This window comes from Pogona vitticeps, chromosome 2 (genome assembly GCF_051106095.1).
Source record: "Pogona vitticeps strain Pit_001003342236 chromosome 2, PviZW2.1, whole genome shotgun sequence".
In the NCBI taxonomy this organism is placed as follows: Eukaryota; Metazoa; Chordata; class Lepidosauria; order Squamata; family Agamidae; genus Pogona; species Pogona vitticeps.
The window spans coordinates 95,254,983-95,374,577 of NC_135784.1; the positions used below are offsets into that span (position 1 = coordinate 95,254,983).

At 41.3% G+C, this 119,595-nt stretch overlaps 1 protein-coding gene across 1 annotated transcript; it reads left to right on the forward strand.

Annotated features, from left to right (window-relative positions):
* The first annotated feature begins 1,992 nt into the window (after positions 1 to 1,992).
* On the forward strand, positions 1,993 to 105,222 carry PDGFRB (platelet derived growth factor receptor beta). The gene is made up of 23 exons (XM_020806799.3): positions 1,993 to 2,880; positions 48,661 to 48,742; positions 52,169 to 52,444; positions 53,664 to 53,930; positions 55,120 to 55,262; positions 56,544 to 56,718; positions 57,832 to 58,024; positions 60,708 to 60,823; positions 61,239 to 61,365; positions 62,285 to 62,490; positions 70,851 to 70,945; positions 71,534 to 71,666; positions 74,138 to 74,242; positions 74,862 to 74,972; positions 75,718 to 75,871; positions 78,765 to 78,931; positions 79,728 to 79,837; positions 82,046 to 82,168; positions 97,856 to 97,967; positions 98,500 to 98,599; positions 98,699 to 98,804; positions 101,279 to 101,523; positions 102,282 to 105,222. The coding sequence occupies exons 2-23, from the start codon at positions 48,691 to 48,693 to the stop codon at positions 102,388 to 102,390; spliced, it is 3,225 nt and encodes a 1,074-aa protein (XP_020662458.3). The 5' UTR covers positions 1,993 to 2,880; positions 48,661 to 48,690; the 3' UTR covers positions 102,391 to 105,222.
* The last annotated feature ends 14,373 nt before the right edge of the window (positions 105,223 to 119,595 follow it).

Genomic DNA, 119,595 nt, shown 5'->3' on the forward strand with positions numbered 1-119,595 from the left:
CAAAAACTCTTATACACACTTTCTTGTATGCCCTCTCACAGAAAATACAGTACACCTCTCCTGTCACTATCTGGCATTTTAAAAGCCACCAAAGATTCATTGTAAGGAAGGGGGCTCACGACATGGGTGAGGGACGTGCGCTCGTTCTTCCTGGCAGCTCTGTTTCTTTCCAAAGTCTCCCCTTTGCTGCAATTAAGCTTCTAAACATATCCAATTAACCTGGTATGCAGAAATGGAGTATGCATGGTACAAGTATAGTACAGTTGGTTCCATTACATGTCGTACTTGTACAGTACATGCTACTTTTTATGATGTTAAAAAAGAACTTTGTTGCTCTTCTGCTCTTTTTAAAATGTCTTTTTTTGGGGGGGGGATCATAGGATTGGGAATATCCTGGCATAAAGCTTGAAAATTCCATGTCAAAATGAATTTAAATATATTTCTAAAACACTCAAAAGATTTTCTTAACTACCTAAAAATTATACCAACTTCTACTTACATCAGCTTTGAAATGTGTCTTTGTTCATCCATTCAGAGAAGTACATTACAGGTAATCATGTTAGTATTAATTCATTATTTCCTAGTTCAGCCATTCTGCAATGATCCCATTACCTAGGTAAAAATTTGCCCTCTCCCTGTTAATGCAATGTTCCCTAAGTGGAAGTGCTTCTTTGAGGGAAATCATCTGGCTGATTTGAAGGATGTGAGCATAGACTGTTTTTTTTTTTTTAAAGACAACTTTAAAAGCCCCCAGATATTTTCCATAAGTAAACAGCTCAGCTGATTAACTTTGCAAATGCACAGCAACATGGTCTGAATGGCAGAAGGAGAGTTGCAAGAAACTTTAAAACAGTTAATAAAATTTTCCCACTTGCCTGCTTCTCCAGTGTGGAATCAAGGATACAACATGCCAAATCTGCAGTTTATAGATGCTAAATCTAGCATCCAATGGAAGTTTCACACATATGGGAGATGCTGCTGACTTTCATTACCCACTATCATGCAAACCATGAAGTGCTCTGGAGAACTCATCACAGTAGTTTATGACATGTTAGTTGATCCTAACATAGAAGGATGTTGCCTTATTGTGGATTTGGATATTCCTCCATATAAATTTGACGAAGATGGCTTAACATGATAACCCTGTCCTGGCCTTCTCTTCTATTAGGACTGCTAATGGGAAATGTAATACATCTGTGCACTACATTCCCCATGGCCACATTCAAGTATTCATGTTTGTACTTCAAAAGTAGGAACTGTGATATCTAAAGGCGCCTTCGATGGACGTATCAAGACCCACTGTGTTTTTAAAAATATATGTAGCACAAACCAGTGGTGAGCAATTTGCCAGGCTCCAGGGGTTGCTGGACTGCAGTTCCCATTAGATTTACGAGGCCAGCCAGTGGAAGGTCTGATAAATCTCACAAGTGACCCTCCACAGATCCGAAACCTTTGCAGTCTTCAGGCAAAAGAAAGTCTCTTGGGATGGAAAGTTGGCACATGCCTAAACAAAAGGACGCGTCTATCACTTTGTTACGCCTTTTAAAGAAAACGATAGGATCTCATTTTACGGTGCTTTGCTATTGATGGGACGAGCACCTTTTGGAAAAAGCTGGCAAAGGGCGATTCCGCCCAGCAAACCAATCAGCCCCTCAGCCCAACCTTATCTCGTGCGATAAGGGCCTGAGCGCTTTCCGGCGGGCCCGTCTCCTGTCAGGAGCCCATTCCACCCACCGCTACCCCCCCCACACACCTTTGCGCAAAGGGGCCGGGGAGGGCGCAGTGCTTTTAAAATGTGGCGTCGGTTTAAAGCCCGGGCCTCTTTTCTTTAATAAAAACATGAGTCAGCGGCTGGCGTGGGCAGCGGATTTTCTGAACATCCCCTCATATCCTGAGAAAGGGGAGCGCGGGGGGGGGGAGAGGATGGAGGCTTGGCGCTGATGGGAAGGGGCGAGGGAGTGCGAGGCCAGAATCGAAAGCAGGCGGGGTTGACACTCTCTCTCACACACGAAGAGTTACACACAACAGCCAGGAGTATAGTCTTGAATGAAAACTTGGGAAACCTTCACCACCACCACCCCGACTCACTCACTGACACACACACACACACACACACACACACACACACACACAGAGAGAGAGAGAGAGAGAGAGACTTTTGGGTCCCATCGTTTTCCTTTTGCTTCGTTTGGAGGGAAGAGCTTGCTGTTTTGGAGTTTTAACTAAAGTTTCTTTCCCTCTCCCGCCTAATTTCACCAAGCGAAGTCCTTCCCGTCCCTTTCCGCGCTTGGGCTGTTGTGTTTGTTGTGTCTAGCAGCAGAGGCTGTTTTCGGCTTCCTCGGGTCTGGCTGGCTGTGTAGGGGTGTGTAAGTGTGTCTGTGCCTTCCCGAAAGGAAAGAGGCAAAGACTCCTGCTCCTTTTTCTGGGTTTTTTTCCCCCATTCCAAAAATCACGGCGGTTTTTAAAAGGCAACACGCACGCACTTTAGCCAGAAAGCTAGGGGGTTGCTCCAAAAGAAATGTTCTAAAGCTGCGAGAAAGCGGGCTCCGATGCCCGGGAAGTGGAGGGGGGGGAGAGAGAGAGAATACAACGCACTGGAGGCACTAAGAAGGCAGCGGGCTCCCTGGACAGCGGGACACAACCCTCACCCCCCCTCCCTTTTCCAAGAGGCGTCCCGCCTCTCTGGGCTGCAGACAGCTCACCCTCCCTCACGTTTTGGAAAGGGCTGCGGAGCTCAGCTGAAGCTGGTCGTGTACTCGAAGCAAGCGGGAGAAAACGTCCTAAGAAAGAGAAAGGCAAAGTGGGGTGGGCGAGTCGCCTCCAGTTCTGGGTACTCGCCGGCGAAAAGGGCCCTCTTCCCGGCCTGTTCTGCAAAGTAAGGTAAGCCCCAAGCTGTCTCCTCTGCTTTCATCAGTTAATCTTCCTCTTTGCTTTTTCCAGCCTGAAAGCAAGCTGCAAATGGAAGCTCCTTTAACAAATCCAGATGTGGGAAGGGAGTTCGCAGGGCTGTTGCTTTTCCGCGTCCGCTTCCAAAAAAGCCAAACTTTTTTAGCCAATCTCCTTTCGCAGGCATGCTGCTAGATCCTCTTTATTCCTGTCCCTTGCATTCTGACGGTGCTTTCCCAAAGGGCATCGCCTGCCTGTGTGGAGCGTGGATTCAGGAGCCTTGAAGTCCCCGTGTCTGTCGGCAGCAAAGTGTCAAAGAAAGACTAAAAGTTGAGCCCTACACCCACAAAAAGCGATCAAAAAACAATTGTGGAGACTGAAAGATGTTCTCTGCGCTGCTACCGCCCCTTCTAAAAAGGGCTCTCAAAGAAGCAAAGAATAATGTTTAAACAATTGAATTGTTTGCAGCATCCTGCAGGCTCCAGAAAAGAAAAGAAAAAGCCTCTTGTTTATTGCAAGCGCTATTGCTCTTGATCCACAAGAATGAGCAGGGTGCTGGCACACAAACCCTATACTATTTACTGCCCATGTGTGTAGCAGATAAGCAATCCTAGATGATGAGAGGTACCAAGTGTTATTACTGGATCTGTTTTTTGTAATAAAAGATTAAAGATGTGCAAATAGTTTTACGAAACTCTGAAGTTTGGAGCTGCCAAAAGAGGCTGACGCATGCCACTTTCATGCAGCTGCTGCTAAGTGGACAAGAAGAGCTAACCACTTTTGCATGGAACAGAGAATGCTGCCCTGTATGAGGATATTTCTTGTCCCATCTAACCCAGTATTCTCCACCTTTACAGTGGCTGTCCAGAGTTTTAGGCAGAGGGTTGTTCTTTTTTTAAAAAAAAAATCATGCAAGAGTCCCCTTTTTGGACGGTTCACAGAATCCCACAGCCAGCATCATCGGGAGGGGGGGGGAGTATAGTTCAAAAAAGTACCATTTCCCATTATTGTCTGATTGTGGTTTTCCTTTCCTTTCCTTTTTTTGCATAGGAAACGCTAGAGATTGAACCAGGACTTTATTTAAGAAACACATACACTCTAATGCTGTCCATGCATCTTTACATGCACCTCCAGACTTTATATAGCATTAAATGAATTCACACCAATGCTTTCTCATGAGTGATATGCAATGGAAATACTGTACAGGATGACACACCTCCTAAAATCTTGTTGTGTGCATTCTCCATGTGTGCAATATCAGCAATAGCAAATGGGGTGCACGTAACTCATGTACAAAGTATGACATTGCATGAACCCAAAATAACCAAAGGAAGCCTTTAATAGGTGGTGATTTGCCATGACCGCTGCTGTCATTTCCATTGTTCACAAGGAGCCATGCAATAGGAGTTTGGCTATGCGCTATTTCTAATGTGCTTCATGTTTTGTATGTTGCCAAAATAGTTAAGGAGATATTGTTGGCATAGTTAAGTGGTAAAGAGCATGAACTCTCTGCTAGGAGTATTTCAGCTTGATTTTCAGCTGCCAATTTGCTGGATAGTCTTAAACAAGCCAATTTACCATCTCCTCACTCTGTAACATGACAGCAATAATACTGGCCTAGTTTACAAGGCTGCCGTGATGATTATTAAGATCATGTATCTGATGTGCATTGAGCATCTAGAGAAACATAGGTGTGTAGCAACAGAGGTAGTGAAGCAGAGAACATCATGTAGATCAGTGGTTCCCAACCTTGGTTAACCCAAGTATTCTTAGACTGTAGAAACTCCAACCAGCACAGCTGGTGATAAGGATTCTGGGAATTGCAGTCCAGGAACACCCAGGTTAACCAAGGTTGGGAACCACTGCAGTAGACAATTAGCTTGACTCTCCACACTCCTTGGATATTTTCCTAATGCCATCATATTCAGTTTTGTCCTCTCTGTTTTTCTACAAACAATTTAAAGAACTGATGTAGATTGCTTCCTTCTGTAGCTGGAGGCTACAATTTCAGTCAACACTTCAAAAGTGAGTTTTTAAAATTGAAACTGATTGATTTGTCACAATTTATGCTTAACATTATTTGAAGAGAAACTCACTGTAGTCAGAGTTGCTAACAACTCTAGCTTGAATATCTTGACTGCTTGTGTGCTTTACATCATAATGTGCAGGGCAATTTTAATAATATTGTGAGGTCCTCTGCCTTAAAATTATTAAAAAAAATAAATAAGAGGCATACAAGTTCAAGTCACATAAGTCTGTACCTTACAGAAAAGTTTATGGTAGAATACTGTATTGTCTATCTGTAATGCCATCTACTGGAACTAGGAGTGCTTTTGGACAGAGCATTTTTAATCTCTCTCTCTCCTTTGCTGATTGGTGCCCAAAGAGTATGAATGTACCAGGATTTAGTTCCCAACAAATCTGCTTTTTTCCCCCTCTTCTAGAAAGAGGTAAAATTTACCTTTTTTCCTATAAGAAAAAGGTTTTTTTAAATTTAAAAATCAGCTTCCCTGCTGCGCTTCTTTGCTGGAACTGGTTTGGTTTGGTTTTAAAAATGCTTTCAAGTGATAAGCGATAACTTCCAAGTGGGAAGCTTTCACCTGGATTGTGAACTTTAATGGAAAGTGCCATGGTGCTAAACACTACCTGTCAAGACAAAGTGAGCTAAAAAATAAACTACAAATTTGGGGCTAACAAAAAAGCCGAAAATGTAATGGGTTTTAGTACTCAGTCATCTGTTGTGACTGAGAAAAGACAAATATCAACTGGATGGCAGGAAAAATAACAAAAACATCACTGCTGAATCAGGTACATTACAGAGAAGAAATGGTCCATCTGGATAAATCCTGTGTCTTTTTAATAGCAAGGGGTAATTAGGAAAGTGGTGACTAAAGTGCTTTTGTTATACCATTATGTGAAGTCTTAAGAGCTGACACAATGAACACAAAGTGAGTAATCCAGTAATTGTGTGTTTGTATGAGAACTGGCTCCTCATGATGCTAAGAATCTGAAACTGCTGCTTGAAAAGAGTCCAATTTCTGGCCCATATGCTGAAGAGCTGGCAAAGGCAGTGTTTGAAGAAGGCTGTAAAGGTTTAGCCTGTCCTTTGCCCTACTTTTGCCCCCCCACAACAAAGACCCTTTGGCATAGTCAAGATGCCAACTTGCTTTCCTAAACACAGGGCTCCTTGCCCAGGAAGCAACACATACTCTGAACAGCTCCCATAGGCTCTAAGGAAGCACATAGAGGGTCAGGTCACAAGGATGGGCATGCCTTTGTTCATTCATTATTGGTTGTATGGCTTTGAGCATCTTGCAAAGACCAGTGTTTGGACTCAAGTTGTAATTCTTCTGTTCCTGGGCAACAGGTAGGTCTGGCAGCTCTGGCATGTGCCTATGAAGCCTCAAATGCCCCAGGCAAACTATGGTACTTGGTGATGTCCCACTGCTTCTTTTTCCAGAAGAGACCACTGAAAGCTTTAGTATGTCAGTGGGACAGCAATGGCATCGAAAGCTTATATTAATATTTTTATTACATAAAAAATAGACTTTCCCAGCTTTCCTGCATGTTCAGTATCAGACATATAGGGGAAAAAAGACATCAGTCTGGACAGCACTTGGAATGTTTCACTGTCTTATAAGCAAAAGAGCACCTGGCTGTTCCATCCGGTCAATACATCTAGCACGGCAGTTTTTTAGGAGGCCAAGTGGATTAGTGGAAAATGTGCCCTCTAGGCTACAATACCAGGCCAAAGAGGTTCACTGATATATCCCATTGAGCCAGTTTTGATATACTGTATTAGGCCCTATATGTGTGAATACAGTATTTATGTGTGAATACCTTGTCTGCTCTACCTCCCTGCACTGGTTTGTGATTCCTCTCTGCCTTTGACCTTGCATTTGCTTTCATTCCTCCAGCTTTCTATTGTTGGTTTGAAATTCTACCTTCAACATGGCTTTTACTCCACACTGCATCTGGATCTTTGTTTCTTGTCTATCTGAACTTCTGCTGGACTTGCATCATTTTTACACACACACGCACACAGAGAGAGAGAGAGAGAGAGAGAGAACAACATCAGGATCACTTGAAATGGTTTGGTTATCTCACCACAAAAACAGCCATGTATTTCGCAATGATGTTCTGCACATGGAACAGTATATGTGAACAGTTCTTTATTTTATATATAAAAACCATGTTGCATATGAAATCATAGTTATATACACAATACTGTCTGCTGTTTTAGAATCTTCCAGCTTCTTATGGACAAAGTGATCAGTGCTGTCAACTCTGGCAGTCGTTATCACTAGGGATGTGCACTAGTACCAACATTCGGATTTAAATTCAGAATTACAGACCTTCAAATTCAGAATTTGAAATTTAAGGAATTCAGAAGACAAACTTGTAGTGGAGCTGGTCCTTTGTTGGCCAGGGCCACCACTTCAGACCAACAGAAGTACTGTTTTCCCTCTGTGGAACTGTCTATCCACCTAGACTCTCTCCCCTCCCTTCATTCCCTCCGTCATGCCAACCAAGCCCTAGAACATAGGGATCACCAGCTAAGAATGTCTGTCTTTCCACTAAGGACGTATTGCACTCTCAAGGCTTTGAAGGACAGACCTTTTACCCCCATAATGCTCTACTTTTCTCTGCCCAGAGGAGCAGACGCACCAAATCATGGTGTGTCCTTTGTTGCTCCAGCACTCTTTTCAAGCAGGTAGAAAGTGAAGTTCCGTTGAATTGCCAAATCCTGGAATAGGTGATGTAGAGGAAAACCCATTTTTTCTTGCCTCTGGAGCAACAGCGCACTGTCCTGGACACTAGAGTGAAAATGCCCTACCACCTTTCTGGCCCACTCAATTATATTATGTCTTCCATGGCTCACAAAGCAACCCAAACTACTAGGCTGAGAATGCGAGCCACACACAGCATACCTCTTTCGTCTTCCCAGCCTACCATGCTACCACCATGTTTGTTAGCCCTGCCATCTGTGACAAGCAGGCCTTGCCTTTCCATAGCTGGAATCCACTGCTGTGGCATGTCCCTCAGAGCCTCTTAATGCTGTGAGCTGTGTGGTTGATTTTCATCATAGTCACATTCAGTATAGCCCACCTATATCCTGCCCTTTGTGTTGCCCTATGCCTGATGCAGATGGGTCTGGCATTTGCTACCTCCCATTCCTTGCTACCTGCTCATCTACCTCCCTGGGCTGATGGCTCAACCTCTGCCTTTTGATGGCTCTTACCCTTCAGAATAAGGAAGCCACTTGCCCCCACAGTACCCACTTGATTTGCCAGCAGCAATACCCTGTGCAGACTCTTCAGGTGGCCAACCATGCTATTATTGGATAGGTCGCCCAAGTCCTGCCCATGCTTGAGCACCTTCTTGCAGTGCCAGCACTCAGCAGTGTGAGCATGTGTTGCACACTATTGAAAATGCATCCAGGTTATTGACTTCTAAGGACCAACCATTTTTATTGTATGCTCCCAACAAAGATAGGTAACGTCATCACTACTTGTTCCAGCAACTGTTGAGGCAAGGGCAACTGGAGGGACAAGGGTGATTTCAATGTCACATTTCTGAAATAGTGTCCACCTAAGTCTACTTCCCCACATCAGATGTGTATGTACTTGAAGGGGACCACCAACCACCATGCTGCTTTGCACAGAAGGTATTTGCTGGAAATGGAGGCTGGGGGTAAGTCTGGTGGAGCAGCATGGTATGGATATGGCAGATAATGACTGGTGTTCTTCATAAATCTTTTTTTTTCCAGCCACAAAAGTAGCAGCAGTGCTGCCGCCCAAGCTGACAGAGTCAGTTTAAGTGCCAGTGCCATTCTTGTCCTTCCCTGGCATGTTGGCTCTTTCAGAGAAAAGTGCCTTCTTCACTATCTTTTTTGGCCCCTTGCCCTGTCTGGATTGCACAAAGTGTCACTGGAACATATCTAAGATACACTTATATCTGTCCTACCAGGACCCAAAGGCTTCTTTGCCACCTCTTTGGCACACCCATCCACACCCTGTACTGTTGACTGGGGCTCTTTCATAATGTCAGTGCTGAACAGGACAGCTGAGGTGGGAGGCTCATGATAGCAGTTGTAGGCTGTCTTCTTCCTTTTCCTCTCCCACTCCTCTCAATAGAAGCTGCTACAATGTGTACAGGCAGCATTCCTGCAGCCTTCTTCAAGTGACTACTACTTCTACCACACCAACGTTTCATACTGCCTGCAAACCCTATCTAAAGAACAGTATCTTTTTCTGCTGCAGCAGAATACAAACTGTTCTGATAAAAATCTCTCTCACACAGACACAAAATCCATTAATTTATATCTGTTTATATATAACAAAAACTTACTGCTATATATCCCAAACAAGTCTAAACCTAATATATTTCTCAGTTAATTTAGAATGCATTAGTCTATGAATCTACTAATCCTAAATCTTATTTCTAACTATATTAAGTAAACAATATATAATGAGATGCAGAGAATTTAAATGTAAGTTAAGGGTTCAGAAAGGACACAGAAAAAACTGCTGCAGTGCAGGCTTGCACAGGATAATATTTTAATAACAAATACTCGAGCTATGATCACCTTCTAATTGGAAAGAATCAATGTGAAAAAAATACCTTCTGGTGTCTGTGCCTGATTCTAAATTTCTAAATTTGATACCGATAGACATCATTTAAAGGTTTTGCTGTCACCTAGCCTTGGGAAACCCATGACAACCTCAATCAGGAAACACTGACTTCTCTGCTCCCACTACCCCTAGTACTAGAGTGTCTTTGGGTTACATTTCTCAGGAAATCACTCCAGGATGCCTGAGAAATAGGTTTCACATTTCTTCCTCTAACAAGCAGAAACCTAACCTTTTGCTTTCTGATCTATAGGTGTGGTTTGATATATATTATTTAAAATATACCAAATTACCTTACACATTTCAAATGACATGTTGCGTTGGTACTGTCTGCTACTCTGTGATAGCATCAGTGTATTGCCAGTGTGTGTTTATGTAAGTCATTCATTCATCTACCCATTCATTCATTTTTTAAAAAACTTGTATCCCATCTTTCTCAATGTGGTTTACATTTTCAAAAAAACACTTTTTTAAAAGTCCATATCTATCTACAGACACTGGCAGTTGAAGATTATGTTGCTGAAAGTTATGGTATCAAGGAGAAGAAACTGAGTCAGTAAAATAAATAAAAATGCAAAGCTGTAGTAACAGAGTATAGCATAGCATGTGGTAGTACAAAACAGCACAGTGTGATGAAGCCCAGAAAAATAATTATGTGGTATTGCATAAACACTGAACAAAGGACAAAGCATGAGAAGAATCTGGAGCTGGTGGCATGGAATTTTTAAAAAGCCCATAAAACTGAGTTTCTTGATGTTTCAGTGAGTTCTTAAAAACTATCTGTTCAAACATTTCTTATGTCTCAGATTACCAATTTAGAAAAGAAAATCTAGAAACAGTCACATTGAAATGGCTATTTGAAAAAGAAGTATACTGTACATTCCTAAGATTTCACTGCATCCTTGTGCATCAGCGTGAGTGCAAATCGGAGGTGGAGTTTACTCTAGGTTAATTAATAATTTGTGACTACAATGCAAACTTGTGTGTGTTATAAGACATGTTAAAATTCTAGGTGATGGCTGATTTCATATACTGTAGTTCTTTCCTTGTGCATGTGAGCAGATGTGACCCAAATTCTCAAGGACATACATAATAAGTGAACTTGACTAATCATAGATGTGCTCAGAAACACTTTTTGTGACAGAGATGTTGCCCCAAGTGTTGTGCAATCTGACAGTTTGAATGCTGCTTCCTGCTATACATATATGTTCTGCTACATGTATGTTTTCTTTTCTTCACAAGAATAGGCAAAATATTTGTTTTGGGTAAACGTGTCAGTTCTTTAGTCTCTTTCCATTCCCTCTGACTCCATTGTGAAAGGACACAAGATTTTATGGATCCCCAAATGCTGATAAAGGGTTTTTTAAAAAAAACTTCCCCTCAGGTTCTCCAACAGCCAAACCAAACTATGACTGTGTGACCTGGGAATTGTGGTTTGTATCCTCCCCCCCACCCCCCGTTACAGCATCTGAAATGTTCTCATTGATTTTAATGGATGCAGACATTGTTCTAACTTTGGAATTGTTCTAGACTGGCTTGTTCCAGTGAGGCAGAGCTCGGAGCCAAATGCTGCCGGGAAATTGTTTTGCTTAAACAGAGGGAGTAAAATCCCATAGAGAAGATTTTGGAAAGGAACATATGAACTGTATCCTGATTTCTGAGATAGCTGCTGAAGCAACTGAAGATAACTCTCTGTGAACTGAAAGTAATCTTTCAGGAGAGGGATGATTAAATTTAGGCAGTTATCTGAATATCTCTGTAGGGCTCAAAAACTGTCTCTCTGTTCTCTGTGCTTTCCACACTCCTATTTCTGAGCTTGTTACATACCGTATGCTACTCAAAGAGCCCCTCTTGAAAAAAACCCTTTCCCTTCATAAGGGTGGCAACTGGTATAATACAAACAACTGTAGCTGGAGGAGGAAATGGCAGGAGCTTTTGTGCACAAGTTGATCATTTTTTAACATTTTTTTTAGCATTTTGTTTTCAAAATCAATCCGCCAATAATATTTCAGATCAAAATGCTGTACTTGAAATGAATCAGTAAGTAGCTTGTAGTAATAAAAATCCTCAACACTTATGAGCAGTGCTGAGTTTATGCATAAGCCGACAAAGTTATTGAAGAGGCTCTAGGTAAAATTATAATTTTCGAAATTATAATTTTAAAAATATAAATTTTCATACCCAAGGTGGCTTAAATCATTACAAAAGCAATATTTAAAAGCTAAAAACAGTTAAGTATACAAATGTTAAACAAGTATTATATTGAAAATGGTAAATAAAATCAATACTGAAAACACATTTAAAACAACATAGCACAACAATCAATTTAAAACCCCTCACAGACCACCGGTCATTAAGGAAAAGCCTGCCTGAAGAGAGAGGTCTTTGCCTGCCTCAGAAGGACAGCAAAGATGGGGTCAGTCTGGCTTCCCTTGGGAGGGAGTTCCAGAGTCCAGGAGCGGTGACAGAGAAGGCCCTCTCCTGTGTCCCCCCCCCCCAAACCTGTGGTGGGGCATGGAAGAAGTCCTGTTCCATGCCTGTGAGAGTGTTGGGACGAGAGAAGGGCTTTCTCTGATTATCTTAATACCTGGGCAGGCTCATGAGAGAGATGTGGTCTTTTAGTTAACTTGATAGTAAATACAAAATATGTAGGTGACAAAAAAAGCCTCTTTCTCAGCATGAGATTTCAGAGTCCACCATGCAGTACATAACATGCACAAAGTGCTCCTTAGACTTTCATCTATACATATAGTCAACAGGACTAGGGATATCTTTGTAAAGAGTGGGACTGAGGGGAAATGAAATGCTAGAAATACTGAGTACTGTACTCATTTTCTTTGCTCATAGTAAATGATGTACATTACAGATTTTTACAAATGCATTTATTTAAGTTTCTCTAGATACAGATTTTATTGATAGTTTTTTTCTTTGTCAAAATGCATGAAGTTGCAACAACAGCTGGCATGGTAAAGAAAAGGAAAGGAAACATTAATTGGACTTGGAAATAGTTGCATTGGAGGGAGAATAGAATACTTTTAAGCAATGACATATTGTACTTTAGAATCTTCTGAAATTTTTTCATCCACTTTTAAGCAGCATTTTGGAAGCTAAGCTTCAAGTCACCAGGCCATAATGATATAGACACAGACAAATAGGGATACATATCAAAACCTAAGATCCTGAAATTAAAATGTATATTACAACAATTTGAATCAAGACCTTTGATTATCTATAAAAGCTAAAAAACTAACACCCTAGTTTCTGTTCCAAGTAAAGGTAATTTTGGAACAAAGAAATTTCCATTGGAATGAGGGGGGTACTGGCTAATTGCTGATTCTTGTAACACCTTACAATGACCTGGCTTCTACGCTTGGAAAAGCCTTTCTTGTTTCTGCTTGTGTAGCAGGAACCATAGCCAGAAGACAAGAGTGCCAGCCTAAATAGTGCTAATCATTTCTACAGCACCACTTTTTGGAGCATTACTTTTGTTTTCTCCATGCATGCAGGATTTTAAGGAGCTGTGACTGAATTCTTAATGCTGCTGAGACACAGTAATTGGCACCAATTAAATTGCTACATTCATGTTCGAATTGCTTTAACTGGCGAGACACACTGTCTTATTTATACTGAAAGTATGTTTGCTTGTGGTTTGCTCTGAATCAGGGCCAGGAGAAACTAAACCATCTTGAGTCTTTTTCTCTAAAGGCAATACTCTTTCTTTGTAAACTAAATGCCACCCCTATTCCAGGGTATTAATAGTCGCAGTAGCAGTAGTAGCAGCAGCAGTACTACTACTACTAGTAGCAGCAATAGCAATAGCAATAGCAATACTAGTCCTGGACAAGCTGTAAAACAGAAGACCTGCTTATTTGACATGCCTTTCTCTCTCCCTCACTCCCGGTTCCCTTTTCTCTTTGTGTTTTGCCCCCTTTTCTAAGAAACTGCAGATTTTTCTCTTCTAAACTTGGGAACTTTCCAAGTTGTAGCAGCAGCAAGGAGAAGAATTCTTTCATGTTGGGCAAGTTAGGGGATTAACCATTCAGTCTCCCGAGATTGCAGTCTCAGATTTTTATTCAAATTCCTAATGTCTGATACAAATAATGTAGGAAAAGTGCAATTTTTGAGTTGAGAAAGAAAGGAACATTTGAGAGCTCGTTGGCTGCAACCAATTTATGACCATTGATGTACAAGTCAGATTTTGCTCTTCTAAGGAAAAGAAGAGAAGGATCATTCTCAGAATGTCATGTCCTTGAAAAGCCAGATCTTGTCTCAGTGCAAAAACAAGAGGATGAGGGATTTGTCCATCAACTTTTCTGCGTTTTGATGAAAATGTCTTCCTGTAGACTTGGTGACTTTCTGTTTTTTGATGCCAAGTGCACACACGAAGAGAAAATTCCAAAATAATTGACTCAAAAGGTGCAAATAACCTATTGGATACTTCTCCTTTACAAAACTACATGTTAGGAGACAGCAGTTTGTTTTTGTTATTGTTGTGTACCATCAAATCACTTCTGATGTTTGACAAACGTACTGTATGATGTCCCAAAAACCCTGTTATTACTATATCTGCTCAGGTCTTGCAGGCATAAGGCTATAGCTTTCTTTATTGAGTCAACTGTATTTCCACACTGAATAAACCGAGAGTCAAATCGTGTGCTATGTGTAATACACAGCATACAGCCAAGGTTTCATTTCCCAGATTTAAAGAATGTGCTTTCTGATGGACCATTCTCCCACATTTTGGTCTCTCCCTTTCCTTCCCACCTTGTCATGTTTTCACACCATTTTCTATTTCTGGGTGTTTTGTCTTGATTGTCCCGTTGCTTGCCAGATTTAGTTCCTTTTTGGCCAGAGTCCCAAATTAAGGTCATGTACTGTTGTGCTGTTTCTCTGTGGATTTTCCCATGTTATCCACAATGTGCTTTCCTCTCTGGATGTGTTATTTACATCAATTTGAATGCAAACTATTCACATTTGAAAGAGTGGCAATTTTATCTGAATTACAGTCCAGTCACTTCTGAGATTTACTTTCTGTAACTGTTTGAACAATTATTATAATATAGAACAGGGGTGCTGGCTGGACTGCCCAATGAATTAGATTTCTGGCTGTGCAGAAGTTGAGAGTTCCAGTCCCCATTGTGCATTACAGAAGAGCCAGCCTGTGTAATCTTGGGCCAGATGCACATTACCAAGATGCCTCAAGAAGAAAGGAATGGTAAGCCACTTCTGAGGACTCTCTACCTAGAAAACTCTGAAAGGGGTTGCCATAAGTCAGAATTGATTTGCCACACAATTATTATTAGTAGAACAGGGGCGGGCAACCTGAGACCCTCCAAATGTTGTTGAGCTGATGGGTTAGCTGCCAAGGACTGGTAGCAGTCGTAGTGAAAAACACTTGGAGAGCCTCATGTAGTTACCCTTGAGGTGGGGAGATGTGTGAATATGTATGAATTTTCCCATATCTAATAATGCCTCAAAGCTGGATATGACATGAAGTCTTATTTATCTTTTCCCTGTGTTTAAAGTTCCAACAAGCTTAGAACTACACAGTGAGTTTGAGCCAGTGGTGGATGGAAGGACTGCCTAAACCTACCTCTAATGACTGGGTTTGTACTAAACTCATCTTTAAGGGTGTTTTTATACCTGTGGAGAAAACATACAGATACTGCCTACAAACTTTAGTTTGTTTATCTGATTGCAGCTTCCTGCAAATGTAGCAAAAACTATTTGGCTTGACATTTTGTGTGACAGCTGGTATTTCTCTGTATGTTTGTAGCTACTACATCTACTGACACCACTGGTATATCATGATTCCAGTAGGAGAGGGTTTGGAATCCATCTTTACCAGGAGCAGATGGCACTAAATAAATGGATTAGCACTCTGTTGATATTTTCCTGTTCACCATCTGCAAATGGTTGCTAGTTAATTAAAAATACCTCTTATTGCATTAGCAAAAAGAGAAGCTGTAAACAGATAGTAGTTTTCAGAGTGACTTTCCTTGCATGGCTTCAGCATGGAGCCAAGACAAATGTAAAGTCCTTTAAAAAAAAACTACAGCTCCCATAATTTCTCAGTCAGCAGAGCCCATTATATTTTAAGAGTTGTAGTGCAGAAATTTTCCCCATGTCTTCCCTTATCAAATGTTCATAACTACCTAAATAGACAACTATTATGAAGAAGAAGGGGAGATCCCTCTTTCATTACTGGTAATTGAATATTCATAATGTTATAGAAATCTACAGTAATATTGAATGGTTGGTGCATTGTATCAATATTTTATTATGTGAGCTACACTTGAGTTCATTTTGTAAAGAGAACTGGGGCATAAACTATAGGATAAAATAAATAAACAAATCTGCCTGGGCTTGTTGTGGGGAGGAAGATTCCTCCTTTAGAATTTATTCTCAGACTGAGATTATATTAACCCTGATATTGGACAGGCGAGCTGGCTGGATAGCTCAGTGCTTTAGGTATCTGGCTGTGGAACCAGAGGCTCAGAGATTGATTCTCCACTTTACCCCCTGAGAGTACAGTCAGTCTGTGTGGCCTTGGGCAAGCTGCACAGTTTCAGGGCACCCTCAAAGGACAGGAATGGGAAACCACTTCTGGATATTCTCTACATGGAAAACCCTGAAACACACTAAGTCAGAATTGACTTGAAGGCATACAACAACAACAACAACAACAACAACAACAACAACAACAACAACAACAACAACAACAACAACAATTCTTCTTCTTCAAAAACTCCTGGGACAGTCAATCAAAATTATAGAAGCATTGACTAGTATTATGCTGTATAACAGATACATGTTTTAATCAAAGTGATCAGCTGTATTTCTGTGCATGTGCCTTCACCTTGCCAAAGACAGTTTTTTTAAAAAAAAATATTTCCATACACTTGCAACATAAAATTGGTATAATTCAGTGGGTTGGAGTGCCTGGCTGCACAGTCCTGTCCCCTGTGTGACCTTGGACAAGCTGCATAGTCCCGGAGTGTCAACAGAAAGAATGACTGTTGAACTACTTCTCAGCATTTTATATTTAGAAATTCTTGCGAGGATCATTATAAATTGGCACCAACCTGATAGCACATAAGCATTAATGGCAGTTGCAAAACTTCTTTAGAGATAGTGTGAATGTTGTTACATGCCATGAAGTCACTTCTGGCTTATGGCAACGCTATAAATTAATTACATCCAAAAAATCCTATTGTGAGCAACTCTGCTCAGGTACTACAAACTCAAGGCTAAGATGGACTGACTCAAGGCTGTTGGGTCAACTATCTCTTATTTGGTGTTTCTCTTTTCCTGTTGCCTTTAACTTTTCTCAACATTATTGTATTTTATAGTAACGTCTGTGTTCTCACAACATACTTAAAGTATACTAGCCTCATTAGTCATTTTTGTTTTTAGAAAGACTTGATTTAATCTAGAACATATTTTCTTGTCCTGTTGTTCTATGGTATCTGTAAAACTCTCCTCCAGTTTTGTTGTTTAGTCATTAAGTCATGTCCAACCATTTGTGGCCCCGTGGATGAGAGCACGCCAGGCCCTCCTGTCTTCCACTGCCTCCCGCAGTTGTGTCAAATTCATGTTGGTAGCTTAAGCGACACTGTCCAGCCATCTCATCCTCTGTTGTCCCCTTCTCTTGCCTTCACACTTTCCCAACATCAAGGTCTTTTCCGGGGAGTCCTCTCTTCTCATGAGATGGCCAAAGTACTGGAGCTTCAGCTTCAGGATCTGTCCTTCCAGGGAGCACTCAGAGTTGATTTCCTTTAGAATGGATAGGTTTGTTCTCCTTGCAGTCCAGGGGACTCTCAAGAGCCTCCTCCAGCACCACAATTCAAAGGCATCACTTATTCAGCACTCAGCCTTCTTTATGGTCCAGCTCTCACTTCCATACAACACGACAGGAAAAACCATAGCTTTGACTATGCGGACATTTGTCAGCAAGGTGATGCCTCTGCTTTTTAAGATGCTGTCTAGTTTTGTCATTGCTTTCCTCTCAAAAAGTAGGTGTCTTTTAATTTTGTGGCTGCTGTCACCATCTGCAGTGATCACGGAGCCCAAGAAGGTAAAATCTGTCACTGCCTCCATATCTTTCCCTTCTACTTGTGAGGAGGTGATGGGGCCAGTAGCCATGATCTTAGTTTTTTTGACGTTGAGCTTTAGACCATTTTTTGCACTCTCCTCTTTCACCCTCATTAAGAGGTTCTTTAATTCCTTCTCACTTTCTGCCATCAGAGTGGTATCATCTGCACATCTGAGGTTGTTGATATTTCTTCCGGCAATCTTAATTCCGTCTTGGGATTCCTCCTGTCCAGCCTTTCGCATGATGTATTCTGCACACAAGTTAAATAAGCCGGGGGACAATATACAGCCTTATCATACTCCTTTCCCAATTTTGAACCAATCAGTTGTTCCATATTCAGTTCTAACTGTTGCTTCCTGTCCCACATATAGGTTTCTCAGGAGATAGATAAGGTGGTCAGGTACTCTCATTTCTTTAAGGACTTGCCATAGTCTGCTGTGGTCCACACAGTCAAAGGCTTTTGCATAATCAATGAAGCAGAAGTAGATGTTTTTCTGGAACTCTCTGGATTTCTCCATAATCCAGCACATGTTAGCAATTTGGTCTCTAGTTCCTGTGCCCCTTCGGAATCCAGCTTGTACTTCTGGGAGTTCTCGGTCCACATACTGCTGAAGCCTACCTTGTAGGATTTTGAGCATAACCTTGCTAGCATGCGGTAGCTGGAGCATTCTTTGACACTGCCCTTCTTTGGAAATGGGATGTAGACTGATTTTTTTCCAATCCTCTGGCCACTGCTGAGTTTTGCAAACTTGCTGGCATAATGAGTGTAACACCTTAACAGTGTCATCTTTTAAAATTTTAAGTAGTTCAACTGGAATGCCATCACCTCCACTGGCCTTATTGTTAGCCAGGCTTTCTAAGGCCCACTTGACTTTACTCTCCAGGATGTCTGGCCAAGGTCAGCAATCACACTATCTGGGTTGTTCACATTTCAAATGAATTTTTGTCCTGTCAGCTTTCTATACCATTCAGCTTTCAGAAATGTACATAGAAATTGGGAGTACTATGGCATGGATGATTTTTGCCTTAGACTTCAGTGACATATCCTTGAACTTGAGTTCTAGTTCCTTCATAATTCCTTCATAGTTGCTCTCTTACTCCAGTCCTATTCTGCAGATGGGCTGATGACTGAATCAAGGTATAGAAAATCTTTAACAATGATTTTGATTTATTCATTGTTGGTATTAAAATCATGTAATTATTCTGTAAATGTTTTTTTCCCTTCAGCTGCAGTCCTACATCTTTCTTCTCACATCTTTCTTAGGAGTCATTTCAAGTCATTGCTGATTTCTGCCAATAATAGGTGTAATCTGCATATCTTAAATGATTGATATTTCTTACACCAATTTTAATTCCTCCTCCATCTGAATCTAATCCAGCTTTCTGTATGTTATGTTTTCCATACAGATTGAGTAGATGGGGGGAAAAGATACACCCTTCATTTATGTGAAACCATTTTGTTTCTCTTTATTTTATTCTAACAGTAAATCTTGTCCATAATATAAGTTTCACATCAAATAATCAAATGCTGAGGCACAGCCATTTCTTTTGGATTAGAACAAACCATAGTTGTGCTTTGTTTGGTGATAGGTCTCCAGGTTTTAAGCATGGGATAACTTAGAGGTCTGATTTCACAGATTGTAAACCACCTCAGTCAGCTCTCTGGAACATTAAAGTGCTTTCAGCTCTAATTACAGGCTCTCTGTAACGTCTGTTTCTAGCAGTGTCATTCATTTTGTCACTTTAAGGCTTGCCTCATTTTTATGCATGTGATGTAGAATTATTCATTCCAATTCACCAAGTGGAATGGAGCACAGCTGACAGTGGGGGGCAGGCCACCTGACTATTAATTCATCAGTCTACTCACTAAAAATGTAGAATCAGGATGCAACTACACTAGAGATGGGTGTATTTGTAAATGAAAACGAATATCCCCATCCAAAGTGCACCTAATGTGGGTTGGGCCTTGGATCTGTTCTGTCTACTCACACATCACCACGCCACCAGACTCCTACTCTTCCCATCAATCATGGAAGCAGTTCCACTGTTTCCCTGCCTGGCTGGCCACTCAGCAGCCATGTGGGGAACCTTGTCCTCTTACCCCCTGTCTGGAGTGGCCAGCCGAGCCAGGAGAGAGAGGAGCTATCCACACTGGCCACTCAACCCAATGTGTTTGACACTTGCCGATGGCATTTTGATGCCACCTAACAGGCAGTATCCTGTTTTCCTCTCTTATATATATATATTTTTCTGTGCAGAGATGATCTAGTGTTAAACTAATGTATCAATGCAGTGATAAGGTGATCTAGCACTAAATTCAGTAATTTGTTTTTTAAAAAAAAATACTTTGGGATGACCAGGGAGAAAGATTGTAGGGGTGGTTGTTCCTGCTCCAGCTTAATATGTCACCATAACAACACAAAGTCAAGTTATCCATTCTTTTATAAAACAAAACAAATGATCAAACAGAGAAAACACTGCTAAAAACATCCTGGCATTTTAAAAAAGGAGACACTCTCCAGTAGCAGGAGAAGAAACTCAGCATCAGAAGCAGAAAGGGCTGATTCTCATTGACTTTTGCATCACATGATCATTGAAAAATACTTCAGAGTCACTTGTGATAATTCCAAAGCAAATCTCAAAGATAATCTCGAAGACAATTCCAAAGCAAATCTTGAAATCACTGCAGCCACAGCCTCATTGACTCTGATTCACCCAGTCTGATAGAGCAGGGCTGAAAATGGGGGAGGGGGAAAGGGGAAGGTTACCTGAGTATTACTACATTGTTGCCTCTTATTCTTGCTGCTACACAGCTGGGAGAAAAGGGGAATATTTTCCCTCCTCCAGTAATTTAGAGCTTGGGCATGCATGCATGGATATCTATATAGACAGCCTTGGAAGCAGCAAGTAAAGCCTTAAAACAACTGGCCCTCTTAATATACTGATGTATTCTGACTAAAAATAATAATAATAATAATAATCCTAGTCCTGTTTACTTAATGAATCTCAGAATACGATGTAGATGTGAGGGTGTCCCACCATGTGCAAATTTATTGAATGTTAAAGTGGAGTCCTTGTGTGTACAGATGGTGTGCACGTGGGATATTTCCACATGATGGTGACCCCTCCAAAAAGCAAAATCTCTGCTCAACTGCATACTTGTAGGCTCTATTCTGGCTTCCATCTGAACTCCCCGACATAAAAGCAGGTTCTGCAGGCATGATCTTTAATTCTCAAATCCAGTGCTTTACATCCACTCTAATTCATTAGTATCTTCAACAATGATTTAAAATTTCATTAAACATCAGTGACTTCCCTTTTCATTAGTGATTAAACTATTCACACTATTTTAATGTTTTACAAATCACATTATATGAATCGTCCCTTTTTTTCACCCTGATCAAGCATCAATATACAACACAGACAGGGAATTGCTTAACCAAAAAAAAAAAAAAAAAAAAAGGAGGCTCCATAAAGCTCCTGATTTTCTAGGGTTCCCTAGTGTGTGGACAGAGCCCAAAAACATACATACAATTTGTACTCATAATATTAGAAATTAGCAGACATGACGTTTATGCTTCAGTGTGTTTATTCAGGAAAGGGTCTGCATGGTTCATGTGAAAAGTGCTAATCAGCTTCCTTTTTAACCAGTTAGACAATACCTCTTATTCTGAATATCATAGAAACCTTGGTTAGTATTTGTTTATCATAGTACAGCATCTGCACACAGAAAGTGTTAAACCATGACAAAATTTAATGAAGTAAATGAGAGGGCAAGTTTATATTGGAGAGTAGAATACAGAAAGGGCAGAATGGAATAATAGGCTTTCAGGACTGATTCCTGGTTTGCAGACTGTAGTTTGCACAGAAGAACCTAGCAGTATATTTGCACTGGACCATAATTCAAAGCATCACACAACAGAAATATGCACAGAAGTATGGGATAGCAGCTGGACAGATCCATATTACATAGCTGTTTTCTGGTTGTATTCAGATTGGTTGAGGTACCCTAGGACTGTGCAGTCTGCCCAAGGCCACACAGGTTGGCTTTTCTCCCAGGAGGTACAATGGCGAGTTGATAACTCCCAAACAGCTCACTGAGTTATCTATCCAGCAGCTCATACATAAATTTAATAGACTACACTCAGGTGATTTATTAGAGCTTTCAGCTTTCATTTCACAGTTTAGTAATTTCTCATTCCTGTTTGCTTCTTCAAAGTGTATTTTAAATGCCAAAACATTTATTCTTACTAGTGGAACTTCAGAGAGGGGGGGAATATTTTCCCCTGCAAACTGTCTGTTCTTTTTCTGACATGTACGGAAGGCTGTTTAAATTTGCTTCGAGTTGATTCTTCAGTACAGTGGCAAAACTAAAGTGATTATAACCAAGCAGATGAAGGAAGCATCACTCCTACACATCAGGAGCATATTGATGGTGGGTGAGCTGTTTTTGTTTCCCCCCTTTCTGTCTTTGTGTATCCCTTAGGAAAGTATTTTTCTTTAATTAATAAAGAATGATTGACTGGAGCCTCCTAGCAGTTCCAGATTTCTCTTACAGCACTGAAAGTTCTCAATCTATTTCTAGGAAGAAGAAAAAAACCAAAAAGTCCTCCTGAAAAATCAGATGACCCTATTTTTCTACCCGATTTTACCACCTATCAGATTTTTTTTTTACTTTTCTCAGCCACTTGAGTCTGAAAGCCTAGAATTCCTGCCAGGAGTAGTCCAAAATATTTTGCAGCCCGAGGAAGGACAGGAAATTGCTCTCTAGCCTGTCTTGCCAGTCAAATTGAATACATGGTGTTGAAGGTAGATCAAGTTGTTCTAGCACCTGAGGCAGAAAATCACAGAAATGCCTGTCCTCCTTCCTATACTGTCAATAAATGAAACAATTAATTGCTTGCTTTTCAAAGACAGTTGCTTCACTCTACCTAATAGTAAACCAGGAGCTGCTTCTTGCAACTTTATACTGTGCAATCCAGTCCACTGGACTTCTTTATCCTGGTAACCTTGCTAAACTGTGTGTCTCCTCCCCCCTTATCTAAAAGTGAATTTTCCTCATGCTTCATCTTGTGATGGTGTTGGTTGATATCCTGTGTGCCTGTCCCTTCTAGATACAGAAAGATATTTCCCACGAACAGTTCCAAGGTTTCTTGCTAGTCAGAGGGAACCTAATGCACTAAGGGACCATTCCTGAACATGAAACTGGAGGCGGCGAAAGCATATGCAGTGAGTGGGGTGAATAGCAGTACTTTGAGTCTTATTTATAACGCTGGCACCTCGCCAAACAGATGTTTTTGCCTTATTTTAAACTTTAAAAAACACAAGCAATTTCTTTTCAGCTTCTTCTATATATCCCAAATATTACTGGGAGGGGGAAAAAAAGACACACACTATCACTTTATCTCACATCCCGTTTTGGAAACTTAAAATAGGGATATTTTGTGCTCCCCTAAGAAATGTGGCGAATAGACTTATAAGCGCGTTCACATGGGATCACATAGTACTCTGTCCATTCACTGGCCCATCTGTGCTCCCACACATTCCTCCTTCCCTTTCCTATGCACAAACCAACTCTGAGGCAAATCCAGGATGTGTCACCCATATGCCTATCTATAGGAGAGTGAAAAATGCCTGTGCACACAACCATATATAAAAAAATTCATGAACCCCAGAGGCAGTCTGTTTTTGTTATGAGAAAATAATTGAGATCAGAAGTGCTGAATCACACAATTGGGTAATGCATAACAGAGAAAAGCACCCATAATTGTTTCCAATACTCATAGTCATTTCCTCTACTGTAGCTGCGTTGCTCATTGCTAGGACTTGCCAAGTTTTTCAAAAGGTCAGATACCCTGCACTGAGCAATGAACATCTGGGACGTGAGGGATCCTTCACATGGGTAATCTCACTACATATCACATAAAGATGCATGTGCCCATCCAGGGTTCCCTTAATGGCATATGGATGTCAGCATTTGTCACTTTTTTGGTTTATTATCTGCTGCTTCTTTGGTTTAATACAATATTGATCAATCATCATAATCAAAGCTCAGTCACACCTGTCATCCTTTACAGGAGCCTTATGGTGTAATGGTCAAACTGCAGTACTGTAGCAAAAAATAAATAAATAACTAAAAATCTGCTCATAACTTGAATTCAATCCCAGGGACCTGGCTTGAGATTCAGTCTTCCATCCTTCTGAGGCTGGAAGATTGAGTACCCAGCTTGCTGGTGGGCCAATGTAGACTGCATAATTAAAATTATAAACTGCCCAGAGAGTGCTTTAAGTGATATGGAGCAGTTTATAAGCAGCATGCTTTTCTTTTTAAGACCATACAGCTACAGGACATTTTGTTGCCTGCAGTGAAGAACATGCTCACACTCCTTTTTCTATTCCACATGCAGTTGATTAGATTACCAGGAGAATCTTACTTCCAACACTGAATCCTCCATTACACATCAGAGCATCGTAATGGATGTAGGATATAAGCTGCATGGACCTCTGTCTTCTAACATTCCCAGGGAAATGTCCACTGGGCTGAATGTATTTATTTTATTAAAATATTTTTATCCCGCCTTTCTCCTTAAGAAGAATCCAAGGCAGCTTACATCATTAAAAAGACAATATTTAGAAACTATAAAACAGCAGGTAGATAAATATTTTAGAAAGAATTAAACAATATGATATTAAAGATGGTAAATAAAATCAACACCAAAACACATTTGAAGCAACAAGGCACACTAATTCTTTTAAAAGCCCTTCTCAGACAACCAGCCACAAAGGGAAAGCCTGCGTGAAGAGAAAAGTCTTTGTTTGCTTGTGGAAGGACAGCAAAGATGGGGCCAGCCTGGCCTCCTGTGGGAGGGAGTTCCAGAGTCTGGGAGCAGCAACAGAGAAGGCCGTCTCCCTCAAATGCACTTTTGAGGGTGGTGGGACTGAGAGAAATGCCTCCCCTGAATAACATCTTAAGAGTGAGGTGGTTACCTCAGTATGCCTCATGGCAGGGTCAGCTTTGCATGGCTGTCTCTCAAAAGTACTAAATCCCAGAATGAGCTTTTTGCTCAGCTGAAACCTTGACTCTGAGTTTTCCTAATAGCGAAGAGTGTTTCAAGCTATTGTGAAATCCTTCTTCCATAGGCTCTTGTACCAACAAGGGGAATGGAGGCTATTCTGTGAAGAAAGGAGACATTTGTGCCTATCTGGATTATTCGATTGCTCCTGAATTTAAAAAAAAACTAAATGGCTACCAGGAAGCAGCAGGCCCGATATGGCTTGCTAACAGAGATTATTTATCAGCAGGCACATTCCAGTGAGGTATGAAAGACTCTCAATCCTCATGATTCATTACCACATTTAGTCCGGGAACGAAGCTGTTTGTTTTCTTTGTTTCCACTGCTAAGCATGGGCTATAACTAATGCTGCTGTTTTATATTCTAGCCACCAGTCCATTTGTCTTTTTTCTTTGTTGTGATAAAATTCAATATTATGTAATATTAAAATGAAAGGGGAGTACATCACAAACAAGAACTAGATTTAAACTGATACTGGACAGCCACAGAAGCAACTTTTCTGCATCATAGTTGTGTCCACTTACTTTTGAATCAGTCTATTTTGATCAGCAGTCTATTTTGTCTTTATCACCTACTGTTTTATTATGTATACTAGCAGAAGTACCTTTTTCATTTGAGTTAGAAACTTGCTCTTCTTTCTAACTCTGCTCTGCTGCCCATTCCTTTTTCCTTCTTTTTCCTTACCTCCAGACCACTCTCCTGGTGGTGCTCATTGAGACCTTTTCTCTTATCACTGCATTCTCTCCAAGCAGCAGAAATTGTGTCTCTTTTTGAACTGCTTGTAGTGTTTAGAATCCTACAGAGAAAAGTATTGCATAGAATTGTCTAGTTTCCCTGTGAAGTTAAATCTCAGGTCTTCCTTTAGTCTTGTCTCTAGCAATGGTTGGGAACACTTAGTGTCTAATGGTTTTACGTCTAATGATGGATCTGAATTAACTACATTGCATTCATCAATTTTAGAAACAAACTAGCACAGTGGTGCATACTCCAGAGTTCTTCTTAGCATCCATGCCAAGATTCAGTTGACTAAGATTCGCAATCTTAGAGCTATGGTGAAGGCAGATAAATACCCGGACATGTATCGATATTGCTATATTAAAACATTAATCTATCCAGCTAATGCAAAAGCATCACTTTGGCTGACTTAACATAATTTTTAAAACAGTGTTGTCATTAAAAATAACAACATTAAAAAACAAGCAAGCAAGGATAAAGCAGTTAAAACCAATATATAAAATCACTCCCTGCCTCATCCAATAAAAGCTTGCCAGAATAGGAAGATCTTTAACTAATTAAGGAAAGATGAGGCAGGAGGTCAGCCCCATTTCACAAGGAAAGATTTCTCATAATTGGGTGATAATAACCTAATCTCATGCAACATATCTCCACCTGAAATGAGGTATGTCGGACAATCTCCTTTTGATCTCTGTTGTTATTGTTATGTGCTGCGAAGTCACTTCTGAGTTATGTTCACCCTGATAGGGTTTTCAAGTTATATAAGATGTTCAAGGAATGTTTTACCATAGCCTTCCTTGAGTGTGTTTCCATGGCCAAATAATGATTTGAACCTGATTCTCCATTTAAGATGTTATATTAAATTAACAGTACTTTGAATTCTGCCTGGAAGCAGAATAATATGCAATATAACAACAGCCTTGCAACTGGATCAACTCAAGTTTCTGAAGACTTCAAAGACTGCCCAACACCAAACACATTGCAGTAATACAGCCTGGGTGCAACTAATGATAGGCACTATTTTCATGCGATCGTGTTTCATTTTCAGGACAAATAGTAATATGGCAAATTGGGATTCTTTAATGGGTTCATAATGCTCAGCTGACTTTATTTGCACAGGTATTTAAATATAGTGTATTATCTTCCTGAAACTGTAGACAAAACTATCTACAGCACAACATATTTCAGTGTATTCCTCAAGGACAGCTGGAATCTAGATATTATATAATACAGTAGAGCATGTTGGAGTTTTTGCAACTTCATATGTTGCCTTTTTGTAGGTTTGGAGGGGAAGGGCCTTTTAGGGCTAGAGTGACTGTCAATCTATTCAGCACTAACCAATGGTTCTCCCCTGCCTCTGAATTAAAAAAAAACCCTGCCTCTATACTCTGTGTCTCTTTCCCTGTCTTCAGTCTGTTGAAATGCATTGAAGGAAGTCAGTCATGTTTGTCAGTTTGCTGTTTGATCTGTTTACAATTGCAAGTAAATACACACACACACACACACACACAAATAAATATGTCTACTACAAGTGTCTCAGAGTAAGCTATTGAGACCCTAAATGCCAATTAATGAGAAAGGGGTTGTCTACTCAGGGGAACTAGAAGCTATTCTGCTTTGCGAATCCCTGCACTTCTGCTGCACAGTTAGAAAAATGTAACAACAACAAAAATTAAAACTCTGCAACATGGTAAAGATGGCTCAGGGGCTTCATTTGCCCCCAGCTGTTTTTATGGGGACACCTCTGCCCCACCTTACTCTCTACCCCCCTGTTCTTACTGCCACATTTGCCACTACAGTGGTGACAAGTTCACTTTAATTTCACATCTAGTGTGCCTTGCTTGCGGAGGGAATTGTGTTCCCAACAGCTTCTTGGAAGTGCCTTTCCACTTGTGTCCAAGACTCATGGTAAGGAAGCCTGCAGGCTTGTACAATGACATACATTTCCCGTGTTAGTTTCTGGCCTCACAAAACCGAATTCAACTGTTAACCCCAATTAGTGAAGATCTAGTGAATCAATGAAATTTGTATAATCCTTGATTTACCAAGTGGGTCTGTTCTATCTGGAATTAACAGTTGCGTTTAGGCATCAGAATGCAAGCTCTGGATCCAAAAACAGCCCTTAATGTGAGTCTTCTTTATAACGTCTTGGTCTGAATCCCACTGGTTCCCTCTTTTCCACCTCCTGAGTGTGGCAACCGCACACACTGTAGACAAAAACTTTCATAGACTCCAGTGGCAGTATTTTCCTGTTTTTCATTGCATACTTTTTAGGGGTAAAAATTCAGCCAATGTCAAGCCAATTTTGAAAGGGGGGCGGCGGCCGAGCATTTAAAAATAAAATGGTTGTAGAAAGGTGAACAGGCTGCCACACCGAAGTTGAGATGCATCCCCGAAACTTTTTGTTTCAGTAGACTGCTGGTCCTTGTTTGGTTTTAGATTTCAGACTTCTGTGTTTTATCATCAATTGTTTATGTTCTTTCAAAGCTATCCCATATGTGTACACTCTTTTGACTTCAGTTAGGGGATGGGAAAATGGCTTTCTGGTGATAATCTGGGCTATGAGTAAACATGGTGTCATGGGACTCTGGAGACCCCAGAGGACATGTTGCAAGAACGGATGTTTCTAGCCAAAGGGGGGGGGGGGAGAGAATGCTTTGATTTATTTTATTTATTTATTTAGATTGTAGAATGGGAAAGAAATGGACGCATAGAGGCCAGGTTGACAGGAAGAGGCACAATTGGTGCTTAAGGCAATGGCAGATCCTTAGGCTAGATAAGTGATTCTTGCAGTTTACTTTGGCTTATGGTAGAAAAGAATCGCTTGTTCCTGAAAAGTCTGAAACACTTAGAACTTTGTAATCAAACAAGAACCTGGTCTGGAATCCTTGTGTGTGCCAAAATAAAATTAAAACTCCTACAATGCTTCCTTATTACACGTAGGCATCTATGATCTCACCTAATGACTCAGATCCATTTTTTTTAGAATGAAGAAATAAAATGTATTTTATACTCTCTTAATTTGTAACAGCTGTGCTTTTCTTACTTGGCCGAGACTTGGTCCAGCAAGGCATTGTGGGAAATCCTGAAAGTGCAGGCTGACTGAGACCTCATAAAATAAGGAGGAGGACACGGAAAGGAAGAAAATTGGCTTCTCTTGAGTGTGAGCATCTGACTAGCTAAGAATTTTTTTATGATTGTTCTATTACCATCTGTTGTTGCTCCACATGTTTTATTTCTATTGAAAAAGCACACCTATTTTCTGTAGCATTTATCTTGACTCAAATCATTGTGAGGCCAGGAATATAATCTTACCTCCTTGTTCTAGAAATAGGTTAGATAAAAAGACGTGATAAAGGCCACCCAGTAGGTTAGTAGTAAAAATACTGCCAGTACCAAACTAATTTATGCTATGTGGTGAGGGAGAGATGGTTTCCTAAGCACTTAAAAATAAAATACTTAGAGAAACAACAGAAAGAGCACAAAGCTAAATAGTTAATTCTTTTTCCAGATAGGAACCCCCCCCCCCCCAATTTTATGTTGTAATGCTGAACCAGAACTAAGGTTAGGGGGAGATTCCATAGGAAAGAGTTAAAGAGCTGTGTTGGCTTTATGTATTTATTTATTTATTGTGTGAAATTTGGGACTTGTATCATTAATGTTGCTCCTGCTAGTCTTAATCTGATATTTTGCTAGCGAGAATGAATAGGTTTGGTCAGTAAGGAATGAACACTGTGTTTGGCAGAGTTACCATTTGGTTTAAAAATGTTAGGATTTCTGCATCAGCATACTTGGTACATGGAAGCACTGCTTGGAAGTGTACTTTGTATGGATTTATATTCCCTCCCTAACATCAATTGCAAAATAACTTTTCTGGTCATTGCATAGCAAAAATCCATGTGCACACTAAATTTCTTATTAGTTCAGCAATGGATGCATTTGTATTTGCAATTTTTGTTTTAAAAAATCCTGATGTTGTGAGCAATTGCCCACACAGTGAAGGGGGGAGACTGGAATGTGGGTATTCACCAAAGGTGATCGCAAAAACATCCTTCATGAGAGGATTAATGTACCGTCTGTAATTTAAAGCACACACTACACCATCTGTGTAAACAATAGAATGATCTAATGAACACAAAACTGGACTTGCACCTGTAGAGTCAATCTTGATCCGTGGTGTGGGTTTACACTGACCTTAAACTAATCAGGACCAGTGAAATAGAAGTAATAAAATTAGCATCATGTAGCTCTGGCTAGTGCAGAGCAAAAACTGTAGAGACAATTCTACGTAGTTAAGGTATTAGCCAAACAGATAATAGAGTGCTAAATCCTTATGTACAAGGTTTCAACCATGGACAGCTCATGGAGCAGGACAAGGGGCAGGTCAACTCAAAATTTGGGGGTGGGCACACTCCTGCCTTGGTTTACCTTTTCCTATTGTTGTGTATTGAAGTATTCTGTTATAATGTGTTATTCTGATCAGCAACAATAGATGTGTCATTTATGGCAATTTACATAGCCTTCACATGGTAGGTAACAATAATATTTTGACTGTTTATCTAAATCCTTGTGGATTATACAAATGCAGAATTTGTGCAAATCAGCTGCAGACAGCAGGGGAGAGTAAACAAATCAGTTTCCATAGCAATATGATTTAGCATATTTTTTTCTTTATAGAAAGATTTATGCATTGGCATTCTAAGGCACTCTGTTGCTCAAAATGGTTTACAGGTAGCAAACATAGAATAACAGTAGCAATAAAAGTAAAATAGATTATTGTCATGGATTATTAAAAGAGTATTCTTAGATAAAATAAAATCCTTCAAAAATGCAATGAAACAGAAAAGTTTTGCTGAACCAAACAAAGACAGGCAAAGGTGGTTCCACATGAACTTAATGGGTTAAAAATAACAAAGAGCTGCATGGCACCTTTAATACATACGTATTTTATCTGGCATAAACTTTTGTTTACTGCAATCCACTTTTTCCAAATGCTCCAATCTATGAAACCCTTTGCCCGTAAAATCTGGTAGTTTTAAAGGTGCCACAGATTCTTTCTTGTTCTTGGTGCGCACACTTAGATGACTACCTCCTTCGCGTGGGGGGGGGGGCTTTCTTGTTTTTCAGCAAACACTCTTTTAAAGGTGATGAACACATTGGTGGGGTTGCGGATATGTCACAGTAGCCACTAAAACTCTAGTTGACTGCCCATGAGCAGCATGTTAGCATAGGCTTGCAATGGGAGTAGCTCAACAAATCAAACGTATGGAGTTTATGGTTTGTCTATCGCCATATGCAAGCACATCAGGAAGTAGTTCCTTGACTTATCCCTTCCATAGCCTTGATCTATTTCTCCGACTTGTTAGGGGAGAGATAAGCCAGAGTTCTGGCTTTTGCCAGACTCCCATGTCATGATAAACATATCAGAAGTTATTGGCCCACATGCATGAGCATGCTGACTCATGTGTGATGAGTTAGATTGTCTTGAATTCTGGCTCATCAAAGTGCCTATAGAAGGACTTCTACATTTGTTCTTGGTCAAGATCAAGCAGGCTAGATTCAGAGGAGGCAGTCTGGCAGATGGTAGTTGTAGTCTTTTGTGATTCAATAGCGGAATCAGAGAGTCTCTGATGTGAAAGCAATCTCTGATGATTTTACGCAAGAGCAGAGAGAGCAAATTATGCTACATGGAGATATGTCTTGACATTTCAGTTGCAGACCCTTAATATTGGGTGCATTCTTTTGGAATTACTGAAGAACACAGTTATAGTGTACAACTGAGATTTGAATGGTCAATTATAGCTTGCCACATAAGCACATAAGAAAATGTAAAAAATGAGCAGCATCAGCCCACCCTTTGCCTACTTCAGGGCAAAATAATCTGCTCTTTGTTTACATTAATCTTGAAAAAAGCTCTCTCGCTCTCTTTTTGACATGTCACATGCAACCTCACATCTCTGCTCTTTTGTTACAAGCATACAGATAGCTGTTTGATATTATGCATTAAAGCAAATAATTGGATTGAATTGTACTAAACTGCCTAACAGTGCTTTCAGCACTATGGGGCGGCATATAAGCAGCACACTTTATCTGGGTCTGTCATAGTCGGCGACTATGTGATTCTTAGGAGTGCACTTCAATGAAAAGAAAATGGAGACAGCTCTATCCCTAATAGTTCTTCTGATGTTTTTTAGAACTTGATAAACTTCGAAAACACGTATAACAGAAACTGGAAACAAATTAGATTTTAAAAAGCATGATTTTCAATTGTCTTGATTCAAAGCCCATATTAAAAAAGTGGAGGCTGACTCCACTTTTCCTAGAGCCACAAGACTGCCTCTACTTTAAGATAACTTAATAGCAGCAGTAGCAGCAACAGTGTAGTGTCACTTCAAATCTCTGATCAGCCCTGGGAACTTATCAGGTATCTGTGCAGCAATGGTAAACCACTCCTCAAACATCTAGCATAGTAATTTGGAAACCCTATTGGGGTTGCTATAAGTCAGATGTGAAATGGGGTCTCATAACAAGAAACTGCTTGATATAAGTAAGGAAATCCTGTTGAGTGCCATTAAATAGGCAGGCTCTGGACCTGAATATGATTGCAAAGTGAAGAATGCCATATGTTACTATTGCTGAGTTGGTGCAAAATATGATATAAACAGCTACCACATCTGCTTGCCTGTATGTTTTCAGAGACTGACATGCTTGTTTCTCATTCAGAAGAAACTAGACCCCAGAGTGAAGTGACCTTGCATCTCGCTTTCTGGCCACATTCCTTTTTTACAATAATAAGCAATTCTCCAGTTCTTTTATTTCTTAAAAAAGAAAAGCTTTTCCCATGGTAGCCCGTTAAGTATTTCCCATTGGACAGTACTGTGGCAAGGACAAAAAAAGAGGAGACAGTCTGTCTTTATTAGAAATGGTTCTGTTGCTATGTTATAAATCCTGTAGTAACAATTGTAGTGTGGTAGAAGAGAGAGTGTAGACAGCAGACTGGGGTAGGGGCTGTGCCAACTTTTGAAAGTTTGTCCTGTTTTATTTGGATTTCATCAGAGTTGGTGTTTGAATGAATGATGGAAAAAAGCTTTCTCCTTGCTTGCTTAAATTATATTCTCAAGAAGGAACCTCCAGAGGGGTAGGAAGAAGCTTAGAAGATGATTTGAGCAGGAGGCTCAAGATACTGCTCTGTACAGCATCAATGACGAGGAGGAAGGGGAAAAAGAAGCCTAAATGATTATATCAGTACAAGCAGAGAAAAATTTCTGAAGGCAGTGAAAATGGAGAATATTTTGAAAACAAAAGAAACAAAGGCTCAACATAAGAAACAACAATTTGAAAATAAATTAAACAGTTGGAAAAAATAACATGGACAACACCTGAGAAATATTGATGGAAAGCATGATGATAATTCAACATGGGCATGGCTAAAACGGGGGACCGTTAAGAAAGAAATTGATGGCTTGATTTTTGCTGCACAAGAACAAGCACTCCAAACCAATATGATGAAAGCTAAGACTCAAGGAATTGGTGCGAACAGCAAATGTTGACTCTGCCAAGAAAAAGATGAAACTGTGTCCCACCTCATCTGTGAATGTCCAAAGATTGTACAGATTACAAAGTTAGACATGATAGAGTGGCAAAATTAGTGCACTGGTCATTATGCAAAAAAAAATAATTTGTCAGTCTCCAAAAACCCATGGGAACATCAGGTAGAAAAGGTGTCAGAAAATGATGATATCAAGATCTTATGGATTTCCAGATCCCAACTGATATACAACATATTTTGAACACAACACACCAGACACAGTAGTAACAGAATGAAGAAATGTCCGGATCATTGACACTGCAATTCCAGGGGATGCCAGAGCTGAAAATAAAGAATTGGAAAAACTAATAAAGTACTGTACACATACCTGGCAATCGAAACATCTCACTTGTGGATGAAACACACTTCAGTCATCCCCATAGTCATTGGGGCTTTGGGAACAATATCAAGAAATTTCACACAGTATTATAAGCAGTTGCAGATCTCAGAAATAACACCATCAGAGCTACAAATATGGCGAAATCAGGAACAGCATACATACTGCACCAATGTTTAACCGTTACTTAGGTTTTAGGTTAAAACATGTATCTGTGATATATTACCATTCAATGTTCTTATAATTTTGATTGACTGTACCTGGTATTTTTGGATAATAATATGTGTCAGCAAGTTAATTCTGACTTACGGCAGCTCTCCCCATGTTTTGTAAGTAGTGAGTATACAGAAATGGTAATGGTTTGCCATTCCTTTATTCTGGTGGTGCTCTGGGAGTGTGCAACATGCCCAAGGCTACACAGGCTGGTTCTTCTCCATAGAGGCACAATGCCCATATAAATCACTGAGCTGTCCAGCCAGGTAATAGAGCAATACGGCTGGATAATGCAGGTTAAAATCCTCTTGGTTTTTACACAGGCAGAAGGCAAAATATGTTAACATTCACTCATTCCTAGCCAGAAATTAAGAAATCCCTGTTGAGTTTCTTGGAGGCACCTATATCTGCTCGCTGACCTACACGCTCTAGAATCCCAGTGGGGATTCTTTAATTGTTAAATGTTACACCCTTTGCCTTCCACCTTCCACCTGCGTAACAAAGCAACAGAATTTCAGCCACAGTTTGGCGTATACTTGGTAACACAGTATGGCACATAGAAGTTATTGAAATGTTCAGACCCTTCACTCAGGCCCTTATTTTTCATTTCCAGAGAAGTACTTTCCTATTTTCCATGCTTTTAGCTGGAACAGAAAAGAAATTTGTATAAACAAAGAATTTATATGAATGTGTCCAATTTGTGGTTTGTGACACTGTTAATGATGGGGGAGGCATGTGTGCTCACACACACACACACACACACACAGGGAACAAATACTGAATGAGACATTCTTTTTCCTTTTCCTTTTAAAAAAATTATATGCCTGTAAATGTATATGGCTATAATCTGTATATTTGAAAAAATGCATGGAAAAACATTTTAGTCCATGGGGAAAATGTAAGTCCAACGCATACATTAAGAAAAACACATAAAGAAACACATACGTTGAGAAAAGTGTGTACTTTAAAAAAGCCCTGTCATGCTTGCAGTGAGGAACTTGAGTGGGCCAAGAATCTTGCTGGATTCTTGAGAAGTATGTTGAAATAAAACTGAAACTGGGTTGCAGCATACTCCGCTGGCTAAGTTTGATGGACAGGTTGTATTGTTGCATGTGGAAAGGTCCATGAACCTCCCTCTATTTCAATGAAGCTGACATGAAATCCATGAGGTGAGATGGACCCAATCCATGTGGTGATTCTGCATGTTCAAGATTCTATTTTTATCCTTTTTTCCTTCTAACTGTAACTATAGATGATAACTGTGGGTAAACTTAATTTTTCTACTTAAAGGTGCATCTAGATTGGCTTTTTACTACAGAAAGGGCTTGATTGATTGATTGATTGATTGATTGATTGATTGATTGATTGATTGATTGATTGATTGATTGATTGATTGATTGATTGATTGATTGATTGAACCCCACCTTTTTGTGTACATGTTAAAGGCCTTTATATAACTGAAGAGCAAAAAGTGCTGCATTCATGAATGACAGATACATGTGTTGTCTGTATGTTGAACACTTCCGGAAAGGGCACAAAAATAATTTTTAAAAGGATAGTGCCCTTTTGAGAGGTCTGGGCTCTCCCTTCTTTTCTATTCTATTTTCTTTCTCTCCCACTGTAAGAAGAAAAAAAAATGGGAATGGAAAGCCCCACACCTGGAGTTTAACTTATTGCCCTCAGACAGACTTTGAAAAGGAGGTGGCAAACAGTCTCAGATAGTCATTGCCACTTTGGGGTGTTGTCTGCAGGACTTGTGTGTACAGAGGACGGTTCCGTGGGGCTGCAGTAGATGTTACTGGATGACCCTCACTGCCTCTTCCAACCCTGTCATTTTCTGTAGGTGGCACAGGTTGCCAGCTGGGTACTTGAATTCTAGAGTGGTAGCTTTGGTTGCATAGACGCCATGCAGCCAAGACATTCTGGGACTTTGGTCCTCCACTCTGCTGCTAGAAGCTGTCCAATTGCAAGGCAATGGCGGAGCTGAAAGTGTAGAACAAACCACAGTATCCATATTATTTAAATAACATGTTTGTTCAGGGAGTGGCTTTTGACAATTTCAGTTTCCTAGGAATTTGGAGCATGAGTGAATGTAGCAAACTCTTAACATGACATGTTAAACCAAAAGGATTTTTGTGGGTTATCATTCAATTGTCACATCAAACTATGAACACAGGCAGCTAAAGACAGCTGAAATAACTGCTTGCACTGCTATTTATTTTAAGTTGAATGTTAACTATGTTTTTGTTTGTGGTGCTAAAAAGCATATTTGAGCCTCTTCTGTGCTATTTGTGCAACATACTGTACGGATGTTATTAATGTGGTAGAGAATGTGCTAGAGAAACTGAACAAACTGTTTAGGCTTTGTTTGTGCATTGTGAGATGCATCTAAGTATGAACTAGTTTAAGCCTCTCAAAACTTGGACTGACATTGCATATTTGAGACCAACATTTCTCAAAGTTGTCAAAGAGTGTGTTCATACCAACCTACTATTCATTCCTCTTTTCTATTTTCACATTGTCTGCAACATGTAATATTAATCTTGCATTTCTTCTCAAACACATACAGTACTCTCTTCCAAGAATACTTGTGTGAGGTTTTTACAGAGAAGAACATCCCTCATTGGAAAAGATTTTCTATTCAGGTGGTGGCCAAAAAGACAGGCTTTACAGTTCTGGTGCCCCATATTGGTCATGTTGGCCTCTGGTATGCTCATCTGTCAACAGTCTGGCGTGATTTCAGTGGCAGAGAAAAGGGAGAATTATTTACTTAAAGAAACCAGTATCTTTCATAATAACCATTTTTTAGTTTCATAGAATAGCTATAGTAGATTTCACTGATTTTACTGTTTCCGTGCTTTTATCTTTGGTTCCATGTTTGTGTTCTTTTGTTGTGCCTTTATCATCAACTGTATGTCATACTGCCCTTGGAGTTTTATACTGAAGATTAGCCTAAAATGTAGTATATACAGTACTGGTTTTAGTCGCCTTATAACTAATGTTGAAGACAGGTTTCCGTGTTATGCTCTCTACAGAAATGAATGGTGGAAAATGCCTTTCTTGGCAACCTTTTAGTATAGCTATTATTCTTTGATGCTATGATTCGCCTTTTCAGGCCTGCCACATTCTACGAGCTTGACATTTCTACTCTTGACTTATACCCATGCGAATGATGTTGAATGGCAATTATGAGGTGAAAAATATAATTTTCTGCCCCATCCTTTTAGATAGGATTAGCACATGGCTGATCCTGCTGTGTGTTTCCCAGGAGGATACTTGTAGTCACAAACCAGTACTAGAGAGATAGATTTTAAGCTTGTCTTTAAAAAGGCAGGTACTGCCTACTATAAGGACAAGCTTAAATGGCAACTCCATTTTGTGCATGGGTGGGATTTCCTCAGAGATCCAGGTAAAAGTCACCCTGTATTGAAGGGTGAGTCTGCAGTACTGTACTATGTTGATTTATTAATATAGCTACTTTTAAAAAAGTTAATTTTAGTTGGTCAGTAATTTAAGTGTTTCAGAAAACAGGGTAATCCTGCAAAATGGGGGGTGGGGAGAGAACACTGTGATTCAAAGCAAAAAGTTATGTTTGCAGCTGTGTTTCCCAAAGCAAGGAAAGATGGGAGAGAAGTAACCACAGACAAGCCTTGCTCCTCGCTCAGAACACTGACACATTGATACATCCTTCTTGTTAAAAACCACCCCAAGAAGACAAGCAACATAATCACGCTAGCCACCCCACTCCCTATATTTCACATTAGTTAGTGGTGTGGAAGAGCTGAAATGAAATATAGGTTGTGATAGTGCCTGGAGATATGCAGCACAGTCCTGTCTGCAGCTATTTAAACCCTAAGTTCTGTGCAACTGACTCCCCCCCCCCCTTAGAGTACTGAAGTATAGATTCTATATGTTTAATTGTTTGGAAATTCAGGTAAAGAAGGGTGTGTCGTTGTGCCCATGTTTTGAGTGAGGATTGATGTATCTTAATAACCTTGCTTTTAGAGACACAGCTGCAATCAGAACTTTTTGCTTTAAACTTAAGTGTGTATGTTCCTCCTCCCTATTTGAGAATCTAAATAATGTGGTCTGATTTATTCTCTTGAATGCTGAGGCTGACTCTATTGGGTTCAATTTCTGCTTGCTCTTTCAGCCATCTGCATAAATTGATAGACTAAGAAAACATTAACAATAGGATTTTAAACCTGCTTTTAGATCATTAGACATCATTTTTTCTGGCACTCTGTTTCCCATCTAAGTATGAATGTAGATTTTGTGCTTTTCACTTGGTTTGTAACTGAGAGAATAACATATAGAATTGCAGTCAAAATAAAGCCGAACTTTTCTATGATAAAATGCTTATTTTACCCCAGATTTATTTTTCCATGAAGACAGATGAAGATTCGGCTAGGGTACTTAGTGTATATGAAGATTCCCAGAACTAAGTAAACAGGAAGTAAATTCTTCATGTGAACAGAACCTGGGAAAGCAGAAAAGAAAGACTCCCAGGGCTTTGGGGAATATTGCTGAATAAATCAGAAACACACAGAGACTTACTGGTAAATCAATTAATTCAAGCTGAAGTGACAGAAGGAGGGGAATATGTGATGATTGCATACCACTGAAAGACTGATCATTTCCCCAGTTAAGCTGACAAAGCAACCCAGGAGGCAAAGAAGACACAATGTACTAGTTCAGTAACAGGCGGTTCCTATACTAAGTGCTGCCAGGCAGTCATTGGTTATCCTGCTGTTGATGTAGCATAAGACTTTGGCATGATGAGGAGATTTTGATTCAATTCTTGTTTTTCACAGTATTATAGAAACAATGGCTGAAATCCAGTAGTAAGTCACAACTAGAGTAGGTCCAATGAAGTAGGAGTTTGGTGTGTTAAATATAAGATCCTTCTGTGCTTAAGCCATTTAATGAGATTGAGGATGGATTTCCCTTGTTGGTAGAAGTTTGTATTTGTTCCCAAGTCAGAGCTAGAAGAATCCTTGTCTTTGGTTGTCTGAGCAGCTAAATATTTACTCTAAGTCCTAGAAATAAATTCCTCTTTCCCTCTCTTTCTCTCCCCCTCTTTTAAATGTACTGCATAAAACTAGTAACTTAGAATTCAACACTTGGTTCTTAAAATCCAATTCTTGCTGATGCCCAGGAATTCTGAGTATTGTTCCAGTCTTGTAAAAATATGGGTTTCTCAATATAAATTCACATATAACAGAATCCATATTCTTCCAGTGTAAGCAGGTTCTGGCGAATGCTATAATTCATTAGATGGAAATCTTCATTATAGGATCGCACACCTTAACAGATGTATTGTGGCATAGGCCCTTATCGTTCTTCATCTTCTTAATTGGTCTTTTGCCTGTTCAAGCATGCATCACGACAACAATTTGTGTTTTTAAAGTTCCAGATGACTTTTTGTATTTTCCGGCATTTCCTGTTTGTCAGCCTTTTATCTATACAAGTGATTGATTCCTCATTTTTTATTGTAAGAATAATGACCACTATCATTATCATGCTGTATCTGGATGAAGAACATAATATCCGGGCTTTACTGATGCAGTCTTGTTATACTATTTCGCTTCCAGAGAAATAATGAACTGAGAAATACTTTTTAGACATAATTGACAAATAGTGGTATGAACAGAGGACATGTCAGGATGGGTCTGACCACCACTAATACCTTCATAAAGGACACTAATCAATAGCCACCCACTCAGGGTCTTTCTCCATGATATAAAAAGGGCAGTGGAATACTGTGGGAGAGTACTGTAATGGAGGTTGCTTTTCACAGAGCAAACTTGTTGTCTGAGCTCAGAGCAAACTTGTGGTCTGAGCACTGGTAAAATAAAATTTGTCCAGAACCAGGGCAGTTCCTGGAAGAATAATATTTGGATTTCCTGTGTAACTCAATGAAGACTGCACATTCTCTTGAGACATTGATCCAGAAATATCTTTCATTTTTGATCATGGAGATGGGATGAGGCATGACAAATTTGTTCATTGAAAGGATGTTGCATAGTTCTTTCTTTATTTTGACAGTCTTCCTCAACTCAAAAGCTTGATGAATAACAAAATGCATAGACATAGAGCAAAACAGGATAAAACATTATTAGAAGTTTGTTGTTGTTTGTTTAGTCACTAAGTCCTGTCTGACTCTTCGTGACCCCATGGACCAGAGCACGCCAGGCCCTCCTGTCTTCCACTGCCTCCCAGAGTTTGGTCAAATTCATGTTGGTTGTTTCGATGACACTGTCCATGCATTCTCATCCTCTGTTGTCCCCTTCTTACAGGTCCTCTGCCACACCTGAGAACTTTCTGGTATCAGGGCCCAGCTACAGGGAGAAACCTTGTGGGAAGGTATACTATATGTGAGCAGCAGAATATTCTGTGTCTTCCTCACAACTGCAACCCCTTTGCTAGTCCGAACACTTTTAATATGATTAGAACCAATTTGTGATTAAATAGTGCTTTTGATTGTATTTTTCAAAACCACAATTGTAACATACCTAGTTATTCTCAGAAATTTGTTTTCTTTTGTGAGGGAATCTACTATCTCATTTTTTTAAGTAACAGAACAATCTGCTTCTCTGTATTGTTACACAGTTTGTTTAGATTTTCCAAAAGTTTGTCCCAACCGTATGGGGGTGGAATGCAAAGCAGTGGAAGCCTGGTTACTTTAGTGAGTGAAATAAGATTTATTTTGGTGCTATGGACCAATAGTAGAGCATGTTGGAATATTCTGATCTGATAAGCTACCAAAAACACAGATACAATTGTTCTGCTCAAAAGGGGGGGGGAGTTGGGGGAGGAAGTAGGATAAAGAAAGCAAGCAACTTAGAAAATTTATTCATTATGTGAAACGCCAGGTAAAAGATGGCTTTTCAAACCTTAAAGGGGAAAAAGGTTTTATCAACAAGAGATAAAATTGTCTCTGTATTTATGAGGCATTCTTGCAGCACAGAAAAGTCAATTTGTGAGACTGGGTGGATCTACTGAGAGCAGAGACTGAGTCATTGATGACATTATACTGGCTGTCAGATTCTGGAATACAAATCAAGATGGCTTATATAATAATTGCAAAATGATTTCTGCCCCAGCACAACATCCTTTCAGATAAATAATAGCTTATTTGCATACGATTGTTGCAGTTCAGTTACTGTTGTTGTTTTTGGATGGAAAATTACGGTATGTTCTATAGAATTGTGATAATTATAATTTAGCCTGTATGAAGGCAATCCGTTTACAGAAATCTGCCCACAGTCCACACTGCTAATGTTTTAGCCTCGTGTGTTTTCTGCTTCATGTTTTCCACCGCATACAGCCTTTCCGTTTTTTTAAGTACTCACAGTGCTTCTTATACAATGCAGCACAAGCCTACATACATGTGACCTGCATTCACCAAATAAACACGTTAAAAATTTATTAAATGGAGCATGACATTGATTGACTCAGTAAAGAAAGACATGGACTTTACTTTGCAATAGATAAAAACTGCAAACAAAAAAATTGTTTCAAACATTGGTGAAATAAATTAATCTCTGCAATAATGTAACTTGAAATGCTATAATAATATTATGTTAAGGCTCCATCAAGTTGCTTCTAAGTTATGGCAGCCCTAATAGAGTTTTAAAGATAGCTGATATGTTCACGGAGTAGGTTGTAATTGCCATCTTGCAAGGAGATTCTATGGCCAAGTGAGGATTTAAACCAAGGTCTTCTGTGCCCTCCTCCAATATTCTGTCTACAAAACATTCATGCTTATTGGAAAAATAAAGTCCACTACATCAGATGACATGCTAAACAAGTAACACTAGGATCCATTAATTCCTAATCTAAATCATCATAATCATCATCATGTTCTAACAAGTCAATTCAGATTTATGATTACTTTTCCAGGGTTTTCTAGATATAAAACACTTAGAAGTGGTTTACTATTCCCTTCTTCTGGAGGTGCTTTGAGACTGTACAGCTTGCCCAAAGCTACACAGGCACTCTTCTCCCAGGGGACACAGTGGAGAATTGAATTCCCAACCTCTGGTTCTGCAGACAGATACTGTACCTAAATCACTAAGCTATCCAGCCAGCTAAATGTAATACATAGTCTTTTAATTCCTTTTATTTTGTTGTTACAGCCACTTTTCCCAGTTTCTCACATTCGTACCAGCTGTGACAAAAGTGGTGTTAGAGAAATAAGAGGAATTAATGCAGAAGAGGAGCGAGGGTTTAACAATTCTAGTGTGCTTCTTTTACTGCCTTTTTTATCTTTAAGAATATCTCTAATTCCTAATTCCTATCTCAACTCATCAATAATATATTCCTAGCTAATAAATGCAATCAAAAGGTCATCTGCTATGAATCTGCGAAGATTCTCAGTCATCCAGGTGAGGCTATCAGGAAGCTGAGTTGTAGCAATTGGAATTCTTTCTTACTAGGTTGAAACATTTTGCTACTGATCCAAGTGGCTTCTTCATTCTGAGTAGAGTTGTAGGAAACCCCCGATATATTCTTCAAATTTTGGTTTCACTTGCCCTTGGTCTGCAGTTCCTTCTCCACCCATTGTCATGGGTTGTTAACAATGGTCTTTCTGATGAATGCAGTCCTGATCTTTCTGGGGAGGATGAAAGCGCAGCATGATAAATAGGAGACAGATTGTATCTAAGGCCTCCATCCTTGTTGAGTGTATGCACATGTATGGCCTCCCTGACCCCTCTCTCAAACCAACTACCTAAGTTAGAGAGTACTTTACTAGACCAGCATAATTCAGTGAGGTTCATTAATGGACACTGATTTGAACCTATAGTGTATGTCTACACTCAGCCAGTTGCATCCAAATGATAATTGTTGACAGTCAGTTAAATGTCTATTAGGTAACATTATATGCAGAAGTGTTTGTGATCATTTCCTATATGCTTATATAAAAGCTTTCAATTTCATCTTCATCAGCATCTGTAGTTGGAACATAGACTTGAATATTTATTATCTTCATAGGTTTTCCAGAGATGGATGAATATTATTTGGTCACAGCTTGCATTATAGCGCCTAACTGTTTGTGGTAATGCCTTGGCCTATCAGTATCAGAGCCACTACATTTCTTCTTTGTCATTTCCAGCAGTTATCTGACTGCAAATATCCTGTTCCAGCCCACTTTAGATCACTGACAACAAGCACTGCAATAATTATACTTTAAATTTCTTGCTTTGCCATTTCTGGTTTACATATTCATATTTCTCACATCCCATGTTCCAATTGTGTGTGTTGTTCTGCATCAGACATTACTTTTACTCCTGTGTACCTCAGCCACAAGATGTCCTTTCAGCTTCAAACTAGTTGCATCATTAGGGACAGTGCTATTTGTACTTATCCTTTGCTCTTACCCTGTAATTGATTGAGTGTCTTCCGATCTGGGAGTCTCATCTTTCAGCACCATCTCTTGTTTTATTTTGGAGTGTCTCTTCTTAGGTTTTTCAAAGTAAGAAAAGCTCAGCAATGGTTCATCATTGCCCTCTACTTTCAAAGGCAAGAAAAGTTCAGCAGTGATTACCTTGTCACCTTCTGCACTGTGCTAACAAAAGTTAGCTTGAGTGTTAACACCATTACCTCTTCCACCTTCAGCAACTTCTGCTGCCTAGTGCTCCTACCCCCATCACTACTAGAACTATTTATTCTGTTCTGCTGATGCAGCTGTTATTCTTGAAGCAGCTGGATGCATCTTATTCTCCTCTCTCAGCTGTGACCATTGTACCTTGACTAACCCTGCTAGGATTCCAGGTTCATAGTGGAGTCTAACCCCCTGACAGCATTGCTCTCAGATTCATTGGCACACTCTAACCCCTTCATCAAGTTAAGGTGCGCATCCAAGAGGACTTTAATTACCAGAATTATTGACCAAGCTAGTTTGAGGTTCTGAGAGTTAACAACAAAATAAAGGGAATTAATGGACTATGTCCAAAGCATCTAGAGGACCAAAATCTGAGGACCCCTGGGCTATAACCCTATTCACTTCTTATGATTTTGCCTCATAAATTTCAGGAACGTATCTAGTTGCTAGCCCCACCTTGAATATGCCCACTGAGTTAATTGTTGAATAGTATCAACAGTTATAATAAAAGCTACTGATTCAATAAATCTGGTCTAGCTGGGCCTGGCAATTGAGTTTAGGCCTGCTAATAAACTCTACCATTTTTATACATTTATGTGTGGTGGCCACTCCTGCGAGTGCTCCAACATATACGGAGATTGTGAGTCAACCACATCATGGCTCCACACAATTTTTAGCAGTTTTCTCAGGCATAGCAAGCCACTCATCATTTTCCATGGTCTGATGTGCCCTCATATGTATCCCCAGAGGCAAAAGAATTGCTTCAGAGTGTTGAGTTCCCTTTTTCCAGGAGTTTGCCCATGAACAATGTGACACCGTGGGTGAAGCTGATGATCATTTTAATACATAATGCATAATGAGCATTCTGATTAACTGCTTTCCACATTGCTTTGGAATACATGTGAAGAAAATCACACTGGCTATAGTATCATGATCTTCCCTATTATTTAAGGGCCAGACTAGATGCAGCAGAAGACACAAGTCTTTTTTCATTCTTTTAGGTCCTCAGAACATGTGATTCAGTATATGTTATGTATTTCCTCTTCCTTGATATGTCACAAGCAAGGCACGGAAAATCATGCATGATTAGGAATGGGGATTTTGGAATACAAGGACTTCTGGTCCCATAATTTGGTGGGACTCCCCCATCTCCAGCCAAACTATGGTATGGGAAGCCCTCAAATTGGCAGGAAGAGGAGCAGCCCTTCTTCTTCGAATTGTAAGAAAAGCTCCCTGCTGCACCATCGGAGATGAGAAGATTCTCTGAGACATGCAAAGGTGCTTGTGGAAATAAGTTCTAGTGACGGCTGCCTCTGAATAGAGAGCATGGAAGCAGCCTCCATCTTAACTAATTGTTCCATGCAGCTTTGCATATCACAGGGAGTCTTCAGGAATGTCCCACAGTGCAGCAGAGCACTTTCCTAATGTTTCAAAGAAACAGCATGGAGTTGAGGGGGCTGTTCTCCCTTCTGCTAGTTTGAAGGGCACTGGTCACTAGGGCATCATGCCAAATTATGGAACTGAATGTCCTCAGATCCCATTTCTTGTGATGATTTGTCATTATTTCATTCAGAACTTAGAAACTTTGTTTTTTAGACTACCATAACCATCCAGCCAGCAAACTGGCTCTAGGTAAAGGTAAAGGTTCCCCTTGACAATTTTTGTCCAGTCGTGTTCGACTCTAGGGGGCGGTGCTCATCCCCATTTCCAAGCCATAGAGCCAGCGTTTTGTCCGAAGACAATCTTCCGTGATCACATGGCCAATGTGACTTAGACACGGAACGCTGTTACCTTCCCACTGAGGTGGTCCCTATTGATCTACTTGCATTTGCATGCTTTCGAACCGCTAGGTTGGCGGGAGCTGGGACAAGCGACGGGAGTTCCCTCCGTCGCGTGGATTCGATCGTGGTGGCGCTGTGGGCTAAACTAGCTCTGATTTCACTATATTTCGCATGGTGTGTAGGAGGGAGAGAACAAGACAGGGCTACCATTTTCAGCAGTAGCCTCATGTTTTAAATCCCCATCAGACATTATAGGGAATGTGGAATTAGAGCTAGGAGTTTGTTAGCATAAGAGAGAAATGACTGAAGCAGGGATTTTGGGGTTTGTGAAATCAGACCTTGGGAAAATTCAATACTGTATTTATTTAATATGGCTAGATATTCTTTAATGGCTTAAATAATAACCATACAAATTATATCACTCCATGAAGTGCAGCCTCATTACAAAACCATATCATATGAATCAATAAAAAGTTTCACTAGTGTGACCTTGGGAAAGTCTCCATCTTCTGGCTTATTCCCTCTTCTGTGAAGAAGAAAGGAATTTTCAGTGCCTATAATTTGTTAAATTACATTCTTTGCAAAAATGAAAAATATTATTAGAAATACTAAGTAGTAGTGGTAGTACAGGAGATATGTAGTGGAGATAGGTCACTATGCAGACAAACTAACCACACATAATGGTAGTATTCTTTTCAAAATATACATGTGCAGCCTTCTAAGTGACAAGCTGCTTTAGGTGATCTGCCAAACTACTGGTCATGAGTGGCACTCGGTCAGATCACTCATTGCATGAACTCCTTCAGTTAGCACTCTTGAGCATGTACAAATATTGAACAGGATATTGGCTGTGTGATGCAGGTTTTAACACATTTATACTTTCATATACTCACTATATCCAGGCATTAAAGTAAATTGGTCCTTAAATGTTGTGAATGTTTACAAGTGAAAAAGGAAAAAAATACTATGGTTTTTCTCTCTGTAGCAGAGTAGATGCTGCATAGACACATTGCTCATCCGCCCCACAGTGGACCCACAGTAAAGCAGGAGAAGCAGTTAAAAACAAACAGCTAACCATCTTCAAGAAATATATTCGCGAAGGCTTTCACGGCCGGGATCTAATGGTTGTTCTGGGTTTTTCGGGCTCTTTGGCCGTGTTCTGAAAGTTGTTCTTCCTGACATTTCGCCAGTCACTGTGGCTGGCATCTTCAGAGGTTGCTGCCCTCTGAAGATGCCGGCCACAGAGACTGGCAAAACGTCAGGAAGAACAACCTTCAGAACACGGCCAAAGAGCCCGAAAAACCCAGAACAACCATCTTCAAGAAAGTTATGTTCCAGATTGAAAAAAAAACTGAACCCTAATTCCAACTAGACAGTCATGTCCCTGAGAGGACACACAAGAGGAGCAACAGCATGTCTGTTCCTTAGAAAAACAGGAAAAGGGAGGTGAAACTAGTGGGAAGACTCTTAAGAGTATCTATACAATACTGTAGGTGTAGGTGGAAGCAGAGTTCAGAGAGTTCAGAGAGTCAAAATGTTGGAGTCTTAGTTGCAACCCTGCATGCTGCCTGTGTTTTGAGTGGAAGGGGGGGGACTTTTCTGGGCTGAGTTCACTGTCAATCTATCCAGCACTATCCAGTTGTTCCCTCCCACCTCTGAATTCAAAGAGAGCTCTGCCTCTTTGCTGAGTGTTCCTTTCCACCTCTTTAGTCTGTTGAAGTCAGTGTGTGTTTGTTTGCTGTTTATCTATAATGAAACGTTTTTATTCTTTCCTCCTACATATGTCTCAGAGTGAGTTATTGAGACTTTAAGTATCAGTCAATGAGAAAGGGGTGGGCTATCTGGGAAATTTGAAGCTATTCTCCTCTGTGAGTCTCTGTACTTATACAATGTAACAAAAAGAAATTTTATGAGAAACTCTGCAACAGAAAAAAAAAAGGATAGATAGACTTCCCTGCCATTTACTGTCAGATCCTTCTTCTAGTCTTTTGGGCTGAATAAGTGTTAAGAACAATGTTTGGAGGACACCAGGACAATATAAACGACACCGGAAACATGACAAATGCTCACAAGATACTTCTTATGTTATTAAGCTGGAATGTTGTGGGAGAGATACTGTACTGATACTATCCCCAAATTAAAGTCAAGCAATCAACAGTGATCATTTCAATCTGTTGCTTGCATCCTATGATTCATTGCCCTCCCACGTCAGTGTGCATACAGACAGTAGAAAACTACACTGTAATGTGAGGACAGACAACAGAGATTGGCTGTTTATCAACAGCGGACCTGTGGATTTGCAATGTAGTGCTTTGCCTTGTGAATGGGGGCCTGCTTCAGTCTTCACACAGGCAAAATACTATCAGTCATAGACAACTAGAGAAATTACAGAATTCAAGACTAAAATTTCCTTTGTTTTTCCATCTACTGCATATTGCTGCTGGTCCTTGTTCTAGGGCTAAGGACAGCGCTAGCCGTACACTCTAAATGGCTTATGACAGAAATAGACAACCTTATGCTTTCTAGATGCATTGGGTAATGATACCCTTTATCTGTGATCATTTGCCCTAAGAACTAGAGTATTAGGAAAATGTAGTCCAAATAAAAAAGTGTGAGCAACTTACATCTAAGGATCAACTAAAAGTCATGGGTAGCATATCATTAGAGAAAATTCAGTGCTGAGAAAGTCTGTTAGTCACTATAAGAGCATTTCACTCCTCTCATAGCTTGCAAATTAGCTTCCTATGTTTTTGTTTGGTCATAGGTTGTTTGCTGTTGATCTGTTCACAGTTGTAAGTAATGAACAGGCTTCATTTGCAAGGTAGGTAATTCAGTCACAAAGATCAGGCAAATAATGTCCTCAGCTGGTAATGATGGGCAATGTATAACGTACAGTTTGACTCTTAGGTTTGACTATCTTGTCTTGGTCTATATTTCTTGGATTTTCTACAGGGTGGATGGATTTTGAATTTCTCGCATCCTGTCACACTTGATGCATTGCTGTGTAATTATGAGGTTTGTGTGAAATAAACATATTTGAAAAGTGCACATGGGAAAATGTGCATGTTTCAAATGCATGCTTTAAAATGCTTGAAATATGGCCAGGTGTGTTATAACTTAATATATGCAAACAAGTATACATACACTTGAAAAATATAAGCAAATCATGGGGAGAATCTTGCCCCATAAAAGTAGAGGAGCAATTGAAAAAGGCATGAACTGAACATGAAGACAGAAAGGGAAGGCATCAATGGGTGCAGACTTTACAGTTGTTTGTAGTGGTTTCATGTACTGTATATCCCTGGTTCAAAATTTCAGGAGGGCAACAGGCTGCTTGCCTTTGATTTGTGGAATATTTTACAGTGGACCCTTGACTTACAGACGGCTTGACTTACAGACTTTTTGAGTTACAGACTTCTCTGGCCGCAAAATTTAGGTTTGACTTGCAAACTGAGATTTGACTTACAGACCAGAAAAAAACCAAAATGGAACAAAAATGGCCTGTTACAGGATTCATCGGTTTTCAATGCACTATAGGTCAATGGAGACTTGACCTACAGACTTTTTGACTTGAGAACCGCCTTCCAATATGGATTAAGTTCTCAAGTCAAGACCCCACTGTAGTTTAGTAATCATACCTGTTTCTCGTTCATCATACAAGACTCTTCCATTGTCTCCAGGTTTCTAACTATCTTGCTTATCTTTTTAACAAGGCACTGCTTCGTATAACTCAAGCTCCTGTGATGTTACATCTGTTTCCAAGGATGATCATCTCCTTACTCCTCTTTCTTATTGGTAAGCCAATCCCTGGATATTAACTGAATGCATACATGTGTATGTGTTGACTCATCATAGGATTCCCACAATGCATGTGATAGATGAAGAAAAAGGGAGGAATAAATATGCTGTTGCATATATGGAAATTATTATATTCCCTAAGCTATGCACATGCACTTGTATTGTGCAGAAGATGCACAGCACTAGTAACCTTACATTTAAAATGCTGACCTTAGTTTCTAAGCTACAGCATGCCAGTTTCCCTACTGTAACCCAGCCTCTGGCACTAGAAGCAAAAGGCACACTATCATCTATATACAGCTGTCCCCATAAGCCAAAATTAGATCTAGAGCCAAGACTTGGAGGCAGACCCGTACACATCCATGGTGCTTCTGCTTGTGCATGGCATGGGTGGGGCAGATGTCAGACCACTGCTCCCACCAGCCTTAGCCCAAAGAAGTCAGCAATGAAGGGAGCAGCAATCTGACAACCCCTGGAGGGCCCCACATTCCCTACCCCTGCCTTAAAGACTGGCAACATTCTGAGTATGTAGCGGGACTTCCATCTAGCTGCCAAAATTCTTGACATTAGCAGGTTAGTGTTCGGTCCACAAAAGACCTCATAAGTTATTTTGTGCCCATCAAGCTACCATTAAATGACACCAGTGCAAGTTATGCCATTTTGATCTGCCAACTTGATAAATCTGCTGTTCATCAAGTTTTATTTTTCATTTTATATTACTTATATACAGTATCCTGATTTTCCTTCAGTGATCTCAAGATAGTATATATGGTTCTTTTTCTTCCCACTTTCTCCTCACAGCAATGCTGTGAGGCTGGTCAGACTGGAAGCCTGTGACTGGCCCAGTGTCACATGGTTTCATGGCCAAGTGGGGATGTGAACCAGGTCACCCAAGTCCTTGTCCAGTGCTCTTAACCACTACACCACACTGGCTCTCCCAACATGTCCAGCAACATCTGGAGGACGGCAGTTTGTCCACTCCTGCTTCAAACTATTGGCTGACTTCCAGCTCTTCTGTGCCCCCCTCCCAAAAAAGGTCATGTACAAAACCTTGGTGTTGGGCAGGCTGTGTCCCTCCTGGTAGCTTGGAAGCTATGGGGTTTGTATGCTACTATGTTTTGTACGCAAATAAGAGATTTCTGGCAGCTGAAGAGATGGGCTCTTGGACATCCTTCAGGCAGCAAACTGGCAAAGTAAAGATGCAGGGTTTTGACACCAGCGGAATAAATAGGAACAGCCCTAGTTTCTTTAAGGCCCAAAGCAATGCCAGGGCTGCTGTCTAGATGCCCACCCTCAAACCTTATTGGTTCAAAGTCCTCATTGTTAACTCTCAACGTTCTGTTTTATTCCTGCAATAAGGACATTTTTTATAACAGTTCAAGGCATGGGGAGTTTCTGTTTCTGTTTTTCTGTGGAATACTTGTTACACATGGGAGACTCTGTTTAGATGTTGAAATAGAAGTCAACATGTTTGTTTTAAATCAAAACTAAAAACTAAAACATAGATGTTGCTATTAGGCGTGCATTTTGGGGCTGTTTACGGTTATATTTTACCTGTTGCCATTTTGTAACATTGCATTTTTGTAATTATTATTTTGGGTTCATTCCAGTGACTGTGTGGTGTGGAATTCAATGCACTGAATTAACTGTAGATCACGAGGATGTTTTTGCCCTGCAATCCCCCATAAATCTGCTGTGGAGGGTCAGGGCATACAGAACCATGTGTGAGCTGCCGCTGAGGAGTGTTAAGGGGAAGCAGGAGTTGGTGAAAATCACTGCTGTCTTCCTCCATTAGATTCTGTTTCCACTAGCCATTTAGAATGGCAGAGCTGGAACTAACCCGCTGTTTTAAGGGAGATTTTTGTTTGCTTCTCTCAGCCAGCTCTCAACCAGAAGAGGAAAGCAAACAAAAATCCTCTTCATTGTCTCCTCCTATTTTCCAGCTCCCAGGAGAAAGTTCCTTATTTAGCTTTAAAAAAAAAACACACGATGCAAGACATATGTGCTGCCTAATACTTTTTTAAAAAATAATTCCCTTGGCGCCTCCAAGGAAGTGTTTAATTTGCCAAAATTCTGAAGTTGCTCTCTTCTTAAGCCACTTCACAATATGGGTAAATCAAGAGTGGGCCAAATAGAGTTGCTTGAGGGCTGTATGTCATTTGGATGTGAGAATTGCATCCAATAGCATACCCGATATCCTAATGACCCTATTTAGCCCTATTCAGCCCAATCCAAAAAGGGGCAGTCTTTTGCTCATATCTGCAGAAATCTTCCCACCTTTCTAAGGACTGCAGAGATTTCTGACGAGAAGTATGTTGCTTCCCTCTTCATCGTGCTATGCCGTGGGAAATGACCTATGGCTGAAAATGCATAAGGTTCTGCTGCAGGGACAAAAGTGCAACATGAGAAGAAAGCAAATTAAAACTCTGCAATCTGATGATCACTTATCTGCAAGTAAGCTCTGATGAACTCCTGGGACTTGTGCCCAACTGACATGCACAGTGTTACACTACAAACAAACCATATGTCATCCTTCCTACATGCCTATCTCTATTCACTCAAACTTAACGTTGGAAGGTCAGTGCAAAAGCTAGAAACCTGGAAGCAGTGATGGGCTTATGGGAAGTAATTCAGGAAATGGGTGTCCGCCATATCATTTCCAAAAGGTTTCCTGGCAATATTATTTTTAGTTTTGTAAAGGCTTTCTTTGCACATCCTCCACTACATTGACTCTTTCCAATACAAATTCTAGGATAGGGATTTCTGCGGGGAGAGAGATTTTTTCCATTTTTTAAAAAGAAATGTATAACTCAAAATCACAGAACGGAAGAAGGAAGGGTAGCAGTCCCACTCACTCTTCTGAAATACATTTTTTGGTGTTTAGTCCAGTTCTGTTTAATTCAGTAGCTAATGAAACAGTTTGATTTACTTATTTTAAAAGCCAGAATATGGCCAGTCAAATCCTGAGTATTTGCAGTTGTCTGAATTGTACATTCAAATTATTAATTATCACTGAATAAGTATGGAACATACATATTTTCCTAAATCTATTAGTGTTTAAAGTTCCAAAATGTTTTGTCTTTTCTCTGTCTTCACTTTTCCCTCCTCAATTTTTTTCTTCCTCATGTGTCCTAATGCAAAGAAAATATAAGATCACAGTGCTAGACAACAAAACCAAAATGTTCTGGCTTGAGAGAAAAACTGGAAATGACTAAAGAGGTTGGATCATTTTGTATATATGCTTGTGAAGACCACAATTTCATTTCTAAAGCAATATGACGGTTTAATATCACAAACATATAACTTTCGTTTTAAAATCTACCTTCAGTATTTGCCAGTGCAGGTTCTACTACTGATGTCTGTAACCTGTGGGACTTTCATGTCTCTCAGATATTTCACTTTTTAAAAATAATTTCTTTCAAGGGTTGCCAGAAATCGGCTCTCTGGAGATTTCTCCCAATGACCGGGAAGTCATCCTCGCTCTCTACAGTGATTTCACCCTGACGTGTTCAGGGCAGAATGAGATTACCTGGAAGAAGGACAGCAAACATACTATAGTAGAAACCATGCTGGAGAAAAAGGGTGGAACTTTTTTTAACACTCTCACACTCAGGAACGTAACTGGCTTTTATACAGGAGAATATTCCTGTGTCTACAATCAAGTCCCAGAGGGGAAAGCCATCTATATTTTTGTACCAGGTACTGATAATTATCTTGCTGTGGGGTGTTTGTTTGTTTGTTTGTTTGTTTGTTTGTTTGTTTGGTTGGTTGGTTGGTTGGTTGGTTGGTTGGTTTATTTATTTATTTATTTATTTATTTGTTTGTTTGTTTGTTTGTTTGTTTATTTATTTATTTATTGGGGGGGAGGAATCCCTGTGCTCCTTGGGGTGTGTCTGCATGTGTGAGCCTTGTGAGGACTGGAATCCTTATAATAGGGATGGGAAACTTCTGGCCTCTGGACTAAAGGCAGGCCTTCAGCCTTCTCGGTCCAGCCCAAAGCTTCTTGCTTTAGATGGGTCATCTTGGATTTTAAACATTTTCATACTGTACCATGGTTTTGACTGGGCTAGCTCAAGGAGAAGATCCCTGCTGAGGAGCCAGCCCGCCTGCCTCCCTTTCATCAACAAATGGGGGGACACATTATGTACTGTGTGTCCCTGTGTGGTGGTGCTTGACCTTGTCAAGAGTAAAATGTACTTACTGTTTTAATGTACACAGACATTTGCCACACAGTGCTATAGTGTTATGTGCTGCGCAGAGATATTATTCTAATGTACCACTGTGTTATTTCCTCTACCACCCACCACAAAAATTCCTGTGGATGCCCTTGTCTCACCCTGCATTTGAGGCAGCAAGCCAGCTGCTTGTGGGAGCAAAGGCAGGTTGTGTGGCACCTGGAACTCTGTCCTCCAACCCCTTTCCTCCTCCTGCTGCTGCTGCTTCAACTGAGTCAATGTCCTCATTCCACCCATGGCCAAGTTTGAGCCCTGTTTGAGCAGATCACAGGCTTCTTGTTTCTATTAATTCACTCCGGTAACTCCAGCCCCTCTTTCTTTGGACATATCACATCTTCACAAAACACATCACTCTATTCTGCATTAAATTCTGTTGGGATAACTCCGGTGCAGACCACAAAGAAAACTTTGCCTTGCCCAAACCAGAAGGAAAATGTCACCCTTGTATTCTAGTGACATCATTATATTTTATGTTAGTGTTAATTCCGTCACATTTGCTACAGCTTGCCTCCCATCTTACAGTGTTGGAGCTAAAAAGAATTTAACCTTACATAGCCTGAGATCATTTTATAGCTATCCCATATCAGAATTTGGTGAGTTTTTTGTTCTTATATGCCAGGTATTGCTCTTACCAATGTCTAATCAAAATCAATTGTCTTCTCTTCATCTTCTTCTCTCCATAGATCCTTCTTTGCCATTCTTGCCAAATATGCAGGAGGACACATTTGTTTTCAGCACTGGCCATGGCGAGAACATTATCCCATGTCGTGTGAGTGACCCCAACACTACAGTGACCCTTTACGAAAAGAGGGGCAATGACCCAGTCCCTGGCACGTACCACCCACAACAAGGCTTCAAGGGGTACTTTGAAGATACAACCTATATTTGCAGGGCGTTGATTGATGAACAGGAATTTGACTCTGAAACATACTATGTCTACAGCATCCAAGGTGAACTTTGACAAATGTTTGCAAGAGTCATGTAATCTTCAGTGTGAAAAACAACCACCTTTCTGCACATAGAACAGCTTAGCTGTAGGTTGAATTAGATGGAAAACCAGTAACAGAGAAAGCCAACCTGCCTCCTTATTGGAAAGCAGGACAATCCCTTGGCAGTAGACCCATGTGGGGATGGGGCATGATGCTGGTGAATTCCAATTGGCCACATTCCCATACTGTTCAGCATGCTTTGCATCTGGAACAACTGTCTGACAATTCATCCTCTTCTGCATGTGTCCTTAATCTGAACATTGGAAGGTGGCCATGACAGAAAACTGGCTTCCCGACTGTGGAGTTTTCAGCTTTAGTGAAGTTTGCCCAGCACCCACATTGATGTCATTTTGGCTACTGCCAAAGGGTCTTCTCCCAAGCCATTCGAAGTCTTATTATTTAGTGCTTGGAAATAGTAGTGATAGCACTAACATGTTAATTTAAATCATTGAAAAAAGAATCTAATGAGTTGATTTTAAAATATTAAGAAATTTAGCAGCGACATTTCTTAAATGTTTAAATATTTGGAATTTATGAAAACAACTGCTGCAAGCTAACATAATGAAAAACATCAGCCAAAATCCTGTGGTGGAGCCATCCTTAGGCCAAGCCAATTTGGCATTCCAAGAGGAATCCAAGGCGGTGCTTGTTAATCGGCAGCTCTCTGAGGCAGAAAGGTACATCCTTGCTCTTCTGCCACCTTAACTTGGCAATAGGTTTTTGGTCACTGAAATCATTTTAACTAGTATTTTAAAGGTTAAAATAATGAATTTTAAATTTGTCGCTGAAAAATGCAATTAAGTTTTAGTTTAGTCTGTATGGAGTTAATAGCGATTTTAGCTGCTATATAGACTTGGTTGTTGTTTTTTACTCTTTGTATATTTTATTATGCTGGATGTGTATGTTGGGGTTCATGGTGGGGTGCTGAATACTTTTTGTTGGCTTTTTTATTATTACATTTTAAATAGATCTTCAGTATCTTAAAATTATTTATAATGCATCTAAAACCCTTGGACACAATAGCATCTTCACTGTGTGTTGGATATTGAACTGGGTTCTCTCCTTGGACACATTTTCGGTCATGTGAAATGACTGATCCTCCTGCAGTTCTGCGTACTTCTCTGTTAATCTGAAATTCTCTCTTGTACAGTTTCTTCCTCACCAACGTCCACCATCAACATGTCTCTCAGTGCAGTGCAAACTATTGCAAAGCAAGGTGAAAATATAACTGTGATATGTGCAGTGAGAGGCATTGAGCTGATCAATTTCACTTGGAGTTATCCAGGCCAGAAAGTAAGCAAATACATATGTGTTGGGGTTTAAATGTTATTTCTATTTAAACTATGTGTCAACTGTTAGAAATAAATTAGAATTTAAACTGGTGTTCTTTTTATATTACCTGATCATGCTGAAGAAAGACCAGAGAAGTAGCACTGAGGGCTGTAAATTTCCCCATGCTGCAGTCTCCACTAGCTTACGTTGCATCTTTATGGGTGAAGTAGGAACTGAAGTCATTTAGAGCAGTGGTCCCCAACCTTGGGCCTCCAGATGTTCTTGGACTTCAACTCCCAGAAATCCTGGCCAGCAGAGGTGGTGGTGAAGGTTTCTGGGAGTTGTAGTCCAAGAACATCTGGAGGGCCAAGGTTGGGGACCACTGATTAGAGGACAATCTTTTATATGTCTGCTCAGAAGTAAGTTCCACTGGTGAATGGATAGACTGTTGCAACTATAATACTGTAAATCATGAGCACCTAAAAAGAACAGGAGGGAGATGTACTGCAGCTTAATGAAGCAGTTTATATAACTGATTCTGTGGTTTTATGTATTTTATTGAAAAACTCATAATCAGTTTTTAATGATTTTTTTAAAAACTGATATTTATAGAAAAATTAAAGGAAAGACAAACTGTATATGTAACTAACAAATAAATACATAGACAGTAGGATTTATTTCTGATTAAATCTGTGCTGGTTTGCAGTCTTAAGGAACTGCAGTCGTATAAACATCTTTCCTAAGAGTAAGCTCACTCAAATCTGGTGGCCTTCGCTATTCAATTAGTCTTATAGTAAAAATGTAAAAGATTTTAAATAGACAGATGATAAGGATCACTTGGAAAAGGTGGTGATCTTTGCATCAAAATGATGGTACTCTTGGCATCACGTAGAGGCTCCTCATTTGTCCCACGAAATTGAATTTTGACTCCCTGAGACTATTGCTGGATCCACTTGGAAAGCAGTGGTCAGGATCCTGGTGGTGATTTACAAATGAGTAAGTTAAACTGTACCTCACCCCCACTGCCATTGTGCTGTATGTGTATGTGTGTTTTGCAAACACTTCTTCCCCCCACCCCACCCCCTTATTCATTGTGGTTATTAGCCAGCATGAAGCAATGATCATAGTGGGGAAGTAAGACTGGCTTCCTTCTTATCAGTGTCCTTAAGGCTCCTTAACTTCAGTCATTTTAGCATAGCCTTTGTACATGTACCTACATATTATTACAACAAAGCTTTAATATCTTTGAATCCTCACTGCTAAATGCTACTTACGTGGTATTCTCTTTGTTGTCCTCCACAGATGGGCAGGGAGGTAGAACCTTTCACTCAGTTTGGACCAGGGGTCCGCCACTATATCAGTTCCACACTGACTATCCACAACACTGAGCTGGAGGATGAAGGCGTGTATGTCTGTGAGGCCACTGACACCTTCCATGGGCAAAAAGAAGCACAAGACATCTTTATCAGAGTGATTGGTATGTTGGGTCCAATCTTTTGCTTATTACCAGTCTGAGAACTTGAAACTCCAAGTTTTCCTGAACAGACAACTAAGGGGATACCATTGCTGTTCCTTTTCCAGAATGTCTGCTCACTAGTAACTTTTATTTATCCAATTCCCCTGGTAGCATCAAGGACAATTTTATTGCTTTCATATCCAGGCTATTTCATTACTTGCTTCCTGTTGATCCATGCTGGTGGATAATTTACCCTGATTAGCTTTTCTATGCATTTACAAATATTACACCTTCCACAAAGGTATTGGAAGGTATTGTTTGTGCAGCTATGCCCATGAAAGGCTGATGACTTCATTATCAGGCTCTTAAAAGAAACGTTTTACTTTGTACCCCTTTCATCATTTGGAAGCTATGAGATCCACTGGATAAGAAGTCCTTAACTACTAAAAATTGCAACTCCTGGGATGACATTACTGCCTCCAGCAATTTTTAATACTTAAATTCACATACTTGGAGTCCCATCACTTCCAGATGATGAAAGGATTACATAGGAGTTATGGTAGCAAAGGAAAAGAAGGAGGAAGTGTTCAGTTACCCAGCCACCCCAAAAATAACCCCTGCTTATGACATCCTCAGCCTTCTGCAGGCATAGCTGTACAAACAGGATTTCAAATTATATAATGTATAATTTAATGAATATTTTAATTTGGTTGCTGACCTGCCTCCATTAACCCATTTCTGAACCTTTACCAGACTATCACAGAATGCCTTAAGCAATTGCCAAAGAACCTTTCACAGTACATGAGAGTGAAGGTGAAATCCACAAAGAGAGATTGCAGCCTTGCGAAATTAGGATGGTCCTATTGATGGTCAGACTGAAGTTCTTCTCCATGCAGAAAATGGTTCTGCTCTAAAAGGCCCACATAAACCTAAAGATTATATTAATCACCCTTAAGTGGGCTGATTTCAGATTCTAGCTGCACTCCTTTCAGCCATATTTCCTCGATCGGCTTCCATACAAGTCAATCTTTTCTGGTCTTCTGCCACCTTATATTCCACAAGGAAGACTGGCAAAGCAAAAGGCCTGTTTCCTTCTCTTTGACTGTTCTCTTCTAACTTTTTTTAAAAATATAGAACATGGCTTTGTGAACTTCCACACAGCTCTGAATGACACTGTGTTTGCTGAATTGCACAAAAGTCACACCTTCCACGTGCAGATTGAGGCCTATCCAAGCCCAACCATCAGCTGGTTTCAGGATGATAAGCCCCTGATTTCAGGCAGCGACAGTGAATTTGCCATCAGCACCAGGAATCTGTCAGAAACCAGGTAAACCATTAGTCATCAGAAGATGAAAATTAGCCACACTAAATCCTATTTGGCCACGCCAGCATTTTTCTTTTCCATTTCTTTCACAACTATGCTGTTTATTATTAATTTACATATGCCTTAATCACATGTCAAGGCTGTGGTTTCATGTTGTATTCTAACACCCCCTACTGAGTGGTAAGGAATAGGAATAGAGATGGGAACAAATATAAAAATGGCTTTTTGACAAAAAATAGCCGATTCGTTAAATATTTGTTGATCCGTATTCATCAGATTTTAAGTCCCGACAAATACGGATCGACGAATATTTTCCCATTTTTATTCATCTTCGTTAATTTAAAAATAAAACATTCTGCCTACCAGCCACCCACCCCCACAGCCACCCACTCCCATAGCCTACCCCCACCCCCTTCTTCTTCCCACCTAAGCCTTCTCACCCCCGCCAACAACCCCTTACCATAATTGCCACTGCCACCGCCAAGGTCTCCATCTGGTCTCTGCAGGCACAGCGTGTAAAAAATGGAGACTGGCTGCCCTTTGCAAAGATTACAGCTGCAGTTTCATTTAGGGTAGGGAAGCTGCAGCTGCCATATTTGCAAAGGGCAGCCTGGATTCCCTTAAGGCAGGCAGCAGTGGGGGGGTGGCTGTGGTGGTGGCTGTGACAGCAGGGGGGGCGTGGGTGGTTTTTTTAAATGACACCCACCCACACACACACACAAGGTTATTAAAAACCTTCATGGGGGCAACTTTGTGCTTCGTGAGTTGTCAACTTTTGACAACTCACAAAGCAGGATGACTTGCCAAAATGGTGAGTTATCCCCATCTCTAAATAGCAACAGTAATTTAATTATGTGCTGTCAAGTCAATTTAGAGTTATAGTGACCCTTTCCACAGTTTTTGGGATATAGAGTACTTAGAAGTGCTTTACTATTCTTGTGGAGACTACTCTGGGACTGTACAGCTTTCCCAAGGCTACAAAGGCTGACTCTTCTCACAGGAGACACACTTGGAAATCAAGCTCCCAGTTTCTAGCTTTGCAACCAGCTATCTGATTCAGTGAGCTATCCAGCCAGCATGGATATTGAAGAACTGTGCAGCAGAAGACTTCTTGGCTGTCTCTGCAACAAACCTCTTAATTAGTCTTGGCATGTCTTTTTAGGCTGATATGAGTATCAGCTGAAGTACATGTTTCATCTTCTTCATCACAATGCCATCACCACCAGTGCCATTGCTGCCCAAATACTGCCATGTTTGGGATCTGTTAATTGGGAAAGCTCTGCAGACTCATTTACCTGTGTGGGCGTCGGTGGAGGGATACAAGAATGTATGGATTCTAAAGTAGGTGTGAGGTTGACAGACCTGTATTTCTTTTCACAGGCTTGCCCGGTATCTATAAACAGTAAAAGAAGCACACTAGAGTTGTTAAATCCTCCTTCCTTTTTTGCATTAATTCCTCTTCTCCAATACTACTTTTCTCACAGCTCACTTCTGGTACAGAATAAAGGGAAGTAATGAAATATGTATTGCACTTAGCTGGCTGGATAGCCCAGTGGTTTAAGTATCTGGCTGTGGAGCCAGAGGTTGGGAGTTTGATTCCCCACTGTGCTTCTTGTGAAGTAGAGCCAGCCTGTGTGTCCTTGGGCAAGGTGCACAGTCCCAGGGCGCCCTCCAGAAGAAGGGAAGGGTAAACCACTTCTGAGTTGGTATAATTCAGAATTGACTTGATGGCACATGACTTTTTTAATTGCATTTATTAACTAGGAATATCTTATTAGGAAGCTGAGCTAGGAAATAGAAATTAGAGATATTCTTAAAGTAACACGATCAGTGCTGATAACAATTTTTAAACATTAATTGTTAGGAGGTTCATCATTTCAGTCAGATCTTATTTCAGCTACCAGGTTTAAAAACAGTTGTACACCCTCTCAGAGTTCCTGCTTATCTAAATGCAAGGAATCTCATGCAATTACCTGGATTCCCTTAAGGCAGGCCATTTGCTCCAGTCCATCAAGGCCCATCTGTAAGGGACAGCATATCAAAAAATGGCTCTCGTTGCTGCATTGCACCGTATGTGCAATTAAGATAGAGTAGAAAGATCCATTATCTCCTGGAGCTACCCAGGATCCATAGAGCTACCCATGTGGATGCTTTTTAGTCTTAGATCTCTTACTGTACATCCATTCCTACCACGCATGTCTGCTGAGCATTTTACACTAGATTAGGAGTGTGTAGACCCTACGTGGCCTTTCTGTTACCATCTTAGTTCATTATGTGGGTGACAGTATAAAAATAGACTATATCAAACATCTGTTCAGTAAGTATTATGTTCATATAACTTCTATTGACGCAATGGAGTATATTTGTAGATGCATGCATGTTAGATCTGGATAGAAGGATCCATCAAATCATAAGCAATGAGTGAGTAAAAAACATTGTGAGTTTCTAAGACAAAGTGTATTCTTTTTCTGTATATGTAAGTAACCAGGGCATATTTCTATCTTCAGAGAAGGCTTTTGTTCAGTATATCAAAGTGAGGTCTGGGTTGTCACAAGAATAATTAGCTTGATGCATTCTTTGGGCATAAAAATCTTTCCTTTTGAGTGCAGCAGGTTTTATGCTTTTTTTCTGCCTGAACTAATAAACTTCTCCTAGATCCTGATTTTTGTAAGGTTCTCTTTACTAGGTATCAAACTACTCTGACCCTTGTAAGGGTGAAGCAGAGTGAAGGAGGTTTGTACACTGTCCGAGCGTTCAATGAAGATGATGCAGAGGAGCTGTCCTTTTACTTACAGATTAATGGTGAGCACATATTTTTTCAAAACATATCTAGACTATGCTGCGTGAAGTATACAGGATCATGACTACAATACACTGATACTGTAATCAAATTATCAGCAGTTGATGCTGGACTGTTCTGTATAGGTTGATTCCAAAAATTCTCAAAATTATTACGAAACTTCTCAGTGAGCCTGAGCCCTGAAATTTCTATACATGCAATTATAAGACATCCTGATGACATTAAATTTAAAAATCTTGATGGCAAGCATATTATATTTTGCCACCAAAATTATACTACCGTGCTTGTTATTCAGACTCTATGAGTAAGTTAAAATGTACATAAATTATTCAGACACTGCACTGTTTATGGCCATTCATTGTGAAAAGTACTTCTTCCCATGTTTTATCTTTTGCCTTGTATTCTTTCTTTAACTAGTCCCAGCTAAGGTGACTGATTTGCGAGAGAACAGCAATGCCAGCAGTGGGAAGCAAACTGTGACCTGTATCATGGAAGGAATGCCCCGGCCAGATGTTACCTGGTATACTTGCAATGATGCCAAACGGTAAGGAGATCATTTCTAGCAGATTACACAGCTTCTTCCTTCCTTCCTTCCTTCCTTCCTTCCTTCCTTCCTTCCTTCCTTCCTTCTGTCCATAGGGGACCAAAGATGGCTTACAATAATTAAAAGTATACAATGATCACTCTTTAAAAACTACAATTTTTTAAAAAAATCTTTGCCTTTGGAGCTTTCAGTGCAGCAAAGTGGAATTATACATTTCACCATGTGATTCTCTGTCAATAAAATGTGTGTTTATTTGTGTTTGATTTTTAAATAGCAATTATAGTGGGGGAGGGAGAGAGGGCTGAGCAAGACATGATAGACAGGAATGGTCCCCTTTCCTGAATACCATGAATCCATTCTCTCTCTGTCATGTTTCTGTTTGTTGTATATGATTTTTATGTACAGTATCCCACTTTGGGAAAATAAATAAGTGACATTCTCACACATGTTTGGCTTACTGCCAACATTCATTGAGCCTGAACCAAACAACGAAGGATTATTTTTTATTACAGTAATATCCTGTTTCCTTCCATCATGAAAATCTTTGGTAGCCTACCTGGAATTTTTCTAACATATCCCATCCAAGCATTGACAAGACTCAGACCTGTTCAGCTTTAGCAAGGTGTCTACATCACATCACATCAGACCGTGTTTTGGGATGCGCAGTGTTACTGTCTTATGCTGCTAATAGTAGCACAAGATTTTAGAGCCTGCACTTTCAGCCTTACTTGTGGGTCAAGCTGAATCAGATGAGACCAATTCTGAGTAATGAGACATAAAATTAGGCTGCAGCATTGCAGGTAAAACACGCATTTCTCCATCTGTAGTTGTTTAGAGACTGTCTTCATCGTATATTGACCTGAAGATGTCATTTATATGAAGCTATCTTACATGCACTGGGTGATGTGTTTTAAAACAGATGTGATGGGGAAACTACCAGGATCCTGGGGAATACCTCGGAAGAGATGGAACTTCAGACAAACTCCACCTACCAAGATGACCTGAAGATTTACATTGTGACAAGCAGGCTGCATCTCCATAGAGTAGATGAGCCAGTCTTCATAAGCTGTGCCTCCCGAAACATCTTGGGCACAGATTCTCAGAATATCGTCATCGTCCCACACAGTGAGTCCAGTAGCACATGACTTGCATTATATCCCTATGTAAGTGTATGTATGCAACAGTATTCCTTTTTCCTGCCGGGGAATTGTAGAAGCAGTACTTTGACTGTAGTCTGCCCAATCTGCTTAGTCTAATGTTCTATAATAATGATGCATATTTAACAAAAACAGAAGTGTTCATGAGGTAATAGTAAGATCAGTGAACATGTGGCCCTCCAGATGTTATTGAACTAGAATTGCCATCTTTCATAGGCAGGAAGGTGAAGGATGAGGACAGTTGGAATCCAGCAACATCTGGAGACCTTCATGCTTCCCATCTCCATTTGTTAGAAGCAAAAAAGCAAACTTCCAAAAGCACATGACATTAAGTGGAGAATACTGTTTAGATATAAAATCCTATTTCAGTTCGCACATCAGACCATGGATCTGCTACAAAGCTTGCAACTTCCATTCCTTTTCATTAAGGATTTTCCTGTCTCAATCTCAAATCAGAAAAGGCTTTTAAAAAGCAAATGGGACCCACGTTCTTGCTCTTTGCAAATGTTTCTACATGGACGGAAGGAAAAAGTTAATGTTTCCTCAACCTCCTCATTTTGTATTCAGATCGGAAAGAAAGCTACAGATACAATTGTGTGTGCAGAGGAAAGAAACGAGTGGTTCTCTAAAGATCTGGAGAAGCTCCACTGTTACACGAGTGGGACCTGTTGTAAGATCTTTATCTAAAGGTGGGGAGGTCAGACATTTCCCTTTTCCTTCCATGCATTCCTATATTGTCTGAAATAGTGTCTTGCCCTGAGCTTAACCAGGAACCTGTGAAATATGCATGATGAAATCAAGCAGTTAGCATTATGTGAGAGTATGTTTCCTTCCAAGTAGATAGAGTATTCTGAAAAACTATGGAACTTAACTTAATCCTCTTGTCCCTCTTAGGGAGTGTCCCAAAAGGTTAGGCTGAAACCCAGCTGTCTGTCCAATATGTTGCCTGTGCTTGTTAGCAAGCACTGGTGTAAAGAAGACTGATTCCCCATGGAAACCAAGTCAAGGGGTTCCTGGATGACAGACGTCATGTTAGGCCTGACTCTAGCTTACACAGTTTCATAACTGGCACTCTTGGTCAAATTCTGATCCTGCTGGATGGTTGTCCTCAGGATTAGAGTTCTAATCAGTGCTCATGATCAAGGTCAGGGCAAAGTCGCTGAAGATTTCCAGTTTTTCTGAGGAGAAAGCAGTTCTTCTGCCCTAGTTAAATCCATCTGCCTTGGTTCATTTCTTTAAAAAAAACAAGTTATAGCATGTAGCAAAAGGAGGAAAGGAGAGTTCTTGTTTCTGTCTGGGGGGGGTTAGTAAGAAGAAAGCAACCAATTGACTTTAACAAGATCAAAAGAAAACAAATAAGTAGTTTAAAAATTTGAGGTCTACAATCTTTTTGCTCTCTCTTTTGGTATCATTTTCTTTTGATCTTGCTTGGTGTCTAGGGATAAGGCCTAGTTCAAAAGAAGTATCGCTACAGGATGTACCAAGAAATGCTCTTCCATTAATTAAATCAGGCATGTGTTTGAGGGAAGAAAGCAAGAAAGGATAAGAGGTGCTACAGAAGACTTCTGACAGTGCCCAGTCACTAGTTGTGTGCTAATATGAGATGAACTGCTTCTGATTGTACATTTGTTTCTATAAATGGAATTGCTATTGCTGCAGTTGTACGCTTTTTTGCAGCCTTTCTAGCAGGGGGAAAAGAATTTTAGAATCTATGTAAATAAAATATATTTGAATATCCCTTGACTCTAAATTTATTTATTTTATATGTTTATTTTATTACATTTTTACCCTGCCCATCTAGTGGCATGCCACTACTCTGAGTAGCTTACATAGATAAAAACATAGAAACTCCCACTCTAACCAGACAAACATAATTTAAAGTAATAACAACAACACTCCAGAAAAAAACCCTGCAGCGACAGCAGTTAAAAAACAAACAAAATAGCCAATCATGCAGGAAGAGTCTACAGAAACACTTCTCTGAAGAGATGGGTTTTGATTGACTTTCTAAATATATGAGGGAAGGGGCCTGGCATATTTCCACTGGCAATGCATTCCATGATGTGGCAGCCACCACTGAGAAGGCCCGATTCCTAACCATAGTTCTTCGTCGCAAACTCTGTGAATGCACACGGAAAGGTTAAGTTCGCGCCTGCGCCGGACTTCTCCGAACATTCTAGAGCTTAGGAGAAAGATTTGAATAATTAGGCGTTGCCCCTATAAAGCCAGCTCCGCCCGCCCAAAGCCTCAGTTCCATTTTATCGCCTTCGCGTACGGAACTTCTCAACTAGAGCTCCTGTTTCTTTTGCTAGTTTATGTCTTTCCTGGCTTGACCTCAGCGTTCCTATACGACTACTCTTGTGCGTTGCCCCTCTCTCGGACATTTCTTCGTTTTTCGACCTCGGACTGTTCTCTGACTACTCTCCTGGATTTTCGCTTTGGCTTGTTCGCCACACCGTGAGTTTTGCCTAGACGCCTCAGTTTCTGTTCCCCTTGGGTCCCCTAATTTGGCTGTGTCTGGTGGGACCATAAGTCGCCGTGTTTGGGTCGCTCAGCGGTTTATATTTCCCCGGCTCGCGTCAGTCGCAGTTGCTGCGAGTGGGTGAAGCGCGCGTAAACTCCCGCCCACGTTTCTAGGAGAGAGACGACTGCTGTCCCGTCGCCTCGTGTGGGCCGCCGCTGTCTTGGTTTGCAGTTTGCCGCAATGGAAGTAACTCCCTCCCATCTATCCGAGGCCGGAGTGGGTGATTCCACCAACCCACCTCCTCCCCCACCTCCTAAACCGGGAAAACCCGCCAAAAAAGTGGGACGCGCACAGTCTGAAGTTGCCTTACCAGCGGCCGATATGCCGGCTACCACTTCTAAGGCTGTGAAAGAGGTTACCCAGGCTAAATCCTCTTCAAGGTCCACTAAGTCTTCCAAACAGCCTGGTAAGAAAAAGGCAGAAAAACCGACCAGTAAATCTAAGAGGGACGAACCTCGGGCGGCGCTGAGTCTCCAGGGCCCTGTTACTACTGTCCCTCACTCTCCCCCTTCCCCCATCTTGGAAGAGGTTGAGAGCGTCCATGACTCGACGGGAGAGGACGGGGGCTCGCTACCGCCCCGACAACCGCGGGCAACGGCGCAAGCGCACAGCCGTTCGCCTCGTTACAACCCGCTAGATGGCATACCAATATCTAGCGTGGGTTCTGCCCTTCACAGCCCTGTGTTTACCGGGCGGGCTTCCTCAGTGGCGTCGCAATCTCCTCCTCCAGTCTCACCACCACGGAAGCGGGCGGCTAAGACAAAGCATATTTCTCCGCTCCGCAGCAAGCATCACCACAGGGAAATAGTCATTCTACCCAAACACCACAGAGACAGAGCTCTTCGGGAGGACTCTTACATTATTGATCTTAGTCGCCATCACCGGCGCCGGGTGAGGGACACTGACTCGGAGTCCCCTTCTGACGACGACTTTTACCACTCTCATAAGAGAGTGCGTTACGTCTATGCTTCCTCTTCCTCACCTTCGCCTTCCCCCCCTAGGCTTCGGGGGCGTAAGGGATCCAAGGTCTTAAAGGACATGCACAAGGCTAAAGATTACCACTCCAAAACACATGCCACCAAAGTAGACATATCAGCCAAGCAGTCTTTAGCCGCCCCAACAGCGGGACTAATATCGGGGAAAAGCAAAACTCAGGCAAAGAGACGTGTTTCTTCGCCCCCCCCATCTCTCCTAGGGGACAGAGAATCCTCACCGACCTCGGTAGCACCTCCTTCCGTTCCCATTGATGAATCTGACAATGCGTCTATCTCTGGCGCCCCTTCGGAATTTGGAGCCTCTGATATCCAGGCTCCGGTATCTTCTGAGGACTTTTCGTCCTACGTTCAGATGGTGTCACGAATGGCTAAGGCTTTGAAACTTGATATTGAAAAGTCACCACCTGCCACTGAGGATCTAGTTTTTGCTATTGTGGATAAGGACAAGGCACCTCCACTCAGCATTGCTCTTATACCATCTTTGTTGGCCACAATCAAGGAATCTTGGGCCACCCCAGCTACCTCTACGCAAGTTACCCGTAGAGTCGAGAACTATTATAAAACACATGGGGATGAAGCAAACTTTCTGGCTAAACACCCAGTGCCCAACTCTATCATTGTTCAATCGAACCAGTCTAAGACTTCTTCAACGGCGCAGATCACTCCCTCCAATAGGGAGGGTAGGAAATTGGATGTTCTCGGCAGAAAAATCTACTCCTTCACATCTTTTCTTATTAGAGTGGCTAATTACCAGGCTGCCATGGCAGCATATCAGCACCAGCTTTGGGAGAGAGTTTTACCAGTCCTCCACGAAATTCCAGAAGACCTAAGAACTCCGTTACTCAATACATTTGAAGAGGCAACTAACGTAGCTAAACACCAGTTGTTGGCCTCTAGGCACTCTGCTGACATTGCATCCAAAACCATGACTTCGGCTATTACATTGCGTCGCCATGCCTGGCTGCGCTCTTCAGGCATCAATGATGACGCTAAGAACCGGATCGAGGCCCTCCCCTTTGATGCCACAGGGGTATTCAACGAAAAGACCGACGAATCTATGGAAAGCTTCCACAAGATGAAAAAGACAGCGAAGTCCTATACTATCCATCAGCAGCCAAAATTCCAGTCTTATCAATGGCGCAAGCCTTATACCTCTCAAAGCTACTTACCTGCCACCTCACAAACTTACCGTTCATTCAAACAGCAGTCACAGTCCCGGGTTCCTCCTACTTCATCTGGCTCTTCCTCTTTCCGCCCTCAGACTCAGGGTCAGCGACGTCAGTCTTACCGTCCCCCTGCCAAGAAGAACAGAAATTATCTTTGACGCCACGATCCATCCAATTCGTTCCCCTCCTTCCATCCGCCTGGCTCCCTTCCTCAACAGCTGGTCTACCATCACATCCGACAATTGGGTGCTGGACATCATTCGCTCCGGTTATCGCCTAGAATTATTAGAGCTCCCCCCCCTGGGTCGCGTAAAGCATACCAGCTTCAGCCCAGAACTTCAGGTGGAGATTTTCAACTTACTCCAGAAACACGCGATAGAACCAGTTCCCAAAGACCACGCTGCGAACGGGTTTTTTTCAAGATATTTCGCAATTCCCAAAAAAGGCGGGGGCATTCGCCCCATCCTAGACCTTCGAGAGTTGAACCGTTATCTTCTTGTGCGAAAGTTCCGCATGGTCACCATGGAAACCATCCTTCACCTCCTTCGTCGCGGAGACTGGTTCACCATCATAGACCTGCAAGACGCTTATTTTCATATTTCTATTCATCCCCAGCATCGCAAGTTTCTGCGTTTTTGTTTTCTAGACACCGTCTATCAGTTCTCCGCCCTCCCTTTCGGTTTATCTACCGCCCCCCGCACGTTTACAAAATGCATGGCCCCGATCGCCGCTTACCTTCGCACGCAAAACGTCAATGTCTACCCTTATATAGACGATTGGCTTATCGTGGCAGATTCCCCGGAAAGCTCAGCTCGCAGCACCGCATTTGTCCTAGAAACCCTGCAGTCCCTGGGTCTCCAGGTGAACAAATCAAAATCCAAGCTCCAACCATCACAGGTAATAGAGTATATAGGCACCTCGATCAACTCCATCACAGGGCGCATCGCGCTTCCGTCTCAGCGCATCTCCAAGATTCGCCGAGCGATTTGCAGGTTTCATCCCTACAGGACTGTGTCAGCCCGTCATGCACAGCATCTCCTCGGCCTCATGGCCTCCACCACCGCCGCTTTTCAGCATGCTCGACTGAAAATGAGATCTTTACAGGCCTGGTACCTCACATTATTCAACCCGCTATCCGACAACCCACGCACCCTCCTCAGGGTCACACCGGAGCTTTGCCAACAGCTTCAATGGTGGACTTTTGCCCCACACCTTCTCGTCGGTCGCCCATTTCGACCGCTACATCTTACAGCGCAGATAACAACCGATGCCAGCCCCGTGGGGTGGGGAGCTCATTGCGGCAACCACCGGATCAACGCCCTCTGGTCCAGCACAGAGCGGAAGCTTCACATCAACCAGCTGGAGATGTGGGCGGTCATCAAAGCCCTTCGTGTTTTTCTTCCGTTTCTCTCCGGTCAGGCAGTTCAAGTGGTTACCGACAATACGACCACGATGCATTACATAAACAAGCAGGGAGGCACCCGGTCCCTCCAGCTACTTTACCTGGCGATTCTTCTGTGGGAATACTGTTACAGCAATCACATATTTCCAGTGGCAGTCTATATCCCGACTACCGACAACCAACTGGCCGATGCTCTCAGTCGCCGGGCTACACAGACACACGAGTGGGAGCTCGACCACTCAATATTTCTACAAATCTGCCACAAATGGGGACACCCATTAATCGACATGTTCGCAACCGATACCAACACGAAGTGCACCGCATACTGCTCCAGGGCAGGCCGCGGCCGCGGCTCGCTGGGGGATGCGTTAATGGTCCCTTGGGAAGAAACACTGCTCTACGCATTTCCCCCACTCCCTCTGGTTCAGCGAACTATAGTCTGCATTCGCCAAATGTCAGCGGACGTCATTCTCATCGCACCTTTTTGGCCGCGCCAAGCGTGGTTCTCCACACTGAAGAGCATGGCAGCCGACTATTTCGAGCTACCGAATATCCCTCATCTACTCACCCAGGAGAACGGCAATCTCCATCATCCAGATGTCCAGTCCCTCCATCTGACAGCCTGGAGGATTCTTCCATAATCAACACCGTCCTAGAGAAAGCCAGAAAACAATCTACTAACACTTTGTATGCTTACAAATGGAAGAATTTCTGCAGTTATGCTTCCTCCAAGGGCTTTCCACCTTCTCCGGTCTCCCTATCTAACCTCCTTCATTACTTGAAATACCTCTTTGACCTTGGCCTGTCAGTTTCCACTCTTAAAGTCTACCTATCGGCCATTGTGGCAAACCAACCTCGTGAGTCCCATGCGGCCAGGTTTTTCTCACATCCCACCCTAAAGCTCTTCCTCAAAGGGCTCTCCAACCTTCGTCCTACAGTTAGATCGCCACTACCTCAGTGGTCGCTTCACCTCGTTCTCCATGCTTTGGCACGACCGCCGTTCGAGCCGATGGCAGCGTCGGACTTAAAACTTTTATCGTTTAAAACCTTATTCCTTGTCGCTATCACCTCAGCCAGACGAGCTGGCGAATTGGCGGCACTGAGAGCAGACCCGCCTTATCTTCAATTTTTCCTTGACAAGGTGGTACTGTACCTTGACACCACCTTTCTGCCCAAGGTAGCATCTGCATTTCACTTAAGCCAGCCTCTGGTCTTACCGTCGCTCTTTCCTAGCCCGTCTACTCCGGCCGAGAAACTGCTTCATAGCCTGGACGTGAGAAGAGCGTTGGCTTTTTATACCTCACGAACTAAAGACTTCCGTCTGTCCAACAGACTCTTTATTTGTTTCCACGGTCCACGTAAGGGTTGCGCCGCCTCGCCTCAGACTCTTTCGCGTTGGCTCGTCTCCACAATCACCCTTGCCTATGAGCTTGCAGGCAAGACTCCTCCTTCTTCTATCAAGGGCCACTCCACTCGAGCAATGTCTACTTCTACCGCGTTACTAAGAGGGGTGGACTTGACAGACATCTGCAGAGCTGCGACGTGGTCCAGAGCCTCCACGTTTATAAAACATTACAGCCTTGACCTCCGAGCCAAGCGAGAGGCCAGGTTTGGGAGAGCTGTCCTTTCCTCGTTACTTCAGTGACGGCCCTCCTCCGGTAAGATAGCTTGCTAATCACCCTTTCCGTGTGCATTCACAGAGTTTGCGACGAAGAAGAAGAGGTTACTTACCTGTAACCATAGTTCTTCGAGTAAAACTCTGTGAATTCACACGCCCCGCCCGGCCTCCCCTCTGTCCGTCACTGCTTAATTGGCTCTATGTATGTACGAGCTTACCTCTGGCGGATAAAATGGAACTGAGGCTTTGGGCGGGCGGAGCTGGCTTTATAGGGGCAACGCCTAATTATTCAAATCTTTCTCCTAAGCTCTAGAATGTTCGGAGAAGTCCGGCGCAGGCGCGAACTTAACCTTTCCGTGTGAATTCACAGAGTTTTACTCGAAGAACTATGGTTACAGGTAAGTAACCTCTTCATTTCTGTTAGCCTTTCTCTAGTCCCTGAGCAAAGACAGCCAGCGCTCCAGGGTCTGTACAGCTTCCACTTCTGAAGATGTTAAAAAGAGATAGAACTGTGTGTCATCGGCATACTGATGACAGCGGACTCCAAAGCTCTGGACCACCTTCCCACAAGGGCCTCATACAGATTGAATGTTTAAAGATGCTACATATGCTTACTCTTTCAGATTTGTCCTTTAAAGTGATCATCATCTCAGTTATTGTGGCCTTGCTGGTGCTCATGGTTCTTTTCCTAGTGATCCTTGTCTTCCTGTGGCGAAAGGTACGGACCGTCTTATCTCCTTTCAGTGTCTCTCTGAGGGCCAGCATGTCTGTTTTCATAATTATAGGTTTTTTGAATCCTTCAGGGAGCACTCCCTGTACAAACAGATTTCTCTGGATGTGTGTTTTGGCCATGAAGGATCTTTAGAGAGATTGGGAGTGAACTGAGTATCTTATACTTAAATTAGTGTACAGTGAATATCATTGACAATTCCTTGGCTCAGCAAGTTTCAATTCAATTTTTATTCTTTAACTGCAAGGTATCCTTCTAGAGGCTATAAATGGACATGGATTTTAGTGAGACTTAATTGTGTCTCATTGTACAGTGGTTTGCATTCATACTGTTATACGATCATCTTCAGTTGGATAGACCTCCTATAGAAGGCAGCTACCATCCATCCCACAGAGACAGGTCCAGTTGCTTTGTGGTGTAAAGTATTTGTGGATGTGAGAAACTTTCTGCAAACCACAAATAAACTTTCTTTCCAAAACTGTTCCTCTCCCCCTCAGGCTCATCTTACATTGCAGGTATCTGGCATCCTACACAGTACCACTGATCTCTAACATCTTCTTTTCTCTCTCTCTGCAGAAACCCCGCTATGAAATACGTTGGAAGGTGATTGAGTCTGTCAGCTCTGATGGACACGAGTATATCTATGTCGACCCCATGCAGCTTCCCTATGACTCCAGCTGGGAGGTTCCTAGGGACAAGCTGGTGCTGGGTGAGGAGAGGGCTCAAGGGAGAGGCTTTGTGCATAAACGACTGGCTCTGCTGTACATGTGAAGGATGAGACACTTCCAGTTCCTTTTCTTTCTTTTAGATGCCCAGATATCTTGCTTGTTCATTGACTTTTCCAACATAGTTCTATAGTTGCAGGGAAAGAATCCCAGTAGATTCTAGAATCTTTTCTAGGGGAAAAAATACTAGAGCAGCTGTCTTCCACCAGAGATGGAGGAGAAATTCATCAGGGTTGCTTTTTGAGAAAAACTATATAAAGTTCACACTTATTAACGTAACAGGCAAACTGGAATGGTATTATCTTTTGGCCTTTGCATACTTCCAGTTTTGTTTTACGGTTTTTTGTTTGTTTTTTGTTTTTTGTTTCCAGTTGCCCAATAAAATGTGTGCACACTGAGAGCTAAGAACTACCTTCACAGGAGTAATCATGAAAAAAAAGAGAAGTTGGGAACCTGAGTCTTAGATGATGCATGGCCTAATTTCCTGTGGCCATCTCCCATATTTCAGAAGCCCTTCTTAAGTGAGCAAGAGCAGAATTCCCTTTTCTTGTAGTTTGCTGGCAGCCAGTCTCTAGAGAACATGACCCTTGAGAGGAAGGCAGCCTATCCATTGTAATAAAAGTTGTCCTGCCCAGAACAACATCGGAGCTAGGTAGCAGAAATATCAGAGTGGATGTAAGATTCTCCACAAATTTGCAGCTTGTAAAATAATCCAAGGATAGCTCAGTTGTTATTGTCTTTATTTAGACAACTTTTGGGCTTTTAAGAGGACATGTTTAGCTGGTTGGTTCCTTATGTGTGTGTTTTTTTAATTGATTTATTTTTTAAATTACTTACTTTCATTGGCATAACAATTCCTCATTTTATTTTGCATTATATTGTTGCTAGTCCCCCATGGATGTTATTTCTAGTGGAAGGACAGACTATGTCTTTATTAATTAATTAATTAATTAGTTAAAATGACACTATAAAAAAACCTGTTCCCATCCTGTCTCCAAACCTTCTTAAACAATATTAAACCAGTACAGGAGTGACTAAAATCATGTAAGACTTGGGAATATTTGGCATGTTTTATTCTTGACATATAATATTGGCTGGAACCCTATTATGTGTTTATGCCAGCTTAACTCCATTGGCACAAATTTTAGTGGTAAATGGCTCCAGACTGTGGAGTCAGCATAGGCATTTGCTGCTGCATGCTGAGTCACACAACTCCGTGCACATCAGCAGAGGCTGACACTTCCTTCTTAGCCTGGAGCTATTCACTACTGAAATTTATGCCAGTTAAGTTTGCCAGCAAGGAAACTAATAGGATTCCAGACAATATGGATAAAGGTAAAGAAAGAGACTATATATTGGGGGAAAATGTACTGGGGGGGGGCACAGAATTAGCAGCACGGCTGTCTGTTGTGCCTCCTACACCACAGACCTTTAGTGCAACATTGGTTATAAATAAAATAAATGTTAATCTGCCTGCCAGCCAATGCTTATTAAGGCCATATGAGACGTTTTGATGCTCAAGGCTTATCAGGAAGATATTGTCATCATGTGCTGTCAAGCCAGTTCTGACTTATGGTGGCCCTTTTCAGGGCTTTCCAGACAGAGACCATGCAGAAGTGGTTTGCCATTCCCTTTTTCTGGGTGTGCCCTGGGACTGTACAGCTCACCCAGGGGCACATAGGCTCGTTCTGCTTCACAGGAGGCACAGCTGGGCAACCAAACTCCCTACCTCTGGCCCTGCAGCCAGGTATGTAAACCAGTGAGCTATCCAACCAACTCAAGAGGAAGTAATGCCCCCCAATTCACACTAGTCAAGATGCATTTTGGCACCAGAGGCAAGAAATCCCAGATGTATCTCTCACAACGCCTAGCCTTGTTGGTCAATAAATTAAATAGCTCACGAACCGATGCCCATTCAAAATCGGCTTCCTGTGAAATACATCTCACTTTGCTTAATGGTAAGTCCAGCGCTGAAGCTGAAGCGGTGTTAGGGTGGCGTTGGCAGGCTCCCTGAACAGCTAAATAACAAGAGTCATGTGAGACATTTAAAGCCAACAGAGTTATTATAGCACAAAGCTCCTTGGGCCTCCGGACGGCTTTTTTAGACAAGCAGCTGAGACTCAAGGCAGAGTTGTGAAATTTGCAAATAGCACCCCACCTAGTGGTCCAAGTGCTCTTTCATCTGAGAAAAACAAAGCCCCAGGACTGAGCGCAAGCAGCCTTATCAGCCGGGCAGAAACCAGCTCTTGGCCAAACTCCCCCACTTTAGTCATTCCTCATTGGAATAATGCACACGACCCAGTCTCTCAAGTAAGGAGATAAACATTTTCTGCATAGCTATTCTCCAGGCTCCTCCCATGGCTGTTGACAGCTGGCAAGTGGTAGAGCAGATGCAGATTTCTTCTCTTGCTCTTGATGAGGCAAACATAAACACATGTACATCTCTTTGCTCCAGGACGCACGCTGGGGTCTGGGGCCTTTGGCCGTGTGGTGGAAGCCATCGCCCATAGTCTCAGCCACTCACAGTCCACCATGAGGGTTGCTGTGAAAATGCTCAAATGTGAGTCTGGAACCTTCTCTTTCCTTTGTTTTGCATGCATGTACATATGTTCCTGCTGCTTTCCAACGGCACTACCTCTCTTTCTAATTGATGTTCCTGTGGCTTTACTGTGTGTTTTCACCATTCTTTCGCCTGTCTGCCGAATCACCTTTGCCTTTGGTTACATGGCACATATATGAAGGATGCCTATTTGGTGAAAATGTTTCACAAGGAGAAAATGCAACCAGAATCAGTAGCTTTTAGTAACCTCTGAAATCCCAGGTGATGTGGAGTCATTTATATTTCACATCTGACTTCCATAGTGATCAGTTAGACTCCATTATACAAGGTAATGGGATAGGTCTGTCATACAGAAATGTGCCATTGGTATGGGTGGGTGTACGTTTGACTGGCAGTGGCCAGGTAAGCTAAGCGATGTCTTCAGGTGTAGAGTCAGGAGAGATTTTTGCTCGTATCTATTATATCAGCAATCTGGATTTCTTTCCACTGCTTTTGCATTGAGAGCATCTTTTTGAAGATAATACTTTTGTGAAGACTATGGATGTGTCCAGATTACTGTTTTCTTTTTATGCATCTATAATAGCCCTCATTGTGTATTTAACCTTTTTTTTCTCTCCAGCTACTGCCAGAAGCAGCGAGAAGCAAGCACTCATGTCAGAACTGAAGATCATGAGCCATCTGGGACCTCATCTGAACATTGTCAACTTGCTTGGTGCCTGCACCAAAGGAGGTACTTGCTTCGTCTCTGTTACTGTCACTTGGAGCGCATATGGATGGCTCGGTCCTTTCCCCTTGCTGCCCATCAAAGCTTTTTTTGGCTTATACATAGGATTTATAATGAATACGTCTCATCTTAACTTCAGTAACTTTAACAACAAGGCTGTCTTCGGGCAGAAAGTTAGGAGCTTTTGTACTGTGCCATTCCTTCAATTAATGCACATATTTTGTTATCCTACACTGCTGTTCTGTTGCAGGAAAAAGCCTGCAAGTTTCTCTGTTCAAACCAGCATGAATAAAGGGAAGACCACAGTCTCCTTTCTCCTGACACTTATATTCCAATCTACCCACCAGAGTGCTAGCACCACTGCCCTTGTGTATGGGGATCCTGTTACTTCTACTAAATCTTACGTTTTCAAACCCATCTATTCCTTTACTAATCATTCAGTAATATAGTAATATGATCTCACAATGGGGCAGATTCAGAGACAGGGTAGAAACTAGTTCCTTCTCTCTCCCTCTCTTTCTCAAACAGATTTCTACCTTGAGGCCTCACTCTCACATTTGTGCAGTAAGGCCTGCATCTGGCCGCACCCCTTTGGACTGCAGACAAGAGTTTGCATGGATTGTTTGGAGGGGCACTCGGTCTGCTATCTGAAGCCATTTACTACTCAGCGAGCCATGGTTGTTCAGTGTTTGAGCCATTGGCAAAGAAACCTATCTTTAGACCCACTGACCACATCTGATCTTCTCTACAGGCCCCATCTACATCATAACGGAGTACTGCCGCTATGGAGATCTGGTGGACTACCTGCACAGAAACAAACACACCTTCCTACAGTGCTGCAGTGAAAACACCAAGCAGGAAGCAGAAGTGTATGGAAATGCCCCCCGCGAGGACCGGGTGCAGAGGTGCCTACAAATTCACACTCTCCTCCTGTTTCAGGGCCTGTGGCTGTAGCCAGTCACTATCTCCAGGGTCATGGCCTTTCTGGTCCACTGAAACAGAAACTTTGAGATTAAGGAGATTATTCCCTCTTTGTAAACAAGATAACATGATAGCATATTCAGTACAGAGTTGGCTTTTTCCCTCTGTTTCTGTGCTTATCGATTTTTGGTCCTACATATCTCTAGCTCTCTGTGTTGCTATCAGTATCGGTAGAGTCAGTATCTACAGCCAGCACAACTTTGTCTGCATTATTTGTTTTGGTCATGGAAGAGTCACATCGGCATTTTCTCCCCATTTCTCCCCATCATTGAGTGATATTTGTTAACACCTCAAGGTGAGAACTCTCTGCAGATAATTTCCACATGACCCAGAGCATGTGAGTTGTCACGCAAGACATGTATCAGTGTACAAATAAAGTGCATAAATTATCATGAATGGAAACATGCAGAAAATAAAAAGGAATGGGTGGTTACATTTTGGATGCATCTGGATCATCCAAAGGGTACTTTAGCAAAGCCTTCTAGCTATTTGAACTAAGCCACACGTTACAAAGAAAGACAAAGGCTAGCAATGTGCCCTTTGGATTTATTGGACCCAATCTCCCCAAATTCTCCCTTCTGGGTGTTTCACCTGACAGGTCCACACCTACAGGCATGTAAATGTTGCTAAGAGTAAGTCTTAGCTCAAAGCCTCAATAGCTCTGGCCTGGCTTCTTGATTTAAAAGCAACAAAGGAAGTTGGTTGTTGTAGGTTTTTCGAGCTGTTTGGCCATGTTCTGGAGGGTTTTCTTCCTAACATTTCACCAATCTCTGTGGCCGGCCTCTTCAGCGGACAGGAGACAGAACCAGAGCACAGACAGAGTTCTAGATCCTGTCCTCGGAAGATGCCGGCCAGAGAGGCTGGCAAAACTTTAGGAAGAAAGACCTCCAGAACATGGCCAAACAGCCCGAAAAACCTACAACAACCATCGAATCCTGGCCGTGAAAGCCTTCAAGAATACAAAAAAAGGAAGCTCTGGAGTCTCCCACATCATTAGTAGCCATACACAGAAACAAACAAAATATGCAACAGGTCTTGTTTGGTCATTTGAATTTACACTAACCTTGTGTGTTACAGTTCAGCCTAGATGTAGCATTCAGGGGAAGCTCTAGAATCATTACTAGATAACTGAAGCCAATTGCTATTGACATAATCATTTACTTAGGCAACATTGCAACCAGTGACATATGGAGAGAGGTAGCAGCTAATAGAGGAAAACATAACGTATCTACATCTAAAGCTTTTCCACCCTTTGGCTACCATTCTGTCCTTCCTTGATTAAAGTCAAAGAAAAAAAAATGTTCAGAACATCTGTGAATCCCAAAGGAACAGCAGAAAATGCCAGGATTTAAATGTGGGGAAAAAGAACTGCTCACCTCTTAAAATGGATGGAACCCTTTGAAAGTGTACCCCCAGCCACAATAGACAACTGAAGTGAAATGCTGATTAAGGGATTTCTGTAATCTATTATATTATATTATATTTTTGAACTGCATAGATTAACCTTCATGTTAATGCATGAGCATCAGATATAAAACTTTCCCCCCCACTAATATGCTTTCAAGTTAACACAAGAGCAAAAATTACTCTGAAAAAAACAGATTTTCTTTAGGGAAATGTAATGTATATCTGTTAATATAAATATCAATATCCATTGATTCACATGCTCAATCTGAAAATATTAAAAGAAAAAGATCCAGAAAAAACTATGTTTACATGTATTACAAGAACTGGCCACTAGAGACCATGCTATGAATACTTGATAGGGAAGAATACATAGCATGGTCTCTGACCACTCAGTGGCCACATCTTGTAATGCATGAAAAAAATCCTTTTTACTGCTCTCTCTCTCTCTCCACACACACAAACACACACACACAGAGACAGACATGAAACAAACGAAGCTGATCAGAAATGCACAGAACAAAGGGACCAGGTCCGAAATGCAAAGAGAACAAAGGAAAAAGCAAGGGAAGCATGCAAGACCATCGGAAATGGGGGGAACCTCAAAAGCAGCCAAACCCCTCAATACCCATCGCTATGCGATTTTTTCGTTAAACGGGGTGCTCGTTAAGCGAGGCACCACTGTATATATAACATTTTCAAGTATTGTATATATATGGGACTTGGAACAAATCCCCAGCAGATATGAGGGTCTTACTGTAGTTGTTAAGTTGACGCAAAATAAAGAATGTAATTAATACTTGAAAATGTTTGTATTCACAGTAAAAAAGATGCCTTTACATACCTAGCCATGCTTTAAAAAAAGTTAAATGCTGTGAGAGAGTTTTTGTCCCCATACAAGAATGAAAAGGCTAGCTAATTTTCATCAGGACAAATATGGCTTTGAGGTGGGGAGGATATCTTTTACTTTACATTTTGAAGCTTGTCTTTTGTGTGAAATACAAAGTTTTCTGAGTAAAATGAAGCTTTTTCTGTTCAAAGCTTTTTTTAAAAAGCCATTTCGGTAAATATTTTGCAAAAGCACCAACATGCTTGGTGGTATAATTTATATCCCACCAGATGGGCGGGATATAAATCAAATCAAATCAATCAATCAATCAATCAATCAATCAATCAATCAATCAATCAATGCCAAAAAATACAAAAATTGTCTTAATTCACCCAGCAGGCAGAAAAGTTTTCAGATTTTTTTCATTCTTCCCAACAATAAGAAATAAGCAAAGATTTATATTCCTGAGACTCTCTGTTGTTACTGCAAACAATGAATATGACTTCCCCAACGGAAACATTTGGCAGAGATCAGTCTTAATAGGTACTGTATGTTTGTCATTTGAATGAACTTTCTTTTTGCAGCCACACATCATTATCTGTGGAAAGTGATGGGGGCTACATGGATATGAGTAAGGATGAGTCACTGGATTATGTGCCCATGTCAGACATGAAGGGTGAAATCAAGTATGTGGACATCGATTCTTCTAATTATGGTACCACCTATGAACTGGGCAGCTATTCACCAACAGGTAAAGGAGGTCATAGAAAGCAGCAGGCACGTATGTTGTGACCCGTCGTGATCATTTGTAATGGTTTCATTGTCTAAAGAGCCAATGTGAAGAAATAAGGATCCTTTTTAATATTATATACTATTATAATGATGATAATGATTATGATGATACCATCGTATTAGTTACAGGTTTTATTGCATTTGTTTTTATTGTAAACCACTTTGGTATTTGTTGGCACAAAACTGACGTCTCTGGCGCAGAGTCTTGTCCAGTCCAGGCAGTCCAAAAAACTCACACATACACAGGCAGCTTCTCCCGACACCAAAATATATTTACAATATATACAGCAGTTCGAACTGGCATGACAGCATGGCATCAGGTAATGGATCAGGGGTACATCTTCAATTCAACTTCACATATATATACTTATATGTATTAGCATATAGGCAATCGTGGCATATGTTGCATCATCCATGACTCAGCATTACTCAGCATTATTGTACACCTATACAAACATGGCTGCTCATTAATATAAACCTTGTTCTGTCAGGTTTGGAAATTATCCTTGACAGTATTTTTTTTTAAAAAATGAAAAGCAGTAAAGAAATGCTGTAAAATAATATCCAGATATATGAAAATATAGTTATCAACATATTATATAAAAGTGAAGCTTTGCTGTTATCAGTCGAAGTGAGTCTCTAAATCATTTCCTTCTTTACCGTGTGTCTGTGTAGAGTTAGACAGTTTTATATTTTAAATACGTTTGGGAAACCACATAACAAACATTGTTTGTGTCTCTGTTTTATGTTCTCAGCTTCTGAGAGGGTGACACTGATAAATGAATCTCCTCTGCTCAGCTACACAGATCTTGTTGGAATCAGTTTCCAGGTGGCTAATGGGATGCAGTTCCTAGCTTCCAAAAATGTAAATATACTATGTTTTTTTTTATAATTACGTAATTATATCTAGGGATGACTGGCTTTAAAGGAGAAGAAAGTTGCTTGTTTTCTCCTTGTTTGTGGAACAAGCAAGAAGAATGCAAGAAGAACACAAGGGGGCATCAGTCAATTTTCTTGTACTAAGTGTGGACAGGACGTTTGATTTATGTCTAATGAGGCACACTGTTGCATTTCCCTTTAAACCTTACTGCTTCCTTTCTCCTCTGGACAGATAATATTTACTTTGTCCCCTAGGCGGTGCACCAGACATTCAGTGAAACAAAACTATAATTGCTTTATAACAAGTTATTGCTTCTCTATTCAAACCAATCCTGAAATATTCAGTACTTTATGCAAGATGCTTCTGGTTCTCTCACAGCCAATAGTGAGACGTTAAGCTAGAAGCCTTCATCTTAATCACAGATGGATGTTAGTGTGCCATCAGAAATATAGCTGCCCAATACTGTTTCTGTAAACAGTCTTTTTCCATGTGGAGAGAGTGTTTTTTCTAGTACTGTTGCAAACAGTATTCTTGATGTAAGGGTGATTTTTTTAAAATAAATAAATAAATCAGTAAATAAATCTCAAGTAACCCATAGTTCTGTGCCAAGGAAAACTTGATTTTGAGGCTGCTGTTAACACTGCAAATTAACACATTTGCATATATTTTGCATAGTTTATTTTGGTTGCAGGAGTTATGAGGAAAATATTTATTTATTTATTAGATTTATATACTGCCCATCTAGAATGTGTCTGCTGTGGGTGGTTACAAAGCAGCAATGCAGCCATTACAGTTACAACTGTTGATCACTGTAAATATTCCCTTCCCATTCTCTACCGTTTCCATAGGACTTTCAGCGAAAACCGAAGGGGTTGGAAACTATTTTTGTAAGAAATGCATTATGAATAAGGAAAGCAGCATTTTTTTCATGATTATTAATTCCAACCTGAATTTATGCACATGTGCTGTATGATCGTCAACTGCACCCAGCCCAGGCTTACGTGGGCCAGCACCCTGTATTAGGCTTCCTCTTAGATAATCTGAACTACCAGTTTTCACGTTTGTTGGCGAAGAAATGTTGCCTGTTGCCAACTAATCCAAGGGCCATTTCACAGGACCGACTTCACACACAGCAAACTGCCCAATAGGATTTCTGTGATGCCATTATCATTTGTGATCAATCTCTTTTCACATAACGCTAATAGCTATGGGGAAAAGGAAACATGATAAAAGTGGCAAGCGGTTCTGCAGACAAAGCTACTGCTAAAACCAACTCCACAGAAGGCTTGTGGTTGTTTTCCAGAGCAAATTCCCAAAAGGTACAGTTGTTCTGAAACATGACACATGTACTTACAGACACCACGGGTGGTTGGCAGGAGCAGAAGGTAAACGTCTTGTTACAACATAGTTCAAGCATAAAGATGAATGTCTCTTAACAAGAGTGGAGAAATTTGAAATGGCAAGGAAATTGTGTGCAAGAAAGGAGTGATATCTCCAGAGTTCTATTGAACAGTGAGCGCAGCCTCAAAAACTCCAGATGTTGGCCTTCCAAGTCCTGAAAGCTCTCACCATTAGCTATCCTGACAACCTGTTGGAAGTAGCAGTCGAAGAACATCTGGAGAGGCAGAATTGTCCGCTCCTTGTTTAGTCAATTCATTAATAAAGGGAACACTACAAAAATAAAGAGTATTCTTGAATAATAGTTCTCAGTGCTTTGTTTCCTTTTGAGAACAATTCTGTGTAAACAAGTGGGAATTTATATTCCTCTTTTCATGTAACCTTAAAACAGCTCTAAACGTGCTCAGAGCAATGAACGACATTCTGAAGTCACATGAGAAGTAAAACCTAGTCCCCTGCAGCAGTGCTGATTGTAGGTCTAGGGGCTTGCTACCGATTTTGCTGATGCACTGTAAAACACTGTAAAACTGGAGACCACAGCACGACAAGAGAAAAACAAAAACAAATTGTAGGAACCACAGGCAACAGTAGTTCTGCAACAGTGCCTCCAAATTCCTGTAAAGCCATTGTCTGAACCTAACCTCAGTGGACACGTTGGGTTTCACACAGATTTTTTTGTGACGCTTTGTTCTGAAAAATTTGGCTGGAGAATATCATTAAGGCTATTGAACAAATGCTAACACAAACACAAAAGTTATACAGCATGGGTATTTTTCTCTCTCTCCTGTCCCACAGTGTGTGCACCGAGACCTGGCTGCAAGGAATGTTCTGATCTGTGAGGGGAAGTTGGTGAAGATCTGTGACTTTGGCTTAGCTAGAGACATCATGCGGGATTCCAATTACATTTCCAAAGGCAATGTGAGTAGCAAGACTACTGAACTGTTAGCATTTTTAAACCTCTATACTCTGAACTTGGAAGCTAGTTTGTTCCTCTCTATCCTTTCTACTCATCCAAAAGAGGACAACTTCCCACAAATTTGGAGCCTCAAAACTTTACCATTCCTGAAGAATTTCATATATGGGACAGCATGTGGGATTAAATACATTTAAGAAAGCACCCTTATTTCCATAGGTTCACACACACACACCCTTAGTATGACACTATGGCAAGTATGCTGGTTTAGGACAATACAGGGTGAATATAATCACTCATCATCTCAGCAAAATATATCTTCATTGTCTGACTGCACTGGTTTTAATCAGGTCAATACCAGGTAAATTGGCAGCAGAGAAAATTCAGAAGCAGGTTATTCAAGGAATTATGAGAAAGTTTTATTTCTCTTTCCAGCATAACCTGTTGGTTCAATCTTACATTGATAATTCACCGCAGAGACGTGATTCCTGGGCTAGATTCTGCTCCACAGAGTTTTCAACCAGTCTTCTACTCTGTGGTTTAAACCAATAAATCTTCTAGAGTTTTGAACCTATAACCCCTGATAGATGGACATCTAGCCTCCATTCTTCAACATCTTAGGACCAGTGCTCCAAAAATAATTTTGGCCAGATAAACTCATTAATAGAATGCTGTTCTAAACAGGAGGCTAAATTTAATCGACCTACGTTTCATGCAGCCGAGGCTTAAAGTTTTGGCCCCTCTCCTTCTTTGCAGGGCCTGAGAGACCAAGTTCTATTTTTGTGTGTGTTTGTGTTGTGCTCAATGCAGCTCCGTATATGGGCATGGGCCTGAGTAAGACTGCAGGCTTCTAGAAATTTCCAGAAGATTCAGAGTGGTGGCCCATGCTTTTTCTAATCTATCCTTCTTACAAAGATATTTAAAACTGAGATGATTGAAAGGATGTGTTTCACAAATTGGGCTTCCATTAAAGTAATCAGATGAAAAAGCAGAGAGGGCCCCTGTCTCTTTAATAGTTCTACGGAGGAAGAAATTTCGGCAGATATACTTTGCATTAAAATATCTACTTGTTTATAAGCAACTATTATAGATGCATAAACCTTCTTTCTCGTCTGGTCAGCCTAGCTTGCATGAATTCTTTTATGTATGGCAAAAGTCACAGAGCAGAAATAACCAAACACTGCCAAAGATTAAGCAAAAGGGCTTGTGAACATTGACTACAGTTTATCCCCAGGCTGTTTTTGGGGAACGAATCTTCAAGCTTCAGATTACATGGGCCATCTGAAATGTTTTCCATGCTCCTTCACTGGGAAATTGCCTTTGCAATCTTCTGTCTTCCTCATCTCCTTCTTCAATGTTCAAAAATCACTCTGTCCCTGTGAGCAATTTACTTCTGCTTCCATGCTTGATCCAGTTGGGCTTGCTCAAAAGTGATTCAACAGATGAGCTATGACAGGGTCCTCCAACCCTCTTTGGAATCCTCTAGTCCTGGTCAGGATTGGGCAACGCATGTCCTTTGGGCTGCATGTAACTACCAAGAGCATTTATATGACACCCTACAGCTACTCTTAAAATCATGTGGCAAACTGAGAAATTCCCTTTAAAACAAGCCTGTCTGTTTGCTTTAACAGATTGTTTTTCTGATTAGTTACCAAAATTCAGTGGTGTAGCACTGTGTGTGTGACCCAGAACCGATGGGAGGCAGACAATACTGGCTCTAAATGTAACACAGTTACCCCTTGGGTTTCTAAGCTTTTAACTTTCATAACTTCTAGAGTTTTTTTAGATCCACTGAGTAACCCATCTGCCACCTTTTGTTGTTTATGTTGCTCCATCTACCTATTTGATGTTGCTGGTGAGCCTTCTAAGGAGGCAAGCGGAAGTACTAAGAGCTTCCTACCATACTGCAATCATAGAAAGATTTCAGCCTTTCACCCCAAAGCGTTTACAAACTGAATTCGTGGGAAAATAAGATTTAGTTGATACTAAGGTCAGCGCAGTTATTCTAGGTTCTTTCATTCTGTAAACCATCCGGTGGTCCTTCTGGCTCTGCTAGCTTGGATGCACAACTGCACTTTCCTAATTTAAAACCCAGACTGTTGGCATATTTCTTCATAATGCCATTTTCTTTATTTAGTTCTGGATCATATATGGCCCTTTGATCATAAATACCAGACATCCACCTCCTGCTTCTGAACACAACATTGTGGGTGCAGCATTGTGGGTACATCCTCCCCAACTCTGAATCCATTTTCTTCAGATTTTAGCTCTGTGTCTCTTTTTCCTTGATAGTCAAGACCATTTTAATCTTTATTTCTACTTCCATCCGTGTTGATTCAACCTTACCATGGTTGGTATGCCAGTCCAATTGCTATGCATCTGCTTTCAACTAGGATGGTCACGGTACAGATAATTCTGCCCAGAGGCTCTTATCTTCCTCACAGCATAGAACACTCATCTATTTTCTTGATTCTGTACCAGAACCTTTAGGGATTTGATAGATGATGCCTTCGCAAGGCTTTATGCATCTCTTCTGCCGGCTCTGAGTAAGCAGAAGAGTCCTGATTGGTTTATGTAGGCCTAATCAAGCTTTGTTTTCCAAAGTTCTGGTTCTCTACAAGACAAGTGAATGCCCTCTTTCCCCCAGGACAGGCACACCCCCACTTGCTCACCACCTTCACCTGCCTTGCTGAGGGCCGGTAAGATAGTCCTTGTCAGCACAAACACATCTTCCTATTTTAAATAAGGCGGTTCTGATTGGAAGCATGTTTTCCTGTGCGGGTTTCCCCTGGGGGCCCTGCTGCCTTCCTCCAGGAGCTCTCGATGTGGATGATTTGGTTTCTCTCAGTTATCAGGGGCCCTGGCAAAATGCACTTGTAAACCAGCTCAGCCTATTATTTACTTAACAATGCAGTCACCTTGTTTTTCAATGCACTGAAAAGATGCAAAGCTAATTTCCTTATAAATGTGGTTAATATGGTTCCTTGATCACAATCCGCAATTCTCTAGTAAAAATCTTACCTCTCCCACTCCCTGAATATGCCTTATTGACAGTGAGAAACACTTTGACAAAGTCCAACACAGGAAGCTAATGGAGTTGGTGTTTTTTTGTTTTGTTTTGTTTTTTAAAAAAAACAGACAATGATTCAAGAGATATCTTTATAATTTGCAATCTGCACTGGTAATAAAAAGCTTTGTTTAGATGATACATGATGCCTTCACAAGTTCAAATTGGAGATGGCATAGAGATAACAAAGGGACTCAGACTCTTGCCACTGCCTCTTAACACTGTATGCATTACAAGAACATCTTTAGAGAAGCACTTCCCGATTTAGATTGGGGCACTATTGTCAATGGAGATAGCACTGTCGGCAACGGTCAGCATCCAGAATGAAGACAGTACAGTATTACTAGCTGGTACTTCAGATGATCTGCAAAGGTTATTCAGAAAACCAAGTTCATAATCAATAGAAATCAAGCAATACAAGAAATGCAGTTAAAGATTTGAAATGGAAGTTTGAAATGTGTTCAGAAATATATGTTATCTTGGAATTTATTTGAACGAATAGTGGTAATATGACCATGAAATAAAGGTCGGAATAGAGATGGTCTAGAGAAGCTTCCTAATGATGAAGAAGGCAATATACAATGGAAACAAAAATAGTTGAGAAAATGTGTGTTCTATTTTGCTGTGCACTCTCAGTTCTACTGTATGGCATCTAATCATTGAATTTAACACATGCATTGAATCATTGGCTTTAACACATTTCAACTGCCTCTATCTTTTAAAAAAAATGTATTTTAGAAGCATTAGAAATGTAGGTTTATTGGAGGATGCTGAGAATATCTTGAACCTACAGGGTTCAATGAAGTTCTAAGGCAAATGAATAACATCTAACAAATCATAAAATTGGTGGTTGTGGGTTTTTGGGGCTCTTTGGCCGTGTTCTGAAGGCTGTTCTTCCTAACGTTTCACCAGTCTCTGTGGCTGGCATTTTCAGAGGACAGCACTCTGTGTTCATAAAATTCATAAACTGCAAAAGGATAGAATACTTTGTGTGAAAAGTGTACTGAGTGTTATATCTGACCATTCAAGATAAAATAAATGAGAAATGCAAAGGAGGAAAGAGAATAAATTATTGGCTGAAGAACCTTTGAAACAGGTTTGGGTAGATCAAAACACCATTGTTTAGAGTTGTTGCACCGAGGCTCAGGATAGCTACGGCAATGTGCAACCTCTGGTAAGAGAAGAACAAAATGAGAAACTGGTAATTCTCATGGTCCTGATCATGAAATGTGTTAGTGAACTGACAGCCTTCATACATTTCTTGAATTTTTTCACACATTAACTATTTAGGCTACTGGCAGTCTACCAATTTTACATGCCAGACCTGATTAATCTCTTTATTTCTAGACATCTGTGCTAGAGATGTACCATTTGGGGTTCTTGGATTCTAACTCCCAGTATTCTTCAAAAAAAAACCTTCAGAGAGAATTCTGGGAATTCTAGTCCACAAATCTATACTGTACCAAGAAACACCTACATTCCTCCCACCTGGACTGAGTCCTAGCTCTGAGCTTGCATGGCCTAATTCAGTGGTCCCCAACCTTGGGCCTCCAGATGTTCTTGGACTTCAAATCCCAGAAATCCTGGCTATCAGAGGTGGTGGTGAAGGCTTCTGGGAGTTGTAGTCCAAGAACATCTGGAAGCCCAAGGTTGGGGACCACTGGCCTAACTCATTGTGAGGTTTTTTTTTTTTAAGCAACAGTTTCCTCTTTTGGACTTCTACACCAGAAAGCACAGCCTACAACAGTTTTGCAGCCTTGGAGCTAGGCCCTGGGCCAGATTCATGAAAGGCAGGTGGGGGTCTTTGGATTGGAGCTCCTAGAATTCCGCCTGAGGAATTCTTGGAGAATTCTAGGAGTTGGGAGTGCAAAAAAAGCATAGATGGCACATCTCTAGTTTCCACTCTGGATTTGGAAAAGGTCTTGATGTTTTATTTGGAAGTGGCAAAATAATTTTGCAGGTCCAGTATTTGTATGTGTGTGTATTGGACCTCATCTTGGTAATCCAGGTAATTTGGTGGATAGTCAGAAGCATCTTCTAGGGTATAACCCCTAGAATAAGTAATACCACATTTCCTGTATGCATACTTACTCCAGTTCTGTGGCTGTGTCAGTACTCGACACCAGAAATGTTTCTGTGGAGCAGTAGCGTAGTCGTTCTCCTACCTTTATTGCCCACAATGCATTAAGCCTGTAAGCCTGAAGAGACAGGAGGCTTGGAAGAGCAGTTTCTGTTGGCCTCTTCAGCTGCTTTCTCCTACTTACACCTCTTAGTTTCTGAAATGTCTGTTTTGTCAGAATGGAACAGTACAGAAACTACAGAGAAGGAAAAAACAGAGATGCAGGCCAGAACTATTGCTTTTGGTATATTCTGTATAGCAGCCATACTCTGTCACCATAGCAGGCGACTGTCCAAGAGTCATTAGCTATCTTCACATTGTGTTGCTCAAACCATGGTTTCTGAGACTGTCTGTGGATGGAATAGACAAATTAACTACTGATTCTGACTTCCCAGCCTATCTCTGGGAAGATAGATACCATGCTGTAGATGAAGTAAAGAGAGACTGATCTTCCACTCCTCCAGAGCTTTGCAGAACACTCTGGAAGGTATTGTATTTTAACTCTGTTGTAAGCCGCCTAGAGTAGTCCTTTGCGACTAGATAGGCGGGATATAAATAAAATAAATAAATAAATAAATAAATAAATAAATAAATAAATAAATAAATAAATAAATAAATGCCTCAGCTATGCAAACTTCCAGGGAGACAGTTTTACAGCCAATGTGCCACCACTGAAAAGACCCTGCTGTAGACTGCTGTCATTGTAACCAGCACAAGCAAAGGCACCCTATTTGTTGCAATATTTTGAGATACCGGAGTCATGTTCAAAACTTATCTTGCACCAACAATAATATTCTTATGCACCAGACTCAAGGTACTCTACAGCTAACCTCATAGGTCTCATGTTGATTAGTTCAGGGCAAAATAATCAACATTGTTTGCATGCACAGGCTGAGACTTCCAAGTACTGAACAAAAGCCCTGATGTAAGTCATTTTGCAAGGTTAAGAACTTAACATGCATCTTTGAATCTCCTTTACCCAATCGCTCTTTCTCATAGTAGGAAATGAAACCCTGGCTGTTCACAGTCCTTCCTGGAAATTATTTTTTGATGCTGGTTGCGCAAATTAGCCCACACTCAGCTCAGGGCAGGCTGATAGAAAAGCAAGCTGTTACAGAGAAAACCAGAATCAGGCTGGTTTCATGTGTCACGAATAAGCAGAGGTTTGGGGGCTGGGGAGACAAAGAGGAAATGAGGGTAGCAAGAAGGATATGTCTAGCTGCATTTTGAAGCTTCTTTGATGAGCCTCTCGTGTTCATTAAACTCAGTATTTCTTCACATATGTTACCTGCATTTTGACCGATCTACTTCATAGTAGAAGTCTGCCTAAATGGTTCAGTGGTTCTTATCTCTTGGAACCACCTCAGTGCCCTTTCTTCATTAATCAGACATGCAAAGAGGGCTTCATGCATTGAAAAGCCAGCACCCTGGCACTGACATTGCATGGACTCCCATCTTCACTAACCAACATCTGTGCATCTAGCATGGGCATCTGGGAGGGGAAGCCTATGTGTATAGACTTCTGTGGATGGCTTAACAGTTATGTGTACAGGTTATCTATGCACATAGACTTACCTTAGTCGGATATCTGTGCTCAATATATGAATGGCAAAGCAGGTGGCTAGATGGATAAGCAATGACTGGGCCAAAAGGGAGAGTATAACCCATTACCTTTTCATTGTGGACCAGGGCCAGCCCCCTGTGAGGAGGGATGAACCGATTGCCTCAGGCAGCAGAACCTGTGGGAGGGTGAATGCTCTTCCTGCTCAGAAGGGGCCAGCACACCTTTCCTAGAGACCTTGTTGGTCATCTTCGAGTTATAACAAATGCCACAGCTAAGCGGGCTTTTCTGTTTCCCCTGGCAATCATTCCAAAAAATTTCACTGGCCACCCAGTGACTCATGGGACCAAACAAGGAGAGACTCTTTTTTTCATGGTGTTCTCCTGTAATTTGCTTGGCTTACTATCTATTCCTTCGACTTCTTACTTGTTTGATTCACAGTCTGTTCTCTACGACCCTTCCTCTCCCTCTCCTCCTCTGGTATTATACCCACATCTCTAGGCCTTCTATACCCAGGGGTTCGTTCCCTCTGGAATATTCCTTGCAGCTTTGTTCAGTATGCAGAAATAGTTAGTATCCTTTCCTTAATTCTTTCCTCTTAAATTCCTTTTTCCGCTGTCTCTTTCTCCTTTTTCATGGAATCGTCAGGATCCACTCCCTTCCAGGTGTTGTTTTGGGGTGGCATCTGACATTTTTGTGGGATTTTGGCATCCCAAACAATGGCCTAGCCAGTATTCGGTCTCTCCACCATCATACCTGTTGACCTGGATGAGGCTGAAGACCATATGTTAATGTGAGTATTTGGTAACGCATCCTTGATAAGAAAGATATTCTCATTTTATAGCAGTCATGCTAAGCAGAATCTGGTTATGCCAACCTAAATTGAAATCCTTTAAATCCCCCTTTAAAAAAAAAGTGCTCTAGGATCAGGATGGACAAGCTTTGCAGCCCAGAGCTTATGTGCTCATACCTGAGTTGTAGTCTAATTTTTGTAATACCTAATTTTGAAAGGCCCCTAGGAAGCCCAGTTTCTTCCTTCTCAAACAGCTGCCAAGGCAGGAAAGAAGAAGTAGAGATAAAAGAGTGTATGGTTGAAAGAAAAAAGCACTTCCTCCCATGAATCATCCCGAAGAGAATCCAGCCCTCCCACTACTTCTTTAGAAAATGATTCTATTTTCTTGTATAACATTACAAAGGACCCTCTTCCAGAGCTGCATTTAGTAATTAATTACTGTTACATACAGCACTGATGTTACCTGTCTGTCATGGGTTTGGAGGGAAAGTTCCATCCTATGGGGAGTGGAAGGCGGGACATCAGGAGGAGGGGCTGTACTGTATATATATGTGATGCGTGTGTGGAGAAGTAGAGAGACGCTGGGATGTGAAGAAGCAGCAGCTGGGAAGAAGAAGCTGGTGTGGGAGTGTGTGTCAGACAGGGTACTACTGTGTGTCAGAGTACCAACCTGATAGGTTCAGGGGTCTGTTAGTTAGCCAGAACTGATAGGTTCAGGGTCTGTGCTTCAAGTTAAGGGTTCTGTGTGAACCAAACTGTATGCATGTATGAATGAGAATAAGCAACGTTACTTTATCTTATTCACCTGATTATTTTATTTTCCCTGTGTGTTGTATTTAAATAAACCTTGTTCTTTTCTTTGTTTAAAAATCCATCCCTGGTCTGTGTGACTTCTTACAGGGAATGGTTGGTGGCAGCTTAGTTAACGTGTGGCAGATCCCAGTAGGTCTGGGTTTGTCACATTGATTGGTGTCCAGCGTGTGGGATACGACTGGTCCAGTTGTCCAGTGGTCCAGCAAAGCCTTGGCACGTGTGCCCAGAGCAAGGGGGGTCTAGTCAGGGACAATCTGAGAGCACGTAGGTAATCTTCTAGGTGTACCTCAAGGGGAGGTGCGCTAGTAGAAGAACGTGTAACCTCAGATTGGGGACTAGATTAGAGTGCTCTGAGGCAGCCTGGTTTTGGCGGGAAAAAAGCTGAGGCAAAACTGTGTAGTAGCAGTGATTTAGCCTGCCAGCTGAGAGGCCCAGCAGAGGGGGGTAGTCTCTAATTCGCTACAGTTGCAAGTAGTGCTGAAGAACAGCAGCAATCTATAGAAAGCTGGTTCTGAGGCAAAAGAGGAAAAAAGTGGTCGTTTTATTTTGAGGCTTGACTTTTTAAAGCAGCCTGTTCTGAGGGGGGGATTATGCCCTTGACTCGAAGCCAGATGGCAGAAATGGGTGAAGTGAAAGACCCCCAGGGTGACCAAGGTTCTGAGGATGAATTTGGCTCAGTGCAAGGGGACAGCACAGGAGAGCAGAACCCAGAACTCAGAAAATTGCTCATAGCCCAACAGCATGAACTGAGGATGAGGGAAATAGAAAGGGAAGAGAAACAAAGGCAATTGGAAAAAGAAGAAAGATTAGAGAGAGAGAAAATTGCTCTGGAAAGGGAAAGGATGGTGTTTGAGTTAAAAAGATTGGAACTGATGAACCAGAACAATAATAACAATAGGGATTCTGAGGGAGGCCAATTGTCTAAAGCTGACCTGAAGAAATTCCCTGTGTACCACAAGGGAGATTGTCCTGAGGTGTTCTTTTCCTTAGTGGAAAGAGCGTTTGTGGACTTCTCAGTGAGGGAAACTGAGAAGATGACCATCATGCGATCTTTAATCAGTGGTAGCCTGGCTGAGGTCTATGCCGAGATGCCTGAGGAACTGATGAAAGATTTTGCAGAGTTTAAAAAACTGGTGTTTGCAAGACATGGGATAAATGCGGAACAGCTGAGGCAAAGATTCAGATCAATCACCAAGAAACCAGAACAGACTTTTACCCAAGTGGGGGCCCAATTGGTGAGGCTGCTTGAGAAATGGCTATCTCAGGAGGGGACAGAGACCTACGAGCAGCTTAAAGACTTGATAGCACTGGAACAGTTCTATTCAGTCCTGCATGGGGAATTGAAATTCCAGGTGAGGGAAAGGAAACCAAAATCTGTGGCAGAAGCAGCCGAGATCGCAGATTTTATTTCCCAAATAAGAAAGCCCTTGGGTGAGGGGAAGTCTGTAGGTAAACCCAAAGAAACCTACAGCAAGTACTCTCAGGGACCAGGGAAAAACCAGCAAGGGGGAGGGGCCCATGGTGAAGGGAAGCCCTCAGACATGAAACCAAGACCTCAGATTTTGGAGGGAAAACCAAAACAAGATGAGAGAGAATCAAAATACACCAGAAAATGTTATTTCTGTCAGGGAAAGGGCCATCTAATCTCAGAGTGTGAGAAATTAAAGCAGCTAAAAGGAATGGTGCCTCAGGATTCTAGTGGAACCAAGCCAAAAGCTGTGTTCTGTGTCCAGAGAGAGCAAGGCTCATTGTCACTGAGGGAGCCTGTTGCCATGGCTGCTCAGTCTGGAACGGCTGCAGCTGCTGATCAGGCTGAGGAAGGTGGTCCTCTTGTGGAGGTCAAGCGATGCTTGCTCGTGAGAACAGATTCTCAGTTGTTTGAGACAGCAGGGGTGGACGTAGGAATACTTGGCCGTCAGTATCGGGGGCTGCGGGACACTTGTTCTCAGGTGACCCTGTGCCATCCAGATATTATTCCTAGGGAATATATAATCCCGAATGAGAGCATGAAGGTGGCAGGGATTGAGGGGCAGGTGATCTCACTGCCAATCGCGGAGGTACCTGTGAACTTTCAAGGCTGGAGGGGAGTTTGGCGGCTAGCAATTTCATCGACTCTGCCAGCAGCCGTGCTCGTGGGAAATGACCTGGCTGAACATGTGAAACGGGTGCTAGTGATTACACGCTCACAAGCCACCACGGGGACAGTTCAGGGGGGTAATGATGAGCCAGAGACGGAAGCAGAGGGGAGTTCAGAAGCTGTGGTGGAAACCTTAACCACAGACAGCAGATTTGGACAGGAGCAAAAGGCAGACGCCACTCTCCAAAAGTGTTTTGAACAGGTGACTGACGCCCAGCTAACACCTGAAACCCCAGTGAGATTTCTGGAGAAAAAGGGGATTTTATATAGAGAAACCCTGAGGAATATCTCAAAAGGGGGAGATGGGATCAGAAGTCAGCTAGTGGTACCTGAAAAGTATCGCCCCATGATCTTACAAAGGGGGCACTCTGACATGTTTGCTGCACACTTAGGGGTGAACAAAACACAGCAGAGAATCACACAGAATTTCTACTGGCCTGACATAGGGAAGCAGATCAGGGAGTTCTGTAAACAGTGTGATGTGTGTCAAAGGCAGGGGAATAGCCGCGACAGGACCAAAGCAAAGTTGTGCCCTTTGCCTGTGATTGACACTCCGTTCAAATGCATAGGGGTGGATATTGTGGGACCTTTGCCCAAGGCCACAAAGAGGGGGAACAAGTTCATTCTCACAATTGTGGACCATGCCACAAGGTACCCTGAAGCCATACCCTTGACTAACATTGAAACTAACACAGTGGCAGATGCCTTGGTGGGGTATATGTCCAGGATGGGATTTGCCTCAGAAATAATCACAGATTTGGGCGCATCGTTCACATCAAAGCTCATGAAACGCTTATGGCAAATCTGTGGAATTAAGCACAAGGAAACCACTGCTTATCATCCTGAAAGTAATGGGTTAACTGAGAAGTTCAATGGGACTCTTATGCGCATGATTAGGGCTTACTTGGCAGAGAATCCAAACAATTGGGACCAGAAGCTGCAATCCCTTTTGTTTGCTTATCGATCAGTGCCACAAGCCAGTACCGGGTTCAGTCCATTTGAACTTTTATTTGGGAGAAGGGTGAAAGGGCCCCTTGATTTGATCAAACAAAATTGGGAGCAGATCACCCAGGATGACCCACAAGACGTTGTGACATACATAGACACCTTGATGAATGACCTAAAGAGAAATCTAGAGCTGGCAGCAGAAAACCGGCAAGCTCAGAAGGTCAGACAGAAAACATGGTATGACCACAAAGCTAGAGAGAGGCACTTTGACCCAGGGGAGGAAGTGCTTTGGCTTAGGCCCTGCAGAGAGAATAAACTGCAGCTCAAATGGGCAGGACCATATAGGGTCATTTCCAAGATGTCAGACCTGAACTACCTTATAGAGCAGGAGGAGAACCAAGCAAGGAGGGTGGTTCATGTGAATGCCCTAAAACCCTACTACAGAGGGGAACAGAGGGTTCTATTTGCGATAAAAGCAGCTGAGAGTGAGGAAGCTGAGTTACCCTTCTGGGAGGGTAGAGGGGAAGTAAAATACAACCCAGAGGAGGTAAAAATCAGTCCTGCACTCACCCAAGACCAGCAGCAAGAACTAAAAATGCTGCTTAGTAAATATCAACAGGTGTTTTCCAACAAGCCGGGGATAGTGAAGGGAGTGATGCATCGGATCCACACAGGGGATGCACCCCCGCAGGCAGTATCCCCATACCGAGTAACGGGACCCTATAGGGACAAGGTGCGGAAGGAGCTGGACGAGATGCTTAGGGAGAACATAATCGTCCCCTCTTCTAGTCCTTGGTCCTCTCCGATAGTCCTCGTGGACAAGCCTGATGGGAGCATTAGGTTTTGTGTCGATTACAGGAAATTAAACCGTGTAACCACTCCTGATGCCTACCCAATGCCCAGGCTAGACAACCTGATTGAAACCATAGGGGGTTGTTGGTTCATCTCATCATTGGACCTGGTAAAGGGATATTGGCAATTAAGAATTGATCCCAGGGATCAAGAAAAGACTGCCTTTTGCAGCCCTTTTGGTCTCTATGAGTTTCGAGTCCTGAGCTTTGGTCTCAGAAATGCACCAGCCACATTCCAAAGGCTGATGGACCAGACCTTGGCAGGGCTCAGTGACTTTACAGTGGCCTACATTGACGACATAGGGATCTTCAGTAATACCTGGGAAGATCACCTGATACACCTGGAGTTAGTGCTGCAGAGGTTAAGTGCAGCAGGGCTAACAGTAAAGGCCAGCAAGTGTCAGCTGGGTAGCCCAGAAATAAAATACTTGGGTCACATGGTAGGGGGAGGAGTGATAAAACCCCTAGAGGCCAAGATAGAAGCAGTTCGTGATTGGCCTAGACCCAACACCAAGAAAAAAGTCAAATCATTTCTTGGGTTGGTGGGCTACTACAGAAAGTTCATCCCGAGGTTTAGCGAGATTGCGGCTCCGCTGACCGATCTGACGAGGAAGACGGCTGATGACCGCATCCCGTGGACCAGCGACTGTGAGGCGGCGTTCCAGAGGTTGAAGGAGGCGCTAATCAACTATCCAGTGCTGCGGGCTCCAGACTTCGACCGGGAGTTCATCATCTACACCGATGCGTCTAACAGCGGGGTAGGAGCAGTTCTTTGCCAGGAGGATGAGAATGGTGACCAGCATCCAGTGTCCTACCTGAGTAGGAAACTTCAAAAAGGTGAGAGACATTTGGCAACCGTGGAGAAGGAGTGTTTGGCCATAGTCTACGCGATCCAGAAGGCCAAGCCTTACATCTGGGGAAGACATTTTGTTCTGTGCACTGACCATTCACCACTGCAATGGTTAAAGACAATGAAAACCCACAATAGCAAACTTATGAGGTGGGCTTTAAACTTGCAGGACTATGACTTTGAAGTGAAGGTGGTCAGAGGGTCAGTGAACTGTGTTGCTGACGCCTTGTCAAGAAGACCTGAAGAATGAAGACAGCGAAAGAAACATGGACTATGTATATATATTGATGACAAAAAGTTAAATGTACCTGGGTTTTTTGAATTTGGTTTGTATGAATAAAGGTAACTTGATGTAATGTATATGGTAAATGTTTAAATGCCTAATTGATATGGTTAACTTAGAATGTAAGTATAAGTATGTATGATATGGTATGTATAACTGTTGTTGTGTGTTTTATCCAGGTTGTTTTTTGGGAAAAAGCACCTTAGCTTTCCCCCTACAAAACAACTTATAAAGAGGGGAGGTGTTACATACAGCACTGATGTTACCTGTCTGTCATGGGTTTGGAGGGAAAGTTCCATCCTATGGGGAGTGGAAGGCGGGACATCAGGAGGAGGGGCTGTACTGTATATATATGTGATGCGTGTGTGGAGAAGTAGAGAGACGCTGGGATGTGAAGAAGCAGCAGCTGGGAAGAAGAAGCTGGTGTGGGAGTGTGTGTCAGACAGGGTACTACTGTGTGTCAGAGTACCAACCTGATAGGTTCAGGGGTCTGTTAGTTAGCCAGAACTGATAGGTTCAGGGTCTGTGCTTCAAGTTAAGGGTTCTGTGTGAACCAAACTGTATGCATGTATGAATGAGAATAAGCAACGTTACTTTATCTTATTCACCTGATTATTTTATTTTCCCTGTGTGTTGTATTTAAATAAACCTTGTTCTTTTCTTTGTTTAAAAATCCATCCCTGGTCTGTGTGACTTCTTACAGGGAATGGTTGGTGGCAGCTTAGTTAACGTGTGGCAGATCCCAGTAGGTCTGGGTTTGTCACAATTACCATTCCTTATATTAAATGGCAAAGATAGGTATGAGGGATAATGTTCATTGCAGTTCACTTTTTTTGTAAGAATTTCTCAAAATGCACACATTTTGACATATTTGGAATGGAAATAAGTTGGGCATAAAGGATCCTAAATGTGGGAGAAATCAAAGCTGACAGATTCATCCATCCAGGTCCAGAGCTTTGAGTGCTTAATTCTTGTAAGTCTAGGTTTGAATCCATGTGTGTTCACCCGTGACAGTGCAGCCGTATAGCTGGTGCTTCTATTTCCCCTCCAAGAAACCTTTCTTATTTAACACATAGATGGCATGTAGGTACGGAACGCCCCTTTTCTGATCCGGTGACACATGCCTTAGTTACATCCCCTTTGGACTAGTGTAATATGTGGTATATGGGGCTGCCTCTGGAATGTGTTTGGAAACTTTAGGGGCCCGGGATGATGAGGCTAAACTCCTGACTGGAGCTGGGTACAGTGAGAACAGCAAATCTGTGTTACAACAGTTTCACTGACTACCAGGCACAAGTCAGATTGCTGGTCTTAAGCTATAAAGCCCTAAAAGAATGGGGTCTGGGCTATTTGAGTGACTGCAACTCTCTATACCACCCCCTCCAATCTTTGGGGGCGTCCTCTCTCTTGGTTCTACCACACTCATAGGCATACTTCATGCAGAAACATTAAAAGGTTTTTTTCCCCATTGTCTGCTCCCAAGCTATGGAACTCCCTTTCGTGGGAAACCAAGCTGGCCCTGCCCCTCCAGTCCTTCTGCCCACAAAGACCTTCCTTCTGAGGCAGGCTTTTAGTATGTAAACTGCTGAAAAGGGAGGGATTTTAAGGGCAGAATTGTCTTTTTAACCTTTTAAAATGTGTTTTTAACTTTTATCAGGGCTTTAGATCACACTTTTTAATAACCAATGTGTCTGTTCTTTAATAATGTGGTTTTTATATTTGTAATTGTTTTAATATTTGTGTTTTTACCTCCTTGATAAGCCACCTTGAATTGGCATGGCGATTTCTTAATTAACTAACTACTGGCTGTTTCCAGGCACAATTCAAAGGGCGGAATTCATAAAACCTATAAAGCCTTATATGATTTGGGGACAGGCTATTTGAGAGATCTATTGCATTTGGCCAGTGCATATGGATGAATTTTTTGTCTCATTTTGATCTAGAAGGATTTGTTAAAATTCAAAAGTTAGATATTCAAGACAGAAAAAACATGGGCTTTATAAATTCAAATGCAGGAAAAAGAAATAACTGATTTCCCCATTGCGAAGCTTAGGTTTATAGGAGAGATGGCAGAGGCAAGTGGCGACTGGAATTCTTAGATGGGAATAACCGTTTCACTAGAAGAACCTAGTAGGTTTTCCTGTGATACAAGCAAAGCTTTGTGAAAAGTCACAGGGAAGCCCATTGTTATTCAGGAAGAGAGGACAATTCATTGCAGTTTACCTTATCAAAGTGTTTGAAAGTGTTCCTGCTGGGTCTTTTTGTTACAGACCTTCTTGCCTTTGAAGTGGATGGCACCTGAGAGCATCTTCAACAACCTCTACACTACCTTGAGTGATGTGTGGTCCTTTGGCATCCTTCTCTGGGAAATATTCACTCTCGGTAAATTACATTGGTTGGCTTTGTCCAGCCTTTGTTAGAGATGCATACCAGCTTAAAAAATTCCTACATACAGAACGAAAGCAATGTGTTTTGTTCCCTTTCTTCCGTTTCTTTTCTCATACCATAAGTTACCTTAAGCCCACCTGTGTCAAACAGGGAGGGCCCACTACCGATAGCCATTAGGGATGGACTTTTCTGGCCCGCTAAAACCATAATTCTCCATTCAGGGAGATCTACCTGCATTAATAAACACCTTACAAACACCTAAGTGTGTTGTAAAAGGGGAGAAAGGCCTAAATTGGAAGGCTTTGATGCTGAACTAACTCTGCTCAAGTATTCTGTTCCTGCCCACTGCTAGCTGGGAGCCTTCCTTCTGAACAGGAAGTAATCTCTAATAGCCATTTTCCATTTTCCACTCCTGCACTGAAATGAGCCTAGCGTGGAGAATGGGGTGACAGTAATGCAGCCTTGGCATGCAGTAGAAGTATCTTTCCCCACTATTCCTTTTGCTTGATCTCCTTTTCTGTCCTAGGTGGGACTCCATATCCGGAACTGCCTATGAATGAGCAATTCTACAACGCCATCAAACGTGGCTATCGGATGTCCAAGCCCACTTACGCATCTAATGAGATGTGAGCATATATGTTTGCCTTTCTCACACTGGAAGAATGTCATCCTTTTCCCAGTACAGCATTTCCCAAACCACTTCTTGTCTTTTTATGTCATTCTAGCTATGAAATCATGCAGAAATGTTGGGAAGAGAAATTTGAGATTCGACCTTCTTTCTCTCAGCTGGTAATGCTTATGGGAAACCTTCTGGAGGATAGCTATAAAAAGGTATTGTTGGCCTGAGATGATTAAGTGGAAAAGATGCACTGTGGAGTGGAGTGGCCCTCTTTCTAAAGCAAATACCTGGTGTGTATAGTAGATAGGAGGGATACCAAGCTAAGAGGTTGACTACATCTGTATTTGAGGGACATTGGACGATTACTTGTAAAATATGAGGAGGAATGTACAGTATTTTCTGGTATGACTCTGGTTTCTTCATTGCCATTTGCAATTCCAAATATGGATCTCACATTCTTCATTGATTTGAATAATTTGAAAGCTTTAGATGTTCTATTCCCTGCTTAGCACTATGTCATTGAAATGCTGCAACAGGGTGATCTCAAGGTTCAATAAAGCTTCCTACTGTTCACATCTACAGCAAACATCATTCCAAAATTGTCACTCGTAGATAGGGCAGATCATACTTTTGCAGTATTAAAGAGCAGGCCGGGTATGTGGGGCTCGTCAGCCATGGAAGGCAGCCCATCTAGGAGAAGGAAAACTCCGATTTCAAACCTCCACTGCCTTGTGGCTATATCCACCAATGGAAAAGGCTTCAGGAGTTAACCTCGAGGCAAAATCCGGAGCTGGAGTCCCGAAGGCAGCTCGTGTCGTTCTGCCAACTCCTGCGACATTGCTGGAACCAGTCGTATTGGCTCTTGCCTTTCCATTGGACCATTTCAGCAATGTGGAGAGGGGGGATCTGCTGCTTGGGTAACAGCCTATCCTCCATATTACCTTACCTGGGCTTCATGCTCTGGAGAGGACACTCCTCGATTCAGAGCATGTTACCATAGTCTCTCGAGACTGAAGGATGCCTATGATGAGATAGGGCATTATCTATCTTCTCTGTGGGGAAGAGAACCTTTATTTTTAGACCAGCCTTCCCCATCTTGACCATCTTGTAATTTGGTATTACAATCTAATCATCCTTGATCACTGGCCACACGGGGCACTTGGAACAATATTAGAAGTGTTCATATGCATCTGTGCATATCTGTAGATATCTGTGGTCCTCCCATATCAGGAAATTGTTGTTGTTGTTGTTGTTGTTGTTGTTTTTGAGTGTTCATACAAACTGAGGTAATGCAAATGTTGAATAGAGAGCCTTTTTAATGGTGGCATCCTGCTTGTAGAATAATCTTCAGGATTTTTGAGAAGCCATCTGATTATGCAGAAATATTGTCCATTTTTACTGACACTTGCTTAGGAAGCTGACTGCACAAAGGCTAACAAACAGCAGTTTCATAGTCAAGTACAGTAGTAGCCTACACTATAGTAAAACAAGTGAAACACTTGAAAATAGTGCCTGCTTTCTCATTTGCCATGGTGGGTTGTATTTCAGGCTTACAGATCAATTTTAGACAGGTTGACTTGGATGGCATTAAGTTGAGTTGTATTTAGGTAAAGATAAAGGTTCCCCTTGACATTTAGTCCAGTTCTGTCTGACTCTACGGCGTGGTGCTCATCCCCGTTTCCAGGCCATAGTGCCAGAGTTTGTCTGTAGACAGTTTCCGTGGTTATATAGCTAGCACAACTAGACATGGAACACTGTTACCTTCTCACCAAGGTGGTACCTATTTATCTACTTGCATTTTTATATACTTTCAAACTGCTAGGTTGGCAGGAGCTAGGACAAGCGACAGGAACTCACTCCATTGTGTGGATTCGCTCTTATTACTGCTGGTTTTCTGACCTTGCAGCACAGAGGATTCTAACCCACAGTGCCACCATGTCCCACTCAGCTGTATTTACTCATGGATAAATGTATACAGTTTAGTATTGTAGCCTTATAACTTGAAGCAGAAAACCTAAGAGTGGTATGGCCCACTGAAATGCATCAATTTTTACGGGGCCATACTTCTAAATAGGCATACTTGGGTGAAATCCTATACATGTCCATTTAAAAGTAAGCAACATTGAATTCAGTAAGGTTACTCCAGGCATTTAAGATTGCAGCTTAGTGAGTGATCATAGCACTATTCAAGATCAATAGTCGATACATTTTTTAAAAACCTAGGATCATCATAGTGGCCAAAATCCTGTTCAGCAGCTCTGCTTACATAATAGGAATGAAGCCAGCAGTAGACTGCCACTAATTCAAATCCCACCTATCTGGTCCAGACAGGTGGGATATAAAATAAATAAATAAATAAATAAATAAATAAATAAATAAATAAATAAATAAATAAATAAATAAATAAATAAATAAATAAATAAATAAGCTTCAGTTGTTTATTTTGGAGTGCACATGGCTTTCACGCAAAGAAATGAAGACATGCACATTCCGAAACTGAAAAAGAAAGTCTTTAATGTGTGGCAATCTTTCATATGAAAAGCTGCACAACAGGATTTTGGGGCAATATTTACTAATATAGTAAGCTGTTTATTTGCAAGACTGAGGTGAAGCTACAAGCCATGAGCTAGAATGTGTTCGTGCACTCACAGTTTGTTCCTGCTCTGTCTGCTTTCTGTAAAAACAGAGGTACCAACAGGTCAATGAAGAGTTTTTGAAGAGTGACCATCCTGCTGTTGTCCGCACAAGGCCCAGGAACTTTGGACTCAACAATTTCCAGCCTGCTGCCAACTCCAATGCCAGTTCAAGCTCTGTCCTCTATACTACGGTGGAGCAGAATGGACTGGACAATGATTATATCATTCCTTTGCCTGATCCTAAACCAGAAGGAGCCAGTGACAGCCCCCAGGAGGCTTCCAGCAGTCGTACCAGGTTAGAACCTCCATCACTCTTTCTCCCATTGGGACAAACTCACTTCCACACGTAACACTCCTGAAACCTTAAAACAAGAGTGGGCAATTAATTTCTATTGGGGGGGCACATGAAAAATCTGAACTGTGTTCGAGGGCCGAACCAACTTTACTTAAAAATAAAATGAAACAGTGACGTTATGATTGTTTTTATTTTAAACTTGTTAATCTTCACAAATACTAAAGAGTTTTTTTTGCAGTGTGTTAAAGATAAGCAACTGATCAACTTTAGACAAAAAGCTATAAATGGTTTTAATGTTTAAAACTGTCCGCGGGTTGGACGGGAGTGGCTTGCGGGCCGTATGTGGCCCTCGGGCTGCACTTTGCCCAGGTCTGCCTTAAAACATTCTTTAAACACCCTGTAAGCTTGTGGCATAATGGAAAGTAGAAGTGTGTGTATTAAATATGCCATATATTGGGGAAGAGAATCTTGGGTGGAACGACCACAGATTTTGGAACACACTCAGTTATGTCTTATGCAACATATTCACCATATCATCCCTTCAAAGGCAACAGCTAGTTTTTGGTATATTATTTATTCCACTTTGAAGACAGGAATAGAGCTTTCTGAAAATTCTGAGAAAGTAATTGTTATTAATTATGGCAGCCATTTTCACAACACTCCTTTCAAATGGCATCCAGCTATATCTGTCATAATTAATTCACTTCCGTTAAGATCTGAAACTTAGTTCTCTTTTTTCACCCCCTTTCTGCCATTAGTTCTACACTGAATGAAGCAAACACATCGTCTACCATATCCTGCGACAGTCCACTAGTCCCTCAGCAAGATGAAGAAGAACAAGTGACAGAACTAAAGTCAGATTGTTAGGGTTGCGTGCATGCTTCAGCCTTCATGCTATGGTGATGCTGGGGAGCTGGCGCTGGGGAGTTCCAAGATGAAACTTCCCTCTCCTGCAGACCTACCAAATTGTAGTTACAGCCTTCCTCTCTTCCTTCCTCTTCAACCCAAAGCACAACCCATGAATTGTAACATGGAAGAGACTTTTCTGTGGCTAAGAATACATGCGTGCTTGCCAGTAAAGATGACAGACCATGTCAACGTAACTGAAATGTGTGTCACATATTTTATGTGACTTCCCATGTTTTTCAAAAGGGACTGTCTTCATTTCATTGCTTTGCACAGAAATCATTCTCCATTCATTTCCTCTTGTGCCGATTCAGAACATCATGAGATTATGCGAAAGCTTGCCCTTTGCTTCACAGCTACAGCTCCAGATTGCAGAAGAGGAGTGGATATATGGATAAAATTAGTCTCCTCTCCCCACCATGATGCTTGTCCTCGTTGCATCAACTGAAAGAGAGGGCCTCTTTGGAAATGCTTGTCTTCTCATTGAGTTTGTTTTTGAGACCAATAACTGTTCATTTATTGGAATATCAAATCATATATATTTTTTAAATCCTGTGAAAGTGGGTGATGTATGTATGTATGTATATACAGAAAGTGTGGTGTGTATTTTGTTTTTAGAGGCCAGCTAAAGGGTCAAAGAGGTGACTTGCCCACAATACTGACCAGTTTACAAGCACCAACAAGGGGATTTTCCATTCAGAGTGGTGTTATAATGATGACCAAGAAAAGAGCAAGCTCGGACATTTATCCTGAGGTTTGCTCTTCCTTTCCTATGTTCCCCAGTGGTTTTGCTGGAGGTCCAGCACTACAGGGATAACGGTACAATATTAAAGGTACTATGAATTACAGGTACTCACAGATATCAAGGACCTTCAGTGGTCTAAACTGGACTGAAAGGAATATGTTTATTCCCCAAGGGCATGAAGAGCAAGTAGAGACTGACAGTTAAGGACTGTGGCAACAGAAGGACATTCCATTTTCATGTTACTCTGTATTCTGCCTTTTCAACATATCACCCATTTAAAGCAAAACGGAGAACTATCTGAGAACAGCATTAAGATGGGAAATGGCTATTAAATAGACTTCTGTCAGTATTTCTTGGGGTGTGTATGTATGTGGAACCTGTCTGTATGGCAGGTGGATCTTTGTCCTGTTTTACCTTTATCAGCGGCAGTCGGTACCACTCTGTCTCTAGTGGTAGGAAGGGCTTGGCAGCTTCCTTCGCAAGAGATGTGTGCCTGATATCAAGATTTATACATTTCTTTTGGGCAGCTTGGTGATGCGACAGCATATACCAGAGAGAACCCGTCCACTTATTATTATTTTTTTAAAGAAAGAGAATAATTTTAAATGATACTGAAAGACTTTTTTTTCTAGCTTCATCCTATCATCTGTCTCTTTGATAGGGCTATCAAGCTTTGTGTTCAGATGCCATTTGGCCAAACCAAATAGCTAAACAAGAGTATAGGTGCTGTTTAAATGGATCATGACAATTCCTGCCTTAGTTTCTGGAAAACAATCCATAAGAGGCAGAATAGTTTTGCAGATTTCTGTCCCATAGTACTTCAGACTACAGACAGATATATGCATCCCATATATATGATACCTTCCCTATAGTAAACTAACAAGAATTGTTGCTAAGCTGTCTCCTTGGTATGCTGGTTTATTTCCTATGTGGAGATTCAAAAATACAATATTTCTCTGCATTCTGAAGTGGAATGGCCCAGAAGTGTGCTGCCTTCCTGCGTTATTTCACCTTAAACCAGATTATCCATGAAGTGTGTGGCTGTGTTGCATACTTCTGTGGGTGACGGGGGAGTGGGGGGGGAGAGTGCCTCAGCACAGGGGGGGGGAGGGATGCAAATCTTTCCTGCAAAGAGGAACAAAAGATTTTTAAAATGTTGTCAATAATGAGCAAGAGTTTTTGTGCCACTTTTTACATTTTGGGACTTGTTCTGAAAAATTCACAGACATGGATTTAGTCCCAATACAAGGATTTTTGATGCAAAACATAAGGGCTTGGGGATTTTTTGTGTGTGTGTGCAAAAGCTGTTTTTGGCACAAAGCTTAGCAACAATCTCCCCCTTTTTTTGGCTACTACACTGCTGATCTAAGAAGGACCAGTCTTTTTAGTTTCATGCCGGAGTGAAAAAATCAGAGTGTTTTACAGTTTCTTAAATGGAGTTGTCTTGATGACTCAATACATGCATTTTCTATTGAGGATGAAAACATGCCTACACAAGGAGTCCTTCCGCTTTGTGCAGTTCTCATCAAACCTGCCCTCCCAGCTGCTATTTACCTCAGAGTAAAATTTTCCATTGGAAGCAATAGTGGCTTTTCTCTCAGGGCTAGTAGCAGTGGAGGACCATCAGGACCAAAACAGTACTGTAGGAGAGAAGGTTGATACATATCCTGTGTGCTGTGGTTCTGGCCCTAATTGACCCTCCCCTGGCTGCTAGTTGGATGTCGCAAGCTGATACATTAAAAAGGCATTCACACACCTGCCACACAGTCTCTAGACATCTTGCCTTAATCTCAAGGCCAGCTCCTAAAGCCTGTTGTGGGTCCTTTCTGGCACAGATGGCTGTGATGTCTCCTTCATTTCACTAGCAATGTATGCTGACTCTTGTCGACAATCATTTCTTCTCAGCAAATGCTCATTTTGCTTTGTGCTAACTCTTCCACTGCCTTCCTTGGATAAGCATGGGCATTTGTTGGTGTGGTCAATCCATGGACTATAACGGTTGCATTATTTTTAACAACTAGACTTCGGGACCTAACATTCTCCCTCTCCCACTGTTGTATTTGCTCCTTTTTCTAGAAGTTATCAGTATTTGTTTATATGTTTATATTAAGAGGTAGCAATAAAGGCAGGGAACCTTTCAAAAGAATTTGCTCCTCAAAGGGAACTGTGTCATGGTAGCCAGAAAGAACATTCTGTAAAAATGTGGCCAGTGTTGGGCTTTTCCGTAAGATGCCTTGTTTTTCTTTGTTTTTAAAATTAGCCCTGTGATGTTGGGTGTGTTGCTCTTATGTTGCCAGGAGGAATTACCTCCAGGATTTCAGGAAGCAGGCACTGTCATAAGAGAATCTCAATATCACTGGGCATATAGGGGGTAGGGTGGAAATAAAGCCACTTTTGCAATGCTTTATAGTATCCTGCTGTCTACGGCACATTCATAAGTTCCTAAATGTTATAGAAACTGGTTTGGTGCAGGCCACCATTCCACCTGGAGGGTTTCTCTAGTTACTTTGAACTGATATTTCATACTTATCCCAGGGTGATTAAACCATTTTATGCTGATGATCTTAATCATTAGTTCATAGGTAGAGTACCTGCTCTGCATGCAGGAGGCCTTAGATTTGATTGCCAGCATCTTCACTTAAAAGGATCAGGAGGCAGCAGGTGCCAGAGGAGAGCTCTAGTGAGATCCTGGTGATCTGTGGCCTGTCGTAGTGGTCTCCACTAGGTTACTAGAGCATGCTAGGGACCTCTTCTATAATATGATTTTGGTGTGACCTTCAATACAATTCAGCATTTAAGAGAGCAGGAACCATCTTACAGCTCTGCCTGGGCAGATATGCTCTACTACATCTGAACTTCCTGGACAGGATGAATAACCTGATTTGCCTCCTGCTCCACTGAATGAGAGCCTTTTTTTAGTTTCACGTCTTGGTGAGACAGTGCCGTTAATACTTGTCCTTTGTGCAAGAGAAACTGAAGTCAGCCAGAGGCAGTGAAGCAGCCTGGTTTTCCTGTCTATCTTTGAAGATGTCCATGTGTTTAAAAGTTCAGCTTTCCTGCAGAAGCTCCTTTTGCCCCTCTTTCCTCAAACTCCTCTTCAGTCAAAAGCTGAATTATAAAGAGATTTGTCATCAAGACAACAGGTAGCAAATCCAGCCATTATAGAATATGGCCTACAGACTACTAGGTACTGTTGTTTTTCAAATGCTGACACTCATTCTGACTTCCTAGGCTCCAGCTGCCAGATGACACAGAGTTTAATGAGTTTTAAGCTCATAGAAGTTTCATAGTAATGGAAAAAACTTGAACTTTACAAACTAGATTCCAACATCAGCAAGACTGATGGGGGGGAGAGGAGGAGACAGTTAACAAAATTTGGCCCATAATAATTTTTCTCCAAAATAACAAAAAAATTTTTACATTACTGTCATTTTGGGCTTCCTTGGTTTTATTTTATATGAGTTTTAAAAAAATATATCAGACAGAGGTGAGGTCAAAACCAATTTCAAACATTGTGATTAAAACATGCTAAACGTTGCTCAAATTTATATTTGCAAGTTTGGTTTCACCTCTGAGTTATTCTTTTTTTATATAATATTTTAATCTACAGCTGTTTAAATGGTTTTAGCTCATATGCACCTTCCTCCAGTGAGTCACTTCTGCTACGTAGCTACAATATACCAGAGAAATATTGTTACATTACAGTGTTATGAAATGCTTATGAGATTGATATGTATACAGTTTTTAGTCTTTCTGTTAGTTGTTTTTACTAAGTGAAGAAAGAATAGTAGAAAAAATTTATATATATATTTTTGTTCCTGTGTAATCTAGCACATTGTAGACTTTATTTGCAGTGAGTGAGTTACTTGTCTGTAGTTCCAGTGGCTGTAAGGTCCTTTGTAGATTGAAGGACAGGGAGACAGTAGTTAAACAATATGATGGAAATTTGCCACAAATGACGTTTGAAATTCTTTGACCTCAGTGGACATTGTATTACCAGCATTCTGAAATAAACAGGCCATTCAAAAGCCTGGCATTCAAAAATTAGCAAATACCAAAATAATACTAAATTAAGGGAATAAGCATAGATTTGAGGAGCAAGCTTTTCCCCCTCAAATTTGAAAAACATCAAAGGGAAAGGGAGATCCAGAATGTATTATATTTAGACCTATGTTAGTTGTGCCAGCTGATGCAAGTGGTTCTACTCTAACTAAAAACAGATCCAGGCATTTTTTTTCTAATGGCTGCTTTTCTTAACACATACTCAGCCAATATGTTCAAGACCTGTTTCTTGAGTACAGTGGTGCCTCGCTAGATGATGATAATCCGTTCCACTGAAATCGCTGTTTAGCTAAATCATAGTCTAGCGAAAAGCATTTCCCCATTGGAGTGCATTGAGACCTGTTTAATGCATTCCAATGGGGAAGAATCGTCGTTATCTAGCGAAGATCGGCCATAGGAAATCCACTTTGCAAACCGCCGATCAGCTGTTTAAATCGCTGTCTTACAAAGCTTAGGTCCCAAAAACACCTGTTTGCGAGGGCGGAGGGAGCTGTCAAAATCATTGTCTAGTGAAAATCGGTTTGTGAAGCAGGGACCAAGCATTGTCCAGCAAAATTCCCTCATAGGAATCACTGTTTTGCGAATCGCTATAGCGATCGCAAAAAGCCAATGTCTAGCGAAAAAACTGTCATGTGGGGTAACTGTCTAGTGAGGCACCACTGTAGTTAGCTAACCATGTACATTTAAAGATGAGATAACATTTTACTTGCCATGAGCTTGTTTCTAACAAATGCTAAAGAGATGCCTGATTTATAGATCTCTCTCAAGAGCTGGTGTCCCTAAATAAGATATGGTAACTGTTGAATTTCCATTCAGAGAGCAAGGTTGTTCATTATGAGCTTTGGCAGTGGCTTCCTGTAGATGGCAAAAATCCCCCCCATCCTTTCCTCCCCCCTTATGCTGGTAATATACCAAGGACATAGCTAGACCAGCATTCTTTTCTCCCCACAGTATATTACTGATAATTGTTCAAAGCGCTGTTGTTTGCACTTTATTTTACAACTTACCCTGGTAGTTCCTGTTTTGTGTTTTTGCTCCCTGATGGTTGCGTACAAAAACTAAACTAAAAACAAAACAAAACACTAAAGCATTCATCTGAGATTTAACATTAGGATGGATTAGTAGGATACAAAGCCCTCTTTCCAGTTGGTGCCTTGTATTTCCTTTTCTTCTTTTAAGGTAATCTTTGTTTTTTGTAAGTTCCCTTCTCAGAAAGTGCAGGCTTCTTTCTCCTAAGGACCTGTTTATCATACATATTACATATATACTATAACTTTACTATCCCAGTCCGAAAGGTCAAAGAAAAAAATTGTTTAAGAAGGGCTAAAACATGTCCCACAGCGACCTGTGATTTCCCCCCTGAAAACACTTTGCAACCCCCTTGGGTGTCATCACCCTCATCTTGGGAAACCCAGACTTAGATGGTGTCTGCAGCTCATTTCCTTTGTGTTCACTGTGCATCTCCAGCTTCTTCACAATTTCATCTTTGAATCTACATCATCTCCCAGATTTAGCGGTGACAGTTCAGATTTAGGAAAACAATGAGCCTGCAATCCGAAGGACAGGGGGGGGGGAAATTGTTTACAGACAGTGCATCAAGCTTTGGCTCACTTTATTTATTTATTATGCTAGCAGGTAGTGATCTAAAGGATTATGTCTCAAATCGCAGCCCAGGACTCAAATCTTAAACAGACCACTTGGAAGAAGTGTCGTCAAAATAAATGAGGCTTACTTCAAGCAATTATAATGCCAGTGCATTTGGGGCAGGGGGGATGTTGGTAAGAGACAATCAGTCTGTTCCCTTACTTGTTTTTCTTTGGTCACAATTCCTTCCAGTTTCGAAACTCCCTTCTGTGAGTGAGTGTGTGTGTGTGTGTGTGTGTGTGCATGTGCTCAAAATGAACTGGGGTTAATTTTAGTAGAGAATAATCTAGGCTGAAGCAGGGTTAACCTTATTATTTTCTCTTGCATATCCTTTCCCCCTCCTCATGTTCATTTACTTTAGTTCTGCTCTAACAGGCTCATGTACTTTAGAAGTCAAATCAACCAATTTAGCCTTTATTGCTGAAAGATTTTGACTTGAGACCTCTTGAGCTCTTCTAGATCAATGGGTTTAGTCACTATTCGAATCTTTGTCTCTGGGATGACACATGGACAATTTTGTCATCGCAACTGAATGGGGGGGAGAGAGTTTCTTGTCTTGTCTTCTTTTCCTAAGTAATCATGGGAGCAACAGAAATGTTTTAAATAAAGGTACCAAAGATATAGCATTATCCTAGGTTTACAAATGTATGTTAAAATTCTTATTAAGCCATGTTTATACTAGTGAGATATTATTTTTATGCTGTACACTTGTCATATATGTTTTTAAAAGAAAAGAGTTTTAAAAATTAAAAGAGTTTCTTTTTAAAGCCTGATGCTTCTCTGTGATCTTATTGCAGCCTCTTCCTATACTTCCTGAAACACTGGGGTTAAGGTTTCTCATGGGTTTCCCTGTATTAAGCAGGATTCCCAGTATTAAGTAGAAGAATGTTAATATGCTTAGTGTAACCCCAAAGCTTGCGGGAAGCTTAGTTATGGTACCAAGGAGAGAGAGAGAGAAAGATGACTTAGATTTCAAAAGGCTATGCCAAAGGATGTCATAGAAGAGGGGGGATGCATATATTCTAGAGACTGCAATGAAGAGTCATTGGACTGTATGGAAGAAGGTAAGTGGAAAGCAGAAATGCTAATAGATGCTATCTGGATGTTTAAAAAAAGCTATAAAAACAGGGTTCCCAACAGATCATCTAAATCTGGCCACAATTTTATGCTGCAATTTGTCCTTCCTATCAAGAATTCTGGGGCTTCCTGAATTAGTGGAAGTACCTTTTTTCCCTATGGGTGTGGATTCCCATAGAGAAGGGAGGTTTCTCCTAACAGAATCTATGAGAAAAGCCTTAGCTCAGATCAAAGCTGGAGGTCAGCCTCTATCAGTTCCTTAAGCATTCTATATGGTAAATATTCCTGTCTCAGAAACTAAATGCAAGTGGCATGTTCATTTTCATTGTCATCATCAGGATCAACGTAATTGCATACACAGATTTGGCTGAATTTCCCATTCACCTATACAGCATTGAGACTTTCCAGAGACTAAATTGTCTCTAGTGGCCATTTACATGTGGCTCATGTATTTGTTCACTCCCTAGAAGTGCTATCTATGTAGGATTGAAGTATTCTTGTACATTCCCAGTCAGGTGATATGAGATGAGGTATGTAATATTGCATGCCACTTATTTTTCGTATCCAGAATAAAAGCTAAAGGTGTTGTCCTGTTGTGTCCTGCACTTTCGCAGAGAATATCCTTGGCTACATTGTGATTTACTTTGTCTTTTGTAGGCAGATTAATTTCACCACCATCACCATGGTCCACTAAACTTTCATTTTCAGCAGTTATTTCAGCCCCGGAATGTATTGTAAAGTAACTTGATTCAACATTTGCATTAGAGGTATCAGGAGAATTTACAGGCAAAATGAGATCAATAATGAGGCATGTACTAGGTGAACCTGCTTGTGACACCTCAGTGATTCTAACATCATCATACTTTGATTCTGAAGTGATCAAAGTGGCATTTACTGTATTTGTGCCTACTTCTGATGATGGAGGTTGGTTTTGAACCAGGAATAGGTATATCTTGTTGTGGAACTTGTGTGAAGAAATCAGACATCTTTGCAGTCTTGGACTCTAAATCCAAAGTCTTCTCTTGTTTCTTTTTTGATAGTTTTTGCTTTTGTGCACCACTTAACTGAACATGTTTCATCTTGGTTCTTGGGGTCTGTCACATAAATTGATAGACATAATGAAATACACATTCAGTTCTCACCACCAGTCTACCACCATGCAATAAATAAACAAATAGGAAAAGCATGCATAGTCAAAAGCAAAACCATTTGGCCATTTTCATGAGTTTCACAACATTTCATAAGCACTTCTACAAAATTATGAAACATTAATTACATTCGAGAATACAGTACATTAATTACATTATTTTTTACCATAGACTCTAGAAACTGAAGGATGCCTAATCAATCAATTACATTATTTGTTGTCAGTGTTATAATTTTTTTTTTTAAAAAAAGGAATCGGCTTACTTACAAACTGTCCGAAGCCACTAAGTGGCCTTTTGCCACCTGGCAAGGGCATCAGGGCCCAATCCACCACACAGGGTAACAGAGCTGGAACAATAAGGCTGGCAGGCAGGGCAGGACGTTGTACTGATTGTATACAAATTTCACAGATCGCAAACAAAGTTTCCCCTGCTTTCATTTATGGTTTTTTTCCCATATTTCTAATGATGACATTATCAAGACTGGTCACTAGATGAAGCCAATGACCATGCTATGTATAGCATTTGCTATAATCTGCATTTTTTGTCAATCATGGAGGGTGGCTTGGAACTGATCCCCCACGGATTCGGAGGTCCTACTGTATTACTTTATATATCTGGTTCCCCTGCTGTTTTTTGACTGTGTTAAAATTTTATAAAATTCTTTAGCCTTGTTTTAAAGTTTACTCATAATCATTACCCAGAGTGGTGTATTGAATAGAGTCATAGCCTAGAATTCAGCAGACCTGGATTCCAATTTCCACTTGGTCATGGAAACTCCCACATGGGAGGTCGTAAAATCTCTCTTTAAATATCCCACTTACAGTGCAGTACTTCAAAGCCCTATTACGTTTGTTAAAAGTTGGTTATGATTTGATGCCATGTAACATGTACACACAGCAATCAGTGTGCAGGTTGTTTTCTGAACAAAATGAAGTAAAAACAAGCTGAACCTTTTACAATTCATTGACTTCTGAAATGAATTTGTTGCTGGTGGTGTCCCATGGGTTTGTCCCATGGATGGAGGATTCTAGGAAAGTAACCAAGTCGAAAAGTAACTTTTCAAGCTCTAGTTTGCCCTTGTAATTGTACCAAGGTATTAGCCAGCATAGCCGATTCTCAGTTACTGCATTTTTTCATACACATCTGTGAAATATAATAGGAAACATAACATTTAATGTTAAAGCTCTGACCTTTCTCATCCAAGTGAGTCCTGCATTATGGTGAGAACAAGCAAATAAAGTCTGCCAGTTGTTGATAGCTGATACATGGCGAATATTTTATGGAAATGAATGCGTACTGCCATAAGGAAAATGGTTTGATCTCTTACTCATTAGAGCAGAAGACTTGATTCATATGGGCAGACTGAGCTGTTGCAGTCACGACTGGCAATGTTTGCCCATCAAGTGTTAGTACGTATTGACTCAAGATGAAGGAAACATAATCACAGTTTTCCCAGCAATGAAAAGACATGTTTACCAGCTTCTGTACTAGCTCCCTTTGCATGTTGAGCAGGAGGAGAGGAACTGAACCAACTCCATTAGGCCAGTTGGGAAATCCTTGGCATCCATAAGTGCTAAGAAGACATCAGTGAACTTATAGGGAGTGGAAATGAGCATGCTGGCAGCCCCAGTCAATTTTGAAGTTAGTTCTAACACACATGGCTTCTCCTAGCAACGCAAAAGTAAATATTTGTTGTTGCTGCTACTGCTTTGTTTTCTTGACTTGTGCTTGGAGCACTCTCTGGGCAGTTTACAAGATAATTATAATTATGCAAACAATAACATGCTCCCCCTCCCCCATCCAAAGCTGGGCACTCATTTTACTGCTCTCAGAAGGATAAACTGCAACCTTTAAGTAGGGCAGAATCTGTAGAAACATATTATGGTTGTGCTGAAGGTGAATGTATATGAACTGTGAATAGTCACATTGCCCTGGGGAGTAATATAACCCAGATGTTTCAATTTAATCATAATTGTTTGGTTTCTGGCAGCTGGTGGATTCCCTGCACTTAAAAGTAATGCTTTGAAAGGAACTTAACCTTTCCTAGTATTTGTATACCTATTGTCTTTAGCTTTCCATATCATCTTTCAAGGATGTAAGCCACCTTGGGTCCTTTTTAAGGAGAAAGGTGGGATGAAAAATATTGTGAATAAATAAATGAGGGTGAAGTCATTAAGATGAAACTTGCTTTCTGGGTGAATTAAGCACAGCCTCTTTAGAAGGCAGCCCAGAAGGCCTCACGTTGGACCTGCTATCATTTCCTCAGAGACCAGGACAACAATTTTAAGCCTGGGTGGAAGATGGCAGAGCTGGCAGCCAAGGTAAGCCTCTTCAGTTCAGTTACATTTATTTAAATTCAGATGTTATCGTATGTTCTAATTTCCTACCAAAAGAAACTAACACATAGTTTCCCCTCTTCGCAGATGATTTAGTACTTGCTCCTTCCTTCAAGTGAATCAGTTCTCCTTCGGTTAGCATTTGTTCCTGGAAAAATAAATAAATAGAGAAATAAACCTTTTTTTAAAAAATTGCCTGCTGTGAAAACCATGAATTGGTCAAGAAATTTCAGCTATAGTATTCCAAGGTTGGACTGTATCCTTTACATTCAGATAAGTAGTAAAACTGATGGGGATAATGTTATCATTTGCTGATTATTGCCCATTTCTGTGTCATTGTTTAGCCATTAAGTTGTGTCCAACTCTTCGTGACCCCATGGACCAGAGCATGCCAGGCCCTCCTGTCTTCCACTGTGAAAAGAGAATTCTGCAGAATTTTGCAGAGTCTTTATCTCACACCCCACACTATATTTTGGGCAAATCTCAAACTGATACCTAGTTTATTCACACATTTCACTTCTACACACACTATGAAGCTGATAAGTCCCTTAACTTGTGTAAAACTTGATTTTACTCACTTCTTAAAGCTGCAGTGCAAAATCAGGGGTAACGTGCTGGTTAATAATAGCAGGATTCTTTGCATGGCCTGTATGACAGAGAGACAGCAGCACCAGGGTGCTACATACCACCAAGTACAGCGAGAGAGTTGCCCTTTCAGGGTCAAATTATTAAACTGACAAGTGAATCTGTAAGACTGCAATCCCTTACTTGTTTAAAGGTGAATAAAGCCCACTGAATTCAATGTTACTTGTTTCTGATGAGATAGAGATGAGACTACATGGCACAAACTCTTGTTGTCCCCTGGCATAGTGCACTAGTCAGGGTTGACCAAACAAAGTATTTCTGAGTTCTTGTTTCGGAAGTGGGACACTACAGTGAGCCAGATAGCCAACCTGCTTCTGAAAATGTCAGCAATGGATTTGCATAATACTGTACTGAGAACAACTCCCTTTTAGGTGATCCGTTAATTTGCTGCCATTTCATGATGGTAAAGCTTGGAAAATTTACCCTTTTTTGGACCACAGCTCATACAAAGGGAGATAGGAATGCTCCCCATACCTCCTGAATGGCAAAACTGGCACACTGCTTTTAAAAATTTACGTTTGTTTAGTCGTTTAGTCATGTCTGACTCTTCGTGACCCCATGGACCAGAGCACACCAGGCCCTCCTGTCTTCCACTGCCTCCCATAGTTGTGTCAAATTCATACTGGTTGCTTCGCAGACACTGTCCAGCCATCTCATCCTCTGTCATCCCCTTCTCCTCTTGCCGTCACACTTTCCTTACATCAAGGTTTTTTCCAAGGAGTCTTCTCTTCTCATGAGATGGCCAAAGTAGTGGAGCCTCAGCTTCAGGATCTGTCCTTCCAGTGAGCACTCAGGGTTGATTTCCTTTAGAATGGAAAGGTTTGTTCTCCTTGCACTCCAGGGGACTCTCAAGAGCCTCCTCTAGCACCACAATTCAAAGGCATCAATTCTTCGGCGGTCAGCTTTCTTTATGGTCCAGCTCTCACTTCCATACATCACGACAGGAAAAACGATAGCTTTGACTATTCGGACTTTTGTTGGCAAAGTGATGTCTCTGCTTTTTAAGATGCTGTCAATGTTTGTCATCACTTTCCTCCCAAGAAGCAGGTGTCTTTTAATTTCGTGGCTGCTGTCTCCATCTGCAGTGATCATGGAGCCCAAGAAAATAAAATTTACACTCAACAACAAGTGCAAGCTTTGGTGCACATGCCCAGTTGGACCAAGGGCCTTATAATAATGATTTTTAAAACCCACGGAACTATTGAGAAGTCAAAATACTTTCCCTTCCTCTTTTCAAATGCTGACAAAACTGAACATTTACAGAGGAAGGTGAAAGGGGGTTCTTAACCCAACCTTCTCATGTCTTTTCCCACCCGTATCAGTCTTTGCTTTCCTCACAAGCCTCACAGAGTGTAATTGTAGTTGTTGTTTAATAATTAAGTCATGTCCGACTCTTTGTGACCCCATGGACCAGATCACGCCAGACCCTCCTGTCTTCCACTGCCTCCCAGAGTTTGGTCAAATTCATGTTGGTCGCTTCGATGACACTGTCCAACCATCTCATCCTCTGTCGTCCTCTTCTCCTCTTGCCTTCACATTTCCCCAACATCAGGGTCTTTTCCAGGGAGTCTTCTCTTCTCATTAGATGGCCAAAGTACTGGAGCCTCAGCTTCAGGATCTGTCCTTCCAGTGAGCACTCAGGGTTGTTTTCCTTCAAAATAAATAGGTTTGTTCTCCTTGCAGGCCAGGAGTCTCCTCCAGCACCACAATTCAAAAGCACCCATTCTTCTAATGAGCTGTATTACAGAGTGTAATACAGTTCATTAATTTTTTAGCTCAGAGAAAGTTCCGTTGCTTTAGATTTCTAAAGGCAAAGACAACACATACCTCATCAGTGAAGCCTTTTCCGTGTCCTCTGCACAGCAATTGTGACTAGATATATTTGGTTTGCTGCAGTTCAGCAAATTTCCATTATTCCTGGTCTATGTTCTTCTGTGAAACAAAGCAGTCCAACTCCCACATTTTGGCTCAGAACGTCTAGCACTCATATGTGGCATCTCGCTCCAAATGTTTCTAGTGTGCCTTTTCCTCAATAACTCTTTGGGCCATTTTCATGACCTATAGTGCAGTCATTGCCCATCTCTACCCTGTCTTTATTTGGGTATCAGAAACATTTGCATTTGCATTCCTCCAGGCTGATTCATTTTAAATTGGATGCTCCCTATCCTTCCCTTGTGGACCTTCCCCGGTTGGTCAGCTTCATAGCTGCTCTGCCACCTTTTTGATGTTAAGGGCCAGCAGTTTGGTCCCATTCTTATTCAAACAGAGCTGTTGTACAGTTTTGCTTCTCTCAGAACATTCCCTACCCAGGGCCTAAGAAATCTAAAACATTATGTCAACACCATCATCTCATCCTAACACTGAAACCCCTTAGACCAGTGGTTCTTAACCTTGGGTAATCCAGGTGTTCTTGGACTGCAATTCCCAGAAGCCTTCACCACCAGCTATGCTAGTCAGAGCTTCTGGGACTTGCAGTCCAAGAACACCTGGGTTACTCAAGGTTAAGAACCACTGCCTTAGACTACTTGTCCAATTGATCTTGCACATGCAACAGATACCATAGCAACAACAGCTGCCTGGAGATCTTGATATTTAGCTTTCCACTTCAAAATGTTTTTCCAGGACTGCTCAACTGCCTCTCCCCATGCCACCAGTGCCAATAAGCATCACAATTGTTGGCTCCTCCCCAGGACTATATACAGTGGTACCTCGCTAGACAACAACCTCGTAAAACAACGAATCTGCATGATGATGAGGTTTTGCGATCGCTATAGCGATTTGCAAAACAGTGATTCCAATGGGGATTTTTGCTGGACAATGATTTGGTCCGTGCTTCGCGGACCATTTTTTCACAAGATGACTATTTTTACAGCTGATTGGCGGCTTCGCAAAATGGCTTCCCTGTGTTTTTGGGACCCATGCTTCACAGGACAGCCATTTTAACAGCTGATCGCCGCTCGCAAAATGGCTTCCCTATGGGCAATCTTCGCAGGACGACGATGTATTTTCCCCTTTGGAATGCGTTAAACAGGTTTCAATGCATTCCAATGGGGAAACAGTTTTCACATGTCGATGATTTCGCTAAACAGCGATTTCTATGGAACGGATTATCATCATCAGGCGGGGTACCACTGTATCAGCCTATCTACAGAAAGCCACCTTTACTCCAGGCAGACATAGTCACTATGTGAACTCCATACCTGATGTCAGCCTATCTCTTCAGGAGTTTCCAATAAATAGCCAGTGCTAGGATCTTTAAATCCCCGTTAATGGAAAATCAGAAATAAGACAAACAGATCCCTGTCCCAAGGAATCTCAGTGTAAAGGCAATGTGGCCATATATTTGGGAATCAGGGAAGCAGGTTTTGAGGGGTGAGGCCCATTTTGCATCTCTTGACCCTTTCCACACAGAATCGTCTCTATGTCTGATATTAGCTTATTGTGCAAGAAACCATGTGCATGATTGTTATGTTCTCCTCCGCTTCTCCAAGCAGTGATATGTTCTAAAGAGGACACTGCTAGGTTTCATTTCCTTTGGATTGGAGAGCTCTTGAAATGTATTAGTATTTTTGGCATAAGTTGCAGTAACAGCATAATAATAATTAGTTCCATTATTTTCTCTGTGTGTGCTCTTTCATACGAAGTCTAACAAAAAAAAATACTATGTGTCCCTGAAAATAAGACAGGGTCTTATACTAATTTTTGCTCCAAAAACACATTAGGGATTATTTTTAGGGATTTTTTTTTCATGTACAACAATTACATTTATTCAAACACAGTCATGTCATCTTCTTCTGGTTGTTGCACAATGGTGGAGGGTGGGGTTTCACTTAACTGGGGCTTATTTTTGGTGTAGGGCTCATATTACAAGCATCCTGAAAAATCATACTAGGGCTTATTTTGAGGTTAGGTCTTATTTTCAGGAAAACAGGGTAATAGGTCTCGTACAGCAGTGATGGATAATTTTCCAGCATCTTTTTATTACATACAGAGGGCCACTGCTGTGATAGTATATATGCCAGTGGTCTGCAACCTTGGGCCTCCAGATGTTATTGGATTTCAGCTCCCAGAAATCCTAGTCAGCTGAGGTGGTGGTGAAGGCTTCTGGGAATTGTAGTCCAAGAACATCTGGAGGCCCAAGATTGAGGATCACTGGTGTATGCCACCTGTACCTTATGAAGGAGGAAAGAGCTATTGCTTGTTTCCATAGTCTGCTTGGTTTTAAATGTGATTCTCTGGAGGCCGGAGCTGGGCCCACTAGCGCTGCCTTCATCCCCTGCCCAAACAAAGATCTCATGTGCATGGGACACAGGTCCAAAGTTCCATATATGTATCTTGGTAATGTCAACCTTTGGGAATTCCAGGCCACTCTTACAGAAACCAAGGGAGCAATCAGGCAAGCATATAGCTCACTATCTTGGTGTGGTTTGGCTCACCCTATTTTCCAGCAACCTCATGTGTTTTAGGTAAGAGCAATCCATCCTGCCCCTTTTGCGAGCTGTTTTGCTTCTTTCTGGCACACCGTTAGGGCTGCAGTTCATTTGGCGCAAGTGGGAATGCGCCCGCTTAACCTGTTCTAGTCTGTGTGGTTGCTAAATTTGTTCCCAAATGGAGTGGTGGGTGGCATTTTCTTCATTTACAACCCAGTGATGTATGCAGTGGGTTAGGACAGGAGAACAGATGATGGAGAAAGTGACACAGTTCTATAGATTCCCCTAAGTGACACAGTTCTATAGCAGATATAAGGGAGTATCCATGCTAGGTTGCCATAGTGCTGTAGCACTATGCCGATTACCTGAATGAAACAACAATAAAGAAGAGAAAGTGCTGCAGCCCACAGAATAATGTAACAGGCAAGGGAAGAGGTGAGGGAGGGGGCATCAGTAATCAAAATGGGGAGAAATTAGAGTGATCTGAAGTGCGGTCTGCATCCTTCTTACAGGAGAAGACACATTGCCATGTGAATGGAAGGACCACTCAAGTGTTAGATAAAATAGATTGCACCTGATATTACAGCCTTTCAAACACAAGCTGGATTGCTCCAAATTCTGTAGTCATGTCTAGTCATCCCCCAAGCTGTGTTCTGATGTATACTGGCTTTGTGTTTGCAGGATCCATGGATACGTGGAGGACAGAGGCAGGATCAGTACTCCTGATGTCCTCTAGTCCTCTAGCTCTCTATTTCAAATACTTATTTGTTCCTTGGTGAATTTCTGAACAAGTTCCCCATCTGCAAATGTTTTTTTTTTAATTATTTTAAAGTTAAATGAAGAACCAAAGTGGAGCTCTTTTTAAAAGCCAATTTTTTCATTACTCGCTCTTCTATGTGACAAGGCATTCTCTGTCATTATTCATTACAAACTTACTTTGTCACCCATTATTTTTGTTGTCTTTTTAAAAAAAACATTAGGACGGAAAAGAATAGCATAAAACTTTCAAGATCCCTTAAAAAAGTCTCTAAATGCCCTTTGACTGTAACTTGAGGTTCCCTGTTGTAACATTGTTCACA

Coding starts and splice junctions, on each gene's coding strand:
- PDGFRB (XM_020806799.3), top strand. CDS start 48,691: ATGTTACATCTGTTTCCAAGGATGATCATCTCCTTACTCCTCTTTCTT. Junction 78,932..79,727: donor GGGCAGCTATTCACCAACAG/GTAAAGGAGGTC, acceptor TTATGTTCTCAG/CTTCTGAGAGGGTGACACTG. Junction 79,838..82,045: donor AGTTCCTAGCTTCCAAAAAT/GTAAATATACTA, acceptor CCTGTCCCACAG/TGTGTGCACCGAGACCTGGC.